Source organism: Hyperolius riggenbachi, chromosome 9 (assembly GCF_040937935.1).
Source record: "Hyperolius riggenbachi isolate aHypRig1 chromosome 9, aHypRig1.pri, whole genome shotgun sequence".
In the NCBI taxonomy this organism is placed as follows: Eukaryota; Metazoa; Chordata; class Amphibia; order Anura; family Hyperoliidae; genus Hyperolius; species Hyperolius riggenbachi.
This window is the reverse complement of record NC_090654.1, coordinates 217,500,055-217,644,233: the sequence shown is the minus strand read 5'-3', so window position 1 is coordinate 217,644,233 and position 144,179 is coordinate 217,500,055. Positions and strand designations below refer to the sequence as shown.

The 144,179-nt window shown below is 44.3% G+C and overlaps 2 protein-coding genes across 2 annotated transcripts; one reads left to right on the top strand and one right to left on the bottom strand.

Annotated features, from left to right (window-relative positions):
- Window positions 1–34,295: 34,295 nt before the first annotated feature.
- Window positions 34,296–108,766, top strand: LOC137532950 (mitogen-activated protein kinase 12-like). The gene is made up of 12 exons (XM_068254004.1): window positions 34,296–34,595; window positions 55,835–55,964; window positions 60,793–60,851; window positions 65,622–65,733; window positions 81,028–81,057; window positions 83,434–83,481; window positions 85,914–86,028; window positions 86,744–86,815; window positions 87,717–87,796; window positions 89,627–89,705; window positions 104,322–104,495; window positions 107,607–108,766. The coding sequence occupies exons 1-12, from the start codon at window positions 34,477–34,479 to the stop codon at window positions 107,666–107,668; spliced, it is 1,080 nt and encodes a 359-aa protein (XP_068110105.1). The 5' UTR covers window positions 34,296–34,476; the 3' UTR covers window positions 107,669–108,766.
- Window positions 108,767–116,224: 7,458 nt separating this feature from the next.
- On the bottom strand, window positions 116,225–140,674 carry CCDC51 (coiled-coil domain containing 51). Its single transcript, XM_068254003.1, has 4 exons — window positions 140,195–140,674; window positions 137,570–137,906; window positions 129,099–129,263; window positions 116,225–117,045 (listed from the first exon to the last, which is right to left on the bottom strand). Exons 2-4 carry the CDS (start codon window positions 137,879–137,881, stop codon window positions 116,266–116,268), a joined length of 1,257 nt encoding a protein of 418 aa, XP_068110104.1. The 5' UTR covers window positions 137,882–137,906; window positions 140,195–140,674; the 3' UTR covers window positions 116,225–116,265.
- Window positions 140,675–144,179: the final 3,505 nt, after the last annotated feature.

Genomic DNA, 144,179 nt, shown 5'->3' with positions numbered 1-144,179 from the left:
GATCAGCTCTCTCCTTGTTTGGCCTGTGAGTTTAGGTGGATGGCCTTGTCTTGGTAGGTTTACAGTTGTGCCATACTCCTTCCATTTCTGAATGATCGCTTGAACAGTGCTCCGTGGGATGTTCAAGGCTTTGGAAATCTTTTTGTAGCCTAAAGGTGCGTACACACGCCGGACTGGAGGCAACGACGGGTCCGTCGTTACCTCCCGCTGGGTGGGCGTGCCAACGACAGTCCGGCGTGTGTACGCACTGTCGGCGGACTGATACGGCTGCTTCTGAGCGATCTGCCGGGCGGATCGCTCAGAAGCAGCCGTATCAGTCCGCCGACAGTGCATACACACGCCGGACTGTCGTTGGCACGCCCACCCAGCGGGAGGTAACGACGGACCCGTCGTTGCCTCCAGTCCGGCGTGTGTACGCACCTTTAGCCTGCTTCAAATGTCTCAATAACTTTATCCCTGACCTGTCTGGTGTGTTCTTTGGACTTCATGGTGTTGTTGCTCCCAATATTCTCTTAAGGGGCCCATACACCTAACGATTTTCCTGCCGATATACAGCAGATTCAATCACTGTGATCGAATCTGCTGTGAAATCGTTGCGCAAACGATGATAGAACAATCGATTTCCGTCCAAAATCAATAGTTCCCGGCAGGAACAGCACAGACAGCCTCCAAAAAAGGGGACCATCCAAGTTAACACGCCTTATTAGAGTAGCATAGCGAACTTATGCCTGCTAATTGGCAATGACGAGAGCTCCACTCCTCCTGCCCTGAGCCCCTGTGGGTTCGTAGCGCTTGCTATGCTACGCTGATGAGGCATGTTAACTTTGATAAGGCATGCTATTTATCTTAGTGAATCAAGCACATAGTGAGTAAGAGCACTTCAATGTACGCAGTGTGTCTTTAATTTGCGGACAGGCTTCTGCAGGCCATTTGTAATAAACTGGTACATAAAAGAAAATGCTGTGCACCTTCCCTTTAAACTGCTTTTATTCTGACCTTCAAACAGCAGCCAGCGTATGCATCATACAAAATGAACAACAGTGGTCAAACTGTTTCAAGATCTTAAGAAGGAAGCCGTACAGCGCTGCCCCGTTTCAGGACATACGCACGTGAGCAAGCGCCAGACGGCGTGAAACGGCTGTAGTGCCGTCCTTATAACCCCTGGTCACCTCTTCTCCATTCACCTCCGCACCACCGTGACATTCAGGTTTGACCACTGTTGTTCATTTTGTATGATGCATACGCTGGCTGCTGTTTGAAGGTCAGAATAAAAGCAGTTTAAAGGGAAGGTGCACAGCATTTTCTTTTATGTACCAGTGTGTTCCAGTTGTGCCCTGCACTAACGTTTGATGCACTTCCCTTTGCTTGGACTGAAGCCTAACTACACGAGGTGTGCTAATAGACGGGGTGAAGCTATTGCAGACTTAAAGGAGCCAGCCCTACCCCTTGATCAAGCAGTTGAGTGCTGAGCTATCTTTTCCTCTCCAAGTGTACTCCATTTGTAATAAATCAACAGAAAAAGCAAAAAGAATCCGGGCACCATCAACTGCAGTTACCACACTTTATTGCATCCCCACAAGTAGACAGATACAGGTGTAGTGGGCTGGTCTGACAGCCGTTTCGCAAGCAGACACGCTTGCTTCCTCAGAGACTCTGTGGTAACTGCAGTTGATGGTGCCCGGATTCTTTTTGCTTTTTCTGTTGATGTGGTGATTCCTACCATCCGGAGGCACATTTAACTAGCCACCAACCCCCACTGAATTTGCCATCAGCAACTAGTGCCGATTCTTTCACTCTTCTAATCCCATTTATAATAAAGCAGGTACTGCTTGGAAGTGCTCTTACCTACTATGTGTTTTTTTGTTTGTTAATCGTACGGCATGTCTAAGGTAGTGGAAGCGAACTGATGATGTAAAGTAGGTTGTGTCTAAGTGAGAGTGAAAGTGTAGGGTAGACTTTGAATGTGCATTCTGGTTATTCGGCTTTAAGATGATCTTTTATTTGTATAATTCAAAATATTGAGAAAAGGTTTAATGAGCGCAGTGAAGCTTGCTCAGCAGTCACCAGTTTATGCTGCATCTTTACAGCACAGAATGATCATGTGGTGGGAACAGCCTCTGTTTATGGATACTTGCTTATAGCTGAATCTTGTCTACTGCCTGGATGTCTATTGCAGCTAATTGCTACACATCAGATACTATTCCCTAATATCTCAAGAGGAAATACTTGCCACCAGCATTGTCTCCATTGTAAACGCTGGTCAAAAGTCTCATTGAGAGCAGGTAGATGGCCATTCTTGTGTGTGTCACTGTTCACATGACCTCTGGAAGGGGTGACAAAGGTCAGAGCTAAGCCATTTATCTTCCCCCATTCAGACACAAAATTAATCTAACCTGTGGTGTCTGTGCTGATATATTAAATGCTGACACTGGCTAAGAAAGCAGGGAAGAAGACACAGCTGCTTAAAACACCTATACAATTAATAATAAGCTTATCCTATTATAGAATATGAATATCTGTTGCAGCCAATGGACATCCTTTTTTTAGAGGACAGTGAAGACCTAGGACTTCAGTCATTTAGGCATGAATTAACTGGGCACAGATAATACAGATAGAAACAACCATTGTTGCTGACTGCGAGAGACAGCTTTCTTTGTGTCTCATCCAAAACCAAAATGATTGAGCAAATAACTATGGACATTAAAGAGAACCTGAGACGAAGGATGTAAAAGAATTGATACTTACCTGGGGCTTCCTTCAGCCCCATGACCACCTTTGCCTCCCTTGCTGTCCTTCCAGGTGGCTCTGTTTGACCACCTTTGCCTCCCTTGCTGTCCATCCGGGTGGCTCTGTTCGCTTGCTTTTGTCCCCTGGTAAGCTCCTTTTAGTTGCATCAGTCAGGCTCTTCTGCGCATGCGTGCCCGTCAGGTTCAGGCCCCCGGAAGCGTTCTGTGCCTGACAATTCTGGGCCAAAAGCGGGCAAATGTAGCCATCCAGGAGGATGGCAAGGAAGGCAATGGTGGTCATGGGGCTGGAGGAAGCCCCAGGTAAGTATCAATCCTTACATCCTTGGTCTCCGGTTACATTTAGAGAGTTAAAAATTGTTCATTTTGACATTAATGAATGTGAAAAATCACTATCTCTAGGCTAATGACGCCTCTGTTACTATAGAGGGAGGAGGAGAAATAACATCACTACGATGAAGCAATTCTCTTGCTCCATCTAAAATTAAGTAGCAGCAGCAGGCCACTCCCCCCTCTCTTTATAGACATAAACACGAATGCTTTAATGAGCCAAGTTATGATGTTTACTGGTGCCTAAGGGCAATGACATCATGCTTGCACAGGTAGATGCCTTCTTAAAGTGTACCTGAAGCATAACGAGATAAACATGTATATACAAGAGTCATCCAGAAAGTAACAGGCGTTTGCTTTTACCTGACATGCTAGGTCTTTTTACTGTGTAACTTAACTTGCACCTGCCAGGTTACCCTCCTTTCTTCCTGCACTGCTTATCATGTGACTGCAGAAGGCTGGTAACTGTTTGTTCAGCAGCATTAACATGAAGCCCCCCCCCCCCCCCTAATTTGTCCAGCCTATGGTTGAAAACCTTGTAAAAAAGATATGATGAATACTTACATGAAGGAAGTGATTACGTGGAGAAAGCAGAAGATACAGTGGCCCTTATTCAGTTCACATTTTTGCCTTAGTTTTTGCCTAGGAGATCATTTTTGATCTTCTGTTCAAATTATTTTTTCAGCACTCTGCAATTGAAAAAGTATTAAAAAGTAGGTGAAAAAGTACTGTCAAAATTATTCTGAGTATTTCCTTGCTTGCTTGTGGCTTAAAGGGCATTTTATTGATAAGATATGAAAATATCACCAGGAAGAAAACTTAAAGGATACCACAACCGAATGGTTGTGGTAAAATTGATTGCTGGACTGTGTAGAGGGTGATGAGAGCATACCTGCATTTCCTCCCGCCCCCCTCCGTCTGCCGCCGTTCATACGTTATACACTCCGGTGTGCGGCGACTTGCTTGACCTCTGCCCCGGACATACTGCGCCCTGTGTGCGCAGTATGTCCTTCCCCCTTCGCTTCTGGCCGGCGCATAGTGCCAGGCTCAGAAGCACGCTGTCCCCTTTTTGCTGCATGTGCGCTCCATTACACCGAGCGTCACATGATTAGCATGTGACGCTCGGTGTAATGGAGCGCACACGCAGCAAAAAGGGGACAGCGTGCTTCTGAGCCTGGCACTATGCGCCGGCCAGAAGCGAAGGGGGAAGGACATACTGCGCACACAGGGCGCAGTATGTCCGGGGCAGAGGTCAAGCAAGTCGCCGCACACCGGAGTGTATAACGTATGAACGGCGGCAGACGGAGGGGGGCGGGAGGAAATGCAGGTATGCTCTCATCACCCTCTACACAGTCCAGCAATCAATTTTACCACAACCATTCGGTTGTGGTATCCTTTAAAGAAATCTTATAATAAAAAAATACCCCTTTGGGGGATACTTACCTCGGGAGGGGGAAGCCTCTGGATCCTAACAAGGCTTCCCCCATCCTCCGGTGTCCCTCCGTTAAGTGCCCGGGTCCCCCCAAAGTGCAGAGATGTAAATATTTACCTCTTTGCAATCCTACGCAGGCGTACTAGCGGCTTTTCATTCTGGTAGGGTGGAAATAGCCAAACCTGAACGATCCGCTCTACTGCGCAGGCGCGAGTCCTTTTGCGCCTGCACAGTAGAGCGGATACGATCGGGCTCAGCTATTTCCACCTGGCCCTAAGGAAGAGACGCTGCTGCGCCTGCGCTGGATCCTGGAGAGGTAAAAATATCAAGCCTTGTCAGGCTAGTTGGGGGAGGATTGCGGGAGGCTTCAGATTAGCCAGCGCTGGATTGCCTGCAGCTACAGGGATGGGGAAGCCTCATTGGGATCCTGAGGCTCCTCCCCCCCCCCCCGAGGTAAGTACCCCGCAGGGGAGTTTTTTTCATAGAGTCTCTTTAAGGGCTGGCTCACACAGACGCTTGACGGCGTTCACCGCCAAGCATTTGGGACTTGTTGGCTAAACGCTCCCACTCAAGTGAATGGGAGCATTTAGCATCGCGTGGTAACGGCGATTACTGTAGATTGCGCAAACGCAGCGTTCCGATCCTGATTTAATGCATCGTTTCGGCTGGCCCTAGAAGCCGCATGTGACAGGGTCGGCTAGCCGCGGCGTCTTCATGTCCCCGCAACGCCGATTGCAACGGGAAGCCGACAATTGCAGTACCGCCACCCCCCGCACGAGACGTCACAGGACGATGCGGCTTCTCGGCCGCCCCAACGTCGCCTGCCGGAAAAATAAGAGTATGCGATTCCAAGAAAGCCCTATTTGAGATTAGGTCTATGGGTACAACTATTTATCTCATTAGTATATTTTCACTTCAGGTTTACTTAAGATACCTCATCCAGAAAAAAAAAGTTTTTAGTAGACTGACATCTATCTCCTGCTTTCTTCAGCGAAGGGACAGCCCAGCCAAATCCTTCCTACATTCTGATTCGGAGAGATGTTGAGTGATAATTTAGCCACACCTCCCTTGCCAAAAGACAACACAACTCAAAACAAATCATGACAAAATGAGGAGACTGGGCGGGGGTCATCACTGTTTTCAAGAAAATAAACGTATTTAAGGGGTTTCTTTTTTAAAGAGACTCTGTAACAAAATTTTCAGCCTTATTTTTTCTATCCTATAAATTCCCATACCTGTTCTAATGTGCTCTGGATTACGGCAGTCTTTTCTAGTTGCACTGTCTCTGTAATATATCTAATCTTCTTTTCTTTGTCAAGCTTTGTCGACCCAGGGAGGAATGGGCTGCCTCTGTTGTAATGAATTCACCATGTTAACTGCCTACAATTGGCGATTAAAAGCCAGGATTGCGGTGGGGAGTGGCAGAAATGGCAAAGAGGGATCTAGGAGATCACAGTGACTCCATTGGTATGTTTTTTATTGTACAAATAGGACAGTACAGATTCTCTTTAAACAGGCACAGTACATGTGAATGTGTACTTGAGGGATGGGAAGGTAGGTTTTAGTTTAAAAAAAACTTGACTCGCCTGAGGCAAAACGTATAGGTAGTATAGCTGCACATACCCCCCCTGCAGCTGCTGCTTTCCCCCCTCCCCCCGCAGCCGCCTGCTCCTGTTACCTTATGAGCTGGTTTCCGCTTCCTTCATTAGTCCCCGCCAGCCCCCCTCTCCTCCGTGCATGTGACATCATCTCTCTCACAGAAGCGTGTCTCGCGGCTGCTGTGTAGAGTCAGGAAGCATGAGATTGGCTCCGTGTAGCGGCTATGTATATCGCCGTTACCATGGGAAATGTCACTCCAGGGCCCATGTCGCCTGACGCAATTGCGTCACTTGGCGCCATGGGCCAACCGCCCCTGCTTGTCAGAGTTGGGCACTCAGTGTTCTCCCCAGGCTCTTTTAGCCGGGTGCTCCACCCGGCTAGATTTGGTGACCACCCGGGTGTCATCGGCTGAGCTCCTCACCTCCTCCTATGCTGTAAGCAGAGTTGCCCTGCATTTTCATCTCGCCCCACCCGGCTACTTTTTCATGCCACCCGGCTACTATTTCATGCCACCCGACTGGAAACAAATTCTGGGGAGAACACTGGGCACTAGTCTAGTTTAGGGCACCCAACGTGATTGGGTGGACAGCAGTGCAGCACCCTCTCGAAATGCTAGGTTTCCAATAGGTTGTAGTACACTACGTCCACAATATTGAACCAATCACAGCACTTCGTGCTGTAGAGTCTGCTGTGATTGGAGAACTGTTCCCTAGGAGGTTTCCTGCTGGGTCACCTAAACTAGACTAGCACCCCAAGTTTCTATGTGAGACACTAATAAACTCTGGAAAACAGCTGAATATCTAGCTGAAATACAGTATTTGTGAAATACCTTACCTGCCAAAACATACCTACAGCAAAACAGATGGATGGCTAAATTGATTCCCCCACAGCGACATCAGCAGGTTGAAATTGGTAATAGGCCAATACAACTAATAAAACATTTAGGAATGTCTGCCTTTTTGAAGTCTATCAGCCATATAAACACAATTTAAAAAATAAATCAAGGGCTTATCTTTCAGGGTCGACAAACAGAATTCAGGCAAGTGTTCAAAATGTTCCTAATTAAACCGAACACGCCGCGTCCCCACATGACTGCGCTTTGTACTGTGAACTTCGGAGGCAATGTGTGGATTCTTTGAAGTGCTCAATCTTTCCTCTTGTGGTTTCTCAGCCTTCTTCCATCCCTCCCTAAGTCTTTTATATAATCCTTCCTTTTCCATATCAGAAAGCCACAGACACCAGGCCCCATGCTGAGTTTATAGGATATTATTTCACATGGCTTCTAATTTAACCTCCTGCCCTGTGTTTGCTGCGGCATCATACTGCAACGTGCTGCCCGGTCCCCCAGGGCCCTGTCTTAATGTGGACTGTCTGTTCCAGCATCACTTGGACAGGTACTGCCATTTACAGTTTAATAAGATACTGTCATTCTTTGCTCATCAGTAATGGTAGCATGGCTGCAGCAGGAGAACTTTGCAACCAGAGTCATTTAAGAAACCCATTACAGAAAAAACACCTTATGGAAATAGTATCAACTTAATTGGTTTCATGCAAAATCCTCCCCTCTGGGTCAATGAGTAGAAAGGAAATGTTATGCTGACATCTGGTGGACAAGTTGAGAATTTCAGTATTGAGTAGCAGATGGAGAAGAGCTTTTGCAGAAACAAGGGTCTCTGCTTGAGGCACATGTACTGTACCCCAAAGGGTACTTTTGCGGTTCTCAGGCGGTAGTTAACCCTTTCTCTGCCAGCTGATTTGTCCTAAAGCCGAACATCTACTGCCAATCAGTATTTATACATTTTGCACTTTATTAGGTTTACTTAGGATTTTTCACAAGAAAACCTACATGAAATGGGACATATTACAAATGGCCTCAATTCTGGTGGGGTTATCAAACAATTTACCTCATGAGGTAATGACATTTAGCAATTCTGGTAGGTTTTAGTCATGTTTTACCTCATGAGGTAAATGATGAGGTATTTTAATTAAAATAGCTATTCTCATGGAAATTAAGGGTCATGTTAGCACATAATTTACCAATCAATGTAAGACCTGCCTGTACCTGGAGGTAAAGTCACTTTGTATGCCTTTTGCAGTTTTTAGTGGAGTTCTTATTGCTGTTTTAGTGTTGTTCCTATTCAGGCGGTGTAATAGAAAAGAATAGTAGAAATAAAGATCCAAATATTTCCTGGGTTTTTTTTTTTTATAAGGGATGCCTATAAATATACTTTTCATAGGTTGCTACATAATCAAATACACCTTCCCCCCTAAAAAAACAAAACACCTTCCAAAGACTATCCTAACTTATGGAAGACAATTAAAGACTACTAATATTTATTTACTGCATGCTAATCGCTGAAATACCTCATGTTTTACCCCACATTTTACCTCATGTTCAGAAATGGAGAAAAATCTTTCAGAATTGCTAAAAAAAAAAAAAAAGAGAGGAAAATACCTCATGAGGTATTTTACCTACAAAAAAATATTTCCCCTCACACAGCTACCAGAATTGAGGCAATTACATTTTGTTTTTTTCCATATTGAATTGGGCTTCAACCCTGAAAAAAAATGTTGTACTTTATCTGGAGATATAACACAATTTTTGAGTGAAATATGTTAAAAAAGTGAAATATTTTTTTTTTTCTATTGTGTTTTTTTTCCCAAGAAGATTTACATTTACTCACTGACAAAATGTTACTGTTAGTAAAAGCCTTGCTTCTGCTGAGCGATACCAGATATGTATTGGTATCTTACTTTTCCTGTCCTGGACTAGGTGCCCCAGTACAGGTAGCCAGATATAGGTGCAGCCAGTATAGATAGCCTGGAGTAGGTGCCGCCACTACAGTAGCCAGATATAGGTGCAGCCTGTATAGGTAGCCAGGAATAAATGCCATCAGTACAGGTAGCCAGGTAGAGGTGCAGCCAGTATAGATAGCCTGGAGTAGGTGCCGCCACTACAGTAGCCAGATATAGGTGCAGCCTGTATAGGTAGCAAGGAATAGATGCCATCAGTACAGGTAGCCAGGTATAGGTGCAGCCAGTACAGGTAGCCAAGTATAGGTGCCGCCAATACAGGTAGCCAGCTGTAGGTGCAGCAAGTATAGGTTGCCAGGTATAGGTGCCCCAGTATAGGTAGCTAATTAAGATGCCCCAGTATAGGTAGCAGGTATAGGTGCCCCAATATAGGTAGTAGGTATAGGAGCGCACAGAATAGTAGCAGGAATAGTTGCCCCAGTACACACAGTAGGTATAAGTGCCCCCAGTATAGGTAGCAGGTATATGTGCCACTGCGGGGAGGGGGGCTAACATCATGCTCCCAGCTCCCTCCCCCCACATGGGCAGCCCTCCTGTGGCCCCCTGCAGAGCTGGAGCGCAGCGGTGCGGTGTGTAATTAACTCACCTGCTCACTTGCATCATGCGATGTGTCCCCGCCGGCAGAAGGCTCCTCTCTGGTCGCCTGATCTTTGCATGATGCGTAATTACGCGTCATGCAAGAAACAGGAAGAAGAGAGGAGATGGCTGCCAGCGGTGGACAGTGGACACGTGGCATGGAGTGAGCGATCGGGTGAGTAATTACACACCGACAACCACTGCTCCAGCTCTGCAAGGAGGCAGAGGAGGGGGCCTATGTGGAGGAAGAGAGGAATGATTTTGGCCCCCCTCCCCACTGCTTCCTGGGGGAAAAATTGCCCAAAAAAATACTAAGTACGTTGTTGGCAGTTGGAGCCCTTGCCTGCCAAAACGTACCTAGTATGTGCTTGGCAGGGAAAGGGTTAAACCTGCCCCAAGCATTTCATTAGAACAAGTTTAGATATTTTAAAAATTATAACTCGTATATTAACAAACTAAATAAGTTTTGTTTAGGCAATTAAAAGGATCAGAGCAGGATCATCCAACAGGTCGGAGATTTCTAACGGGGGAGCCAACACAGGAACAACAGGACCAGGAGAGGAACGAGAAGGCTCTATAGGACCCTGAGCCTTCCCTCTCCTTAGGTATACCGTATATACTCGTGTATAAGCCGAATTTTTTTGACCAAAAAAGTGGTCCAAAAGTGTGTGTGTGTGTGTGGGGGGGGGGGGGGGGGGGTCGGCTTATACATGAGGCACCATTCCAATGTCCCCTCCTTAGTATTGCCCTCTACACAATAATGAATTTATAGGGCACATATATAGCCATGAGGGTTTCCCCTGCCTCTCTCCAGAGCAGAGTAGTACTTTAATTACAGCTGTGTCCCCCGAGTGCCTCCCCTGCATATGCATGGTGGATTAGCCGCACGGACAGTGTCGGCTGTGTCTCCCCCGCCAGAGCGGAGCGGCATGTAAATATCAGCAGTGTGCTGATTTTATTGCCGCTCTCGCTGTGTGCAGAGATATAAGCAGCGGTGCGGGCTTCCTCCACTTACTTCTTAAAGAGACACTGAAGCGAAAAAAAAATGATGATATTATGATTTGTATGTGTAGCACAGCTAAGAAATAAAACATTAAGATCAGATACATCAGTGTAATTGTTTCCAGTACAGGAAGAGTTGAGAAACTCCAGTTGTTATCTCTATGCAAACAAGCCATTAAGCTCTCCGACTAAGTTAGTCGTGGAGAGGGCTGTTATCTGACTTTTATTATCTCAACTGTTCCTGGACTATTTACTTTTCCTCTGCTAGAGGAGAGGTCATTACTTCACAGACTGCTCTGAAAGACTCATTTTGAATGCTGAGTGTTGTGTAATCTGCACATATTATAGAATAATGCAATGTTAGAAAAAACACTATATACCTGAAAATAAAAGTATGAGAATATTTTCTTTGCTGCTAATCTTCTAGTAATTATTCATAGTACACAACCAATTCACTATATCTATTTTTTTTCCGCTTCAGTATCTCTTTAAAGGGAAGGTTCAGGGAGGGTGGGGAAAAAATAAAAATCAATTTCCACTTACCTGGGGCTTCCTCCAGCCCGTGGCAGGCAGGAGGTGCCCTCGCCGCCGCTCCGCAGGCTCCCGGTGGTCTCCGGTGGCCGACCCGACCTGGCCAGGCCGGCTGCCAGGTCGGGCTCTTCTGCTCTCCAAGTCCTTGTACTTCTGCGTCCCACGCCGGCGCGCTGGCGTCATCGGACGTCCGCCGGGCTGTACTGCGCATGCGCAGTAGTTCTGCGCATGCGCAGTACAGCCCGGCGGACGTCCGATGACGTCAGCGCGCCGGCGTGGGACGCAGAAGTTCCGGGCCTTGGAGCGCAGAAGAGCCCGACCTGGCAGCCGGCCTGGCCAGGTCGGGTCGGCCACCGGGAGCCTGCGGAGCGGCGGCGAGGGCACCTCCTGCCTGCCACGGGCTGGAGGAAGCCCCAGGTAAGTGGAAATTGATTTTTATTTTTTCCCCACCCTCCCTGAACCTTCCCTTTAAGTCCGTCCGTGCTGCGGGGATTCCTCTATAGCTGTTCTGATGCCGGCTCATCTCTATGACAGAAGCGTCACTAGATGGCGTCATAGAGATGAGCCGGCATCAGAACAGCTATAGAGGAGTCCCCGCAGCACGGACGGACTTAGGAAGTAAGTGGAGGAAGGCCGCACCGCTGCTTATATGTCTGCACACAGCGAGAGCGGCAATCAGATCAGCACACTGCTGATATTTACATGCCGCTCCGCTCTGGCGGGGGAAGGGGGAGACACAGCCAACACTGTCTGTGCGGCTAAACCACCATGCATATGCAGGGGAGGCACTCGGGGGACACAGCTGTAATTAAAGTACTACTCCACTCTGGAGGGGGGCAGGGGAAACCCTTATGGCTATATATGTGCCCTATAAATTAATTATTGTGTAGAGGGGGATACTCTGGTTAGCACGTACGTTTTATTTACATACTGCTCTGCTTTGGAGTGGGGACGGGACAGCCGTGGCTGCATAAGTGCCCTAAACATTCATTATTGTGTAGAGGGGGATACTCTGGCTAAAATGCACGTTTTTATTTACATACTGCTCTGCTCTGGAGAGGAGAAGAGGAGATGTGGACACAGTCATGGCTACATATGTGCCCTAATCACACAGCACTATGTAGTAGAGTGGGATACTTTGGCCGAGAGGTGCACAACTATAATTTCCATTTTACTTTGAAAGGGAAGCAGGGGCACAGTCATGGCCGCATATCCTCCTAAACCACGCCACATATGCTGGATTGGGTGCTTGTTGTGTAGTGTATGGCAAATGGAACAATGGTCTTAGACCTTTGCATTGCCTCCCCCGGCTTATACACGAGTGTAAGGAAACGCGGAAATGCCGCCGTCTCTCAAGGTGAGGCGGCTGTTTCCGCGTCCAGCATGGCGTCACAACGCGGAAAAAACGCTGCATGCCGCATAGGCAGTGCGGCGGAATCCGCATCAGAGGCGGCCCCCGCACTAGATACATTGCATGACAGTACTGGTGTGGCTGGGACTGATAGTCCACCAAGATTCAGACTTACACGCGCGCGAGCAGAAAGGCAGAGTTTAAATAACAGTTAGAAGGGTGTCGGCTGACCAGCTGGGTCAGCTGACAAATTCCACTGCTCTCATTGGACCAGCAATTAGGGAGGTCCTGGAAAGGTCCTAGAGTATATATACTGCTGGTTGTTCACTTGCTCTTTGTCTGGCGTGCGATCACATACGTGGGAGCACCCAGATCCGTAGTCAGATCCTGAAGTGTGCCGGGACCAGCTGGAGCTGTAATCCTACACTTAGCTAGATATTTGATAGCTAAAGTACTAGTTTGATTGTGATTATATGTTATGACTTTTGCCTGCCTCGACTATCCTCCTGAACTCTGACCTTGTACCTCGATATTTCTGATACTCTGTTGCCGAACCTCGGCTCGTTCCAAGACTCTGTTTCTGCCTCCTGATTTTGTACCCCGATATATCTGATACCCCGTTGCCGAACCCTGCCTGTACTTTGACTCCGCCTTTGCCTACTGTATTTGTACTTTATCTGTCCGTGTGTGTACGACCTGGCTTGTCTGACCTCGAGAACCGACCTCACGATTGGAGGCGGTTCCCAGTCCTGTTAGTGACACTTCTTCCTGAGTGTCACTCTCGGACTTTCCTTCCTACTGTCAGTCTGACTCCTCCCGTCTTGGAGAGCTCAGGTCTGCAGAAGGAATACGTGCAGTTCTCCTTGCTGCACTGAGGCCTAGGCCTCCTAGTGTTACTGTTACACCAAAACACTACACTCTACTCAGGCGAACAGAGGTTAGTTTGTATATCGGATTATCGGTGAGACTGCAGATCACTTATAATCTGGTATATATCTGTATTTCCGGCGATACTGCAGATCACCGGTAAATCAGATACTCTCTGCGCCCACCGATCGTTACAGAACGCCAGACCAAAATACAAAATGGACGCAAACACTGATTGTCTGGGTGTACTTGCCGCTTCGGTGGACAACATCAATCAAGTACTGGGCACCCACATAACTCTTATTGATGCCCTATCAGGGTCTGTACAAACTCTCCAGACATCAGTGAATCATGTGCGATCCTCTCCTAGCTCTGACATACGTATGCCTGTCCCTGAAAGCTTTTCCGGCCACAGATCTGACTTCCGGAATTTTAGGAGTAGAGTATTTTCCTATTTTGAGTTGAGACCCCAATCTTCGGGTACTGAGACCCAGAGGGTCACGTTTATTAAAACTTTGTTGTCCGGCGACTCCCAGTCATGGGCATATAGCCTGCCCACCGGAGACAAAGCGCTTACCTCTGTAGAGGAATTCTTTAAGGCTATGGCGGTAATTTACGACGATCCAGACCTTGCCTCGACTTCTGAGCGGAAGCTCAAGCTATTGCGTCAAGGCGAAGGTCCGGTCGAAGATTACGCGGCCGAGTTTAGGAGGTGGTCAGTTACGGCCAGGTGGGACACTCATGCCCTGTTAGATTGTTTCTTGTCAGGGCTGTCCGATGAGGTCTCTGACATGATGTTAAGTCAGCCCGAACCCAGAACAGTCGATGAGGCCATCTCAGCGGCCATCCGGATCGACCGCAGGCTGGGCTACCAAAGGCAGACCAGGGGTAGTTCCCGTGTCAGAGGGGTGTCTTATGCCACAGCCCCAGTGATTCCACCTCCTACTGTTTCGTCTTCTCCGGTCTTGCTTCCATCCGAGCCAATACAGATTGGTCGGTCAAAATTGACCCAGGTGGAGCGAAGACGGAGAATGACCGAACAGCTGTGTCTGTATTGCGCTGAAGGGGGGCATATAGTACGAAACTGCCCTAATAAGCCGGGAAAGCGCTACCGCCTGGGAGTGGTAGGGGGTAACACCCTGGGCGTCCGACTTTTACCCTTAGAAGAAAAACGGTTGCTTCTTCCCTGCACCATTACGTGGGAAGATAAAACCGAGGTCACGGAAGCCTTTATCGATTCAGGCTCCGCGGCAAATTTTATGGATTTTGAGTTTGCTAAGAAATTGGGTATCCCACTCACACCTGTACAACCACCCATCCAGGTTACGGCAGTGGATGACTCTCCTCTGCAAGGGAGTCACCCACTGTCTCAGACACCAGAGGTGGGAGTCACCATAGGGGTTCTGCACTGGGAAAAATTACAATTCTTGGTGTTGCATATGTCTACTTCCACCATTATACTCGGCATGCCATGGTTGCACCTTCATTCTCCGCACATCGATTGGTCCACCGGCCAACTGGTTTCTTGGTCAGCACGCTGCTTTCAGCAATGTTTAGGGAAGGTGACACTGGGCCAAACCAGGGTTCATGTACAAGGGGTACCTGAGCAATATTTAGAATATTCTGATGTGTTCTGTCCCAAGGCAGCAGACAAATTACCCCCACATCGCTCTTTTGATTGCCCCATAGATATCCGTTCTGGTTGTATGCCTCCTCGGGGTCATCTGTACAATTTATCTGGGCCAGAAAAGTTGGCCATGCAAGAATATATCCGTGAGAATTTAGCCAAGGGTTTCATTCGTCCGTCCCGATCGCCTGCTGGAGCAGGTTTCTTTTTCGTTAAAAAGAAAGACGGGGGCCTGCGGCCCTGTATCGATTACCGGGGACTGAATAAAATCACGGTAAAGAACAGATATCCGTTACCCCTGATAGACGATTTATTTACGCAGGTCACAGACGCCAAGATCTTCTCAAAACTGGATTTACGGGGCGCGTACAACCTGGTACGCATAAGAAAGGGTGATGAGTGGAAAACGGCCTTTAACACGCCAGACGGGCATTACGAGTACCTAGTGATGCCCTTTGGGTTATGTAATGCCCCGGCCGTTTTCCAGGAACTCATCAACGAGGTCTTCAGAGAGGTGTTGGGGAGATTCGTGCTGGTCTATCTAGACGATATACTTGTTTTCTCCAACAACCTCTCTGAGCACAGAACGCATGTGAAATTTGTACTCAGCAAACTAAGACAAAACTCGTTATACGCTAAACTTGAGAAATGTATTTTCGAAGTAACATCTGTCGCCTTTCTGGGTTACATTATTTCCACCACGGGCCTGTGTATGGATCCCGCCAAAGTCTCTGCTGTGTTAGAGTGGCCCCAACCCGTGGGGTTAAAATCTTTACAGCGGTTCTTAGGCTTTGCGAACTATTACAGAAGGTTCATAAAGGGGTATTCCACGGTCATTTCACCCCTCACCAGTCTTACAAAAAAAGGGGCAGATACTAACCACTGGACTCCAGAAGCTCTACGAGCATTCTCCACTCTGAAAGACTTGTTTTGCTCAGCACCCATTCTGAGGCACGTTGACACTTCTTACCCCTTTATTGTTGAGGTGGACGCCTCAGAGGTCGGGGTAGGGGCTGTGCTGTCTCAGCGATCAGGGTTGCAGGGAAGATTACATCCCTGTGCCTATTTCTCTCGTAGGTTCTCTCCGGCAGAGAGAAACTACGATATAGGCAACAGAGAGCTCCTTGCCATTAAACTTGCCTTTGAGGAGTGGCGTCATTGGCTGGAAGGAGCAGAGCATATGATTACGGTATACACCGATCACAAAAACCTGGAATACATCGAGGGGGCTAAGAGGTTAAGTCCCCGTCAGGCTCGATGGTCATTATTTTTTTCGAGGTTCAGGTTCCTGATTACATACACCCCGGGCAGCAAGAACGTTAAGGCAGATGCTCTGTCCAGATGCTTTGAGCCAGAGACAGCCGAGCCTCCTGCCCCAGAGTCCATTATCCCACAGAGGCTAGTGTTAGCGGCAGCTGAGACTTGGGAGGACTGGACAGAGACCCTGAGGCCTTTTCAGCAGGATGTCCCCGAAGGGAAACCTGAAGGGGTGATGTTTGTACCCCTACCCTTTCGTCTCCGTACTTTGCAGATGTTTCATTCTCACAAGAATGCGGGACACCCTGGGGCATCTAGAACTCAGGATCTAGTATCCAGGTGTGCCTGGTGGCCTTCTTTAGCAGCAGACTGCAAGGAGTTCGTTAGGGAGTGTGCAGTTTGCGCTAAGAGTAAACCCTCCCGGCTGGCACCTGTGGGTACCTTGCAGCCTTTACCCACCCCGAGTGAGCCATGGACTCATTTGTCCATGGATTTTGTGGGCGAACTTCCCAAGTCAGAAGGTATGTCGGTCATTTGGGTGGTAGTCGACCGCTTCAGTAAAATGGCCCATTTCGTGCCCTTGAAAGGACTCCCCTCAGCCCAGGAATTGGCCGACTTGTTTATTACACATGTCTTCCGGCTGCACGGCATTCCGGAGAACATAGTGTCGGATCGGGGAGTCCAGTTCGTTTCTAGATTCTGGAGGGCATTCTGCCAACAGATGGGCATGAAGCTGTCATTTTCATCGGGCTACCACCCACAGACCAATGGGCAAACGGAGAGAATCAACCAGTCATTGGAGCAATTTTTGAGGTGCTACGTTGCGGAGACGCAGAGCGACTGGGTTAAATTTCTGCCCTTCGCGGAGTTCGCACAAAATAATTTGAAAAGCTCTTCCACCGGATTCTCTCCGTTCCAGGTTGTGTCTGGAAAATTGCCCAAGTTCTCACCATTTCCAGTGGCCTCCACCCCGTTTCCAGCTCTGGAGGCCTGGCAGAGGTCTTTTAAAGACATTTGGCGCACGGTGAGAGATAGTTTACAAAAGGCGTTTTTGAGTCAGAAGGGTCAAGCTGACAAAAAACGCTCAGTGGAGTGGAGGTTCAGACCAGGGGACTTGGTCTGGGTATCTACACGTCACTTGACCCTGAGACAACCTTCTGACAAACTTGGTCCCAGGTTCGTGGGTCCATTCCCGGTTGCTAGGAAGATCAACGAGGTCACATATACCGTTGATCTTCCCACCAGCATGCGGGGAGTGAGGTCCTTCCACGTATCACTTCTTAAACCCGCAGTCCAGGTGGGTCCCACTCCTCCTCCTCCTGTGTTAGTAGATGCCCAACCTGAATATGAAGTGGAAAAGATTTTAGATTCCCGCACGGTTCAAAACTCGGTTCAGTACCTCGTACATTGGAAAGGGTACGGCATTGAGGAGAGACAGTGGGTACCGGGTTCACGCATGCATGCAGACGAGTTAAGAAGGGAGTTTCATGCCTTACATCCCGAGAAACCTGGTAGGAGTTGTCCGGAGTCCACTCCTCGGGGGGGGGGTACTGTAAGGAAACGCGGAAATGCCGCCGTCTCTCAAGGTGAGGCGGCTGTTTCCGCGTCCAGCATGGCGTCACAACGCGGAAAAAACGCTGCATGCCGCATAGGCAGTGCGGCGGAATCCGCATCAGAGGCGGCCCCCGCACTAGATACATTGCATGACAGTACTGGTGTGGCTGGGACTGATAGTCCACCAAGATTCAGACTTACACGCGCGCGAGCAGAAAGGCAGAGTTTAAATAACAGTTAGAAGGGTGTCGGCTGACCAGCTGGGTCAGCTGACAAATTCCACTGCTCTCATTGGACCAGCAATTAGGGAGGTCCTGGAAAGGTCCTAGAGTATATATACTGCTGGTTGTTCACTTGCTCTTTGTCTGGCGTGCGATCACATACGTGGGAGCACCCAGATCCGTAGTCAGATCCTGAAGTGTGCCGGGACCAGCTGGAGCTGTAATCCTACACTTAGCTAGATATTTGATAGCTAAAGTACTAGTTTGATTGTGATTATATGTTATGACTTTTGCCTGCCTCGACTATCCTCCTGAACTCTGACCTTGTACCTCGATATTTCTGATACTCTGTTGCCGAACCTCGGCTCGTTCCAAGACTCTGTTTCTGCCTCCTGATTTTGTACCCCGATATATCTGATACCCCGTTGCCGAACCCTGCCTGTACTTTGACTCCGCCTTTGCCTACTGTATTTGTACTTTATCTGTCCGTGTGTGTACGACCTGGCTTGTCTGACCTCGAGAACCGACCTCACGATTGGAGGCGGTTCCCAGTCCTGTTAGTGACACTTCTTCCTGAGTGTCACTCTCGGACTTTCCTTCCTACTGTCAGTCTGACTCCTCCCGTCTTGGAGAGCTCAGGTCTGCAGAAGGAATACGTGCAGTTCTCCTTGCTGCACTGAGGCCTAGGCCTCCTAGTGTTACTGTTACACCAAAACACTACACTCTACTCAGGCGAACAGAGGTTAGTTTGTATATCGGATTATCGGTGAGACTGCAGATCACTTATAATCTGGTATATATCTGTATTTCCGGCGATACTGCAGATCACCGGTAAATCAGATACTCTCTGCGCCCACCGATCGTTACAACGAGTCAGTCATTTTTCTCACGGTTTTTTAAGGTAAAAGTTGGGGGGACGGCTTATACACGGGTCGGCTTATACACGAGTATATACGGTATATCTGTTTTTGTTGGGTTTTTTTTTGGTGTTTTTTCACATCAGACTCCCTTCAAACACCAAGAAAGCAATTCACAGTTTCTGCCTTAGTCAGGACTGGGTCGGATTTTAGCATAACCCTCACTGATAAAAATGACAACCATAAAAACACTTCCGGGCACAAAATGGTTTCTGAGAGCGGGAAAGAGGTAAAAGTGGTCGATATTTCATAGATATTAGTTTTGGCATACGTCAATGAATGTGTCATTGAGCAGAGACAATGAAACAGTACAAACGTAAAGAATTGGAAATTACTGTTCCTATCACACACTAGGGAGAGCTTTAGGAAGAAGCCAATTAACTCATAAGTAGGAATACTTTTATGACAGATGGTGTTTACTTACCAAGACCCCTCTGGAACATGTCACTTGGGATCTGATTTGTTGGTGTTCCCCTGAGCTAGAGGACAAAGGAGAACAAAGTGACACACCACACTCTCTATCACATGGCAGAGGTTTGCCATACTCATCCAGATCTATTCATATTAAACATCATGAGGATTTCAGAAAGGTTAGCAAGGTAGCACAGAATCGGGTCATCCACAAGTCAAACCTAGGCAGTTGCCTAGGGCCTGCAGAAAGTCTAGGGGCCTAGTAGATACTAGCCCCCGCTAAATCTTACTAAAAAAGCCATCTCATTCTCATCTGTGGTGCACAAAAACTGCTGTCTTGTCTAGGGCCCCATTTCATTTTAATACTTTTCTGAGTTAGCAGCTGTAGGATTTAAGTGCAAGCTGCTGCAGTGACTTTTTTAAAGGAACTCCAAGCACTTCTCATGGGTATGCCTTATTGCCCTAAAGAGACTCCGACCAGTACTACAAAGTACTTAACGATGCATACCTTTCTCGAGCATGTGCTCTCCTCTTTCATTTGATGCCCGAATCGCCGTTCTACACCAAATAGTTTTCGTTCGATTTCAATTTAAAAATTGCGGCTGCCATCTTGGCTATGTTATAACTTCCGGGTCACCCCTGTCTTCTCTGTTAGAGAAGTGCATTACTGAATGAAGCAGGAAGAGGAAGTGACACGCATGGCCATTGCAAGAGGCTCCTCCAGAGGGGTCATAGCATGACTTTATTGGAAGTAGTCTGGCTTAAAGCACAATGGGGGAAGAGGTGCCCTGGTTGTATAAAAGCATCTAAAAACAGCTTAAAATCAGGAAAGGATATGAGGTAGCTTACCTCAATGACAAAATCTTTGTGTATAACAAAAGATTTTTATTTTGCACAGGCAACGCGTTTCACGTGTCTGAGCCCGCTTCATCAGGTCAATAACAGTGCCAAATAAAGGAATCTATATGGCATAGGGAGCCTCTCTGGCTTAAAGGCATGCCCATGAGAGGTGCTCGGGGTCCCTTTAAACGAATGCAGGATGCCATTAAAATGTGTTCTTGCAGTGACTACATAGTACATAGAAATGAAATAGCCCAGCCAGGGCACTATCTGCAAAGTGTTTGTATGTTCTCTCCGTGTCTGCGTGGGTTTCCTGCGGGCACTCCGGTTTCCTCCGACATCCCAAAAACATACGGAGAAGTTAATTGGCTCCCCCTAAAAAAAAAAAAAAAAAAAAAATTGGCCCTAGACTACAGTACTTACACTACATAATATAGACATATGGCAATGGTAGGGATTAGATTGTGAGCTCCTTTGAGGGACAGTTAGTGACAAGACAATATATAAATATATATATATATATATATATATATATATATATATATATATATATATATACTGTACAGCGCTGCGTAATATGTCGGTGCTATATAAATACTAAATAATAATAATAATAATATATATATATATATATATATTTTTTTTTTTTTTTTTTAATTAATCCAGGTTTGCTGGTGCACTCATGTTCCCCAGTGTTGTCCAGCACAGGAGGCGCATACACCACGTTCCACATTATTATGCAAATCATATTTTTCTCTGATTTCCCTAAATAGTTGATGCAAATGGCAGTCAGCATAATGTTTGAGTCATCAACCATTAGAGTATAATTTGAATGTTACTGAACAAACCTCCTAAGGATAACAGTATGTTGTTTACAAATGAAAAACTTAAAGCTAATGGGACTCATTTAAAAAAAAAAAAGAAACCAAATGCTTACCTAAGTAGAGGGAACGCTCTGGGTCCTAATGAGCCTTCCCTCTCCTCTCCCGTTGCCCGCGGTGCAGCACTGGCTCCCCCGTTTAAATCCCCCGCCGTGGGGGACTTCGGAATTCTTTGGGAGCTGAGTCCTCCCAAAGACAGGCGGCTCCATACTGCACACGCTCGAGTGCACGAGAGAGGGCGCTCACGCGTGTGCAGTATGGAGCACTTCGGGAGCACTCGGGCTCCCGAAGACTTTCGGAAGTCACCTTCGCCAGCGGAATGAGCAGTATTTGACCAAATTAGTCAAATACTGCTCCCAGAGACAGCGCTGCACTGAGGGCACCAGGAGAGGAGAGGGAAGGCTCATTAGGATGCAGATCCTTCCCTCTCCTTAGGTAAGTATTTAGCTTTTTTTTTTTAAATCAGCGGTTACCATTTACTTTAAAGCGGACCTAAAGATGAAATTAAAAAAATACGTTTCACCATCCTGTGCCCACACCATTTCCAAACGATCCTCTGTTCCCCCGCCGCGGCTCACTTTTGGCCATGCCAACTTGTAAGTCGATGTCCACTGCGCCTCTGCTAAGCCTCGCACGCATACCCGTAGCCAGGAGAGTCTCTACTGGGCCTGCGCAACAACTGAGGACGCAGGCAGCCAGGGCCGCGGCGGCGAAGTGGACGGCGACTTCCTGAAATGAAAGTAATCCACGGCGGGGGAACGTTTGGTAACTCCGCAGACATAGGTCGGCTGCAGGGGCTGGCAGAAGGCCAAGGTAAGTGAAAATCTTTTTTCTTCTTTCATCTTCAGGTGGAATGAATCATGCCAGAACAAGTTTTTACTCAGATGGTTAAATAAATCTATTAAATGAAACCCATGGTGGGCTATATTACCTTCTTAGAAGTGTTTTGACACTGCACATTGTTATCAGGTCCCCCTTCATGCCCAAAGTCCTCGTAGTTCCTGCACCACAAGGAAGCTCCTCTGAGCTGCGGGCAGCTGCAAATTTTTTAACTGCGCCTGCGAACTGCCCCTACCAAACCCCCCTTCTGGCTACCTTACATGTGAATTGCGGCACTGCTGCGACCGGCAAGAGGGCTGTGATCCACTTTTTGAAGTGGGTTGCAGCCAAGTGTAAAAGGGCCCTAAAAGATTTAAGGAATAGCACAATAGGGGAAGGGAAGCTGTGTATGATGGTAAAATGGTGGTCAGTAGCCAGAGTATCCTAAGTGAGATAGTATGTTTGCCTGGCAAGATGAGTTTTTAGGTTGCATCTAAAAAAGAGTAAATGTGGTTGAGTGGCAAATGTGTTGAGGGAGGGAGTTCCACAGAAGGGGAGAAGAAAGAGAGAAATCTTGTTAGCGGGAGTGAGAGGAGGTGACCAGAGCTGTAAGTGAATAGTAACCAAAGCACTTATGGACCCAACCTATTTATTGGACATCAGCTAATCAAGGCATTTCTGTTGAAAAGTAAAAACAAGCTCTGCTGAGCGTCTACGCGGGACCAGAAAACTACAAAAGGCCTGGAGGTCGGATTTAATACCAAGTTGAATTGAATAATGCTTTTTTTGATTGCTTGAGTTCGGCTTTAAACCCTTCTTAATTGTAAACAAATAGATCAGTCTACAAAGAGCTGCATAGGGATTGTTTGTGGTTACTTTGTACGCTTTTCGGTTGACAACAGAAAAACAATCTGATGAAATGCATACTGTATTTAATCTAAAACAAAGATATTTCCTTATGAGAAATCTTGTCTCCTTTGATTAGGAAATCCATGTGTCTTTTAAGGGCTTTACAGAAGAGCTGAATAATTTATTGTCGTTCTCCAGATACAGAGTGGGATAGAAGAGAAGAGAGATCTTGGCACAGTGCTGCAGACAATTTAGCGGCCATACAAGTATTATACACATGTTTTTCCTTGACATCAAAGGACAGTATGACAGCTTTCTGCACTATATTGGGCTCTGCACTCCATGGCAAGGGCTTGGTGCTGTGCATGAAAGTGCTCTAGAAAGTATGTCAAAGTGTTTTAAACCTGTTATTTGAATTGTCAAAATTTTTAGAGATCTATATTAAATCCTAACTCTAGAAACAAATAGGCATAGATTAAAGGGAACCAAACACCACTTTTTCCTGGTTTCTAATAGCTATAGGAGCTTCCATGTCCCCCTTCCCCTTCTAGCTGCCTATTATTTATCCAGATGAAGGTGTGAAGATAGCATCTGTAACTTTTTTAAACTATTGAAGCACAGTTTTCTATCTACCCCCCCCCCTGCAGATGAAAGCTTTTGTTTGCTCTCTGCGAATGTCTGCAATAAAATAATTACATCAGTCCTTATCTGCCTAAAACTTCTGTGGTCAGCTAGGCTGCAGAAGAGGAGTATTAACACCCTCTGCTAAACTTTTAAATGTAAAAAGAAGAGGTAAAAGTTTTTTTTAATTGATGAGCCACGTTGTTGGCATGCATATTAATGTGCTATTGATATGCCCTGCGTGCTAAATATGGTGCTTGGTTCACTTTAATGTGCATTAGTTAGCAAATACTGTGGCTGACGGCAGGAGAACAGAGGGGACTGGATGGACACTGAGGGAGCCAATGGACTACAGACGGCTGAAAGAAGCCTCAGGTAAGCATAAATCCATTTGCTGCATTTTTCTCAGGTTTAAGGAACTAAGGGGGTTGATTCACTAATTGTAGCACTGCATAACAACGAGAGCTATAAGCTGTTACTAGCGGTGTATAAGGCTGTAAAAACAAGCGTGCTTTAATTCCTATCACTGCACGCTTTGCGCCGTATTGGCATCATAGCATGCGTAATGGGGGACCGGGCAGTCAGAGTACACTATGCTGCTGAAGTGGCCCAATAGGCTGTCTTGCAAGTGATGTCACTTGACAGGCAGCCTATGGGGCCAGTCAGAGTGCAGGGATCAAGTCCTTTAATCTGACTGGACCCGCGCTAGTGATGATGTGGGGAGGATCGGAGCCACATTAGTTCATAGCGTTCGCTATGCTGCAATTCAGCAGCGTAGCGTAGGCTGACTGCCCGGTCTGCCCTTTACGCATGCTATGATGCCAATACGGCACATAGCACGCAGTGATAAGAATTAGAGCATGCTTGTTTTTACAGCCTTATACGCCGCTAGTAACAGCTGATAGCTCTCGCTGTTATGCAGCGCTACAATGAATCAACTCCTAAGTGTCTAAGCATGTTTTTATCTGTGTAACGATTTGAAAATGCTTGATCACAGGACCGGTTCTGGACTGCCTAGTTGCCCCAGTATAGGTAGTATAATTGCCCCAGTATAGGTAGCTAGAATAGTTGCCCCCAGTATAGGTAGTATAGTTGCCCCAGTATAGGTAGTAAGTATAGTTGGCCCCAGTATAGGTAGTAAGTATAGTTGGCCCCAGTATAAGTAGTATAGGTAGTAAGTAGTAGTTGCCCCAGTAAAGGTAGCTAGTTGCCCCTAGTATAGTTGCCCCAGTATAGGTAGTTAGTATAGTTGCCCCCAGTATAGGTAGTTAGTATAGTTGCCATCAGTATAGGTAATATAGTTGCCTCCGTATAGATAGTTAGTATAGTTACCCCCAGTATAGGTAGTATATTTTGCCGCAGTATAGGTAGCAAGTATAGTTGCCCCCAGTATAGGTAGTTAGTGTAGTTGCCACAAGTATAGGTAGTTAGTATAGTTGCTTCCTGTATAGTTGCCCCAGTACAGGTAGCTAGTAAAGCTGCCCCCAGTATAGGTAGTATAGTTGCCCTAGTATAGGTAGTTAGTATAGTTGCCACCAGTATAGGTAGTATAGTTGCCCCAGTATAGATAGTTAGTATAGTTGCCCCCAGTATAGGTAGTATAATTGCCCCAGTATAGGTAGCAAGTATAGTTGCCCCCAGTATACGTAATTAGCATTGTTGTTTCCAGTATAGATAGTATAGTTGCCCCAGTATAGGTAGCTAGTATAGCTGCCCCCAGTATAGGTAGTATAGTTGCCCCAGTATAGGTAGTAAGTATAGTTGCCCACAGTATAGGTAGCATGGTTACCCCAGTAAAGGTAGCTAGTATAGTCGCTCCCAGTATAGGAAGCAGGTTAAGGCACAGTACATGGGTTTCCAATTTTTTATACGTCCAATTTTGGATTCCGATTAAAAATCTTAGCAGCATGCAGTATGTTTTTTAATCGTAATCCAAAATCGGATCAGATAAAAAATCAGAATCGCATGTAGTGTGCAAGAGGCCTCAAAGAGGTTAGCCTGGAGTTTGCTTTAACCACTTCCCGACCGCCTAACGCACAGAGGCGGCCGGGAAGTGGACCCCGCAAGGACCGCCGTATAGACAAATGGCGGCGGTCCTTGTAGGGGCATGGGTGGAGCGATCGCGTCATCCGTGACGCGATCCTCCGCCTCCGCCTGGCGCCGCTCACCCGCCGCAACATCCCGCCGGCCATACGGAAGCGCCGGCGGGATGTTAACCCGACGATCGCCGCATACAAAGTGTATAATACACTTTGTAATGTTTACAAAGTGTATTATACAGGCTGCCTCCTGCCCTGGTGGTCCCAGTGTCCGAGGGACCACCAGGGCAGGCTGCAGCCACCCTAGTCTGCACCAAGCACACTGATTTCCCCCCCCCCCTGCCCCAGATCGCCCACAGCACCCATCAGGACCCCCCCTGCCCACCCCCCAGACCCCTGTTTGCACCCAATCACCCCCCTAATCACCCATCAATCACTCCCTGTCACTATCTGTCAACGCTATTTTTTTTTAATCCCCCCCCCTGCTCCCTCCTAATCACCCCCCCACCCCTCAGATTCTCCCCAGACCCCCCCCCCCCCCCATGTACTGTATGCATCTATCCCCCCTGATCACCTGTCAATCACCTGTCAATCACCCGTCAATCACCCCCTGTCACTGCCACCCATCAATCAGCCCCTAACCTGCCCCTTGCGGGCAATCTGATCACCCCCCCCCCACACCAATAGATCGCCCGCAGATCCGACATCAGATCACCTCCCAAATCCATTGTTTACATCTATTCTCTCCTCTAAACACCCACTAATTACCCATCAATCACCCATCAATCACCCCCTATCACCACCTGTCACTTTTACCTATCAGATCAGACCCTAATCTGCCCCTTGCGGGCACCCAATCACCCGCCCACTCGCTCAGATTGCCCTCTGACCCCCCCTTATCAATTCACCAGTGCATTAATTACATCTGTTCTTCCCTGTAATAACCCACTGATCACCTATCAATCACCTGCCAATCACCTATCACCCATCAATCACCCCCTGTCACTGCCACCCAACAATCACCCCCTGTCACTGCCACCCATCAATCAGCCCCTAACCTGCCCCTTGCGGGCAAACTGATCACCCACCCACACCAATAGATCGCCCGCAGATCCGACATCAGATCACCACCCAAGCGCAGTGTTTCCATCTATTCTCTCCTCTAAACACCCACTAATTACCCATCAATCACCCATCAATCACCCCCTATCACCACCTGTCACTGTTACCCATCAGATCAGACCCTAATCTGCCTCTTGCGGGCACCCAATCACCCGCCTACACGCTCAAATTGCCCTCAGACCCCCCCCCCCCCTTATCAATTCGCCAGTGCAATATTTACATTTGTTCTCCCCTGTAATAACCCACTGATTACCTGTCAATTACCTATCAATCACCCATCAATCACCCCCTGTTACTGCCACCCATCAATCACCCCCTGTCACTGCCACCCATCAATCACCCGCTGTCACTGCCACCCATCAATCAGCCCCTAACCTGCCCCTTGCGGGCAATCTGATCACCCACCCACACCAATAGATCGCCCCGCAGATCCGACGTCCGATCACCTCCCAAGTGCAGTGTTTACATCTGTTCTCTACCCTAAACACCCACTAATTACCCATCAATCACCCCCTGTCACTGCTACCTATCAGATTAGACCCCTATCTGCCCCTAGGGCACTCAATCACCCGCCCACACCCTCAGAATGCCCTCAGACCCCAGCCCTGATCACCTCGCCAGTGCATTGCTTGCATCTATTCCCCCCTCTAATCACACCTTGAGACACCCATCAATCACCTCCTGTCACCCCCTAGCACACCTACCCATCAGATCAGGCCCTAATTTGCCCCGTGTGGGCTCCTGATCACTCGGCCAAACCCTCAGATCCCCCTCAGACCCCCTTCCGATCACCTCCCCAGTGCATTGATTGCATCTATTTTCCCCTCTAACCACCCCCTGAGACACCCATCAATCACCTCCTGTCACCCCCCTAGCACTCCTATCCATCAGATCAGGCCCAATACAACCTGTCATCTAAAAGGCCACCCTGCTTATGACCGGTTCCACAAAATTCGCCCCCTCATGGACCACCTGTCATCAAAATTTGCAGATGCTTATACCCCTGAACAGTCATTTTGAGACATTTGGTTTCCAGACTACTCACGGTTTTGGGCCCGTAAAATGCCAGGGCAGTATAGGAACCCCACAAGTGACCCCATTTTAGAAAAAAAGACACCCCAAGGTATTCCGTTAGTAGTATAGCGAGTTCATAGAAGATTTTATTTTTTGTCACAAGTTAGCGGAAATTGATTTTAATTGTGTTTTTTCACAAAGTGTCATTTTCCGCTAACTTGTGACAAAAAATAAAATCTTCTATGAACTCACCATACTCCTAACGGAATACACCCCAAAACACATTATACTACTTCTCCTGAGTATGGCAATACCACATGTGTGGCACTTTTTTGCAGCCTAACTGCGCTAAGGGGTCCAAAGTTCAATGAGCACCTTTAGGCTTTACAGGGGTGCTTACAATTTAGCACCCCCCAAAATGTCAGGACAGTAAACACACCCCACAAATGACCCATTTTGGAAAGTAGACCCTTCAAGGTATTCAGAGAGGGGCATGGTGAGTCCGTGGCAGATTTCATTTTTTTTTGTCGCAAGTTAGAAGAAATGGAAACTTTTTTTTTTTTTGTCACAAAGTGTCATTTTTCGCTTACTTGTGACAAAAAATAATATCTTCTATGAACTCATTATGCCTCTCAGTGAATACTTTGGGATGTCTTCTTTCCAAAATGGGGTCATTTGGGGGGTATTTATACTATCCTGGAATTCTAGCCCCTCATGAAACATGACAGGGGGTCAGAAAAGTCATAGATGCTTGGAAATGGGAAAATTCACTTTTTGCACCATAGTTTGTAAACGCTATAACTTTTACCCAAACCAATAAATATACACTGAATGGGTTTTTTTTAATCCAAAACATGTTTGTCCACATTTTTCGCGCTGCATGTATACAGAAATTTTACTTTATTTGAAAAATGTCAGCACAGAAAGTTAAAAAAATCATTTTTTTTGCCAAAATTCATGTCTTTTTTGTTGAATATAATAAAAAGTAAAAATCGCAGGAGCAATCAAATAGCACCAAAAGAAAGCTTTATTAGTGACAAGAAAAGGAGCCAAAATTCATTTAGGTGGTAGGTTGTATGAGCGAGCAATAAACCGTGAAAGCTGCAGTGGTCTGAATGGAAAAAAAGTGGCCGGTCCTTAAGGGGTAGAAAGCCCTAGGTCCTCAAGTGGTTAAAGATGGGTATAGGATGGGATAGTGTACTGGATGAAGGATGTTCCAGATTATAATATGTGCTGCCTGCAGTTTTGGAAGACACAGATAGATGCTCTCATTTGAACAAGCAGCCTCTGCATAATGTGCATGAGAAATATTGTTTCTATTATGAAGCACCATATTTGAATTTGGAAAAGTTTATAGCTATTGATTCATAGAATGCACAATAAAAACTGTCAACAGAACCCATTAAGTAGATTTCTAGAATCTCTCTGGAAATCTTTAACCTGCGCCCACACTAAACAACTCAGCAAGAGGATGGTTCACCTCAGAAATGTGCCTGGAAGAAACACTGCCTGTAACATACTTACTTGTACTGGGAGGCTCTCAACAGCAGAGTTTGATTTTATCTGTATACAAGTTCCTTGGATCTCTTGGATGCAACCCCCCCCCCCCCCCCCCCCCATCACACACACACACACACACACTTTTACTAGCCATAGCCATTTCCTGTAGCAGAGACTTCTAGGGCTGGGGCTGTGGTCTTCTAAGACAGCTCTGTCTGTGGCCCACCCCTTTGCTGTCTGTTATGTGTCTGGTGATATAGCAGTCTGACTTACAGAGCTTGCTGTGAACTCATGTGGGTTACTTCAAACCTGGAAATCATTTTGTTTTGTTCAGTAGTCATGGAGCAAGGGTAAGTGAAACTAGTTTTATTTACAGGATTTACCAACTCTCTACACAAGCAGTATCTTCACACCGTGATCCTAGCTAGGACAATAAAGCATAGCTCACGACTGTCCCTCTTTTGGAGAGACAGTCCCTCTTTGGGAACCCAATCCCTCTGTCCCTCTTTCTTCCTCATTTGTGCCTCGTTCAGGACTGGTATACAAATCCAGAGCTGGGACAAGGTCCTTCAGCACACAAGGCTGAGACACCAAATTGCGCCCCTCCATCCCTCCCACCCCAGCCGTCATACACTGATTGCTATTAGACTTAAGGTAGCCATACACTGGTCGATTTGCCATCAGATTCGACCAACTGACAGATCCCTATCTGATCGAATCTGATCAGAGAGGGATCGTATGGCTACCTTTACTGCAAACAGATTGTGAACCGATTTCAGCCTGAAACCGTTCACAATCTGTTGTGGTGGTGGTGCTGCCCCCCGCCCGCATACATTACCTGCTCCGCCGGCGCGACTTCAGTCCCCAGGTCACCGCTGCTCCGTCTCCGCTCTGGTCTCCAGCCCCGGCATGCTTTACTTCTTCCTGCCCGGAAGGAAGTTTAAACAGTAGAGCGCCCTCTACTGTTTAAACTTCCTGCCGGGCCGGAGGAACTGAAGCATGCCGGAGACCAGCGCGGACACGGAGCAGCGGTGACCGGGCGTAGACGTGCCGGCGGAGCAGGTAATGTATGCGGCTCTATTGCGTCGGTCGTCGGGCACTCGAACGCCGCTAGCGACGCGCTCCCTACCCGCGGGCGATCGACGCTAATTTTCCGCACGGAGCGATCGACGGGATCGGACGAAAAGGATCGAAATTCGGCATGTAGCGCGAATGATTGGCAGCAGATTCGATCCCAGTGATCGAATCTGCTGTCGAAGCGGCGGCGAATCGGGCCAGTGTATGGCCACCTTAAGAGGAGCCTAAGGGCCCCCAACACCTTAATCTCTAGTTATCTCATCTGGCTTGCAGTCACTGCCATGTATCCCCTTTTCTTATTTCTTTCTGCTTCAAACACAATAATGGAATGATAGCTGAGTGAGTTGAGCCCCCCTCCTACACTACGCCCTGACGCTGGAGCCTCTGCCTCGGCCCGGCCCTGTACAATACTATGTAAATATATGTATTTTTCTACTGAAAAATATGTTTAATTGGCTCTAAACGCATATTTTCCTTATGAAATCTCTATAGTATGCATGGCTAGGGGTGTGTCAGGAGTGTAATTAGGGGTGTGGTAGGGCCATGGCTTAAGTGTCATTTCTTATTTCAAAAAGTTGGGAGGTATGATAATGGAACAAACAACCCATCACAGTTTAGATAATAATATACAGCTACACTAGTAGAACAGTGCCATCTTCAGGTCAGATGTATGAACATCCAGTGGCGTTGCTACATACCTAGGGGCCCCGATGCAGAATTTGGACCCCCCCCCCCCCCCACATTAAATAATGTGCTGCCTTCCACACCAGTTAAGTAGCCAGATGTACAACCCTCACTCCAGTATGGTAGCCAGATGGGCTCCCACCTCCCTCCCCAGTATGAAAGCTAGATGTGCCCCACTCCCTCTCCCTTACATGGTAGCCAGGTATTGGTGCCTCCAGTATAGCTAGCCAGGAATAGGTGTCCCCAGTATAGCTAGCCAGGTATAGGTGTCCCCAGTATAGCTAGCCAGGTATAGGTGCCTCCAGTATAGCTAGCCAGGTATAGGTGCCTCCAGTATAGGCAGCCAAGTAAATGTGTTCCCAGTATAGCTAGCCAGATATATGCGCCTACAGTATAGCTAGCCAGGTGCCCCATTATAGGTAGCCAGGTATAGGTGCCTCCAGTAAAACTAGCCAGGTATAGGTACCCCCAGAGAGAAATGTAATGACAGTAGCAGAAGTGACATTTGACACAAAGGCAATGTCTGGCGTACAAGAGAAATCGGTGCTGGTAGACTTGGGCGCAGGATATAGCCGGTATGTGGCTGATCCTGCTGCTGCACAAGTCCTGAACGTGTTAATTACTATTCCCCCTCCAGGCCGCCATGGATGGTGGGGAATGAAATAATTCGGCTTCCAGCTATTGCTGGAGGCCGAATTATAGTGTTTTAAAAGTAACATCAGCTCCATCTTCTGACGGCGCCGAAGTTACTCACTGTGCACCGCTATAGCCGTAATTCCTATTACGGCCTATGGTGGCGCCGGCTGCGCCCAAGTCTCTTGCACTGGAATAGCAGTGTTCGAATTTCTGGCATACTGTAGTAATCCATCAATGATATACCACAGAAACAATTTACAGGGACCTCTGCAAAAGGACCTACTATATCATTAGCAATCTTTTCCCACACAGAAAAGAAAGTAGCACTGGCTGAAGCGGTGTTGTGTGGGTTACCACACATTTGTAAAGTGCTGCCTAATATGCTAGTACTTTATACATAAAAGATACTGTAACAATAATCTGGGAGAAGGCAGAAAAGGAATGGTCTACAGACAATATGAATCAAGTTTGATGCACACTTGATGACAGATCACATATATGTGTATACTCTTGTTGAGCACAGATTTGGGTAGCAGTGGGGAGGTTGCTGGAAAAGGTATGGGGAGGTATTTAATCCATACATATTTACGACTTGGGTTGTCCAAAATTATACCTTTTCCAACCATGTACAATCGTCCCCCACTGCCCTCTAATAGCTTATCAGCAATCAGTAGTATTGATCGTAATAGATAATTGTGATTGCGTGAATTTTTATATCATCATGATTAAAATTTTGCATGTAATCTTGATTTCATGTAATTAATGAACATATTTCAAAACACATTTCTCCATAGATCAGTACATATATGCCAAAATCTATGAGCAAAAATTATTTTTCACCAAATGTGTTGAAGTCAATGGACATAAGAAAATATATTTTTGCACAGTTGAATATTTTAGGGAATTACAATTCACTGTGAAATCACGCATTCTAATTACAATGACATGCAATATTAATTTCGCAGTAGTAATCTCACATTAAAATTTTGCATCATAATTGCAAATTTTGCTGCAGAATTACTACTATGAGAAATTCAGGCTCATCACTGGGCAGTATGGTGGCGTAGTGGTTAGCGCTCTCACCTTGCAGCGGTGGGTCCCAGTCAGGTCAACATCTGCAAGGAGTTTGTATGTTCTCCCCGTGTCTGTGTGGGTTTCCTCTGGGCACTCCAGTTTCCTCCCACATCCCAAAAACATACAGATAAGTTAACTGGCTTCCCCCTAAAAAATTGGCCCTAGACTATGATACATGCACTACACAATACATATACTGTATAGACATATGACTATGGTAGGGATGAGATTGTGAGCCCCTCTGAGGGACAGTTAGTGACAAGACAATATACTCTGTACAGTGCTGCGTAATATGTTCGCCCTATAGAAATACTTAAATAAATAAATAAATCAATGGCAATTTGGCATGCTTGAATTCCACTGCTGCATGCACTGGCAGGTCACTCCCGTTCACCTCAACCCTCCCCTCCTACAACAGAGCACAGTGATCAGCAGAGAGCCAAACAGCATATCTGTAGAGAGAAAGACCATCTGATACTATAAAGAATGATAATTTCACATAATCATTATTGCAAATGGGTAATTGACATCAGGCAAGCTCACAGCACTGCTAATAAGGAAATATTTGTAAATTATGGACAGCAAGGGAATTCTCTTATGGCTTTAAGTGAGTAAAATGAATTGTAATTGAATTACTGTTCAGGGGGCAATATGGGCCTTGATGTAACATGTTTAGAAATACACATGAATCTCATTATGAGGGTCATGAGGGCAAATGGGTCATGAGGGCATTGGGTATAGACAATAGGCACAAGTACAAATGAAATGCACACCGAGCGGCGAGTTTGTCCACCTTTAGCGCTGATTACAGCCAATATTCTTCTTGGCATGGACTCAAGAAGATGCTGATACTGTTGCTGAGGAATGTTGGCCCACGCTGACACAGCTCTAAGTCACATCAGATTAGATTGTGGCATTTCCAAGCTTTGAAGTGATCTTTCGACTTTGTCCCACAAGTGCTCAATAGGATTGAGGTCAGGGGACTGAGCTGGCCATGGAAGCAGGTTAAACTCTGATTGTTGTTCCTCAAACCAATTTGAGACCATGTGAGCATGCTGGCAAGGACCCACAACAGGTGTCTTTTCCTATTTTTCTGTGATACCAAAGGCACTTTTTTATGGTCTCCTACTGCTAAAGTCCATCCTCTGGGATATGCATTGTGATGCACCTGCATTGATTTCAGCTGTAATTTGTCATGTTGTTGCCCTTCTGTTGCTGCAGACTATGCGTTCTACTCACCTTTTACCTCTCTCATTCACCAGACTTTTTCAACCAAAATAGTCCTTATTGCTTGAAGTTTTTTTTCTCATCTGCCACTCTCTAACCACCCGAGATACTGGTGGGTGAGAAAATCCTAAAAGAGTCATAGTTTCAGAGATGTTAGCACCAACTCTTTGTTGAACTGACGATCATCCCTCGTTCAGTCTTTCAACCTCGTGAGGAGGTTGAAAGACAGTTTGTTTTAAAACTGCAAATGTTATTTAAAAAAAAAAAAAAAAAAGCTGTATAACTGAAAATAAAAATATGAGACTCTTTTCTTATATAATATTCTATTTCTTATCTGTACTACACATACAATTCATTATATCATACAATTTTTTTTTCTCTTCAGGTTTGCTTTAGGGATGATTGTCATGCTACGTCAATGTTGGACTGGTTTCCTTTCAAATAAGGGGTGGCCACTCAGTGTATACTCCAGGAATGTTAATCATTATAGCTATTGTAGCTTGCAGGCAAATTATTCTATTCTTGTGGGTTTTTTTTTTAAATGTGTCCGCGGAAGCCTAACAAGGGCAAAAGTCAGTTTGCTGATTCTGGGGCGAGTTTTGCTTTCATTTTCAGACCTGATACGAACGCTCAGATGTGTTGCAACATGTATGTAACAGCCTTGCCTGCAATTTCCCTTGCAGTCAGAACTCTAGTAAATTCCTTGTGCAAGAGCTGTGCCATCTTTCATGTACAGAGTGGAGGAAGTCAGTCTGTTTGCTTGAAATACCTGAGGTGGGAGGATCCCACCTGGGGGGCCGAGATAAGATTCACAGTCCCAGAACCGCAGAGATAAACCCTCAGCTACGATATACACCACTATGGCGATAGCACCCAGGAAAGGCTTCTATCCTCTGGAGATTAATAAAACTAGATGGGAGGTTCCATTACGGTACAAAGAACTAAAGGCCGTCGGTTCTGGAGCCTATGGGACAGTCTGGTAAGTGGCTTATTGTTCATATTTAGTATTATATATACTGTATATAGTGATGGCATCTGCTGCAGAGTATGTAGTCTTGTCACAACATAAACATTTTAAAGTGACCCTGTAGTGAGAGGGATATGGAGGCTGCCATGTTTATTTCCTTCTAAACCATATGTATTGCCTGGCTGTTTAGCTGATCATCTGCTTCTCAGCACGTCACTTTATGAAAGATTGAGGCCTATTTATACATTAAAGAATAATAGAAGAAAACCAAAGAGGCGAGGGATTATGGGGCCCATAGGCAAACACAGGGGGGGTTACAGCTGGCCAGAATCCCCCTCAGACCAGGGCTGGTGCAGTGTCTGGGGACCAGTGGACACTTCCTTACCAATGTTTCGGCTGTCCTCATTATTATCTGTATCCAAACTGCTCCTGATCGATCCTGTTGTCGATCGGGAGCAGATCGGACATTTGGGAAATAATTGTCAGATCCTGTCAGTTGGATGGTAAATTGCATTGTGTGTACCCAGCATGATGCCCTACCATATTATTATACTGTATTGTGCATCACTGAGGGAGACCTTTCAGGAATCCCCCCTTGAAAATCTGGGGTTTTGCCCCTGGGCCGTAAGTAACAAATACAGTATTTGTAAAATGTAACTTTTAATAACAATAATGCTGGTATGCAGATATGACAAACATGATATCAAATCTGGATGTCACATTGATTTGCAGTAATTGGCCTAATGCACGTTTCACAGCTTTTTACACTGGTCCCTTCTTCAGAGGCAAATAGTAGCAGTTCAGAGGTTGTGATGACATGGGGTAATTAAAAACATCATCATACAGTTCAGAATAGATCATAAAACATCATCATACAGTGTAGAATAGATCATAAAACATCATCATACAGTGTAGATCATAAAACATCATCATACAGTGTGTAGATCATAAATATGAGTCAGAGGTTCTCCAGAATATTTTACATATCCACTTCAGTATAAATCAAATAAGTAGATAAATGTGATCACTGGATAGCAGGGGCATAACTACAGGGGAGGGGAGCAGCCCCTGCGCCTGCAGGGGGGTCCAGAGCTGTAAGGGGGTCCCAACTACTTCTTCACTCCCTTTTGATAAATCTTGTTATGGGTGTGAAGATTACGATGTCCACACTTGTTTTATGACCCATGCAAGTTGGGCCCCCAGGCTGTCAGGGTCATCAGGGGTTGGGAAGGGGTGCAAACATTGGAGGGGGCCATCAAAGGTTTGCTGGGGAGCCCCATGATCTATAGTTGCGCCCCTGCTGAATAGATGTTGATCATATAGATTATTATGTGCAGCAATAAGCACATTAGGAGTAAAAGCCGTCAGTCGGCGTGTAGTGTAGGGAGTGCCTCCAGTATTGGTGGCAAAGCCTGCATTATGCTGATGAGCTACGCCAACGATACCGGAGGGACTCCTCACACAACAGGCCAACTGATGGCATTTTACACCTAAAGTGCTTATGATTTATACTTAAAGAGGAACTCCAGTGAAAATGAACAAAAGTGCTTAATTTTTACAAACATATATAAAGGCTTTAGTCAGTGTTTGCTCATTGTAAAATCGTTCCTCTCCCTGATTTACATTTTGACATTTATCACATGGTGACATTTTTACTGCTGGCAGGTGATGTCAGTGGAAGTATCTGCTGCTTGCTTTTTTTTGGCAGTTGGAAACAGCTGATATTTCCCACAATGCAGCAAGGCTCCCACAGTGTGATGTCAGCACCATGGTCCTGACATCACACCGTGGGAGGGGCTTCAACACAATATCATCCATACAGAGCCCCCTGCTGATCCAGTTGAGAAAAATAAAAGATTTATTGGGGGAAAAGGGGGTATCAGCTACTGATTGGGATGAAGTTTAGTTCTTGGCCATGGTTTCTCTTTAAGTGAATATCTGAAATATTCTCTGACTCATATTTATGATCCACTCTGTATGATGATTTCTTAATTACCCCATGCCACAACCTCTGAACCGCGACTATATGCCAATGTAAAAAGCCATGAAACATGCGTTTGGCCAATTGCTGCAAATCAATGTGACATCCAGATTTTATATCCTTTGCCATACCTGCATACTAGCATTATTGTAATTAAAAGTTACATTTTACAAACACTAAATATATACTCTATATATCCTATTTATATATGAGTTATTTTTCAAATTTACTGTAATAGTACTAGGAGCAGTGCTTGACTGACACTATAAAGAAAGGGTGAAGGGAACACCAATATGATGTAACTAGCCCTAGGACTTTGACTCTCCCGGTACTGGATCTGTGGCGAATTCTGAGCTGTCATTACAGTGCTGGATATAGGAACTGATCCATCCTCATTATGAGTATTCTCAACTTTCTTGCCCTATCATTAAACCCCCTTTCCAAACTAGTCTTACCCTACCTCAACTACTGCCCTTTCTCTACACCCCTGCCCTACCCCAGTGCCAAAGTCACTTCAATCCCTTCCCAAACACTGTGCTGCCAACCCAGACTTTTAGCTAAGTGTTTGTGTACCTATACTTGGCTGTACTTAAAGAGACACTGAAGCGAAAAAAAAAAATATGATATAATGATTTATATGTACAGATAAGAAATAAAACATTAGGAGCAGAGACATACGTCTAATATTGTTTCCAGTACAGGAAGAGTTAAGAAACTCCAGCTGTTATGTATGTAAAAGAGCAATTGAGCTCCAAGACTTTCAAAATCGCAGAGAGTTCTGTCCTCTGAAGCTTGTTATCTCAACTGTCAATCACTGTATTTTCTTTTTCTCTCCAGAGGACAGGTCAATAGTTCACTGGCCTGCTCTGTAAAATCATTTAGAATTCTGAGTAGTGTGTAAACTGCAAATATTAGAGAATTATGCAATGTTATAAGAAACACTATATAACTGAAAATAAAAATATGAGAATATTTTCTTTGCTACCAATGTTCTAGTAATTATCCGTACTACACAACCAATTCATTATATCATAATTTTTTTTGCTTCATTGTCTCTTTAAAAAATTGTAAATGGGTCTCTGAGTGATAATCTTGTGTACTTCCTTTAGGCCGGTCTTACACCTGGTCTGTGTGATTGCGGTGCAATGTACCAACCCCGACACATTGCACCACAACATAAAATGTCAATTATATGACCCTGCAACAGAGTGTACCAATAGGGTCATATAAGCATTGCATGCCCCTCACTGTCGTATTCTCATTATTATGCGCATGCACAAAGAACCAGCAATGCCAACATGTTTACAATTCTATCATCGCCCATTGACTTACGTTACTTGCCATGGAAGTCCGACGGTAACATGCCGTTGACTTTGTGGTGGGATCTAGCACTTCTGGTGCAACGAGATGTGACTCCATTAGTGTGAAAGGCTTCATAAACTTGCATTGCCCTTGCGCTAAATCAGGGTAACGCAATGCAGATTATCAAGGCAAGTGTAAAAGGGGTCTTTAGGTTGACTTGTCACTCATGATACAATAGAATGATCCAATTTTAAAGCAATCGGATAAAAACGATTGTTTGTACAGAAAAATCTAAAGTTCTTTATTTTATTATTGAGCTAGAATTTTTTTTGCAATAGAAGGTAACTGATCAATTTTTGTAGAATTTGATTCACTGATCAATTCTTGTAGAATTTGATGCAACCAATAAAGATTGTATGGTAGCATTCAATGAGAGCTGAACTTTATGACTTACTGAATATAGTGAAAAAACTAAACAAAAGGGAAAAAAAGAACAAACGTGGAAATTTCATGATACATTTTGTCAATATATGTTTCAAGACTCTGCTGAGTGTATGGAATGCTCTTGCAATGTAGCCTGTATGGCCCTTAGGGCTGGGGCACACAAAAAATTGCAAATCGTTGTAGTGAGTTTTTTTGGCGTATTCCATAGTGATTTTCTGCCATTCTGAAGCGATTTTGAGTGCTTAGTTTGCCTTGTCCTCACACCTTGAGCCTAATGATTTCCAAATGTTATCTATGCCAGTTATCCCTCCAGCTCTAGGGGGCTGAAAAGGCAGTAGGTGCATCAGTAATGTCCATATGGACAAGTCATGTTTTAGTTGTCACACTACCGAATGGGGTTACTGGTAAAGGACAATAATTACACTTTGCCCAAAGGGCTAGAGACCACACAAATAAGTTTACCAAAAACCTGAACGTCGCAAAGATTGGCAGAATTCACTACCTTTTATGTGAGGGAATTACAATAAAAAAATCTCTGAGGAGCACATAACCGTGTCTATTGGTCAAAACTGGTATAGCATACAACTAGAGACGAGGGTCTTTGCTGATCCCCCCACTGAGCTCTGACCTGGGCTATTGCTGGGGGAAACTTTGTCACTTGGTGGGGGGATTGCTATACCTGTGTTTATTATTTTTGTGCACGATTATCTTCTGACGACGCCCCATATTGGGGTGAAACAATTGTTGAGAGCACTATATATATGTATATACACTGTATGCACCCACTGTTTACTTGCTACCCCAGTATCCCTTCCGTGAAGGGTCCTTACCTATGTTATTGACCCCTATGGGGCCCTTATTTTTGGCTGTCCACTGACGTTACTAGCGTGTGTTAGACATCCCCCTAAATCTAGGGGTGGCCACACGCATACAGCCATTTGTAATTTGCAATGTGTCAACAATAATATAGGCATTTTTACTGTCGGAGGTGCATATGACCGTGAAGTAGGTCCTATGGTAACACAGGGGACGAGATAGCTACACCCCACTGTAACAGGCACATCAGTGGGGGGGATCAGCAAAGACCCTCGTCTCTAGTTGTATGCTATACCGGTTTTTACCAATAGACACGGTCATGTGCTCCTCAGATATTTGTTATTGTAATTTCCTCGCATAAAAGGTAGTGAATTCTGCCAATCTTTGCGATGGTCAGGTTTATGGCAAGCTTATTTGTGTACATATGTTTTCAAGTCATGTTTTAGCAAGATTAAAAATCCCCCTACAGAGGCTGCTCTGCCTATCGAGCCCAGCCTCTGTTGCTAATCAGATCCCCCCTAAATCCCCCCTGCGCTCAGCCAGACCCCATAAATCTCAGCCGCGCTGCCGACACGCAGCGTGTCAGCAGCGGCTGTGTTTAGCTTCCGAACGTCAGTCTCTGCTCTCCCCCGCCTCCTGTATCGCTCCGGTCCCCGCCCACATCCCTTCCCTCCACGCTGATTGGAGGGAAGGGACGCGGGCGGGGACCGGAGCTCTGCATGAGGCGGGGAGAGCGCCGAGACTGATGTTCGGAAGGTAAACACAGCCGCACAGCGCGGCTGTGATTTATGGGGTCTGGCTGAGTGCAGGGGGGATTTAGGGGGGATCTGATTAGCAACAGAGGCTGGGCTCGATAGGCAGAGCCAGCCTCTGTAGGGGGATTTTGTTGTGAGAACCCCGCCTCGGGTTCTCTTTAATTTCTTCACATCAATGCATGCTTGTAGGGACTGGCCACCAAATCCCATAAGAACAGAAGTGCCCAGCATGTTATGTCAACACTTTTCACTCTATAACTTTACAAGGTGTAACCGGTTGCCTCAAGCCCTGAAACTACTGATCCTTATCAGGATAGAGAGTCGCCGATTGCAGTCATCGGAGTGCTGAGAAGAGATTGAGGCTGCCCCTCCCCCCGCAAATAGGTTTTCCTGAACCTGCCCTGTTCGCATCAGATTGTGCTTGTGTTTTGGACCTCTGACATGTGTGAACTTTTACACAATGACCTTCTGTCCCATAATGCCCTGCATGGCCTTTCAACTAAAGTAAGCTGGCCAATAGGGATGGAGTTCTCTGGGGCAAATGCATTCGCAAATTCACATTCAAATCAAGATTTGCGTGTTTGTTGTTCACCTGGCCAAACACCCTGGGCCGTGTTCACCCATCCCAGTGGAGTAGCAATAGGGGGTGCAGAGGTTGCTACCACAGAGGGGCCCTTGGGCCAGAGAGGCCCCAAAGAGCCCTCCCTCAACCGCAGTATTAGCTGTTTATTGGTCCTGTGCTGGTAATAATAAAAAATAAGCTGTTCCCCAGTCCCTTCTTGAACCTCTAACACTGTGGCTGACCTTGATTGGTTTTAGTGCGCCGTATCAATTGTTATGTATAGAGTGCTTGGGGGAGCCCAATGTAAAACTTGCACTGGAGCTCATAGCTCTTTAGCTACACCACTGCCCATCACCAGTACTGGGCATCTAAATAAATGTGTTCCCTCTTGACAATAGTAAAATACTTCGATTGTGTGTCATCTCATGTCCGTACAGCACAGTAAAGTTTGAATTCTGCCAATCAAAGGGATTCCTAAATTGTGTAACTGACCATAAGATCCTTATCGATTCAGTCATGTCTGTGTGCCTATAGTGAGACTGTGTTAAGCCTTTACCCTTATCTGACCTTACATGAGCCCAACACATATAGCTTTTATTGGCAAATGGGCTGAAGAGTAAATATTTCCCTTCAGCACAAGCCCCTATCAGTCTGCATCCATGTCACTGCTGACAGCCGTGTGATTGTCGGTCGCAGATAAATGATAGCGGATTTAGCCCAGGAAACCAGAACACATCTAGTCCGGGGAGGATTTATTGGTAGTTGTGCTGGAAGCCATCCATAATCAGGCTGCTTCAGCAACACGCACAGAGTAATTCCCTTTTAATGGCCCTGTTACGGCTCAGTCAAAATGATACAGAAATCCATCCGTGAATTTGCATCTCCGTCGCTTGCTCTGGTAAATTGCTTCTGGGGGGAAAATCAGACTATAAATCGTGCGGCGGAACGATAATTCCGGAGGGGCTGTTTTCAGAAATAGTATAGCAAAGGCTGTTTAATCTATTGGATGTTATTGTAGATGTTGACAAATGAAAAATACATAAACGCCTCGTCAACCCGTCTCTCAAATAAATAAATTAATAAATTGGATCTGAACTTCGGGAGTCCTACCAAACACTCATCCATGCTGGTGCTCATCCATTACACAAGGGATGAATGCTAATATCTGAAAATGGCAACTCCTGGTACCTTATATTTCAGCTGGAAGGTTAGGTCACATGACACTGTTATTGCAGCCATTTTTTTAATTAACTGCATCCCAATAAGTGAAACCTTTTCTTGACCTCTGATGACGGCATAGAGCCGAAACCGGTCAAGACTAGAGAGTAGGCATCTCAAAACATTTTCACCTATTGGTATACTGGTATTTGTAGTGCCTAAAGGCGATTTAATTCATGCAAGCAGGTAGAGAAAAGGGAAAAGCTGGCACTGCTGCAGTTGCTTATTTTATTGTTGCAAAAATATCCATAAGTGCAAATACAAAAGGTATATTGAATGACTATTACACATACCAAAGGTGTGTGGTGGTGGTGGTGGGTGCCAGGTACAGGATGCCTGACAGCCGTTTCACGCACTGCTGCACAGCCTGCGCTTCTATGGAGGCTATAAATGCATACGCAATGGCTTCTGGTTAAATATCGGCAGCCCGGAAGCAGCCTTCCTCGCTGAGTATCACGCATGCTCAGTGGGAAGTTAGACATTATTTACCTGAAATATCTCTGCTTCCGCACCACGTACACTCCCAAAATTTTCAGGGGAGGGAGGGGACCCCAGATCTAGCTCTGTGTCGAATTGCAGCCCCCGAGCCCCGCTAGTTCCCAAGATAGGTTTGCTGCAATCAGTCTCGGGAACCAGCGGGGCTCGGGGGCTGCAATTCGACACAGAGCTAGATCTGGGGGTCCCCTCCCTCCCCTGAAAATTTCGGGAGTGTACGTGGTGTGGAAGCGGAGATATTTAGGACGTTTTACGTGGCTGCACAATTTAATGGTACGCAGGCTCCTACTGCGCATGTGGGGCTGCACAACGTACGGGGCTGCACTAGCTGACATTACACCACCCTATAATCCGCAATATGCGTGCGCACGCCTGGAGCGCATTTGCGTCATGGCGTGACGTACGCGTCCGTCCATACGCATGTCCTCTAGAATGTATGCGAGCCAAATTGATGCTCACGTTAAGCATTATTATGCATGGTGTAAGCGTAAGAAAGGACGCAATGGAGGAAATACTCCATCTAGCGGCCAAACAAGGTATAACGGCTGAATTCAGTTAGGTACCAAAAAATATTGATGGGGAGCAGAAAGTGGGGAAAATAGGGCAAAGGTGAAGTAAAGGTATAGACCTGAAAAGAGTGAATAAGCAAAAAGTGCTCCATAGTGCATAAATAATCCAACCGTAAATTGGATTGTGCAATACAATCCATGTGAGGGATTATTGGAAGGGAAGGAAAATAAACATAAAAACTGACTCCCTTAAAGCAGTAGGATCAGCCATACTATGCCAGGGGAAAAAAATACATATATAAGTAGATAAATACTTGATCTACTTATATAACACATGTATTGTACAGTCCACGTTTTGATTTCAGTGAATGTTATATAGTAAATGACGAGAATTCTGTTAGTGGTGGGGGCCATGTCTTTTGCCCACAGTTAAGGCTTACTCGTGATGTCATTTCTGCCCTTTACTTTTTTTTCTTGTCTCCTCCAATCGCTGAGTCGCCTCAGCCTTGCTTGTAAACACAAGTGAGTAGGGGATCGTGTTTCAGATAAGCAGCTGGCAGGGAAATAAAGGAAAGAGGAGGAATACATTATAGATAAAAAGAACCCCCAGCATGCAATTCTTTGGCACCGACTTCTAAAGGGCCAGTGCTCCTTAAGTATATGATAACTCCAAAGCATAACAGCAGTAAAAGTTTTGAAAGTTTTGAATGCAGGATTAGCATCTTTATCACTTAATACACTCAGACCAGTTGCTGTTAAAATTTGATTTTTATGGTGATGATACCGCTTTAACAATTGTCTACTACATAGGGAGTAAGTGATTAGGAATTAGTGAGTGGGGTGGGGCAAGTCTGAAGACTTAAAAGAGAAGAAGCCATGTTAATTTTACAATCAGAAGCCATGGGACCTTTGGGCCTCAACAATTACACGGACCTCTCATGTTTTCTTGATCCTTGAATAATCTATTTTGTCCTTTTAATAATACACTTTTTGATATGACACATTTTGTATATATTAAATTTTGTACTTTAGCTAATACATGCTGTTTGTGACCATCCATCAGACTTGCCCCATCGCACTCACTAACTCCTAACCACTTACTCCCTATGCAGTAGACAACTGTTAAGGGAGTCGGTTTTTATGTTTCCTGGTAGCAGAGACCATTGTTCCCCTCTTTAACGTACCTTCAGAAGAAGCTCCTTTGTGCACCATGCATCATCTCTCCTCCTCCTCCAAGACCTCCATAACAACAGAAGCATCCCTCTGCTCTAGCAGTGCGGGTCATCTGTACAGAGCTCAGCTCCTGTACTGTTGCCCAAGGGATCAAGCTCTGATCTCTTTGGGTGGCAAGCACTGGGTGTGGATGCACCTTAACTGGCATTGTTTAACTGCTTACCTAATGTGTTGAAAGACAGCTGTCTGCCCAAGGGTGTTCTGTTCTCTACCAGCATTTGATACAATCTCCAAACCCAAGCATGCACTATAGTAAGTTAACAGCATGTGGAGTGCCTTGTTGGTGTAATTTCGGCCAGTCTGTATAAAAAAAAGTTTGAACTTTACTGGTATTGAGGCAATGGTAAAGTGGGACAAAGTTTACAGAGAAGTAGCACTGTATATTTGTGAGAGAAGGTAGAGCAGCATTAATGACTGGTATCCACCTTGTCTGTCTGGGTCCACTCTAGGGGTACATGTTCACCATTCATGATCTACTCCTTCTGAGAAAAGGTGGACAGTATTGATTGACCACCAAGGTCTACGCCATGTGAGAGATAGGGGCCACATTGATTTTGTGAGAAGAGATGCATGCTCATTGGCTGAGGACTGCCATTTGTGAGAGAAAGAATCAAAACTAAGAGCTGAAATGTTGCTATGACTCAGAGATATCAACAATAGAGAAAAAACGATTGAGAACAGAACATTGAGTCATAAAGTAGTATTTTACACAAAAACTATTTTGTAGGTTGTTTGATGATGATTGAGAGAACCTTGTGAAAGAGCTAACTTAGAGAAAAAAAGAACATGAATTCCATACAACAATCTCATAGCCACTGCCTATGTTAGCAGAGGGTGCAGAAACATATTCTCCACCATCCCTATTCAGTTTGGTTCATTTCACCCTATCCCTGAGGATAGGGAAGGATCCATAATGAACAGGGATGGGGGGAGAGGTGGGAACTCTATCAATCTGCTGACCTCTACAAGCTTACACCACTTGATTTTCCATTTAAATATAGCTCAGAAAGTTTAAAATGCAGAGCAGACATCGCCCAGACAAAAAGAGATATTCTAAAGATGAACTTGGTTACCTGCAGACCTCAGGTTATCATCTTCTGGAGGAATTTATTGGCAATGCACATTGTGTAACCTCAGGAGAATGGAAGGAGCCATTAGCATTTCCTTTGCGTTATATTCTAATTGCCAGAGGCAAGCAGCTGGTAAATCGCATCCTCACACAGATAAATACGCTGGGAATTATTATAAGTGAAGCTAATGAGCTGAGCAGTGATGACTATTCAGTGCAGCATGCAAATAGCATTATGTGAATGGAGATCTGCTGCTGGTGCAATGGCTGGTCTCGCTCATACATAACCTGCTCAGTAATGTGGAGGAGGACGATTTGTCTGGCTCCTTCCTACAGAGCGCCCCATTAAACAATGTCTGAAAGGTGCTTCAGCAGAGCCTGACTGTAATTAGACCTCAATTAAATAGTCATTATGCTGAATAATTGCCATTTTTTTAAAGTGGAATGTCTGCCAAAACTTTTATCATTTTAGTACTGTGGGAAAGGCTTAGAAGGTCTGTGAGGATTTTTATTGTTGTCTGTGCCCCAATTTAAAATATTTATTTTGCATGTTTGTGCTTCCTGCATTAGTGAGTGAGTCACTGATAACAAGAAATGATACTAAAGGTGGCCATACACTTATTGATTTCTCCCATCAATATCCAGCCAATTCGATCTCTCTGATTGAATCAGCCAGAAGTCAATGCAGCGGGCAGCCTGATTATTGGTCGACTGATTTTCAGCTGAAAACAGCTAAATCCATGCATCCGTCTAGACCAGTGATGGCTAACCTTGGCACACCAGCTGTGGTGGAGCTACAAGTCCCATGAGGCATCACAATACTCTGACAGCTCTAAGCATAATGCAGGGAGTCAGAGGCATGATGGGATTTGTAGTTTTGTCACAGCTGGAGTGCCAAGGTTAATCATCACTGGTCTAGACAACAAATCTTGGTCAATTGCCAACGGGTTGAGAGAGGAGGCAGATTGACAGCCCATAGCATTGCACTGGATCGAACACCTTTGATACATTTTAAATAGATTTAATTCTGAAATCTACTGAAAATCTATTCCTAGTGTGTGACACGCATCAGAATAAATCTGACAGGGATCTACAGTATCTGATAGTTGAATCGTGTGGCCATCTATAAGTGTATGGCCATCTTTAGTCTTCCTGATACAGACTCCAATTTTATCACAAGCTAATATAAAATATACAGTAGAAGCTGGTTATTATAGTAAACTCTGATATAGCAAGCCTCTTGATACAGTAAATACAGTACTCAGATCCCAGCAAATATGTCTGTATAATTATACTACTATGTATGACCAATTGTGATATAGTAAACTTCTGATATAGTAAACTACTTTTCCTGTTCCCTTGGAGTTTACTAGAAGGCTCGGTCCACACTTGTCTGGTTGCAAATCGGAATGCGTTTTAAACGGATCCATTTTTCTAAAAACGGATAAGTTTTGCAAAATAGCAAGCATCCATTTAAATTCCATTTTTTACTAACCCTGGTTCCCCCGCTCTGCATCCCAATACCCGGCAACAGTCAGATTAGCGTGGCCCACAGTGATGATGAGGGAGGCAAGCGATGACAGTGCGTACTTCCTGTATACGCTCCATCACCGCTCACCTCTATCATCATCACAGCGGGCCACGCTAATCTGACTGCTGAGTGTGCCAGGCATTGGGATGAAGAGCAGGGAAACCAGGCTGATGATCTGCAAGTTCCGGGCGCTGGGAAGCTGAACAAGGGGAACTGTGAGCAGGTCTATAGACAGCGAGCTAGAGGGCAGCACAGGAAAAAGTGCTAAATCCGTTTTTTGACCAGAGTGAAGACGGACCCTATTTTTAACTTTGGGATCCGTGGCTCCGTTTTTGTCCGCTTCAAAAACGTACAACACTGATACAGTTCCTGAACAAGTGTGAACCGGCTCAAAAGGTATTGTACTGTATTATGGATTTAGTTTTTGAAGCCTTATGCTGTGCAGTCAAGACAAGCATCACCCCGAGCTATATTATTGGGTCGTGACAATTTACTACAGTAGTAAAGCCAGAGTCTTTTCTACTAGGGATGGTCAGTAAGAAGCAAATAATTCAAAGTTAATGCAGGATTATGCTAATTCTGAATGCTAATTTATGTAGCTTGAAAATGGACCAATCAAATTTCACCTCAACAGGATTTCATTGGTCAAGTTTCAAGCTGCATAACTTTGCATTTAGAATTTGCATAATCTTACATCAGCTCTAAATTATTTGCATCTCATTGAGGATCCCTATTATCTACTTAAAATACTTATAAGAGCATCAAATAAATTATATTTTAATGTAGATTGTAAGTTCACAAGGGCAGAGTTGTTTCCAGTCATTGCCGTATATTTGCTATACTCTGTATTAGGCAGTGGCCCATTTATGTTGTTTGTTACCTCTGTATTATACACCATGTTTGTATAGCTCATATGTAAAAACGGCACCTACCAAAGGGCACCGAAGATAGCCACATGTAGAATATCGGTGAAAGAACTGATACTCTACTCCTTAATTCAGATCTTTATCGATATTTTACCATGACCTAATCTTACCCTACACTTACACAGGTCCCTCCCTCTACTGATGCCTAACCCTAAAACCCCCCCAGTGGTGCCTAACTTAACACCAGCCGTGGTACCTAACCTTAACACCCCTCGTGCCCAACAGTAACCCCACAGACACACACACTCCTAACACTAAAGACCCCTGCTTCCTAACCCTAACCCCCAATATTTTCACCAACATAGGTGCCAATGTTAATTGCCATGATGAGCAGCTATAAAAGGTAAATAGTGACTATAAGCAGATAATGTACTCTATTTATCAGGTGCCTCTAAGTGCCCAAAAAACCAAAATTAGCTTACCTGGTAATGCTGTTTTTAATAACCCTCCAGGACAGGTGCTACATATGAGATTCGGGCCCGCCCCCAACAGGAAACACAAAGAACTAGCTCTCTATAAGTTCCACCTCTAATCTCTACCTGCCAGTACGTCTCAATTAACTGTTCCGATAGAATACCTTACATATTACATAAATATATACTTACAACTTACATAAACACATGTTTACAACATACCGTTATTTACGTGCACGTATAAGTCTTAGGGTGGGTCACCTGTCCTGGAGGGTTATTAAAAACAGCATTACCAGGTAAGCTAATTTTGGTTTTTTCCAATAACCCTCCAGGACAGGTGCTACATATGAGATGATATGCAATGAACAACACTAACCTTAGGGAGGGATCACAGCTTGAAGAACTTTCCTTCCAAAAGCCTGTTCTTCCGCCGATAGTAGATCCAACCTGTAGTGCCTGATGAAGGTGTTAACCGTCTTCCAGGTTGCCGCCTTGCAGATATCGGTTGCCGTAGCTCCAGCTCTGTAAGCCCAGGAAGTTGCAACTGACCTAGCTGAATGTGCTGTTATATCCTTTGGACATGGTATACCTTTAAGTCTATATGCTTCATTAATGCAGATCTTGATCCATCTTGCTATAGATGCTTTGGACATACTTTTCCCTCTTGTTGCTCCAGAAAAGTTAATAAATAATGCTGTAGATTTCCTGAATTCCTTAGTTCTGTCAAGGTAATATAGTAAACATCTTCTGACGTCTAAGTTATGCCATCTCATCTCTCTGGGATCAGTGGCGTTTTTGCAAAAGGATGGCAATACAATCTCTTGCATCCTATTGGATATAGTAGCTACCTTTGGCAAGAATTCACTTGTCGTCTTCAGGACTACTCTATCATGAAAAACCATACAAAAAGGTTCGACTGAACTCAGGGCTTCCAGTTCACTTATCCTCCTTGCTGAGGTCATAGCCACGAGGAAAATTGTCTTAATAGTCAACAATCTTAATGAAATACTGCTCAATGGTTCAAACTCATCACTCATTAGAGTGTTTAACACTAAGGTTAAGTCCCATCTAGGATATGAACGTTTTATTACTGGTCTGGATCGTTCTACTGATTTCATAAATCTAATAACTAATGGTTCTAAGGCTAACCGCCTATTAAGAAAAACTGAAAGGGCTGCAACTTGCAACTTTAATGTACTTAATGCCAGCTTCTTGTCAATACCGTCTTGCAAGAATTCTAATACTGTCGCCAGTCTATTTGATCTCAGACCTACCTCTTTTTTCCAGCTACAAAAGGTTTTCCAATATTTTAAGTAAATAGCTCTTGTAACCTTCTTTCTACTATTTAATATTGTCTTTGTCACTTTGTCAGATAAACCTCTTTGTCTTAGGATTTGCCCTTCAGAAACCACGCTGTCAGCTGAAGATTGGGAATCTGAGTCAACTCGCCTTCTTTTCTTAGTACATTGTGTCTGTCTCTCAAATGGATCGGTCTGTCCACCAACATTGAATTTAGTATTGGGAACCAGAGTCGTTTTGGCCAATTGGGCGCAATCAATATCAGATACATTGCTGTCGTTCTTAGTTTCTGCAATACCATTGACAATAGAGGGATTGGAGGAAATGCATAGGCGATCTGAAAGTCCCATGTCTGGGCCAATGCATCTACTCCTAAAGCTCCTCTTGGGTCTAGCGAGAAAAACCGGGTGCAAAGCGTATTTTCCCAGTTGGCAAACAGATCTATCTGGGGATGTCCCCATCTCTGTGTCAATTCTCTGAATATTTTTGGATTTAGACTTAGCTCTGAATTTGACATCTTCTTTCTGCTTAATAGATCTGCCATAGTATTTAGAGACCCCTTGAGATGAACTGCTGAGATTGACTGAAGATTCTGCTCTGCCCAGTCTAATATCTGCAGCACCAGCCCTAGAAGCTGATCTGATCTCGTTCCTCCTTGTTTGTTCAAGTACATTACAACTGTAATGTTGTCCGAACGGACTTGTAGATGGTGGCCGTTCAATCTGTATGTCGTTTGTATCAAAGCTTCCTTTACTGCAAGCAGTTCTCGGAAATTTGATGATTGCGACATTACCTCCTTTGACCAAGTACCCTGTAAACAGATGCCTTCTATGTGGGCCCCCCAACCTGTGAGACTGGCATCTTTGTTACTGGACACCTCCACAGTCGACCTTGTGTAAGATTGTTTTCCTGAATCCACCAATCTAATGTCTGTTTTACCTCTATTGGTATGCAAAGAGTTTGGTCTAAAGCTGTATGAGCTCCCTTCCAGTTGTGTAGAAGCCATTGCTGAAGAGGTCTTATATGTTTCAGTGCCCAATATACTGAAGGTGCTGTGGAGGTTAAAAAACCGATCAGTCTCATTACCTGTCTTACTGTTGTAATAACTTCCTCCTGACATTGCTGTATCATTTTCTGAAGTTTTACTATCTTGTCCTGAGGGAGATACAATCTTTGTGAAATGGAATCTATCCTGAACCCCAAAAACAGAATTTCTTGTGTTGGGACTAGGTAAGACTTTTGATGATTCACTAACCACCCGGTTTGCTCCAATAGTCCTATCACCATCTCCTTGTGGTTCTCCAGACTCTGTATGCTGTCGGCTACCACCAACAAATCGTCCAAATAAGGAATTATTAAAATTCCCTTCAGGTGTAGCGCTCCCACAATCTCTGCCATGACTTTTGTAAAAATTCTGGGTGCCGACGAGATTCCGAATGGGAGACAGCAAAATTGAAAATGTTCCAGACCTACACTTGTCTTTACACTGAACCGAAGGAAAACTTGAGACTCTTTTCTTATTGGGATATGCCAATAGGCATCTGTTAGATCGATATTGATCATAAAACAATTTGGGGATAGAAGGTTTCGCATTGTGAAAACCGTCTCCATTCGGAATCTCTCGTACCTTATGAAAGGATTCAAGGGTTTGAGGTTTAGTATCAATCGATACTGCCCCGTGGGCTTTTTTACCAGAAACACTCTGGAATAAAATCCTTCTCCCTCCTGATCGGAAGGCACTGTGCAAACCACATCTCTTGCGAGCATATCTTTCACAATCTGTCGCATGGCCCTCCTTTCCTCTGGTATTTTTGGAGCCTGAGTGACAATAAATCGTTTGGGAGGAGGACTTGAAAACTGAATCTTGTATCCATTCTCTACTAGATCTAGAATAAATTTGTTTCTTGTTATTTCTTTCCAACCTAATAGGAATGCTTTTAACCTTCCTCCCACCTTGTTGGCGTCATGGCTTATCTTTATTTTCCGCTGCTCTAAAGAGCGGATTTTTCTTGGTAAACGCCTTATTACCCATCCAAGGCTTACGCCTCTGTTGATCTCTGCCCTGTGTCTGATTCCTCCGAAAAAACGGTCTCTTTTTCGGCTCAAACTTCCTCTTTTTAGGAAATGTAGTTTTCTTGCTGGCTGTCCGCTCCAATACTTCTTGGAGTTGAGGGCCAAACAACAACTTTCCCTGGAAGGGAAGACTACAGGCTCTAGCTTTGGAAGCTTGACTACCCTCCCAAGTTTTTAACCATAAATTCCGACGTGCATTGTTTATTAATGCTGTAGATTTAGCTGTGACCCTTAAAGACTCTGAGGCTGCATCTATGACATAGTCATTGCCTCCTTCCACAACCTCAATTGCTTCTAAAATATCTTTTTTAGGGGCATCCTGCTCTACCAACTTCTTTATTCTCTCTAACCATACTGACATGGTGCGAGACACACAAGTTGTCGCCGCCGCCGGTTTAAAGTTAGTCGCACAGGCTGACCATGCTTTTTTTAGAGAGAATTCAATTCTCTTATCTCCTGGGTCTTTTAATCGACCTAAATCCTCAAAGGCTAACTCATTATCCTTCTCAACCTGACTAAAAGCTGCATCCAGCTTGGGACATGATTCCCATAACTTAGCATCCTCTTCTGAGAAAGGAAAACGCCTTTTGAATCCCTTTGAAATAAACAATTTCTTATCGGGTTCTTTCCACTGTAATGTGATTAAATTTTTCATTGAATTGTGGACTGGGAAACAAAGTTGCTCAGAGGGCTCCATACCCATATACAACTTATCATGTAAGGATTTCTCAGGGCTCTTTCACACTAGAAGCTGCGGTAGAAAAGGCTGAAAGTCAGCCTTTTGCTTAACGCCAATACATAGCGTTTTCAAAGCGTTTTCAAAGCCTTTTGAAAGAGTTTTACAGCCCATATGAAAACGTCCTTTTTTTTTTCTTCTATAAAAATAAGTGAACAAGATAGCTGTAAAAACGCTTTGAAAAGGCTTTGAAAACGCTGAAGTTGGCGTTTTCCATTGACTATCATTGAAACGCCAACAGCCAACTTCGGCTGTTAACAGCCCTGAAAAAGCTCCTGGGAGCGTTGAAACGCAACGCTCCAAAACGCAGAGTTAGATGTGAAAGGTAAAATGAAAGTCTATGGACTTTCTTTTACCTAGCAAAACGCCAACTTCAGCCGTGGTGTTAAAACGCCGAAAAATCCCTCTGGTGTGAAAGGGCCCTTAGAGATCTTTTTTTGGGGTATATCAAGGGTTGAGTAAATTGCCTTCAGCAATTCCTCCGTTTCTTCAGAAGCAAATTTAAACCTAGAAGACTTAAATGCATCCTCAGGATCTTCATAATCTGACAATTCTTCAGAAGATTTAGATTCTGGTTCACCAGTGTCATGGTGACTATCCTGCTCTTCCTCTGAGGAATAAATTATCCTGGGAGATTTACTCGTAGCCTTCTTGGGTTTAACAGGGCGCACTGATTGTTGATCTTGTGCTGAGGTAGTTGGTAGACTCTCTCTAAATGCCTTAAAGGTCTCCACCATCTCTTGCCGCATGGTGAACATAAAGTCTTTACATGAAGCTGTATTATCCTCATTAATGATACTAGATATACATTTCTGACATGATGCTTTTGGCCAGTGTTGTTGTAAAGGTTTGTTACACAGAATGCAACTCCTGGGCCTATCAGAGTTATCAGACTCCATAGCATCCTAGGAAAAACATACAAATAACATAATCAATATATTTTATCCTAAGACCATCTTTTTCAGTAAAATCACCAGCTATTCTAACATCATGCCATAATATAATGTTAATACCATATATATCCTAAAGGCCAATCTATGTTCAGCCTATAATATCAAATCATATGAAGCCATGCTCTGCTTCAGTATGAGATTAATCATCACATATACTAGATAAGTATCAATGACCAAATAGTAATATTCACCATATCCTTATATCAGTAAATATTGTAAAAACAACCGAGTGCTCTGAGTAATATAACCAGACTGCTTTACCCTTAAAGAGGAACTCCAGTGAAAATAATGTAATAAAAAAAGTGCTTCATTTTTACAATAATTATGTATAAATGATTTAGTCAGTGTTTGCTCATTGTAAAATCTTTCCTCTCCCAGATTCACATTCTGACTTGTATTACATGGTGACATTGTTACTGTGGGCAGATTATGGAGCTGTTTCTAGCTGGTCTGGCTTTAACAGACAGCTATTTCCTGTCTGAACATTGTTACATTGTGACAGTTTGCCCAGAGTACCGTACGGTACCAGAGCCTCTTGTGGGAGGGGTTTCAGCACAAAATCAGTCATACAGCGCCCCCTGGTGGTCTGTTTGTGAAAATCATTATTTTTCTCATGTAAAAGTGGGTATCAGCTACTGATTGGGATAAAGTTCAATTCTTGGTCGGAGTTTCTCTTTAACAGCCGCCCACATGATCAATATATATCTTTTCAAGCTATAAAAAAGATCCACAGAGATAGGCAAATACAAGTACCCCCTGCAGACCTCCATTGACCAGACTGCGGCCTATAGCAACATCAGACCTCGCAGACCAGACGGGCGACCTGTCCTCCGACACTGCCTCTTACCTGATCTGCCGTCTTCTGTTTAGCGTCCATCTCCTCCGACACACCAGCCGCGTGTGAGGATGGACGCCGCGGCTTCTAGACAGACGCGTGATCCGGAAGCGGAAATGACGTCACCGGACGTGACGTTTCCGTAAGGGCGGAAGTACATGGCTGACAGCCGGCTTGCCCATGCTCCGCTCGGACACCCTGCTCAGCGTACTCCCGCCTAGCAGCTACCTCTCCGCCTCCGCCAGGTTTAGCCACCTTCCGACACGCGGATAGCCTCCGCCAAGACTGCCTCCAAAGCCGCCTTCAGCTTCCACAAAAGCGGACGCCAGATACCAGGTAGCCACCATATCCATCAGGACAGGGCTACATTATAGTAGTTCTTATGGCCTCAGCACTGCCTGGCTGCTGACCACAACTAGCTAAGAGAGCTAGGTGTTCCCCGGAACAGGAAACACAAAGAACTGGCAGGTAGAGATTAGAGGTGGAACTTATAGAGAGCTAGTTCTTTGTGTTTCCTGTTGGGGGCGGGCCCGAATCTCATATGTAGCACCTGTCCTGGAGGGTTATTGGAAAAATTACCGTTTATAGCCGTTTATCGTGACTTTTAACATTGCTGTCTACGGCAGCGCCATTTTTAACACGGCACCTCCGGGGTCCTTTTTACCTGCTTCAGTTTGTATCTTCCTTTGTACGGCTCCATAAAAGATGATAGCACTATATAAATAAAAAAAAAAAAAACAATCACCACTCTGTACTAATTTCCTTCTGGTCATATCATCAAAATTTCAAGAGAGGAAAGTTAGCTGCAGAAGCCTTGCTTTACACACAAATACTGCAGATGATATTTTAGTTCTGCACCTAGAGGTGGCTTTTATTGGATACCTGTCCCAAGGCAGGATAAGCACAGAGGTATATCCATGCTGGTATGTAAGTCCCGACTAGTTTCGTCTTTCCACCCATCATCAGGGGATACCCTGATGACGGTGGAAAGCCAAAACTAGTTGGGACGAGAGCGGGCAAAGCTGTACAGTGATCGCAAGTATTACATTAAGTACCACAAGGGTGAGAAGTGCTTTATCCAAAGAGGGTCCTAATTGGCATAGGACCCTCCAGATGTGAGTGTAACTTGCTGTTCAATGGCTGTTGCTTTTATATTATGAAGAAGACTTTTGAATCAATCCACTGAGAGCATCCCTCTTTAGCCTGCACATACAGGTTTTGAAGCTAACAAGAGGGATCTCTGGAGGTGGAATGCATCTACTATGTGCCTAGGAACCTCATCACCTAGTGCTGTAGCATCACTTACATACTATCTATCTCTAAATGAAAAGGATATATCCCAGGCATGGCAGCAGTGTTTTTCTGAGAGATCAGAAGTTACATTACTACACACTTGTGACAATATTCATGCTGCATCCACTTACCTCTGTGTTTTGTCAGTTCCACTCCTCATTCCTCCCCAGACTGAGTAATCATTTCTTGAAAAATTAGACTTTTGTCTGAAGTCAAATTTTCAGACAGGAAGAGGCAGGCTTGCCACAATGTTCCCTCCTATCACCCTCCCACTTCCTCCTCTTAAGGGCATAGGAGGTAACATCACAGCAAGCCTGCCTCTTCCTGTCTGAAAACTTGACTTTAGTCAAAAGTCAAATTATTCAAGGAATTATTACATGTGCCTGGAGCAATGCGGACAGAAACAGACAATGCACAGAGGAACAGTATGTGAATTCAGCATAAACATACCTCTGTGCTTACCTCTGGTAGTTTTGCTTAGGGACAGGTATCCTTTAAAACCCATCCCCGGGCACAAAAGTAAAAATAAAAATAACCCCCCCCCCCCCCCCCAAAAAAAATAAATAAATAAATAAAAATAAATAAAATGTTCTTTTGGCTTTAGAATAGACACTCTGCATGCTTGTTTTGACTGAGTGACTCAAAGCGTGTTAAAACGGATCAACATGACAGCTAGGGAGTTGGCAAAGGATCCATCCACATCCCACAGGTTCCATTTTACATGTCTTGTTCACGATTCTAACAGGATTATGTTACCCAGTATTGTCCTATTTTATAATTATAATAATTTTATGTTATCTGCCAACAGCTCAGCAAAGGACTCCCTGGATGGGGAACGTGTGGCTATTAAGAAGTTGCTGCGGCCATTCCAGTCCTTAGTTCACGCCAAGAGAGCGTATCGTGAACTCCGCCTCCTCAAACACATGAACCATGAGAATGTAAGTCTAGAAAATGAGGCTAGACAACGCTGTAATTATTACTTAAGGGATGACACATCATTCTCAACCGTGCAAGATGCTTTCCCTAGCTATTCCACTCTGCCTTTCTTTTTCATCTGTGTTACAGAAAGTTTAAACACACCTTTAACCTCTCCATAGAATACTATCCCAAATGGGTCCTGGAACATGCAGGATTTATTTTTCTTACCGTAAATGTCAGATGAGCACTGATGTTTGTCCCAAATAGCAGTGGCCCCCTCTAGCTCGTAGATTAAAAAATAGACCTCCTATTACACCCATTCATAGAATACACACACAATCTGGCATTGTTACGGCCAATCCCAAAACTATTACTGTAATATTTTCTTCCTTTCTCTCCAAATTATACACACAATCATTACCTTTCCCTAGAGAGATAGCCGACAACCTCTTTTCAGGCCTCTCGCTACCCTCCCTTCCACAGTCCAATATTGAGGCCCTCAACCTAGAAATCTCAACCCTAGATGTTCTTCAGGCGATCAAGTCCCTAAAACCAAATAAGACGCCAGGTCCGGGTGGATTTTCAGGCACATATTACCGCAAATTTGCAGATCTCCTAGCCCCAACCTTGGCATCATGCTTTAACGTGCTATGTGCTGGCGCGACACCTCCACCCTCCATGCTACAGGCCACAGTCTCAATTATACCAAAACCTGATCAGCCAATCCTACAAGCTCACCAATTTCGCCCCATCTCACTTATTAACACAGACCTTAAAATATTAGTGAAAATTCTGGCACAAAGATTAAACTCTTTTCTTTCTCAGATTATATACAGAGAGCAAGTAGGATTCGTACTAGGCAGACAAGCCAGTGAGCTACGTACCAGGAAGACAAGCTAGACGAGCAGTACACCTCGTCCATCTTTTTAGATCCCGTGGCATACCTGGTCTATTCTTATCATTAGACGTATACAAAGCCTTCGACACCCTTTCATGGGACTATTTAGAATACACTTTGACCAAATGGGGCTTTGGTTCCCATTTTCTCAACTGGATTAAGATTCTCTACTCTTCACCCACTGCCAACGTCAGATACATGGGTCATACCTCTAACCATTTTCAAATACAAAGGAGCACGAGGCAAGGGTGTCCCCTTTCGCCTCTGCCATAGCCATTTGACAACAGGAAAATATCTCAGGCATAGAATGCGCTGGAGTTCAACACAAAACCTTGTTGTTTGCCGATGATATGCTTATTACTGTCACCCAGCCATTGACTTCTATCCCCAACCTATTGGCTCTTTTGAAAGGATTCTCATACATCTCAGGCCTTACCATCAATAACCAGAAATCCTTAGCTATGAACGTAACCCTAAACCACACCCTTAAAGAAGACATTTCTTCAATCCTAGATTTTCAATGGTCCAACTCTGTACCCTACCTAGGCATTACACTAACTCCTGAGACAGAAACACTGTTTGAGCATAACTACCCTCCCCTCCTTAAGTAAATCATAGCATTAATGACAAATTGGTCCCACCTACCATTATCTATGTTTGGCAGAATAAACACAATCAAAATGTCTATACTACCAAAGATTTTATATTTATTTTGGACGCTCCTTATTTGTATCCCACTCCATTTTCTACGAATACTCCAGAGTCCAGAGTAGGATGCTAGCCTTTATTTCGGCCGGTAAGAGGTCCAGAATTAATAAAACGACCCTACTAGCCCATAACTACGATGGAGGCTTGGAGGTTCCCGACCTTCTCCTTTACTATAGAGCAACAATAGCGACCCGCCTCTTATCTTTCTATAAAGTACAGGATGCCCCGCTCTGGACCTTTCTTTCCTCAGATCTAGCTATCTGGGACTCGTTCAGATACTCAGGAGGTTTGCAATCCCCGCACCTACCTCTATGCCCTATTACACACAACCCTCTCTTTCCACCGGGCTATGATAATCCTGACTTCTTTAAATGGTGGTCAGACCACCAACTCCTTTTAGTCAAAGACTTCCTTCCTGGTAGAGGTCTCCTTTCCTGGGCAGACATTAAGGACAAGCACGACCCTCCCCCACAGGAATATTTCAGATTCCTACAAATAAAACATTGGATCTCTACCCTCATACGAGACAGAGAACTACTGTCCTCTTTCTTTGAGAATATGTGCCTTGGAAATCCGAGTGGCCCCGGCTCAATCTCCACAATTTACTCCAGACTTTCTCGCTTGGAGTCCGCTAGACTACACCCTTATATTTTAGGCTGGGAAAAAGAACTAGGTCAACACAAAGACAGTGAAGATTGGTCTGACTGTTGGTCCTGCATTGCTAGTTGCTCCACGAATGTATACGCTACAGAATCAGCTTATAAAGTACTAACTAGGTGGTACCTAGTTCCTTCTTGGCTACATAAACTATCCCCAGCTATCGATTCAAAATGTTTCAGGGGCTGTGGAAGGGAGGGTACAATGTATCATATCTGGTGGCAATGCCCACGACTTACCCGCTTTTGGAGCAGGACTTTCGGTCTTTTACAGTCCCTTTTTCATATCACTATACAAAAAGATCCGTGGATAGTCCTTTTTCACGGCAGGATCAATGGCCTCACAACAAACCAAGACAAACTTGCCTCCTTCCTCTTTTTATTTGCTAAAATGACAATAGCAAAGAACTGGAAAAAAACGCCCTCCAATTTTTAAGAGGTCAAAGCACGCATGTCAGAATTTATGGTTAACGAAAAGCTAACAAGTGTTTTGCGCAATACACATAACAAATTCCTTTGTATGTGGCAACCCTGGATTGATCTCGAGCATCCAGGTATAGACGCCGACTTGCTTACAACATATTGAACTCTTTTGGGCTACTTGGGACTCTATCTCCTTTTCTTCTCCTCTTCTCCTCCTTTTTCCTTTTCCATCTCTTTCTCTTTCCTCTCTCCAACCGTCTACCTATTATCCCTCCCACTTTTCCTTGGTCAAGGGGAGGGGACATAGAGGGAGAGTGGACAGCCTAGCCCCTCTCTCTCTCTCTCTCACTTAGCCCTGTTCGTGAAAACCGGTCCCCAGCACTGGTCGCTGTGGGACTTATGAAGACAATGTTTTATGTTTGCTGTTTATTGTTTAGGTTGTACATATTCAATGTTCTGGTTTGGTCTTTGTGGTACATGATGCCGTAGGCTGCCAGAGGGCTTCCAAATCAAGGTCTGTTTACCCTTGGTGCCCCCCTTATGTGGGTGGTATCTACTCTATTATATCATAAATGTGCAACTGTTTGATCTGTTCTTTTTATTGTTGTATTATCATAAAATCAATAAAAATATTGAAACCAAATAGCAGTGGCAACTCCCGGTTCACATTGGCGTCTGCCGGGGGCACGTTTAGTCGAGAGCTGCTGACTGTCGGCAATAGGGAATCACATGGGCTGTGCAATAAAAAGCAGCAGTGTCGCCTTTTTTTCACCACTGCGGAAAACCACACATTGCTCCCAATGCATTGCAATTGTGTATTGGGAAGCATTATGTGCATTTTTGCCTTGCGGAAAACACCCGGGACTTTTAGCAAGTGTGACCCTGACTGATCCCAGATAAACAAACAGCTGAAAGGAGCTGGATGGCCAACAAATGTTAGGGCCAAATAGCACAGTACCAGAGATGTGAACCATTGGACAAGAGATCAGAGAGCAGCAGATCATACCATTCACAAAAAGATTGTATGCAGATTAAATTGTACAGTTCAATACTCAGTACAGGTGCCACTCAAATTCAATAAAGTCCCACAAATTTCACAACTTATGTGTCCTCCACTGCAAATGTTTCAAGGCCCCTCTTCTAACATACCACAGTACACCTCCCCACATCCAATCAGAAGCCACTCACCAGATGTGATGACCACCAGAGTCTAGTAGCACGTTGGGGATATTCCCAGGTCAACCCCTGACCTCCACGATCAGATACAATCCACTTCCTATTACACTTTCAATATCCCGTTCATGGCCAATGTGGTAACCTCTAATAACAACTTCTCATATCGTAATACTGTAAAACCGTTTAATGGTATAAATGGGTATTGCACTCACATAAAATGACTTGTAAAACAGCGTACAGTTTTATGTATAGGCTCTCGGCTGTCTCCTCCCAACGTGCTGTATTTGAAGTATATGGATGGCTGCTGTGCGCACAGCCTCCATCTTACCGCCACCCAACACAGCTTTCTTCACTAGTACTCGTGCACTACTACCACATCTGGGGTCTGGATTGGGTGTGGTGGACTTGTGTACTGTGATATGCAAGAAGAGGTAACTTGAAACATTTGCAGAGGAGGAAAAGGACTTCATATTGTGGAATTCGTGGGACTTTATTGCTATTACATATGAACTTGAGTGGCGCCTGTACTGAGTATTGAACTGTTCCATTGTTAAAATGAGCACCAACAGCAAGCTGACTAGGTGCAAACGGAGGCAGCTAGTGCGCACAAATATTGTGTATTGTTGCAGTTTAAATTATGCAGCGGATCATACCATTCACAGTATTCCATAGCAAACAATTGGATTTTATCTTTTTCCTCATTTGACAGCAGTAATCTGAAACCTGATTGGTTGTTTGGGGTGCACTGTACTTTGTATGTGGTCATTTTGCATGTCTTAAGGTGCATACACACGTACTACTATAAGGAACGGGTGGATCGTTCAGAAACAATGTTATCAGTCTGCCGACAGACTGTACACATGCTCTACTATCGCTGGAACGCCGCCCAGTGGGAGGGTCTGACGGACCCGTTGTTCCTTATAGTAGTGCGTGTGTACGCACCTTTATACTGATAAAGCCTGAACAATATCTGCTTTATCTTTACAGGTCATCTCCCTCCTCAATGTCTTCACTCCTGATGATTCACTGGAAACATTTCAGACATTGTGAGTACCGTACATAACATGACTAAATGTCAACACAGTACAGTAAGCATCCTGTTACCAGTGCTAAACCAGGTGCTGAGTGCACTTTCCCCTCTGTTTCATGTGTTGGACAGGGTACTTTGCATGCAACCCTCTTCTTATTGATGTTGTGCATTTATTAATTTTGTTATTTACTGTATAGGAGACTTTGCAGTCGTTTATGTTGGTGTATACTGTATACATCATAACAAGATAAAGTCCTAGAATAACCTTGGGTGAAACCCTTGCAATGTATAGAAATCACCTGGAAATAAACTTGCAAATCAGTATAGTCAGGTGTAGTTAAACACCTGTTTAGAGTGAGACACACCCCTTGGCACAAGCCATGCTGGTTTATGGAGCTGACTGGCTAGCTGGAAGTTAGTTCCAGTTAGATGAGGGATGCAGATCATGGTTCTCTGAACCTACATTGTAGGTAAATATAGGACTACAATTGCCACTGTTGAGTCCCCAAGTAATGCTTGAAGAGGAACTCTGGGCCAAATCAGGCAAAAAACGGCGCTGGAAATGTGGGCGCAGGCGGCGCCGCCATAGGCTGTAATGTGAATTACAGCTATAGCGGCACTGAGTCAGTAATTTGGGTGCCGACAAAAGACAGAGCAATAGCTGGAAGTTGAATTACGCATTTTCCCATTGTCCATGGCGGCCTAGAGAGGGACTAATAATTAACACTGCCGGGACTCATGAAGGAGCAGGGTGAGCTGTTTTTCAGCTTTACCTTGCGCCCACATTTCCTGGCACCTAAATTACATGTATGCCTCTGGGCTTATATAAAATGTACCATACACATTTCTGAATCTTCTCTAACTAGGCTTATTGCATAACTTTTAAAATAGAAAGGTTGCAGATACATTAAATAGTTGTAAATGCCCTGATGGCGTCATCATTCTGACCCCACTGTAGTACGTGCATGAAAAAGGGGAGCATGGAAATTTGGGCACCCAATTTCGGCTCATAGAATATTGGTAAAATTTCTCACATACTATACGTTTCTAAAGTGTAAATTATCATAGTAAAATATCAGTAAATAATACCAATATTTTACTACACCCTACAACCCACCTTTAATGAAGCCTAACCTTAACCATCCGCCCCACGCCTAAACTTAACCATCCTCCCACGCCTAACCATAACCACTCAATCTGTGGAAGAGGAGGCTTTTCCAGAAGGAAAAGGAGAAGGCATTACCACCCGGGAGCTGCTGAGCTTTCAGAGGCAAGGGGGTGGAGAGCGGAGGAGAGAGGAGGAGTGGGGAGTGGAGTTTTAAAGAGAATCTGTATTGTTAAAATCGCACAAAAGTAAACATACCAGTGCGTTAGGGGACATCTCCTATTACCCTCTGACACAATTTCGCCGCTCCTCGCCACATTAAAAGTGGTTAAAAACAGTTTTAAAAAGTTTGTTTATAAACAAACAAAACGGCCACAAAAACAGGAAGTAGGTTGATGTACAGTATGTCCACACATAGAAAATACATCCATACACAAGCAGGCTGTATACAGCCTTCCTTTTGAATCTCAAGAGATCATTTGTGTGTTTCTTTCCCCCTGTTCTCATGCACTGAAGTTTCAGGCTGCTCGTTTCTTCCTGCAAACAGCTTTGCCCTTGCCTGTAATTCTTCAGTATGTGAAAGCCCAGCCAGCTCAGAGGAGGATTTATCCAGCTTGTAAAAGATAAGAGAGAAGCTGCTCTAATCTAAATAATACACAGGCAGTGTGCATAGAGGGGCCTGGAAGGGGGAGTTCATAGCAGAACCACAACACTGAAGTACTTGGCAGCCTTCCAGACACAGGCCGACAAGTCTGACAGGGGAAAGATACATTGATTTATTACAGAGACTGTGATAGTAGAAAGTGCTGCAGTAAGCTAAAACACATTAGAATAGCTTTTGGAACTTGTAGGATGATAAAAAACAGGATGCAATTTTTGTTACGGAGTCTCTTTAACATGCAGAGAGGTGGAGAAGCAGAGCAGCTTGCTTATGTAATGATGACAAGAAGAATATGGCTGCTCTCATTTGATCACAGGAAGAAATAATCATATACAGTTGAAGCTGTTTGCAGCTAGATTTACTGTGTAAACCATCTAAACTTTAGAAAAGATATATAGACAAGTTACTTGCTATAGTTAGTTTTTTTATCTTGGATACACTTTAAACGACCACTGTTGCCAATCCGCCGCCATTACTATAATGTTGGGTCGCTGCTTTAGGCACCATTCAAAATAGCAGCTTTAGTGTGAATTTTTTTATTTATTGGGCTCCCTTAGTGTGAAATTTGCTATTTATTGGGATTTCACATTATAGGATAAGAGAAAAGAGGCACCCAGGTGTGATAAAAAATGTTAAAATCAGATAAAATCGAAAAAAATAAGGTGACTTACCTCAAAGAAGACAAATTCACGTATAAGAGGAATTTTTATTATGCACTGGCAACGCGTTTCGTGGGTACAATCCCAATTCCTCAGGCCAAATAACAATGCTTAAAATCATTAATCAAGGCGCTTAGTGCCACAGTACCAACAACATACAAAGATCAATAAATTATTACACCCATACATAATAATGCATACAAAATTAACTGATTTGGTCTCATCTGTCAAGAACGATTTCTAAAATCAATATAATAATTGATAACATGAAGTAGGAGTACAATAAAATGAAATAAAGCATAGGTCCGTAGATCCATACAATAATTCACCACATTGCATAAATCTACATGCCCAGTTAACATGCTACGCTCAATATCACACAAACATCATGCATTAAAAGATCACAACAAAATTGCATAGTATATGGTGAACACTATAGGACATACTATAGGTGTTATTTATAATGGCACTTAAATGTCTGCGCTCAAGTTTCTCAAGTTAGCAGACGCCCAAATTCCCCGCTCCGATTGTATTGACCTAGCAGCAGAGTTGATGTTGCCTCCAGCATCAACTGCTTGATAGACACAAGGCTACACCTCCCACAATGCCTAGCTGTGACTATTCATGATGCATTCATACTATGCGTGTTGTGCAATAATGTAAGTTTTAATCGCACAGCAATGTGCTGCAATGCTCCTACAATGGGCCCATTCAATCGGTGCAATAGCACCATGGTACGTCCAGCTCCATTGCAATAACACAAGCCGAGCTGTGCGCTACTGAACAATGCACACGTTACACCCATGTTACTAATGACAAGCGACGAGGTACTGTGGGTTGCAAGGCGCACGTTACCAGAAAATGGTTTGATGTGAACTTACTCTAACTGCTAATGCAGAGCTGACAATGCTGAATACCAATGGCTGATGCTACTTTGTACTTCTGTTGGCCATACTATGACAATCCTATCACAATACAAGTAATAAAGTCAGTAGCTCCCATTGTAATACCAAAACAGGAAGTGTGGCCAAAGGAAATTTCAATATGATAACCAAGCAAAGGTACAAACAATGTCTTCATGTGACTTTACACGTGTATGGGTACAACATGTCTTTGTTTACATTGTGCCTGACGAGCCTCTGTAAATACTGTACATTTTCCTTTCTGTTTTTCAAGCATTAATCTAAGCAGGAAAATACATTGGCCTCAATTCACCAGAGGAGAGTTAGTAAGTGATAAAAGGTCGGTATTTTACCTCATGCGGTATTTTAACTTTTTATTTGCAATTCACCACTGTGCGAGGATAGTTAGAGGAGTGTTCGATAGCAGGCGATAATGGAGCGATATGGATGAGAAAACCGAGCGAAAAATGGTCGGTAGTTATGCGGTGTTAATGATTTGCATTCAATACTTAGCCGCTCTGGATGCTGGAAGTAAAGGATTGTGGGTAGGAGGAAGAGGTTATTACCAGCACATGACCGCAGAGGGTTTCCCTCCCTGTTTTTTGACCCCCTCCTTCCATTACAAATCACTCCCTCCGTTCTGCATATTAAGCAATATTAAGCATTTACAATATTAAGGGGATGGGTGGTATTTGGATATATTTTGGCACTCCCTCCTCATGAAAAGTGTATTCAAATTCCTCCTTCGTTTCACCCATCCACTTACTATTCTAAATGCTTAATATTGCTTAATATTGTAAATGGGCTGCTCTCTGGTGCCTGAAATATGTACAGTATAAGCTGTTACTGTGTGCTGCTAGTAAACTAGCTGCAGAGAGAGCTGCAGCAGCTGTGCAAAAAAACACATATCGCCAGGTATATTTAGGTGATAAATAGATCTAAAATAACGAATGGTCACACCCCCTTTTTTCCCTGGTGAATTGTGATTTTGAGAAAAAATAATGAATAACTACCGACTATTTACCACACAAATTTCGCACAAATTTCGACCTGTCTGTATTTCAGCCCATATTCCGGTTGAATTGCTATTTTGAGTTATCACATGAGGCAAATTACCGACCATGAATAGTTCGGTAACCTCTGGTTCGGTAAAGTGATGAATAGTTCGGTAACCTCTGGTGAATTGACGCCATTGTCATTTTGCACCTACAGTATATGCACCTTTTTGTGCCAATACCAGTTTGAGGTACAACAATCCACAAACCCCCCTCCCCCTTTGTACTTAGCGAATTGAATCTGATTTCCTGCCTCCAATAGTTGGAAGAGTCATTTTCATTTCCGGTTTAAACTTTGCTCATCTGTAGTTATGATATAAATAGATCAAGACCAAAATGCAGTCGTTGGTACATCTGCATAATGGGAACCAGCAGTGTAATCCACATATGCAATATCATTGCAGCTACCTCGTTATGCCTTTCATCCCCCTGGACTTGGCACGCCTCTTGAAGTTGCAGAAACTAAACCGAAGTCTGATTGCCTATCTCCTCTACCAGATTCTGCGGGGCCTCCAGGTGAGGAACTCTGGGAGTATTGTCATATCTATTCGTTATGTTTTCCTTTAAAGAACTAGCATCCAATAGGTGTAGGAAACACTTCCTGTAGTTACACAAGACTTAGGCTCCCTGCACACTGCACATCCGATTTACGATTCCGATTTTCCCTGAATGCTATAAACAGAAAAAGGCAGAAAAAAATGCAGCATGCAGTAACGATTAAAAATCAGAATTGTATGTATAAAACAAATAAAAATCGGAATCGGAATCGCATGCAGTGTGCAGGGAGCCTAAAACCCTTTTCGAGCTCATCTCCTGCTGTCGATCTAATATACAATCGAATAGCATTGTTATCAGTAGCATAGTAATCAGTGTGCTCCAACATTACCTTTTTTGTGCAATGAGGTTTATTTAGTTTAGAATATTGTCATGTTTATCACATGATCAGAAGCAGCTGTTTTCATGCTTTGTGGCTGCTTCTGATGAATTGCATCAGCCTGCTGTAAAGACTGCCAGAAAGAAGGCACAGACTGAATGTCTGTGAGAAGATTGCAGTTTATAACACTGTGACAGTCTGCAATGCAGGGATTTATACGCAGGTAAATCAAGCTCTGTAATATAATGAGGTGAGAGATGTATGGAGGCTGATATGTGTATTTCCTTTTAAACAATGCACATTGCCTGGCTGTCCTGCTGATTCACTGCCTCTAATACATTTAGCCATAGACCCTGAAACGAGTATGGAAATTAGATGTTTCCGACAAAAATCTAACAAGATTGTTTAAGGTGTGTGATTCAGACACTACTGACCAGAAAGATGAGCTCAGGTTTGAATATGGCAGAGAAGGAATAAAACCTTTGTTCGTTCGTTGCGTTCATGCTGGGAGAATTCCCCTCAAATCATATCCCCGTCTTCCCCTGGCTCCCTGTCACCTGTTATGAGTCTCTGTGGGGAAATACACACTAATAAGCCATCCAGAGCTCCATTTACTTGAAAAGGGTTCTTCTTACATGATGCAAATGGACCGGTGGCCATTACAAAAGTGGCGAAACATAAACCATTGATTTGCATTGTGTAGTGGATTGCCTCTTTAAAGTGGTTATCTGCACTAAAACTGGCGAATCAACACCCTTGTTCCTTACTCTGCTACACTGAATACAGCAACCAGTTTTTTTTTGGGCCCAACCTGGAACAGGGGAAGGGGGAATGGTGTTGTGGGGAAAAATTGGTGTGGTCGTGACATGACGCATGCGGAGATAACTGTAATGTAACAGCGTAACTCAAATTAGAAAACATTCACAAAACACGAAATGCCAAATGATGCAACAATAAGCCCAAAGTAGTAAGTGCAACCACTATGAGCATGAAATAAATGCAGCAAACGTTATCTCCAACACATGAAATGCAGCAAACTTGAAATGCACCAAACATTACCTCTCACATGTGTTAGAATGCAGCAAATGTCACCTCCCACACATGAACTGTGGCAAACATTATCTCCAACACGTTAAAATGCAGCAAATGTTACCTCTCACACATGAAATGCAGCAAACATGTGAAATGAGGCATGTGCTACCTCCAACACTTGTAAAATATATAAACAAATAGCCCCATAAAGGCTTGTTCACACCTAGGGCGTCTTGTGGTTTTTTTGAGCGCTGGAGATTTTTAAAAACGCTCTGAAATCGCTAGTGCAATGATTCCTTATGAGAGAGTTCATATCAGCTCGTTTTGTCCGCTATCCGCTTAGCAAAGTGCTGCATGTACCATTTTCGGGGCGATTTTGCTACAATGGAAGGTATAGGAAAAGAGCAAAATGCTCTCAAATCGCTGTGTCTGGCGACTGCGTTCGCGCTTTTATGAATAATTACATTGTATTTATTCATTTTCGGGTGAAAGCGTTAACTTCTTAACTGACTTTAGGAAGTGAAAAAACTGAATCGCTCTGCAAAAGTGCTTACAAAAGCGCTTTGTACAAAATTGTAGCGTGCAGTGGAGCGCCGGGAAGGGGAAGAAAAAAAACAAAATCGCTGGCGTCAGCAATTTCGATTTTAGATGTGAACAAAGCCTAAGTGTCCTTTATAAATAGCCCTCTAAGTGCCCTGAATTCACCCTGACTGCATGTTTGTTGAAGGAAGGTGATATGTGAAGCCAAAATATCAGCATGTCAGCCATAGAGCTGGTATTTATGAAAGCATATAAAAATGACATCAGGGGCGTAACAATAGCCCACGTGACACCCACCATCATGGGGGGCTGGATGCTATGTGGGGCCCACTCTTGTATGTAATGCAGAGTACCAGCGGCAGTGGAACGTTATACATTACATGCTTCTGGTAGTGGGACAGGTCCTCTTAGTCTTCACTACTGTTCCCTGTACAAGCACCATGCAGCCAATCACCATATGGTTTCCGTCCCTGTCACATGACATGCATGGACAGAAGCCGAATGGTGATTGGCTATACAGTGCTTGTACACCGAAGAGGAATGAAGCGGACCTGTCCTGCCACCAGAAGCAGGTAATACATAACACCTGCATAATGTACAGGGAAGGGTTACATACAGGATGGGGTGAAAGATGGAAGCCCGGACAACAGAACTCTCTTCTTAATTCTGGTTTTCTTTAGTGGTTGTCTTTTCCTGTAATTAATTTGGTTATAAAAGGAAATTGATCTCAGTAGAGTGTTTACAAGTACACATGAAATGGGTTCATTATCGAGGGAGTCTCACCAAATATGCATTTTTATTAATGACACAGCTGTTCCCCATAGCACGCTAGGGCCTGAGGTTCTTGTGGGAAAATAACAAGAGAGATATTGTCAGGGGAAAGTAGAGGACAAGCAGCATATTACAAAAACACACCAAATCTCAGGGTAGTGACTCGCAGCGTTCCCTTGCGACTTTCTGACAGCCTATTAGCTGTGCTTATAAATGGCGCTGCCTTGCTCGTCTGTCGTCCCTTCTTATCAGTAGCTCCAGACTAATACTATGTAAATAGCCAGCATACATGTGCATACACTGTACAGGCCTATTTCATTTATGAGTCTGTGACAAAGCAAATACTCAGCCGTCATAATAAAACCAAAAGCTAATTGTGATTCAGAGATAATAAAACCAGTCGAATCACAAAAGTCTTCCTAGTCCTTGATTAGCTGATGTGAAATAAATCAAGTGTCTGTGTAAAGAGAAATTCCACAAGCATGTTTCAAGGCGGTACAAATGCTTTTGCTTTTGTTATTAAAAATGACTTTTTTATTTCACTCTGCAGCCAGCTATGACTTTCCAAATCTGACTATAAACCCAAATTACGCGGTTTTTCTGGTTAGCCATCTGTACTCCGTTTCGCATGAAAATTAGCTACACAGATCAAAAAAAATTGTTGCTTGATTTCTACACCTGCACAAACTGAATCACTAGCAGGAAGCTCCAACACTCTTAAAGAGAATCTGTATTGTTAAAATCGCACAAAAGTAAACATACCAGTGCGTTAGGGGACATCTCCTATTACCCTCTGTCACAATTTCACCGCTCCCCGCCGCATTAAAAGTAGTCAAAAACTGTTTTAAAAAGTTTGTTTATAAACAAACAAAATGGCCACCAAAACAGGAAGTAGGTTGATGTACAGCATGTCCACACATAGAAAATACATCCATACACAAGCAGGCTGTATACAGCCTTACTTCTGAATCTCAAGAGATCATTTGTGTGTGTTTACCTTCTGTCCCCAGCTTCTCTCATGCACTGAACATTACAGGCTTCCTGCAGACAGTTCTGTCTATGTCGTTAATTCCTCAGTATGTGACAGACCAGCTCCTTTCACAGCCTCCAGAGGAGGATTTTTATCCAGCTCTCTTCTATCACTGATAAGATAGCAGAGAAGCTGCTGGCTTATGTAAATAAAACACACACTGGAGTGTGCATAGAGGAACAGTTCAACACTGAAGAACTTGGCAGCCTTCCAGACACAGGCCGACAAGTCTGACAGGGGAAAGATACATTGATTTATTACAGAGATGGTTATAGTAGAAAGAGCTGCAGCAAGCCAGATCACATTAGAATAGGTTTAGGAACTTGTAGGATGGTAGAAAAAAACGTTGTAATTTTTGTTACAGAGTCACTTTAAAGTGTAACTGTAGAGCATAAAATCAAAAATGAATTCTTTATTTTTATCTGGTAAACAAGTAATAGGGAAGCTAACCAGGCAATCCAAAAGTTAAAATCACTATTACTTTTCTTGTTGATAAAGGATCATTCCCCAGTTTACCTCACTCTTATTTGGTACACACAAAATTTGGTACACAAAACGGAAGTTGCAGGGATAGGGTATGCTGGGTTGTCCTTTTTTGCTGCTCTACTTCCCCTCAGACTTAACTAATGAAGGGCGGGCAAATCAGGCAGAGCAGAGTAAGGGAGGAAATTACATCAGGATTGGCTTCAAAATAGCCACAGTTAATATGAAAACTGTCTAGAATAGGATTCTCTGCTTTTCCTTTATAAAATTCATGTAAGTAGAGCAAGTATTTATCTACTTATATATGTGTTTTTTTTCTGAGATAGTATGACTGACAGCTCCTCTTTAACCTCCCTAGCGTTCTGGACGAGCTGTGCTCGTCCAGAGACGCTAGAGGGCACCGCTCAGGCCCCACTGGGCCGATTTGAATAATTTTTTTTAAAAAACACGCAGCAAGCACTTTGCTTGCTGCGTGTCCTACCCGATCGCCGCCGCTCGCCACCGATCCGCCGCTACCCGACGCGAAAGAGGGACCCCCCCGCAGACCCCATGCACAGCCTGGCCAGTCGCCGCCAGGCTGCACTTTGGGGTGGATCGGGATTCCCTGTGACGTCACGACGTCCATGACGTCGATGACGTCACTCCGTTCGTCGCCATGGCGACGGGGGAAGCCCTCAAGGAAATCCCGTTCAGAACGGGATTTCCTTATGGGCGTGATCGCCGGTGGCGATCAGAAGGGTGGGAGGGAAGGAGCTGAACGGGGAGAATGATGTAGCTAGCGCTAGGCTAGCTACATGATATTAAAAATAAAATCGAGCGGCCGCGGGAGGATTTTTTTCGCTCGATTTTTTTTTTATATCATGTAGCTAGCCTAGCGCTAGCTACATGATTCTCCCCGTTCAGCTCCTTCCCTCCCACCCTTCTGATTAGAACGCCCAGCAGGTTAAGGTGAGTACACGTGCACTAGAAGCCTTTTCTAAGCGCAAGTGATTTGATAAAGCTCTTGCTAATGCAATGCTATAGGGGATTTTTATATAATTACATCGCTCAAATGGGATCACACTATTAGAATTACATTAGCAAGAGCTTTTCAAATCACAAAGCGCTCAGAAAAGCACTCCTAGTGGGTTCCAGGCCTTACTGTTACTTTACGGATCTGGACTCCTCAGGTGACAGTTCGGGATTGTTTTCTGCACAGACACATTGCTACACTAGACTAGCGCTTAGATGAGATGATCCCGCTTCCAAAGGACATTATGGCTACTGTACACACAATATATTCTCAGCCCTGAACCATATATCATGTGTACAAGGCTTTAGCCTTGGCAGAGTCTGTAGGACCAACTGTGGAGCAGTTGTGTGTGAGCATCTGAATTCACTCAAGGCAAACCATTTCATATAATGAGTCATTAATCCTATCAATACATAAAGCTAAACGCATGGAAATGCTTATTTTTCAACAAAAGTAGAATTTCACTTTAGGTGTGGTAAAATGTTTCTAAAAGAGACTCTGACCAATAATACTGATCTCAGACCTCAGAAACTAGCATGTCCCTGTCATTGATTACAGCAAGAAAAGACTCGTTAATAATCTATATTCAGTGTGTGCTGAAATGCTGTTAAAATCTGCACATTACTGATAAGAAATCTACAGAGCAGTGGCGTAGCAATAGGGGGTGCAGAGGTTGCGACTGCATCGGAGCCCTTGGGCCAGAGGGGCCCCAAGGGGCCTTCCATCAACTGCAGTATTAGCTTTCTATTGGCCCTGTGCTCATAATAATCACTTCTATAGATACTTTGAATAGTGGTAATCATTAAGAAACTGCTCCCCATTCCCTTCTTGCACCTCTGACACTGTAGTTGCCATTGGCAGGTTTTGGTGCGTTATATCAATTGTTATGTATAGAGTGCATGGGGGGGCCCCATTGTAAAACTTGCATCAGGGCTCACAGCTCCTTAGCTGTGCCACTGCTAGAGAGACAAGCTACATGAGAGAAAGGAAGGAAAACTTCAGAAGCAGCAGGAATATTTTAGTTATCAACACACACTGTATCTAGTTTACTATCAGTAACAGCTTACATTTTACCTACTGGATGTGACGGTGGGAATAAAACAACAATGCAAGTACTGTATATTGAAGTGCAAAATGTCCGTTTAACACCCTAGTTTAGTGAAAAGGCCTCTGGGACTATGTGGTCGGTCTGACTGCTTGGCCTCCCAATGCCACAACTCTCTACTGACTGAAAACCTGTAATGGCTGTTGTTCTCTAATAGGAAGACATGGCTACAGCAGGCAGAGCATTTGCACCTGCATCACTGCAGCCCCCACATAACCGGAGAGGATGTGGTTCTAACATGCAGACAGAGGAGAGAGAGGAGGTGAACAACTGACTGACCCCCCACAGATATTCACAGCCCCTTAAGGGCTTTCACACTAGAGGCCATAGTTTGAGTTTTCCATGGTAAAATGAAAGTCCATAGACTTTCATTTTACCTTTCACACTTAATGTCGTGTTTTTGAGTGTTGCGTTTGGAAGCTCCCTGGCGCTTTTTCAGGGCCAACCGCACCGTTTCGCGTTTCAATGATAGTCAATGGAAAATGCAAACTACAGCTTTTTTTAAAACGTTTTTGAAACGTTTCACCGCTGAAAAAAATCCCCACAATTCAATTTAAAAAAAGACGTTTTCTGAGCTGTAAAACGCTTTGAAAACACCATGTACTGGCTTTGAAAAGCATAAAAACACCTTCAAAAAGCACCAAAACGCTGACAGCAAAAGGCAGCGTTTTAGCCTTTTCTACCGCAGCCTCTAGTGTGAAAGAGCCCTAAGGACCAGAGACCGCTGGTACAAAAAACAGGGCCTACAGACGTCAAGCCGCTACCGCTGATCCCGGTATGACAATGAGAGAATAATGTAGCATTATGGTGTAGGAAAGATGTTCCTGGGCTATGGTGTGTGGGTTTGTGCGAGGGGGTACACAGGCCTGTCACATTATTTCCCTCCCATTTTCCTGTGGGAGACATCTGAGGGATGGAGAAATATAAGCACAGCATAATGCTAGCGGAAGTTGTGACTCCCGATAGGTGAGTATGGAAAAGAGTTTTGGCAGGAGAGGGTGTATATGTGGGTTGGGGAAGCAAAGTAGGGGGTGTGGGGAAAATACTTATTAAATACATATTCCTGAAATCAGGCTTTCAATACTTTTAGTACCAAAGCCTGAACTGTGTCTTTAATTATTAGTTATTGAATATATAACTGGGCTAAATGATTCATTTTTAGTACAATTTAGATTTAAAGTGTAACTCTACATTATGAGCGAATAATAAGCATAGAATCATAACTGGTATATGAGTACATCAACAGATACACTGATTTAATGTTCCTCACGTTTTTATGCTGCCATTATGTGAATTTCCTGTCGGCTTGTAAATGGTGTTTATCACTACACTGGAATCTGTCTGGCGATAAAACCTTCTTTTCCTACAGAGATTTGGCTAGGCAGATAATACAAATATGATTTTCTAGCGCAATTCTCCCAGGGGACTTAAGTCGCTGTATGTAAAAATAGGCTCAGGAAAATAAATGAGTTTTCAGATGTTTTTTGAAGATGTTCAGGAATGAACTGAGGGAATGTGTTCCATAGAGGCGGGGCTGTATGTGAGAAGGTCTGTGTACGTCATATGTTTTTAAATGGATCCTGGGACTCATGAATTTGTTTTGTGTGCAGAGTGGGGGTTGCAAATAAGGGTGCCCTGTTCTAGTACTTCCTTCCTCCAGGTACCAGATTATTTAAAGCTTAGAAAGTGAGCAGATAATTTTAAAGAGGAGCTGTAAGTAAGGTTTGAACTTTATTCCAGTTACTAATGCCCCCTTGTCGATACCCTTCATTATAGAAACTATCAAACTTACAAGAAAAAGCTGCAGAAAAGCGAAGTACACAAGCTAAAGAGAACTTGGCTGAACCAGCCATTAAAGAGGAACTCCAGTGAAAATAATGTAATAAAAAAGTGCTTCATTTTTACAATAATTATGTATAAATGATTTAGTCAGTGTTTGCCCAATGTAAAATCTTTCCTCTCCCTGATTTACATTCTGACATTTATCACATGGTGACATTTTTACTGCTGGCAAGTGATGTAGCTGCTGTATGTTTTTTTGGCAGTTGGAAACTGTTGTAAACAGCTATTTCCCACAATGCAACAAGGTTCCCAGACTGCCAGGAGTATAATGGTCCTCAGAGTCTACTGTGGGAGGGGTTTCACCACAATATCAGCCATACAGAGCCCCCTGATGGTCTGTTTGTGAAAAGTAAAAGATTTCTCATGTTAAAGAGGGTATCAGCTACTGATTGGGATAAAGTTAAATTCTTGGTCGGAGTTTCTCTTTAAGGGCCTGCTCGACTAGAGCATGTATAGCTGTTCACTCAGCACGCCAGATCTTAAAGTGACAGACAAGCTACTCTCCTTACCCCTACCGTCAGAAGCCAGGCCTTCAAGCGTTCTGCTGTCATCCTTCCCCCTTTCATTTCTGATGGGCAACACTAATGACACATGTGTGCATACTTGAAGTGGATACTTACTTTGTTAGTTGGATAGTCCAGAGGCTTCCTGTATCTTCTTACACCCCACCGTTCCAGCCCTGGGCCTCTCCTAGCGTATTTGGCCCAGTGGGTGCAAAATGTTTCTTCAGTGTATGAGACTGGCTGTACAGCGCATGCATATGCTCCGTGCAGGCCCAGTATAACAAAGGCACTCATGCAAGGCTTTTTTCCTCTGTTCACAAACACCCTCATTCTACTGGGCCTGCATGAACCATACAAACACAAGCCCAGTATGGCCACACTCATTGCTGGTCCTCACATCCTCCTGATCTCTGCTACACTTATCAGCCTCCAGCAGGGCGAACATGAAACCCGATTATGGATTTGATGTGACCTATAGATTGTACATCTTCTGCTGCTTCACACTGGCAATCGCTTTGGCAGCCCTTGAGTTTGACAGCAAAGAACATGCTAAATGAAACTGCAAAACCAAATTAAAAGGAATAATAAACTTGCTTTATGACTCAGGGATGTCTGTTGTGCGAAGAAATATATTTATTTGTCTCGTTTATGAGAAGAGCAATTCCATGGAAGCAAGTCATAGTTTAGTACACGTCTTTTCGCTACAGCAGACTCCCACTTCTTATGAGCTCCGGTGCTATGCAGAGAGGAAGAATTATGTCCAACCTCCATCGATTTGTTCCCATACTGTAAATTTATTGACCTCTCTGTACTGCGAGACTGCTGAAAATCAATCAGCGTAAGCAGTATAATAACAATAAAGGAAGGGGAATCTCCCAGGAATATTTCCTGTGAGAAATTATATTAGTTTAGCAATCACCACGCAAGTTTAATGTTTGCCCCTTCTCTTACTCTCTTGATTAGATTAAGTATCACAACCATCATCCATAATATAAAATAGGTACATCATGTCCCGGGCTTGCATTCATTTTTTAATTTTTTTTGTAATTTAAAGGACAACATCCATTCAGACCTTAAAGGACACTTACCGGTATCTTAAGGCAATGCAAAAAAGTATTTCATGCTGGACTCACATACCTCTGTACATTGCTCATTCTTCTACTCGTTCTCCCTGGTCTCTGTAATCACTCCTTGAAGATCTGACTTGAGAAAAAGTCTGATTTTTCTAGGAGTGGTTACGAGGATCGAGGAGAGGAACGGACAATGCACAAAGGTATGCGAATCCAACATGGACTTATCTCAGTGCTTATCTTAGGTAGCTTTGCTCAGTTTTAGTGAGAGGACTCAGAGTACCCAGCAAGCTCATGGTAAACAAGAAATCCTAGGAGTGTGTAAGGGGCTACAATGGACCAAAAAACTATCTTACTAAAATGTTATGCAAAACAAAAGTTTGACTTCTTAAAACAGAAGGTATTAGTGATCATCCAGATTGGAGTGAGCATATGATGATGCATCACTGCTGAATATGCAAATCATCCTTTGTTGATCCTGTAACCTAACCACACCTCCAGTACCGCTGGAATGCAATGATGTGTCAGCTTGTTAATTGTACAAAGCCACAATAATCCAACATGGATACAGACTGAAGGCAAACGTTTGTTTTAGTGAGAGAACTGTAATTTACTGCAGACTTCAAAAGTTGCACAGCATTGTTCAACATGTCATACAATGTGCTTTAAAAGTTTGATATGCATTTACTTTCATGCATTCCGCCACTGTTGCATCTCTGCAGGAATTTGCATGTTAACGCGCTGTTGACTTTGCGGCAGGTGGTCGGCAAATCGGTTACTTACGCCACGAAGCAAAGCAGAAAGTGAACTGGGCCCATACACTTTCTTTGCTGTTGCGTTACCCTGTGTGCAGAAAGGGTAACACAACGCCAAAAAAGTGTATAAGTGTTAAAGGGGCCACAAAGTTAAAGGGTTATTTTACAGTGCATCAGTTACATTGCAGAATAATTCTGCAAGTCAACTCACTGCCCATTCAATTCTACGGGCCTGTTCACAGTACTGCGTTGTAACTGATCGCATTATTCTAACTCAGTCCATGCAGGCTATGAATTAATGTCCAGTGTGAATCCAGTTAAAGACACTGAAGCGAAAAAAAATATAGTATATAATGAATTGGTTGTGTACTATGAATAATTTCTAGAAGATTAGCAGCAAAGAAAATATTCTCATACTTTTATTTTCAGGTATATAGTGTTTTTTCTAACATTGCATTATTCTATAATATGTGCAGATTACACAACACTCAGCATTCAAAATGAGTCTTTCAGAGCAGTCTGTGAAGTAATGACCTCTCCTCTAGCAGAGAAAAAGTAAACAGTTCACTTACAGTTGAGATAATAAAAGTCAGATAACAGCCCTCTCCACGACTAACCAGTCGGAGAGCTTAATGGCTTGTTTGCATAGAGATAACAACTGGAGTTTCTCAACTCTTCCTGTACTGGAAACAATTAGACTGATGTATCTGATCTTAATGTTTTATTTCTTAGCTGTACTACACATACAAATCATAATATCCTTTTTTTTTTTCTCTTCAGTGTCTCTTTAAAGGGTACCTAAGATAAAAATGACGTAGCCTGTCATGAAAGGCTCTGTCTTAATGATTGAGGATGGGGGGGGGGGGGTAGGGTTAAATAATTACCTGTTCTGGCAACATCCCTCCAGGCAGGTGATCCCTTCACCCTCCTTTGGAGAATGGGCCCTGGCCATATTTTTTTCAAAATCGACCCTGAGGTTCTGGCTTCTGCCCACACCCCAAGCTGGCAGCTGCTGCCTAATTGGTGGCTGCCAAGCTGGGGGCGAGCCGTGGCAATGCAGGTGGAGGTTTTCGGTGACCTTTGGCAGTCTTCGGAAACATGGCAACTACTTCAATGCTGAGGAGGGGGGCGGAGCATCACCTGTGACCCGATTACATTAGATCAGGAAAATAGTTAAGCCTGAGTTTCCCTCCTATCCTGCTGCATTTTTACCTTAGGTACTCTATGGCCCTATGTCCACCAATTCTGCCCAGCCGAGGTGCCCCCCGGCCTCATGTCCACCACTGCTGCCCAGCCTGGGTGGCCCCAGTCCCCCACTGCTGCCCAGCAAAGGTGCCCCCTGGCACCACAGGGCCCCCACTGTGTCTGCACCCTCATTACCCAGCCGTGCGGACTTTGAAATTAGGAGCGCTTCTCCTCGAGCAACCTGGCTCAAGTGAACTCTGCTGTCCGCCTCCATCATGATCCCCCTCAGCTTCCTCTCTTCTTTTCGTGGACAATCGGTAGCACCTGTCTTGTTGGGAGCGTGTCGCTGTGTAGCGTCCAGTGCCAAAAATGGTAGCGCTCATATCAGCTCTCAGGCTGCTCCTCCAGTCCCACTCTTTTCTGTTCCTGCTATCAGTGTATGTTTTGCTATGTTTGTATTACGTTAATTGCTATGTTTGTATTACGTTAACTGTACGTGTATGCTGTAATGCTCTCTGTTTTTGCTTTTTATTTTGCTTTTATTGTTTATACGTATGTACCATGCTTAACTGTATACGCCGCACTGCTTAATTGTGCGCACAAACTGTAATGCTGTCCTATGTATGCTTGTCCCATGTCCACGTATGTACCATGCTTAACCGTGCTATTTTCTTGTTTTTCATCAACGACCCTGTATGCGCCAAAACCAATTCCGGGAACAATCCACCGTTGTACTTGGCGAAATAAATTCCGATTCTGATTCTTTAATTGTAACAATAATAAAATCTAGTCCTAAATGCACATAAGGCATTAGAAAGGTAAAGGAAATTGACAAATGTAAAGTATCAAAATTAACTGTGAAGTAAGAGACCAGCTAATTAGATGATAAATAAATAATGGTGCAGTGCATGCATCCAATTGCCAATAGTACAAATACATAAATATATTAAAATAATGACTGGCAAAATATAGTACAAAGGGTGCACAGACTAAAAAACAGAATGCAATATTATTCCCAGTCCAGACTGACTGATCCGTGGTATCAATCAATGTCAGAAGAGCTCAGAATGTTGAATTTGTCTGCTATCAATCATGGTGATCATTCATTCTATGGCATCCTTCAGGGTATTGTGGTGTGGGTATGAATTCTATTGTTCCTACGCTGCAATGGCAGGAAAACAGGAGGAGGGAAGACTTGTTCTATCCAGTAGCAAACATAATAAACGGCTTCATTTTATGGTATAACACCTATCTTGGCTGGTAGGAAGCACATTCCTCAGAGATATTTACTGCTCAGAGGGAGTCTGAGACAGAAATCATATCAATCTTGCTTATGTGTGTTTACAGTTGCCTCCTACTTGTATGAGACTGGAATGTTGCATTCACTGTGCATTCCTCATCAGCCTAGCTGTGCTTATCTGATCTTCCCCTGCAAGGAACATTTATCACAACTGTCCAAGTCTACTTGTATAGAAATAAAAATGATCTTGTTGCCCATGCAGCCAATCAGATCTTTTGTCTTCTGTACTGAAGAATCACCAGACTGGATATCAAAGATCATGGGTGATCCTGCAAAACTGGCCTGGTCTGGACTCAAAAGCGACCTTGTAGTGAGAGGGATATGGAGGCTGCCATTTTTATTTCCTTTTAACCCATTGCCTGGCAGTCCTGATGATCTCTTTGGCTTCAGTGATGTCTGCATCACACAACTAAAACAAGCATGCAGTCAGCGGGGTGAAATTTTACTCAGGACCTGATCTGCATACTTATTTTGGGTCTGTCACTAAGCGACTGTTTGTGAGACAAAAGTCACAAGCGATACACCAGTTGCATCGCTCAAACATTAAAGACCTAAACTCTTCCACAGGAGAGAAGAATACCACCATGTGTGTATTTTTAATAGATAACAGCCCAATTCTCCCTTATCTGCAAATAATGAGCCACTTTAATTTGAGCTGTCAGCATTGTCTGTGTGCTAATATGTAAACACAGGAGGTTAACTCTTTCTCTGCGCCAATGAAACCAGGAAGTAACCACTCTGCAGGATCTCAGTAGGAGTTTTGTGGGCGACAACAAATAAATGTTTTTCCTTTAAATGCTATTTCTTATCTTTTAGAGCAGAGAGGAAGTTCTGGGTTTAGGTCTTCTTTAAAGTGGATCATTAGGACAGGGTGTCAATTGTCATTGGTGAAAATAAATAAATATGGCTGCCTCTGGATTTCTGATGCTTCTGGGTCAATGAAAGCAGGATGAAACTCTGACATAACATTTAATAAAGATGTGGTTTCCTTCTTGTTATTGCCCATACTGTTATCATAGGTTTCCTACTTGTTATCGCCCATACTGTTATCATACTTGCTTTTGTGCACAGGTAATTAGCTCTGTTTACAAAGTACAAGATCTCAAAGTACTCTTTATCTGCTCTGAAAGCTGGAATTGCATGTTATTGCATAGCCTCTATATTTATATATTAAAAAGTATATAGTTACCATCTCTCTCCTTTTTCAGCTTCTACTAAAGGTGTGTACACATATTTGACGGATGTCGCCCATCAGGGATAAGGACCTGATCCCCTTGGGCGACATCACTGGGCGGGGCTGCACACACGTGTGTAAGCTGTGTAGCTGACGATGCGCTGTGTTGCTATGCAGGGGGGGGCGGAGAGATGACGGAGGGATGAAGAACGGTGCATGTGAGACGTTGCACAGGGGGTGGGGGAGCAGCACAAACAGTGGTATTGGTGGGGGAGCTGTGTCATTGGGGGTGAATAGATCCACTCAGTGGATTGCTCGCCGATTGGGGATCGCCACTGCCGTATACATGCCAGACTATTGGCTGAAGCGGCCGTTATCGGCCACCTCAACTGATTTAAGTCAGGCGTGTGTACGGGCCTTTAGCCTGAAGCTGAGATAAAGCACTGTCAGGAAAATGTATTAATTGTTGTGGCTGATAAGAAAATGTAAACAAAAGACAGTGTAATCACTTCCTTGGCATAGGTTGCTAAGCTTCCCACTAAAAAAAGAAATTGCTGTGTTTTAGGGCCAAATTCGACTAGTGCTGTATGTGGCAAGAATCTGTAGCATTTCCCTGCATGCAAGCTGCACAGGGAAATGCCGCCTATCTCTTGTATGGCTCGCCGTCCAAATTGCATGTTGCGATTGTGGACAGCATACCGTTGCGATTCTGGATGACCTGAATCCCTATAAATGTGACTAAAAGTGCCAGCGTGCATCCTGCAAGATGCACGCCGGTTACGTGGAAACCGGTCCTAACTGTGAATGCCATTCTGCTCCCAGTTTTTTTCTCCTAGTAGGTTTTATTTACTCTTTTAGAGCAGAGAAGAGAGGCTGACTTTCATACCACTTGAAGGAATTGTCTGCCATTAGGTGGCAAAGGGATTGCAACTCTCATGTGTGTAATATCAGACTTTAGAGAGGGTAGCTAAAAGATTGATGAATAAGTGGCACTATAATTTTCAGTGAGAAAAAATATTAAAAAACACAGTCTAGTTCAAAGTAGGATTGTACATGTTTGCTTTATCATGGTACATGTTACTACAGGTACTCTTTATAACTTAATCATACAAATGGTTTCACTTTATTTTTCAGTATATTCATTCTGCTGGCGTGGTGCACAGGGTAAGTCTGTTGTACATCCAATGATTTACTCTGATTTGCCAATCCTGCTCCAATTCACAGGAACTCAGTTTGCATGTTTTGTAAGTGCAGCAGGTTCTGTTGTCCAATGCAAACATTCTTGTATTACAAAAGAAAACTAATGATGCCCTGGTTATGGAAGGTTGAAGAGGGGCGTAGAACTAGTGGTATCTATCAATGTGAGGACTGATGAAAGGTCAGTAAGGTAAAGATCCTTTTAATCCTTTCAATCCAATACATTGTGATGTGATGTAAAGACACTCCTATTGTGCTTTCACATTGTGTGCGGTACAGCAGATACCGACTGAGTAACGCACAGCATGCTGTGCATTTGCCAGACAATGTGCGTGTTTACAGTGGCAGTGAAGCATACTTTAATTTGATTGAATGCGTTACTGTAAGGTCACACCACGCGGCTAACGTGCACTTTTCGGCACCACTGCCATCTCACAACAATGCAACGTGCCCAGTGTGAAAGGACCCTAAATGTAGGCGGGTGAAGAACTTGCAGTGCAATATTTTTAGACTATATCCAGGTAGTCCCGGATTTGGCACACAAAGTTCGCACTGCAGAGTGTTCATGTTACTGCAGTTGGACAACTGATATTTCACTCACCTATTTAGCAATCCTCACTGTAATCAGATATGACACAGGTGATAATGGGTAGGATGGAGATGCCAAATGTGTGTTCTATTTTAGTGTTTTAAATATAAATAAAAAATAATACTATTAGAGGCCCCTACACTCTATCCCCTATGCTATCAAGGCATTTTGTTTTGACCGGAGGAAGAAACATTGCCAGATTGCTTTTTGAATAAAAAACATTTTCCACTTGAACTGGTGTCTATAACTTCTGGAGAGGTACGCGATTTCCACACTTTTTTATTTTTTTTTTATATGTTAACCACTCCAGTCTATCTGTACAACTATGGTCGTCCAGATAGACACCTCTTAAGTCTAACTGGACACGTATACACGTCTAGTGTTGTAGCGGCGGGTGCGCGTGCATGTCTGTGTGGGTCATATCCATGCAGTTACCCGGCGGCTTTTCCATAGCAGCGATTGGAGAAGGGATCAGGGGCCATGTCCATTCATAAAGATGTAACAAATTTAAAGTAAAAAAAAAAATTAACCACATGATTGTGCTTTTAGAGCCATCTAGTGGTGGAAAGTTAAATTTCACACACCAAACATTTTTAATTAAAAAAAATAATACAATGAATCCCTTCCAACCCCCACACCAGTTACCAATCATGTAAAAAAAAACAGTTAAAGAAAATATATTAATAGTTGTATTAGGGACTCAACTTTTTTTTTTAATATGTATGTCATGAGGGTATATTACTGTTATGTCTGTACATAAGGGCTTGCAATTGACCGGACACACCCCCTCCCCCCCCCAAAAAGAACAAGACTCCTTTACTTCCAAATATTATATTGCTGCCATATATTGTTCTAGGAACGTAATTTAAATGTACATGTTGAATATTTCTAATACAATAGCTGCAGGTGAAACGTAAAAAATTAGATTATCGTGCAAAAGTTTCATTTACTTCAGTTATTTAACTTGAAGAAAACCTGTAACGAAAAAAATCTCCCCTGGGAGTACTCACCTCGGGTGGGCGAAGCCTCCGGATCCTATTGAGGCTTCCCCTGTCCTCCTTGGTCCCCCGGCGGTGGCGATAAAGCTTCCCGACCAGCGGGGATGTAAATATTTACCTTCCCAGCTCCAGCACAGGCGCAGTATCGGCCCTACGCCTCGGAGATAGGCGGAAATAGCCGATCGCTGTCGGGCCACTCTAGCAGAGCGGACCCGACGGAGATCGGCTATTTTCGCCTATCTCCGCGCAGAGAGCCGCAACAGCGCCCTCGCTGGAGCCAGGAAAGGTAAATAAATCAGCGCTTATCAGGCTTGTCAACGGAGGATTCCGAGGACACTTCGGGGGAGCCAGCGCTGACTGCCTGCAGCTACAGGGGTGGGGGAAGCCTCATTGGGACCCTGAGGCTTCCCCCTCCTGAGGTTACAGGTTCTCTTTAAATGGTGAACATTTCAAGCCTTTGTTATAATTTTGATGATTATGGTTTACAGCTTATGAAATCCCCAAAATCAAAATCTCAGACCATTAGAATATTGTAAAAATGTTCAATATTCTAGGCTCAAAGTGTCAGTCTCTAATCAGCTAATGAATCCAAAATACTTGCAAAGGGTTCCAATTTCATATATTAGTTTCACCTTTTAAGTTGAATTACTGAAATAAATGAACTTTTGCACAATATTCTATTTTTTGAGTTTCAACTGTATGTAAATCATGCCAGATTATTGTAATATTTTTATGCTCTTTTTTTTTTTACTTCAGGACTTAAAACCAAGCAATATTGGTGTGAATGAAAACTACGAGATCAAGGTAACAAAGTTATATATCAGATACATACAGTCAGGTCCATAAATATTGGGATATCAACACAATTCTAACATTTTTGGCTCTATACACAACCACAATGGATTTGAAATGAAACGAACATGATGTGCTTTAACTGCAGACTGTCAGCTTTAATTTGAGGGTATTTACATCCATATCAGATTAACGGTGTAGGAATTACAACAGTTTGCATATGTACCTCCCACTTGTTAAGTGTTAAAAGTAATAGGACAGAATAATCATAAATCAAACTTTCACTTTTGTTAATACTTGATTGCAAATCCTTTGCAGTCTGCCAGGCCTCTACTGCAAATGTCTTTAGTTCCTGCTTGTTCTTGGGGCATTTTTCACTTCAGCAAGTGAAATACATGCTCAATCGGATACAGGTCAGGTGATTGACTTGGCCATTGCATAACATTCCACTTCATTCCCTTCAAAAACTCTTTGGTTGCTTTTGCATTATGCTTTGGGTCATTGTCCATCTGCACTCTGAAGCACCATCCAATGAGTTCAGAAGCATATTGATGAATATGAGCAGATAATATTGCCCGAAACACTTCCGAATTCATCCTGCTGCTTTTGTCAAAGTCAGCAATCAAGATAAGACTTCACCAGAGTGAATACATAGGGTTCACCACAAGATATAAACCATTGGTGAACCTCAAAAACAGGAAGGCAAAATTAGAGTTAACCAAATGACATCTAAAAATCCTTCACAGTTCTATGGACAGATGAGACCAAGATCAACTTGTACCAGAGTGATGAGAAGAGAAGAGTATGGAGAAGGAAAGGAACTGCTCATGTTCCTAAGCATACCACCTTATCACCGAAGCATGGTGGTCGTAGTGTCATGGCGTACGCATGTATGGCTGCCAATGGAACTGGTTCTCTTGTATTTATTGATGATGTGACTGCTCATTGCAGGTCGTTGCAGAGGTCGCGCGATAACATTGGTTTGTCCACGCGGTACATCGGCGATTTTCGGCGCACCGCACGCTGTATGAAAGCACCCATGTGCTTTCATTAGCATAGCGGTGAGGTGCAGTAAAATGACCCACTGCACAGCACCATTGTGAAAGGGTCCTCAAGTTAGCAGCTGCAGGGGTGTAATCAATGTTAGATAGGAGTTCTACTGACAAATTATCAAGACAAAAAGATCTTGCTCGAAAGGAGGCAGGGCACGGCGGTAGATCAATGGCAGACCACGTGAGCCTCCCAGGTCTCCCCCATCTAAAATAGGGCTCACCCCGGGCCCCTGCAGAGTGCTGGTAGCAGAGTGCAATTCTGCACACTCCCTCCTGTGTTCTCACTCAATGCCCACCAGGGCACTTGTTCCCCATGACCCAAAGGCATGTATGTTACATGACTACATACATGCCACAGAGTCACGAGGAACAGGTGGCAAGCAGGGATAGAGGCAAGACACAGGAGGGAGCGTGCCAGCCAAAAGCTCAGTGCACACTGCTGCCAACACTCTACAAGGGCCCCAAGAGAATGCTAGTTGTGGGGAGACCTGACAGACAGCCTTGTACTGCGGCAGAGGCAGTTCCATAGATTTGTAATAAATTTCAAGCTCTGATCAGATTTCGATCAGAGAGGAATCTATTTGTTGGTCACATCAGATAGCCATCTGCCAGTGTATGGCCGCCTAAAAGCAGATCCGAACTCTAGCACATCACACAATGAAAAGTCTTTACCTCACATATAGTTGCTGAATAAATTCACTGGACTGTAATTTGTGCTTGTTTAGCTAAATCAGAGTGTTGTATCAGCAGCTGTGAATCAGAGCTGTGAGCTGTGCTGCACCAACTCTCTGCACGGTGTTAACTAACCCTTTCAATACTTCTAGTGAAGTGAATCTAAAAAGAACTTCAGATTTCTATAAACTGTAATGAAGATTTTTTTTTTCCCCTATAAGTTATCATGCTGTGGCTAAGCTTTTAGAACAGAGAGGAAGTTCTCAGTTTAATTCCACTTTATTTGCTGGTGACAATCATGTGCCAAAGCAGGCTGCCAGGAGCCCTACTATACACTTGCATTTCTCTAGATCACATGAATAGAGGTATAGAGGTATATTAAAATGCAAGTTACACCTTGTTAGTTACATCTTGATTCTGACAGCTGCATTTCCAGCTCCAGTTATCATTGCTTTCGGCTGTGATTGACTTACGAAGTTCAGCAGAGTTCACAAACAATCTGCATTTCAAGAGAACAAAATAATGGAAAGCTGGTTCATTAACTTCGTGAAGTTACACTCTTAATATATTTACCCAGAATATTATTTGCATTGAACATAGACACTGTGGAAGTTCTACCTAACTATAGCCTAAGGACATGCTTCTAGACTGAAATAATTATAATGTCATTATGTCTAATGAAGCATTCTGCATAGAAATGAAATGAATGTCTATCCTTAGATTTTAGATTTCGGTCTTGCTCGTCAATCGGAAAGTGAAATGACAGGATATGTGGTCACCCGCTGGTACAGAGCGCCAGAAATTATACTGAATTGGATGCACTACAACCAAACAGGTGATCAGAACTTTTCTAGGCTCTTTGCATATGTAACATATAAAGAACCAAATAAACAAGATGATGGTTTAACAGCACAATAGTATCAAATTAAATATAATTTTTATTTACAACAGTCATAATTGGTCGCTTATAACATAACATAAAATAATCCTTGTTACACGTTTATCACAAGCGATTGCCTATCGCATTTCGCGGCCCATAACATGGTCACTTCTTCAGAGGCTTAGTATTTCAGGTATACAGTTCGTGAAAAAGGACAGTTAAAACCATAAGGTGTACAGCCGAATAAGAAGATGTTAAGCACGTTCTTATCGTCCAGTCAGCTCAAATTTCAACACTTGGATCAGTATCTGGTAGTGGCCACTATAGTTTGTGTCTGAAGTTTTAGGCTCCTTTGTAATGGATGTTAGCTTTAATGTAAGCTGTTCAATATGGCTGGTGTCCTACCGAAGACGTGGCAGTCATTCAGTTGAAGTAGGCTGCCTGCCTACTTGGAAACCACAGTGTTCTACTGTATATCATACTTTGCATATGTGGAATAAAATCAAACTTTGTGGTGATAATATAGATTATATTAACACTGGTGGTTTAGTCTAACTTTTAGATACAATGGATGTCTTCCTGGGTGATGGTGCCACCCGCTATATATACAAACTGCAGCTACAAATAGCAAGCTCTCAGTGCAGCTAACCGATCCTTCACTCTCTTTCAGTGGACATTTGGTCTGTTGGATGCATCATGGCTGAAATGATCACCGGTCGGGTTCTGTTCCCTGGTGGAGACTGTATCCTTTGTGAACTGGTGCATTTCCGTGCACTCGCATGCGCAGTACGAAGTCCCATCTTCGGGAGCACTGAGGCTCCTGAAGATTGCCAAAGCCTCCTGCAGTGGCGGAAGTGAGCAGTCTCCAACCCATCGATTGGAGACAGCTAACAGGGGAGCCAGTGATGGAACACAGGGACCGTAGGAGAAACGGGAAAGCTCTATAGGACCCAGAGTTTTCGCTCTCCTTAGGTGAGTATCTGTTTTTTCTTTTTAAATCACTTCAGACTCTTTTTAAAAAGGAACTGTAACACAGTACTGAACTTTCATCCTAATCAATAACCCCTTTCAGACAGTTTTCTGTCTGTGGACCTCATTGCGTTGTGGGAAATAATGGCAGCTTCCAACTGCCAAGCAAGCAGTAACTTGCTCTGTGTATAGAACTCTGAGTAAATGAAAATTCCACAGTGATAACCTGGCAGGATTAAAGATATCTCTCTCCCCCCGTGATACAATTCAGAATGTAAATCGGGGTGAGGAAAGTTTTTACAATGGGTAGTAAACACTGATTAAATAAGCAATTTTATTCATTACACTATATTCACTACAGTTCCTCTTTATCTTAGGACATAATTTAACTGGAGGAATGGAAATATCCCATTGTAGCTCAAAATCATACACTGTATGCTATTCCCCAGAGGGAAATCAAAATGTAAACTTGATTTTTTGTTGTTCCTGTATAAGACATTTTGTCCTATATGCAAGTGTAGAGAACAATGTAGTTACTCCCTCCTTTGTCATACTTGAAAAACAAAATATGTTTTAAAAAATAAACTAATTTTGGAGCTTTTATAGTCATTTTTTTATATTTATTGAGTTAATTCATATATTTGGGGCACATTGGTACTTAACCTACTCAACAGATTTTGATGAGCTGAACAAAATCATTGAAGTTATAGGAAGTCCGCAACCATCGTTAATCAACAAGATGGAAAGCAAACATGTAAGTAATTTGTGTTCTGCGGTTTTGTGTTTGGTAACTGTGGCATGATTTCCTCTACAGCCCTTATGTGGAATCTAGTTTACTAATGTAATGAGCAATCTTCTCATAAGATAAATATTGAGCAGTGATTCTGAAAATTCTGGTTTCTTGGGGTTCCCATAGCTGTGTGATGGCAGAAACCCAGATCTGTACACTTGGTTCACATGCCTGCCAGGGAAATAAGATTTCATAGCAGAGCCCAGTAATGGCAGTCTCCAAATCTATTGGAAACAAGACGTTTGCCTTCTTAAAAGAGAACATAACATTTTAGTAAGGAGGCTTTTTGGTCTCACTTAGCCCCTTAAGGCTGATACACACGGGGCACAACCGTCGCCACAAACACGTGGCACGCGCATGTTGCGGCGACAGGTCCCCCGTGTGTATGAGGCGCGCACCACGAACCGTCGCCAGTCAGAGCTGTCGCCAGACGATTGACGTGGCCAATCGCCGGCAACAGCTGTCATGGCAACTTCACCGCAACTGTCGCTAGTCCGCCACGCGTACTGCGTGTGTATGCAGACTAGCGACAGCAACCCATACACCGTGCACGGAGCTTCCGGCGGGTGGGAGGAACCTTCGGCGACAGCTTCTGCCGCATCTCTGTGCCTCTGTGCGCCGTGCAATCCATATCTGTTGGTACAGGCATCCTTTAAAGCAGGGGTGCCCACACTTTTTCGGCTCGTGAGCTACTTTAAAATTTGCCGAGCCCAAGAGATCTACCAACATTTAGGTAGCTAGGTATAGGTGCTTTCAGTATAGGTAGCTAGGTATAGGTGCCTTCAGTATAGATAGCTAGGTATAGTGTAGTTAGGTGCCTTCAGTATATATAGCTAGGTGTATGGGCCTTCTGTATAGGTAGTCAGGTATAGCATGGTTAGGTGTAGGTGCCTTCAGTATATATAGCTAGGTGTATGGGCCTTCTGTATAGGTAGCCAGGTACAGCATGCTTAGGTGTAGGTGCCTTCAGTTTATATAGCTAGGTGTATGGGCCTTCTGTATAGATAGCCAGGTATAGCATGGTTAGGTGTAGGTGCCTTCAGTATATATAGCTAGGTGTAGGGGCCTTCTGTATAGGTAGCCAGGTACAGCATGCTTAGGTGTAGGTGCCTTCAGTTTATATAGCTAGGTGCAGGGGTCTGGGCCACTTACCTCCGTCCAGTTCCAGCGGCGGTGTCTGGGGCTCGTCCTGGCTGGTCTCCCCTCCTTCACCCACGGCTGGCTGGAGTGCAGATGGGAGGTTGAAGAAATGCTCCGGCGGGTACAGGGGGCGCCGGGCAACGTGTGTGGATGCAGTGTGCCCAGCGCAGCCCCCAGCAATGACGTTGCGGCTTCCTCCACTGCCTCTCCTCTCTGCCTCTTCCGATTGGCCAGCGGCCGGCAGCAGAATCTGACAGCTGCCAGCTGCAAAATTTAATGTGACGTGGCCAAATGACCGCGATCTACCAAATAGGCGGTCGCGATCGACCGGTAGATCGCGATCGACCTATTGGGCACCCCTGCTTAAAAGTATTCGGCAAGGTTCATTCTGACACATTGCTTTGCATTTGGCAATATAATTGCATAGTAAACATGATACAATTCTATTGTAATGGTACGTCCACATAGGCCTATTGGCGATGTGGCACATAGAATCTGATGGCGTTTTCAGTAGGCATTACTGACAGGTAGGAGCACCGTAAAATTTATTTTTAAATGCTACTATCATTTAGCCCTTTATTGGGCATACTTCATTTAAGCTGTCACTACTTTAAATTTTTTATGTCCTGTCATTAATGTAAATTTCTGTTCCAGGCTCAAGACTACTTAAAAATGCTGCCAGCAAAACAAAAGAAGAATTTTAAAGAGCTCTTTCCAACAATGAGTGCGCTAGGTATGAAAAGCAGAAAATAGTGATTTTATAGCTGTGTATGCATTAGGGGCAGAAGTCGGATCATAATGACCTGTCTACATTAAAAGGAACCTAAATTGAGAAGGATATGGATTTTTTCTTTTAAAATAATACCAGTTGCCTGACTCTCCTGCTGATCCTGTGTCTCCAATACTTTTAGCCAGAGCCCCTCAACAAGCATGCAGATCAGGTGCTCTAACTGAAGTCAGCCTGGATTAGCTGCATGCTTGTTTCAGGTGTGTGATTCAGCCACTACTGCAGCCACAGAGATCAGCAGAACTGTCGTGAAACTGGTATTGTTTAAAAGGAAATATCCATATCGCTCTCAGTTAAGGTTTTCTTTCAAGTCTGTGTGGTAGGGGATTGCTTTACTTCTTACAGTGGGTTGCCAAAGTATTCGGCCCACTTGAAGTTTTCCACATTTTGTCACATTACTGCCACAAACATGAATCCATTTGGGGGGCGTGGCCAACTAATGTCGGAGTAAGACGCACATTGCAGAGCTCCCGGCGGCTATAGAAGAAATCCCTGCTATAGAGCTGTAAATACCGGTCCCCAGTGACACACTATGCCTGGAGGGACCCGGGCCACCAGAAGCAGTAAGAAGAAGCAACAAAAAGAAGACAACCAAAGCCAGGGCATCCAAAAATACCTTCGGGATATGAACGCGGACCCTGACATGCTATCTAAGATGGCGCTGACACCCACGGAGAGCAACAAAGCGAGAGCGGATGAGAACACGCCGCCGAAGGCTACATCTCCTAAATCACCCAAAGGGTCGGGGGCATCCTCGCAATCTACATCTCCGGTAAGCGTTCATGAAGAGGGAACCCCTTCGCCATCCTACCATGTAGAGGGAGAGCGGGAAACAGCAGGGCCTAGCCAGCGCCAGACCATGAGGGCAGTGGCGGACTTAAGAGCACAAATAAATAACTTACCCACGAAATCGGACCTGGAGTCCTTTGCTAGCCGCATTGAACAGTCCTTTCGGAGAGAGATAGACGAAATTCACAGAGACATCACTGCCATTGGCCACCGAGTGGTTAACCTAGAAGAAAGAAATGATGGCGCAGACTCTAAGATGGCGGCCATGCAGGGTAAGATCACCAGACAAGACAAACAGATTGAGACACTAATCTCTCAACTAGATGACCAAGAGAACCGCTCCCGCAGACAGAATATTAGAATTAAGGGACTCCCGGAGGCCACCAGATCCGAGGATCTTAGAGTGATTGTAACGGATATCTTTAACCTGATCCTGGAAAGACCTGCCCAGTCCCCTATGGACATAGAAAGAGTTCATAGAGCACTAACCGCCAAGAAGCCGGACATTAACCGCCCGAGGGATGTTATCTGTCGCCTACTAAGGTTTACTGATGTGGAACAGTTACTGCGCACCATGAGAGACAGAGACTATCTTGAATTCGATGGGGCACGTATCACACTGTACCCAGATCTTTCATGGCGCACACTGCTCCAACGCAGGTCAGTGAAACCCCTACTAGAAGCCATAAAGAAAAAAGGAGGGTTATATAAATAGGGATACCCCTTTGCCTTAATAGCCACAGTAGACGGAGTAACTGCAACCCTATGCACTAAAGACGACCTGAAACAGTTTATAGATGACCTGGATCTCCCTTCTACAGATTTCACTGACTGGAGAATCCCACAGGAAACTAACCCGCTATTACAAAGAGAGAGATGGCAAACTAAAGAACCCAGAAGAAAGAGAAGGCCCACGGCTTCATCTCAGGAGGGATCACCAGCATAGATGCTGAGCAAAGGTTATGTAGTAACTGCTCCTCTTCTTTTTTTTTATTAGATGTTCTTACTTATTATATGCTTCTTCTTGACGAACTTCCGAGACACTCTGGTCCTGGGACCCCTCAGAGACTGATAGGCCTGAGCACTTTAAGGATCTTTTCGTATACTGAGCTAGCACCTAATATGGGCCTCAGGTCTGTAAGTATCTTAACATATCTTGTCTGAGGAACTTTTCCGAAAAATATAGGGATAGACTTACAGCTATATGGTGCCCTCACATGAGGGACCACACAACATGCTCAGCCAGCCCGGGGGAGACGCTGCAATGGTGTCCTGAATGACATTTCTACTCAGGAAATCTACCCCCATTAGGGATCCCCTTAATAGGGGAAAGTCTGCTGCAAGTACACATGTCAGCAAAAACTTTGCTAGAGGTTTACTAAGCCTACTTCAAGGCTTGTTATTTTTGATTATGTTCTGTTTGTTAATGTTTCTTTATCTCAGGTACCGCAGATCCTCTCAGGTAATTTTATTGAAATGTCGGTTTTGAACAAACTAAGAGTTTTGACATATAATGTCCGAGGCTTATGTTCCCCGTGTAAGAGGGGGAGACTGTGGACGGAAATTAAACGTCTTCAGCCTAAAATCCTCTTCCTACAGGAGACATATTTCAAAGATGGATGTATCCCACGACTCCCAAAACATAGATTCTCCCAATGGTTTTTCAGCAACTCCCCTATTAGGAGGGCAAAAGGAGTAGCGATTGCCATAGCCAAGGAGATACATACCACTACAGGTGCTGGCAACTGATAAAGATGAGATGGGAAGATATATAGCAGTAAAGGTTCAGCTAGGGAATGAAAGACTCACCTTTCTCAACATATACGCCCCTAACACCCACCAGGTCCCTTTCTTTAAGATGCTCCTCAAAAAAATTAAAGCATTTGCTGAAGGGATTTTGGTATGCGGGGGGGACATGAATATATTATGCAGTCCAGGGAGAGACTCCTCCACGGGCCTTTCTACCCTTCCTCACAAAACTGTAAAAGAATTTACCCAACTGATGAAAACTAACCACCTAATTGATTGCTGGAGATATCTCCACCCTCTAGATAGAGATTTTTCTTATTACTCCCAGATCCATAGAGTTTACACGAGAATTGATTCTATCTGGGTGGATCAGTACTATTTATACAAAGTAAAACAAGCAAGAATAGAGAATATCACTATATCCGACCATGCTGCGGTATGGATTGATCTTGAGATAGGAACTAAAGACACAAGGGGAACTCACTGGAGATTAAATGAAAACCTATTAGATGACTTGGAAGCTTCCCAGAAAGTGGAAAAAACCATGGTAAACTATTTTAGAGAAAATTCATCAGCAGAAGTTTCTAAATGTATTATCTGGGAAGCACACAAGGCGGTAGTCAGGGGCGAATTGATTTCACAAGGGGCAAGAATGAAAAAAGAGGAACGGGGGAGGATGCTTCTAACCCTAAATAGAATCAATTCTCTGGAACAAGCCCACAAATCAAGTACTAGTGTGGAGGTTGGGAAGGCCCTAATGGAGGAAAGGAAGGCTCTGATGCAAATACTAGACAATAAAACTAAACAAAGGCAAAAAATTTGGTTTAACAATATGTATGAACATAGCAATAAATGTGGCAGGCTACTGGCAAATAGCATAAGGAGGAAGAGAGAACTGAATTATATACATAAACTTAAAGATCAAGGGGGGAATATAGAATTTCAGGCGGGGAAGATAGCAGGTCTATTCAGAAAGTATTACGAGGCTCTCTATAACATCCAAAAAGATCACCCCATAGATAGAGTGGACACATGCAAACAAAAAATAAAAGATTATCTACAGAGAGTCCAGATGCCCAAGTGGTCTGAAGAATGGTGTACAGAATTAGAACAAGCAATTACGATCCAAGAATTGAAGGGGGTCTTAAAAGACACCCCTAATGGTAAGTCACCAGGCCCGGATGGCTTTACTAAAAAGTACTATACATTATATGCTAAACATCTATTAGAACCACTGACAGAGGCCCTGAACAGTCTAAGGGAGGGAGGAAGGTTCCCAACCCAAAGTATGGAAGCACATATAGTGGTGATCCCCAAAGAAGGGAGGGATCCTGCCTTGTGTCAGAGCTACAGACCCATATCGCTCATTAATTTAGATATAAAACTCTTCTCTAAGATACTAGCCAATCGAATCAAAGAAGGGTTGCCGGCCCTAGTTCACCCTGATCAAACAGGCTTTGTTGTGGGGAGAGAAGCCAGGGATAACGCGGCCAAGGCCCTAAACGTTGTCCACTGGGCCCAACTTAAGCACGTACCACTAATCCTATTATCAACTGACGCAGAGAAGGCTTTTGACAGGGTGAACTGGGGCCTGATCCGAGAAGTGATTGAACATATTGGCCTAGGACCTTGTATGAAGTCCTGGATCAATACCCTATACAGCAATCCCTCAGCTAAAATAAGAGCAAACGGAGTTTTATCAGAAGGCTTTCAACTGGCCAATGGCACAAGGCAGGGCTGCCCCCTATCCCCGCTCCTATTCGTTCTGACTCTGGAGCCCCTGCTAAGAAGTATACGCTTCAACCAAGCTATTCAAGGAGTAAATATTGGGTCCCAAAACTGTAAACTATCAGAATTTGCTGATGACATCCTTCTATATGTTACAGACCCACTCATTTCACTACCTAAAATCATTCAGGAATTTAGGGAATATGGGGAAATCTCTAATTTTAAAATAAACATGACCAAATCGGAATATATAAATGTGGGACTAAATATATCAGACCTAAATAATCTTAGGACCACTTTTCCTTTTACCTACAGAGAGCAAGCCATAAGATACTTGGGCATAGACCTGCCGTCTAACCTTCATGAGATATACATAAGAAACTTCCTACCTTTACTGGACATAATTGGTAAAGATTTGGAGAGGTGGAATGGAAGAGGATTTACTTGGCTAGGCCGTATCAGCATAATAAAAATGAACATCCTACCCAGACTGCTCTTCCCGATGTCAATGCTCCCTATCTCTCTCCCAAAACTTTTCTTTACAAAAATTAAATCCCTATTAATTACATTTGTCTGGAAAGGGAAGAGACCTAGACTATCATACAATATCATGATTCGATCCAAGGAAAAAGGGGGTCTGGGCTTACCAGATTTGAAATTATATTACAAGGCCCTTGCCATGAATAGAATCCTAGACTGGCAGCACAATGAGACGCAGAAAGGATGGGTTAAAGTGGAAAAATCACTAGCAGGCAGAGACCTGGCTGGAGCGATTTGGGTTAACTCTAAGTTAAGGGGCCTATCAGCCTCCACGCCACCTTGGACTAAACACACCCTAAGGGTATGGGATAGATTTGAATCTAAAGATAAATGGGCACCAGGAGTTTCACCCCTAACCCCAGTTGAGGGCTTCCCGCACTTCCAACCAGGCCTGGAAAGGAACTCCTTCGGTACCTGGAAAGGCAATAGACTATTAACAATAGGACACCTAATGTCAGGAAATAAAATTAAACCTATCGCAGCTCTCCGACAGGAGTATGGGTCATTCCCCATGGACCACTGGAAATTGAACCAACTTACACACTGGTTAGGCTCTCTCAGAGGGGTAAGAGCAATAGTAGACATGACCCCCTGGGAAAAGCTTTTCATACAAGAGGCGAAACCCCCGCATCTAACTTCCTACTTATACCAAGCTCTTTTGGATCTCGAAGGAGATACTAAGGCAGATTTTCTGGGAAAATGGGAGAGAGATACGGGGCACACATTATCAGACCCACAAACAAGTAGAGCTCTGGCTATGGCTCATTCTGCCTCAATAAGCTCACATATTCAAGAAGGGTGCTATAAGCTATTAGTGCGATGGTACAGGACACCCTCTCTTCTTGCTAAGATATATGAGGGCCAGAGTCCCAACTGCTGGAGGGGCTGTGGAGAGCATGGCTCAATTCTGCATATTTTCTGGAATTGCCCCTTGTTGCATCCGTATTGGGATGCAGTAAGGGAAATAGTCAAGGAGGTGGTGGGATGGGACTTGGAGGATAATCCATGGCACCTATTGTTTCACCTTTACCCAACATCTATAAAAAAATATAAAGCCACGGTCACCCCATTCTTACTAAATGCAGCTAAGAGCCTTATTCCAACATACTGGAGGACCACGAGGATCCCCACTATTAAAGACTGGCTCTCTAGAATCCATAGAATTCAAGAAGCAGAAGAATCTATTTTGATGGCCAGAGATAAATTTGATAAATACAAAAAGGTCTGAATGCCATGGATCCTCTTCCAAACAACTGAAAGATATCTTTCTATTGTGAATGAGGGGACGGACTAATAAGGGTTCTAAGCGATATTCTCAACTGAGAGGACTATGTCCTTAACACATATCTACAATGCTGTTTAAAGTAGCAACACTATATGCGGTACCTGAGCAGGGCCGTTTCTACCACCGTGCGGGCCGTGCGACTGCACTGAGCGCAGGCCAGCAGGTGAAGGAAGGTGGGCGCAGGATGGAGGACAATGCTAGGGAGCCGCTCAGTGTTTACACTATTTTCTGTGCACACGTGTGCACAACAGATATAAGCAGCCAGGTCCCCGGCGGCTGCACTGTGTGAGAAGCATAAGGTTTTTTTTTTCTCCCTTCCCTCCCGCCCTCCAATCAGTAACTCTCATTTTTCAGCTGGTGCCTTTCTCCAGCCAATGAGAGTAAGGCAGCCAGCCCACCGAGCCCGCCCCTCTGTCTCCGTTAAGAAGACCAGACAGAAGCAGCAACAGGACAAAAAGCTGCGTTCTGCTCTGTCCAGGATGCCCACATTATTTTTGTTTTCAAGCCAGCCAGCCAGCCAGCCAGGTATAGATCTCCAGTGTAATTCCTGTGAGACTGTGTCGTCTGCTCCGGAGGTATATGACCTCTGCAGCCAGGAGCAGATGGCACAGAATTTCTCTGCTTACTGTGTGTGACATTATGCAGAGCCCTGACAGCCAAGGCAGGGATGCATGTCTCACACAAACAATGCTGTACACAATAATGGATGGAAATCTTACCTAAAGTAATGCTGTGTGTAGTGTATTGTCTAGTATTGCACACAAAACTTTTGTTTCATTGTGAGCTGCATGTATTTTCTATTTCATTTCATAAATTATGTCTGTCATGCTGGTTTTTCAGTGAATTAGATCATATAAATCTGGAGGACCTGTATGGGCCATTTGGGGGGTTTTTGAGTGGCTGTGACACAATTACTTGGGAGGGGTTCTCTCTGGCTGAGGGGGTTTGGGAGGACTTGCATGTGCCACTAGGGGTGGGGTGCTTACTAACTAAGGGAGGTTTGTTGGCCTGTCAGTGCAAACCGGCACTGAGTGGGGGGTCTGGGGTGGTATTGTAACTAGCACCCAAGACCTCCATTATGTGGGGGTGGGGGACACCTACCTATCTATCTAACCTATATTGGGAGTACCTACCTATATAATCTATACTGGGGCAGCTACCTATCTAGCTTATACTGTGGGCACCTACCTATGTAACCTATACTGGGGGCACCTATCTATCTAACCTGTACTGGGGGCTTCTACCTATCTAAGCTTTACTGGGGGCACCTACCTATCTAACCTGTACTGGGGGCACCTACCTACCTAGCTTATACTGGGGCACCTACCTATGTAACCTACACTGGGGGCAGATACCTATCTAACCTATTCCTGGGGCTTCTACCTATCTAGCGTATACTGGGGGCACCTACTCATCTAACCTATACTGGGGGCACCTACTCATCTAACCTATACTGGGGCACCTACCCATCTAACCTATACTGGGGGCACCTACCCATCTAACCTATACTGGGGGCACCTACCCATCTAACCTATACTGGGGGCACCTACCTATCTAACCTATGCTGGGGTCAACTATACTGGCTACCTATACTGGAGGCACCTACCTGGCTAACCAATACTGGGGCACCTATGCGTGGCTACCTATACCAGGGGGACCTATAGCTGGCTACCTATACTGAGTGCAACTGGACCTGGCTAACCTATACTGCGGGCACCTATACCTGGCTCCGCGGGGAGGGGGGGGCGCAATTTTTACACCCTCGCCCTGGGTGCATTTTAGCCTAGAAACTGCCCTGTACCTGAGAACTGTTTTGTTTGGTTCTAAAATGTTCTAGTTTCTATTATGCTCTTTACTTTTTGTCTTTCTCTATTCTCACTCGTACAGATAGCGAGAATTATCTATGCTATGTACACTCTAAAGAATACTTAAGTGTTATGAATATGATGTGTATCCACACTATGGCCTGGTGCACACCAAAAACCGCTAGCAGATCCGCAAAATGCTAGCAGATTTTGAAACGCTTTTTCTTCTTTTTCTGCAGCGTTTCAGCTAGCGTTTTGCGGTTTTGTGTAGCGTTTTTGGTGTAGTAGATTTCATGTATTGTTACAGTAAAGCTGTTACTGAACAGCTACTGTAACAAAAACCGCCTGGCAAACCGCTCTGAAGTGCCGTTTTTCAGAGCGGTTTGCATTTTTCCTATACTTAACATTGAGGCAGAAACGCCTCCGCAATCCAAAATCTGCAGCAGCCCGGGAGTATGCGTTTCTGCAAAACGCCTCCCGCTCTGGTGTGCACCACCCCATTGAAATACATTACCCAAGCGGATCCGCACCCGCAAGCAGATCGCAAACCGCAGCCGAACCGCTCTGGTGTGCACTAGGCCTTAGTGAGAAATGACAAAGTTGTATTGATATGATTTACTTTATTAAAAATAAAAATTACATAAAAAAAACATGAATCCATTTTATTGGAATTCCACGTGAAAGACCAATACAAAGTGGTGTATATGTGAGAAGTGGATCGAAAACCATAAATCAGTCCAAACATTTTTTACAAATAAATGACTGCAAAGTGGGGTGTGCGTAATTATTCGACCCCCTGAGTCAATACTTTGTAGAACCACCTTTTGCTGCAATTACAGCTGCCAGTCTTTTAGGGTATGTCTCTACCAGCTTTGCACATCTAGAGACTGAAATCCTTGCCCATTCTTCTTTGCAAAACAGCTCCAGCTCAGTCAGATTAGATGGACAGCGTTTGTGAACAGCAGTTTTCAGATTTTGCCACAGATTCTCGATTGGATTTAGATCTGGACTTTGACTGGGCCATTCTAACAGATAGATGTGTTTTGTTTTAAGCCATTCCATTGTTGCCCTGGCTTTATGTTTAGGGTCATTGTCCTGCTGGAAGGTGAACCTCCGCCCCAGTCTCAAGTCTTTTGCAGTCTCCAAGAGGTTTTCTTCCAAGTTTGCCCTGTATTTGGCTCCATCCATCTTCCCATCAACTCTGACCAGCTTCCCTGTCCCTGCTGAAGAGATGCACCCCCCGAGCATAATGCTGCCACCACCATATTTGACAGTGGGGATGGTGTGTTCAGAGTGATGTGTAGTGTTCGTTTTCTGCCACACATAGCGTTTTGCATTTTGGCCAAAAAGTTCCATTCTGGTCTCATCTGGCCAGAGCACCTTCTTCCACATGGTTGCTGTGTCCCCCACATGGCTTGTGGCAAACTGCAAACGGGACTTTGTATGCTTTCTGTTAACAATGCCTTTCTTCTTGCCACTCTTCCATAAAGGCCAACTTTGTACAGTGCATGACTAATAGTTGTCCTATGGACAGTCTCCCACCTGAGCTGTAGATCTCTGCAGCTCGTCCAGAGTCACCATGGGCCTCTTGACTGCATTTCTGATCAGCGCTCTCCTTGTTCGGCTTGTGAGTTTAGGTGGATGGCCTTGTCTTGGTAGGTTTACAGTTGTGCCATACTCCTTACATTTCTGAATGATCGCTTGAACAGTGCTCCTTGGGATGTTCAAGGCTTTGGAAATCTTTTTGTAGCCTAAGCCTGCTTTAAATTTCTCAATAACTTGATCCCTGACCTGTCTTAGACCTGTCTTGTGTGTTCTTTGGACTTCACGGTGTTGTTGTTCCCAATATTCTCTTAGACAACCTCTGAGGCCCTCACAGAGCAGCTGTATTTGTACTGACATTAGATTACACACAGGTGCACTATATTTAGTCATTAGCACTCATCAGACAATGTCTATAAGCAACTGACTGCACTCAGATCAAAGGGGGGCCGAATAATTATGCACAGCTCACTTTGCAGTTATTGATTTGTAAAAAATGTTTGGAATCATGGATGATTTTCGTTCCACTTCTCACGTGTACACCATTTTGTGTTGGTCTTTCATGTGGAATTCCAATAAAATTGATTCATGTTTGTGGCAGTAATATGACAAAATGTGGAAAACTTCAAGGGGGCCGAATACTTTTGCAACCCACTGTATGTCTTTTTTGTATGTTGACATATTATGCAGTATTTATAGGACAACTGAAGCAACAAGTATATGGAGGCTGCCATATTTATTTCCTTTTAATACCATACCTGGCTGAAGTACCAGTTTCCTGGCTGTCCTGCTGATGCTCTGCCTCTAATACGTTTAGTCATAGACCCCGAACAAGCATGCAACAGATCAGGTGTTTCTGATATTATTGTCAGATCTGACTGAATTAGCTGCACTTCGGAAAAAATTGGTCCGCAGGAGCAGCCACCGGCCTAGGGGGAGGAGGGCGGGCGCACAAGTAAGACTCAAAAGAAATGGTCTGAGGTCAGCCTTAACAGCCATCCTGCTAGCGAACGTTCGCTACCTCCCAAACAAGCTGGATGAGCTGCTTCTGCTACTTGGCAGAAAACCTTCGCTATGGGGCAACTCCCCGGTCCTCTGCTTAACCGAGACCTGGCTAAAAGACAACATCCCGGACAACTCCCTAAACCTACCAGGTTTCAATCTTTTCCGCGCAGGCCGCGACCACTTTCTCTCAGGGAAAAGAAAGGGCGGTGGAATCTTTTTACATTAACGCCGCGTGGTGCTCCAACACGACCATCCTGCACAAATGCTGCTCTCCAGATGTTGAGCTTCTACTTAACAACTGCAGGCCTCAGTACTCATCCAGGGAGTTCTCCTCCTATGTCCTCGCAGGTGTTTACATCCCAACGGATGCGGACGTCAGAAATGCTCTATGCACACTCAGCGACACCATCTCGCTGTGGGAGACAACCCTCCCGGACTCCGTCTGCATCATCCTAGGTGATTCCAATAGAGCAAACCTTTGCCAGGACCTGCCTCGGTACAAACAACACATCACCTGCCCCACCAGGAACAAAAATACCCTGGACCACTGTTACACAGTCCTCAAAGATGCGTACAAGGCTACTCGCCGAGCTGCACTTGGTAACTCTGACCATTGCCTAATCCACCTGATCCCCACTTACAGGAGGGACCTTGAAACCTCAAAGCCGATTGTCAGGACTGTTAAGAAGTGGACAGAGGAGGCTAAGGGGCAACTTCAATGCCTGCTTCGACAGCACGGACTGGTCAGCCCTGGAGGCTCCCTGCCTAGAGGAATGGACAGAGAACACCACCGCCTATATCAGCTTATGTGAGGAGACATGCATCCCAACGAAGACTGTCAAAATCTTCTCAAACGATAAACCCTGGTTCAATGGCAGGCTGCGCAGACTCTGGAAAATCAAGGAGGAAGCACACAAATCCGGAACCCCAGAGGAATTCAGGGTGGCCAGGAACACCTTGAACCGAGAGCTGAAGGCGGCAAAGAGAGACTACTCTAACAAGCTGAGTCTGAACCTTCAGTCCAATAACCCACGGGATGTCTGGAAAGGCCTCAGAGCAGCCACTAACTTCAAGCCCCCTCCTCAACACACACTTCCTAGCTTTGCACTAGCTGAAGTGCTCAACAAATTCTATTGCAGGTTTGAACACCAACCCACCCAACCTGTGGACCTAGCACTCACTTTTTCACCAAGGGAGTCTCCTCCCACCTCATCTTCCCACGCTGCTAATGTCCCCCTGGCACTGAAGATAGTCCAGGAGGCCGATGTCCTACGACACCTCCGGAAGCTCAACACCAGGAAAGCTTCAGGCCCGGACGGCATATCTCCAACCTGCCTGAAAACATGTGCAAGCCAGCTATCCCCGTTCCTTACCTCCATCTTCAGCAAATCCCTGACACTAGGCAAGGTTCCCTGCTGTTTCAAAAAATCAGACGTCATCCCAGTCCCCAAGAAACCAAGAGCCACTGATCTAAATAACTACAGACCTGTTGCTCTAACTCCAATCATCATGAATACCTTCGAAAGACTGGTTCTCACCTACCTGAAGGAACACACAGCCACCTTAATGGATCCTCTGCAATTCACGTACAGGGCCAACTGGTCCGTGGAGGATGCCATAAACATCAGTCTAGCACACATCATGGCTCATCTGGACAAATCCAACACCTACGCCAGGATCCTGCTCCTGGACTTCAGTTCCACTTTTAAACACCATCTGCCCGAACATTCTGCATGACAACCTGGCACGACTCGGTGTTGACCTCACTCTCTGCACCTGGATCAAGGACTTCCTCACCAACAGGACACAACTAGTGAGAATCGGCGGCTGCTTCTCTGGAGTCAGAACTACCAACACGTGGGCCCCACAAGGGTGTGTGCTGTCCCCAATTCTTTTCTCTTTGTGCACAAACAGCTGTACCTCATCCGCTGACTCTGTCAGGGTCATCAAGTTTGCGGATGATACCACCATCCTAGGTCTCATTGGAGAAAACGGGGAGTTTGTATATTGTAGCGAGATTGAGTGGATCCACAGGTGGTGCACGGACAACAAACTGGTGCTAAACGCAGCAAAAACTGTGGAACTGATGTGAGCCCCTCTGAAGGAGCTAGTGACAAGCCTATATATACTGTGTAAAGCTGGACATAGATGCATCGATTTTTATGATGAATTAATCTGCCGGTTATCTGTGATGCAAAGAGAATTACGATCGGACAGTACATTTTGGTCAATTGCAGGGCCGGATTTATCATAAGGCACTGTAGGCACGTGCCTATAGGCGCCTGGTGATGGAAAGACGGCTCACTCCACTCCTAGAGCGCCTCCCTCCTGCCTGTTCTATACAGAGTCCTGATGAGAGTGAGATTACTCAGTCTGCTCCTGGCATTCCACTGATAAGATCTCTCTTCATCTGGTGGCATCTCTAGCTACCTAATACTTGGAAGCACCTCAAGTTACGTAATGCTGAGGATAGCTCTGGTTACCTAATACTAAAGTGCACCTGTAGCTACCTATGATGAGCAAGGGAAGTAAGGTAGAAGTGACTGCTGGGACAGCCAGCACACTTGTGGTGCAGTTCGGTGAGGGTTTGTAGGTTCATGGAAGTCTAGGGTGCCAGAACATCTGTGCCTATAGGCTCCTGCGAGGTAAATCCAGGCCTGGTCAATTGTATGCGGCAGTAGACCGATGACCCACAGCATTGCACTGTATTGAACAGTGCAATGCTGCAGTTTAATAGATTTTCAATAGATCTGAGTTGAAATCTATTGAAAACTTGTAAGCCATGAATGAGGGGGGGGGGGGGGGGGGAGGATTCGATCCCTCTCTAATCAGTTCAGAGAGCTATTTATCTGTTTGCAATATTCTATGGCAATCTAACCATGTATGGCCACATCGAAGTTTTGCCGAAGACAAGATACAGAACATTTATATCATACTTTTCTCCCGGCGGACTCAAAGCGCCAGAGCTGCAGCTCATAGGGTACGAACACGACAAATACAGCGCAGGATATTTGGGCGAAGCTGGCGCCACCATAGGCCATAATAGGAATTGCGGCTATAGCGGCGCACAGTGAGTATACTTTGGCGCCGTCAGATGACGGAGCTGAAGTTACTTTTAAAACACTGTCATTATTCCCCACAATCCACGTCGACCTGGAGGGGGGATAGTAATTAGCACCGCCGGGACTTGTGCAGGAGCAGGGTAAGCTGTATTTCAGCTGTAACCTGCGCCCAAGTCTCCTGGCGGCAATTACATACGTACGCCATAGGGTGCGCTTTACAGGCAGGAGTGTTAGGGAGTCTTGCCCAAGGCCTCCTTACTGAATAGGTGCTGGCTTACTGAAAAGGAAGTGCCAAGATTCGAGCCCTGGTCTCCGGTGTCAGAGGCAGAGCCCTTAACCAGTACATTATCCAGCCACATCAGCACTTTATAAACACTACATAAAATCATTAGCTATTGTGACAGTAGCAATGCTGTCTGCACATGTGACATGCATCGGGTCGGGAGATGTATGGAGTTATGATGCAGCACAGTGAATGGTTGACATGAAAATTAGTGTGGACCGACCTGGTGTAGGAGTTGGTAAGTTTCATTGTGGTACATCTATTGTTTATAGTTGGCAACAAACCTGATTGCTAGTTTGAGGATTGAATTTACATGGAGATGTGTATAACTGCATTTGTTCATCCATGGTTTGGCAGCATTCCTTTTATTTTTTGTTTAGATATTGTCAGTTCTTAATTAATGCCCGATACTTTCTTCACTTCCTGTTCAGCCTGAATGTTGTCATAGTTTACAAGGAGTGACTGCAAAACAAAAGCTGCAGTTGTGACAGGTGTTCTGGCCACACAGGGGATGTGATGGCATCAGACACTGGAGATCAGCTAATCTGCAAGTCAGCCACTTCCGTCATCGTAGGGAAGTCAGGACACTGGTGAAAAATAAACACTAAACGGGATGTGTATAATCTTAACTGGCGTGACAATGAAACATATAAAATTACGCTTCCGTGAGTCATGTGTAGGCAAATATGAGAGTCTGTTTTATGATCTAGACTAGACTTATTATGCAATCCAATCAGGTGACTGATGTACTGTATGTCTTCAATGTCTCACCAGAGATTGATCTGCTGGAGAAAATGCTGGAACTGGATCCAGAAAAGAGATTATCTGCGTTGCAGTGTCTAGCACATCCGTACCTAGAGGAAGTTCAGGACTCTGACCCAGATCCACCTGCAGAGAAATACGATGATTCCTTTGAAAGCCTGGACCTCGCAATCCCAGAATGGAAAAGTAACGTATCAGGGGTCTGTTGGCTTGACAAGCTACAGGCGGGGATATGCCTTCTTCACAAAGCAGAGAGTGGTGGAGTGTGCAGGCAAAATGTAAACATCCCCACAGTCGGATTTGTAATAGAGAGAGCTTCCTGTTACTTTAGTGTAAGGGTATGTGCAAACAGTGCTTGGAGAACCTATCAATAGGAAAACAGAGAACTCCATCTAATCCCATACAAAAGGTCTGGTCATAGAGAATTAAGTCCATCTGTGCTACCATTAAGCATATTCAGAGCTTCATTAATTATGAAAATGGCTACCAAGCACCAAGAGTCCTTCCTCTCGGGTTTGGCAGGTCTTCATCTAAGGCTGTTTTTACACTTCAGGTGTGCAATGCCACACCCTGCCACATAGCACAAAATCACAAACATATGACCCTGTGGCAGAGTACGGCGACAGGGTCTTATGCATAACAAAGACCCCCTGCCTAGTGACATATTCCCTGCTAGACAGGAATAACGTCACTGGGATTCCCGAGGATCCCCATCTTATTCCTGTGGTTCCTCACATCTGTGCCGCAATACCGCCACCAACCTTTTTAAAAGGAATGCATCGCCCATTGACTTACATTACTTCTGCTGCTGCAAAAGTTTGGCGGTAACGTGCCGATGACTTTGCGGTGGCGATCCTGAAACTTAAGGTGCAACACAACGTGGTAAGTGTGCTAGGCCACATTGACTTGCCTTGTTGTTGCGTTACCCTGCAGCCTGCGGTAAAACAGGGTAACGCAACACACGCTTGCAATACAAGTGTAGAAGGGGCCTTCAAGGAGCACAGTCACGAAAATAGTCTTGAGTATCTCCTCAGAAAGAGATGGACAAGTCCAAAATCTGTCCACTTTTTATTACCTACTGTAGGTGAAAGCAGCTTAGTAAAATAGTAATGTATAGAGCATTTAAATCTATAAGAAAAGCCCTCCTTACAAGTACTGTATATACTAGCATATAAGCCGACCCATATATAAGCCGAGGTACCCACTTTTCCCTCAGAAACCAGGAAAAAATGATGGAGTCGCGTATAAGCTCCCTCCCCAATATAGCCCCCTCCACAGTAGCCAGATGTTCCCCCAATACAAGTCAGCCCCCTACCCATAGCCAGATGTGCCCCAGGATCATACAGCTGTGTCTCAAGAAGCCATTAGATGGCGTCATAGATATGAGACACTGTGATTGTCAGACAGGAAGAATCCCTGAGCATTGCACCACTGACACATTGTTTGCACGCTCCGCACCACAAGCCTGGGGACACAGGTAGTCTGCACACCATGTTGCGGGGGATGGAGGGTACGGACACAGCAGGGTGCAAGCTGGTAAGAGCAGGATCACTAGTGCACATTCCTTACCCTCCTCTGCCATTAAAAAACTCTTCTCCACCATCTGTTTTGCTCCACTGACTCGCATATAAGCCGAGGGGGTAACTTTTTAGCACATATTTTATGCTGAAAAATTAGGCTTATAAGTGAGTATATACAGTTTGTATACACATGTATTTTAAAACAATTTTTTAAAACAGTTGGCCTTTAAACTGACATAGCTCTGCTACATAGAAAATGTATGCTGTAACCAGACCTAATCTGTTGCGCATACAGTATTTTTGCCTGTTGCCCATAGTAATCAGCTATATCCCTGACCTCAGTAACAAACCAGCACTGTAAAAGTGACAGTTGGAAAACCATTTCAGGAAAACCAGTAAACCATTCTCACATAATAATAGGCAAGTGTCCCAGTGTCTGTCCGTGTGTCAGTACTTTTTATCACTGCGCATGTGCAGGGACAAGACGCAGAGACACTGCCGAGAGCCGGAGGAGGACGGGGCCAGAAGGGGCGGTCGTGTGCGTGCACGCGGCGGGTGTGCAGGGCAGGCATGTGCGGCATGCGCACGGACGGCGGATTACTGACAGACCTAGCCCGTTATTAAAATGGCATAGGTCACTAGTTCTCACATAAACTAATGTAGGCAGATGCCAATATATCCTTCTGAAGACTGTACACCCGGTAGAGATTTAAAATGTTGATCTTAAAAAACCTAACAGACACAGCCAATCTTGCATTGGTCCATGGAGGAGAAAGCATTTCTTCACAGTCAAGACAAAATCTTAGGTAAAGGTGGTGGGGCATTTCCCTAACATGCTCCATTCAGAATCTATGCAAGCAGTAGTCATTGAGGCTACTTACACACCAAGACGCTGCATTTTAGGGGACGTTATGGTCGCATAACGTGCTAACGTGCCCCTAACGCAACGTATGGTGGTGTTGAAGTTGGACGTCAGATTGAGCTGTGTTATGCAGCTCTCAAAGCAGCCGCTCCGGGTTAGTGATAGGAAGTCCGGATCTTTTTAAGGATTCGGATCATTTGAATCGGATCATTAAAAAGATCCGGATCTTTGAACCGAATCATTTGAATCATTTTACTAGGGAAGCAGACTGGGTGAAATGACTAGCAGGACAGGACTTTCCCTGCACTGTACATTCTGTATGTTCCTGTTTCTTCCAGACAGACATCCACTGTGAACCGAATCTTTCATTGTGATGATCCGGATGATTCGACTCACAAAAAAGATCCGGATCAAATGAATGATTCGTTCATGATCCAGACAACACTACAGTCCTACCAGGAGTCTCTGCAGTGCAGTGAATATTAATTAGCCATGTGGCTGGCTACAGAGGAGGAGGGGAGACCTCCTCCTCCAACATTACTGAGCATGTGCAAGCAGTCTAACGCTGCTTAGCCCAGTATATCGTACAGCATGCAGCACTTTGTTTAAACGTGCTGCGTTACTATATAACGCAAAGTGGGCACTGTGAACAGCACATTGATTTTACAGTGCTGTGAGTTAGGCTGCGTTACTGGCTGCTGTAATGTGGGACTTTAACGTCCTACTGTGAAACCAGCCTCAGTCAGTAAAATAGAGAGCTTAGAAATGTTTTACAACAGTTGTAGCTCTAATGAAAACATCATCAGTATCAGGCTATTGGACTTCAGTTTAGCCATACTATAAAAAAGTGCACTGTTCTATTTATGTGATGACTGCAGTTATGTTAAATTACATTGTCCATCACTGTTTACACAGGTTTAAGTCACATGGAAATAATGACATTTGACCCCAAGAACCCCAGCCAGCGGGCTACCTGACCGTGCTGTGATGCTGTTCCTGCATGTCTCCTCGGAAACTACTTCACAGAACTTCAAAGGACCTCCAGGATATTTGAGTGTCAGTTATCAGCAACCGATTCATCATGGAAAGATGTCAAGTTAGAAGTTGATGGACTCCTTCCAACCATGGAATGTGCTATCATTATAGACTTCATATGGGCAGAGAGGAACTACTTACATACATCGTGCTGCCATTTAACACAGAGACAACGAGGACTCCTGCTACAAATCCCTTAAATGATTAGCAACAAGATCTGCTAGCAATGATACAAAAGCATAAAGCCTTGTTTCTGGAATTCTTTTCCAGAGTGTGGCGTTGTAGCAGTTGCATAGCTTTAAGGTGCCCATACACTCGTCAGATTGGCAGAAGATAGATAAGAAATGCATCTGATGATCTATCTGATGCGTTTTTAGAACATTTTTTACCAGGATAGAATTCCAATAGATTTCAGTTTGAAATCTGTTGAAATTCGATCTGATGGCATTTTTTTGCCATCAGATTTCCATTAAGGCCAATGCAAACTGATAAGCAATCTCATCAGATCGACCTAAATTTTCCACCCTGCTAGTTCGATGGAAATCCATCGAAATCGATCGAAATCGGCCGTCGATCGGTCGATTGGCCAACCGATTTGCGATCGATCGATCGATCGATCGACCGCGATCGATCGGTCGGCCAGAAAATCGGCTGAGTGTATGGGCTGCTATAGGCTCCATCAGGCCAATTCTTGCATAACCTTCTCTGCAGCCCAAGACCTGCAGGTTGCAGAAGATGGATACGGTATTTAGGGCTGTGTCACCCTCTCTTGCTATCAACTAACTGCTGAGCTACTAATGGAATACATTATTTAGCATTCTATGGCATAAGAATATGTGTATTAGTTTTTGTTGTGAGCTACAATTGCTAGCTGCTGTTGATTCACGACTCCACAGACATGTATTACAACTATGAGTCTTTGCCACATTTCTCCTGTGCTGTATAAGCCTTTAAAAGAAACCTTTTTTGTTGTTGTTAAAAATGTGACAAAACCTTTATACATTTATTAAACAAAACACTTTTTTATTGAATGTAATAAATGAGTTTTCTATTTCAGTTTATAGACCGCTGGCATATGGTAAAACTAATAAAAAATGCAAGTTTTGCTTGTTTGAAACCACAGAAATTGTTCACAGTGTCATATACATACCCCAACAGAACTCTACAGCTGAAATAGTATTTGATATATTAACATATTAATGGAAGATCACCAAGAGAAATAATGTTTTAGGGTGATGTTGAGGTGCTGGTCAAAAACAAACAAAAAAACACTACTTTTTCGCCCGATCAAATGTTTTTGTCTAATCTAATGTCTAATTGGGCAAAATGTTTTTTACTGTACAGCCACCTTAAACCAGCAGGGACATCCCTACTATCCCAGGAAGAAAAACACATATATAAGTAAATACAATACTTGTTCTACTTACATATGTATTGTACTGTCCATGTTTTGATTTCAGTGAATTTTATATAGTAAATAAAGAGAAAACTGCTCAAAGCATTTTCCATCTTTACTGCCTCTGACTGAAGCCAATCCTGATATAATTTCCTCCCTTACTCTTTTTTTTTTCTTTTAGAAAGTGCACTGTCATATCTAGCTTGCGTTGTAAACACAGGTGAGCACATCATAGACCGTATTTCTGCAGCTTCTGCAAAGGGGTGAGGTGTATTTCCCTTCTCAGCCTTGTGTCCAACTGTGTTTTTTTTTTTGGCTAATGTAATTAAAGTGGTGACCCCCAGTTTCCTTCACTTGAATGAAGTAATGGATCACCACATGCAACAGTTTATTTCTGGCTAGAGAAAGCCCACTTTAGACAGGAGAAAAACAGTTGCTGAAGACGAGGCTCTGTGTGTTACGTGGTGGGGCTGCCACTTTATCAAGCATCCACGTCTGACTTAATGCACATTTGTTTGATTACTGTCAGAGACAAGACTGGAACATTATCATGCTGTTTTTTTTTTTGTTTTAAATGACTTTAACCACTTCCCGACCGCCGTATATACAATTGGCGGCCGGGAAGTGGACCCCGCAAGGACCGCCGTATTGATAAATGGCGGCGGTCCTTTTACGGGCATGGGTGGCGCGATCGCGTCATTCGTGACGCGATCGGCCGCCGGCGCCTGGTTCCGCCCCCCTCGCGCCGTAGCCCGCCGGCCGTTCCGAAGCGCCGGCGGGTTACTAGTACCCGGATCGCCGCATACAAAGTGTATAATACACTTTGTAATGTATACAAAGTGTATTATACAGGCTGCCTCCTGCCCTGGTGGTCCCAGTGTCCGAGGGACCACCAGGGCAGGCTGCAGCCACCCTAGTCTGCACCCAAGCACACTGATTCCCCCCCCCCCCCCCTGATCGCCCACAGCACCCCTCAGACCCCCCCCCCCCCTGCCCACCCCCCAGACCACTGTTTGCACCCAATCACCCATCAATCACTCCCTGTCACTATCTGTCAACGCTATTTTTTTTTTATGCCCTAAACTGCCCCCTGCTCCCTCCTGATCACCCCCACCCCTCAGAATCTCCCCAGACCCCCCCCCCCCCTGTGTACTGTATGCATCTATCCCCCTGATCACCTGTCAATCACCCATCAATCACCCCCTGTCACTGCCACCCATTAATCAGCCCCTAACCTGCCCCTTGCGGGCAATCTGATCACCCACCCACACCAATAGATCGCCCGCAGATCCAACGTCAGATCACCTCCCAAGTGCAGTGTTTACATCTGTTCTCTACCCTAAACACCCACTAATTACCCATCAATCACCCCCTATCACCACCTGTCACTGTTACCCATCAGATCAGACCCTAATCTGCCCCTTGCGGGCACCCAATCACCCGCCTACACGCTCAGATTGCCCTCAGACCCCCCCTTATCAATTCGCCAGCGCAATATTTACATCTGTTCTTCCCTGTAATAACCCACTTATCACCTGTCAATCACCCATCAATCACCCCCTGTCACTGCCACCCATCAATCAGCCCCTAACCTGCCCCTTGCGGGCAATCTGATCACCCACCCACACCAATAGATCGCCCGCAGATCCGACGTCAGATCACCTCCCAAGTGCATTGTTTACATCTGTTCTCTACCCTAAACACCCACTAATTACCCATCAATCACCCCGTCACTGCTACCTATCAGATTAGAACCCTATCTGCCCCTAGGGCACTCAATCACCCGCCCACACCCTCAGACCCCAGCCCTGATCACCTCGCCAGTGCATTGCTTGCATCTATTCCCCCCTCTAATCACACCTTGAGACACCCATCAATCACCTCCTGTCACCCCCTAGCACACCTACCCATCAGATCAGGCCCTAATTTGCCCCGTGTGGGCTCCTGATCACTCGGCCAAACCCTCAGATCCCCCTCAGACCCCCTTCCGATCATCTACCCAGTGCATTGATTGCATCTATTTTCCCCTCTAACCACCCCCTGAGACACCCATCAATCACCTCCTGTCACCCCTCTAGCACTCCTATCCATCAGATCAGGCCCAATACAATCTGTCATCTAAAAGGCCACCCTGCTTATGACCGGTTCCACAAAATTCGCCCCCTCATAGACCACCTGTCATCAAAATTTGCAGATGCTTATACCCCTGAACAGTAATTTTGAGACATTTGGTTTCCAGACTACTCACGGTTTTGGGCCCATAAAATGTCAGGGCGGTATAGGAACCCCACAAGTGACCCCATTTTAGAAAAAAGACACCCCAAGGTATTCTGTTGGGTGGATGACGAGTGCATAGATTTTATTTTTTGTCAAAAGTTAGCGGAAATTGATTTTTATTGGTTTTTTTTCACAAAGTGTCATTTTTCACTAACTTGTGACAAAAAATAAAATCTTCTATGAACTCGCCATACACCTAACGAAATACCTTGGGGTGTCTTCTTTCTAAAATGGGGTCACTTGTGGCGTTCCTATACTGCCCTGGCATTTTAGGGGCCCTAAACCGTGAGGAGTAGTCTAGAAAACAAATGCCTCAAAATGACCTGTGAATAGGACGTTGGGCCCCTTAGCGCACCTAGGCTGCAAAAAAGTGTCACACATGTGGTACCGCCGTACTCAGGAAAAGTAATATAATGTGTTTTGGGGTGTATTTTTACACATACCCATGCTGGGTGGGAGAAATATCTCTGTAAATGTGAGGACTGTGGTAAAGAGAACGAGAAAAAAACTACAGAGACAACGGGAGCCCCTATAGTGTATTATCTTTGTAAACTGGTCTAGATGTAAGTAAAGTACTACTCACAAGTATGGGTTGCTGGCAGGCAACCACTGTAGCAAGTGTATGGGGAAGTCCCGTCCCCACTCGGTCTTTTCGATGGATGGTCGCAACTCCTTTGAAAAAATGTTTTTACCACAAAAGTAGCAAAAATAACCGTCCCACAGTGTGGGATGTTATACAGTAACTGTGAAAGAAGTAGGAGGCGCCCTTGTTGTATGAACTGTAGTGTTGCATAAATAGACGTATATGGTATATAATATAGATCGCCTACCTTATGAACAGAACTTCACTCAGTAGGGATGATGAAAAACATTTATTGGTAATAGGGCGGTATAGGAACCCCACAAGTGACCCCATTTTAGAAAAAAAAGACATCTCAAGGTATTCTGTTAGGTGTATGACGAGTGCATAGAAGATTTTATTTTTTGTCAAAAGTTAGCGGAAATTGATTTTTATTGTTTTTTTTTCACAAAGTGTCATTTTTCACTAACTTGTGACAATAAAACAAAATCTTCTATGAACTCACCATACTCCTAACGGAATACCTTGGGGTGTCTTCTTTCTAGAATGGGGTAATTTGTGGGGTTCCTATACTGCCCTGGCATTTTAGGGGCCCTAAACCGTGAGGAGTAGTCTTGAAACAAAAATGACCTGTGAAATCCTTAAGGTATTCATTGGACTTTGGGCCCCTTAGCGCAGTTAGGGTGCAAAAAAGTGCCACACATGTGGTATCGCCGTACTCAGGAGAAGTAGTATAATGTGTTTTGGGGTGTATTTTTACACATACCCATGCTCAGTGGGAGAAATATCTCTGTAAATGGACAATTGTGTGTAAAAAAAAAATCAAACAATTGTCATTTACAGAGATATTTCTCCCACCCAGCATGGGTATGTGTAAAAATACACCCCAAAACACATTATACTACTTCTCCTGAGTACGGCAATACCACATGTGTGGCACTTTTTTGCAGCCTAACTGCGCTAAGGGGCCCAAAGTCCAATGAGCACCTTTAGGCTTTACAGGGGTGCTTACAATTTAGCACCCCCCAAAATGTCAGGACAGTGAACACACCCCACAAATTACCCCATTTTGGAAAGTAGACACTTCAAGGTATTCAGAGAGGGGCATGGTGAGTCCGTGGAAGATTTAATTTTTTTTTGTTGCAAGTTAGAAGAAATGGAAATTTTTTTTTTTTTTGTCACAAAGTGTCATTTTCTGCTTACTTGTGACAAAAAATAATATCTTCTATGAACTCACTATGCCTCTCGGCGAATACTTTGGGATGTCTTCTTTCCAAAATGGGGTCATTTGGGGGGTATTTATACTATCCTGGAATTCTAAACATGTCAGGCGCTCAGAAAAGTCAGAGATGCTGGAAAATTCACTTTTTGCACCATAGTTTGTAAACGCTATAACTTTTACCGAAACCAATAAATATAGGCTGAATGGGGTTTTTTTTAATCAAAAACATGTTTGTCCACATTTTTTGCACTGCATGTATACAAAAATTTTACTTTATTTGAAAAATGTCAGCACAGAAAGTTAAAAAAATCATTTTTTTTGACAAAAATTCATGTCTTTTTTGATGAATATAATAAAAAGTAAAAATCGCAGCAGCAATCAAATAGCACCAAAAGAAAGCTTTATTAGTGACAAGAAAAGGAGCCAAAACTCATTTAGGTAGTAGGTTGTATGAGCGAGCAATAAACCGTGAAAGCTGCAGTGGTCTGAATGGAAAAAAAGTGCCTGGTCCTTAAGGGGGGTAAAGCCCACTTTTACTCACCCGGGGCTCTCCTCAGCCCCCTGCAGCTGAACGGTGCCCTCGCCGTGTCCCTCTGATGCGCCTGGACTCGCCGGTGGCCACCTCCGGTTTGGCCATCACCGGCCGACAATAGCATTTAGGCCGCAATACCGCCCTCTATAATGCTATTGCGGCCTGGAACGCGGCTAATAAGCCGCGTTCCCAGCCTGTCGGCCGGTGACGGCCAGACCGGAAGTGGCCGCCGGCGAGTCCAGGCGCATCGGAGGGACACGGCGAGGGCACCGTTCAGCTGCAGGGGGCTGAGGAGAGCCCCAGGTGAGTAAAAGTCATATTTTTTTTAGCTGACTTAAGTATTCCTTTAAGTGGTCTGATTTTTTGCTTTTTAATGTATCCCTGTTTTTCTGTTGGCTGCACGTGTGTGGTGCACTCTAGTGGTCATGTCGCCCATACAGTGATCTGGCAGGTGACAGGAACTAGCCGTTTAAAGAATACTTCAAGTATAAAAGACAGAGCCTGTCATATCAGGCTCTGTCTGAATGCTGCAGGATCAACTGTTCCTTACACAGGCAAACAGGAGACGCTCCACCCACCTCCTTTGCAATGCATTTTTCCAAACTCTTCTGAAGCTCTTCAGTCAACCCCAGCTCAGCAGCCAAACTGGGGGTTGGGGGAGGAGGGGTGGAGCGATCACCTGTAATCATGGCTGTGGAGGTAAGTAACCTTGAGGACCCCCCCCATCCCCCATAATTAAGACAGAGCTTGACATGACATGCCCTGTCTTTTAGACTGGAAGTACTCTTTAAAGTGAACCAAGCAGCATTTTTAGCCCCAAAGCATCTCAATAGCACATTAAAAATGCATGCTAACAATGTGACTTATTACTGAAAAAGAAATTCCATACTACCTCTTCTTTTTACATTTAAATGTTTGCTAGAGGCTTTTATTTCCCTACTTTCACGGACTACTGTCCACAGAAAGTGCAGGCAGATAAGGACCACCTTAATTAGCTTAGCAGTAACAATAAGCAAACAAAAGCTTTCAAAAGGGGGGGTGGTGTAATCACTGCACTTCACACAATTTAGAGAAGTCGTACTTGATTGGATTCACACCTTCCCCTGGATAAATAAGGGCAAGGGGAGGGGCAGTTCTTACAGCTATAAAGGTAGCCATACACTGGTCGATGTGCCATTAGATCGACCAGCTGACAGATCCCTATCTGATCGAATCTGATCAGAGAGGGATCGTATGGCTGCCTTTACTGCAAACAGATTGTGAATCGATTTCAGCCTGAAACCGATTCACCATCTGCTGAGCTGCTCCTGCCGCCTGTCCCCCCCCCCCCGTATACATTACCTGACGCTGGCTCCCGGGCATCTTCTCCGCATTGCACGGCTCTGTTCCGGATCCATTACGGCGCTTCCTGTGTTACTCCGTGACCAGGAAGTTCAAATAGAGCGCCCTCTATTAGAACTTCCTGGTCACTGCAGTGACACAGGAAGCGCCGGGATGGATGGAGCCGGAACAGAGCTGTGCAGCACGGAGAAGACGCCCGGGAGCCAGCCTCAGGTAATGTATACCTGATCGGATCGGCCGCCGCTAGCGACGCGCACTTTACCCGCGGGCGATCGACGGACCGATCCGATTTCGGGACTCGATTCCCGGCCGTTTCGACAGCAGATTCGATCCTGGGATCGAATCTGCTGCCAATCGTTCGCGGTAAACGCAGCCGCCGATCTGATTCCCTCCCGAAATCGGATCGGTCCGTCGATCGCGCCGTGCGGGAAATTACCCTCGATCGCCCGCGGGTAAAGTGCGCGTCGCTAGCGGCGGCCGATCCGATCAGGTATACATTACCTGAGGCTGGCTCCCGGGCGTCTTCTCCGTGCTGCACGGCTCTGTTCCGGCTCCATCCATCCCGGCGCTTCCTGTGTCACTGCAGTGACCAGGAAGTTCTAATAGAGGGCGCTCTATTTGAACTTCCTGGTCACGGAGTAACACAGGAAGCGCCGTAATGGATCCGGAACAGAGCCGTGCAATGCGGAGAAGATGCCCGGGAGCCAGCGTCAGGTAATGTATACGGGGGGACAGGCGGCAGGAGCAGCTCAGCAGATGGTGAATTGGTTTCAGGCTGAAATCAATTCACAATCTGTTTGCAGTAAAGGCAGCCATACGATCCCTCTCTGATCAGATAGGGATCTGTCAGCTGGTCGATCTAATGGCACATCGACCAGTGTATGGCTACCTTTAGAGACCAGGACAAGCTGCAGAGAAAAAAGCAGCTTGGATCCATTAAAGACTACACTCTGCTTTTTGTTCTCCTGTGCAAAATATGACCGTCAGTATTCATTACCGAAAGGATCAATGTGTTTTCTCTGGCTATTTTGATATTGAACTTCAGATTGAGGACAGCTGTTATATATTGAATATACAGTATATTCAACAGCAATCAATAAAGATATAACACCGTAAGCAGTAAAGAAAAGACCAAGCGTGGTTTGTAAAATAAAGATCTAGTGAAGGAATTTATTTTAAGTTTAGTAGCATCTAGTTACCCTTCAGTAAAATATACATTATAGGTAGAGTTAATGCAACCATGGTACAGGTCAGTGCAGTGCTGTATATGGAATTCCTGTTGATTTGAGTTCCCAGTCTCTGTTCTGTATCAGCCAATCCAAAAATGACGATGTCCTGCAGGGGGACTCCTCCTTCCATATCCTCAGGAATGTAAGTGCCAATTGGCCGATCTGAAGTCTGAATGGGAACCTTTACCTTAACATTCTGCACATCTGTTGCCACTTTGCTAATACTCTTCTCTAGGTTGCAACATTGCTGGTGTAAACTTTCTAAATGCTTCCCTGTCTCCTTAGTGTAAGTCATGTGTTCCTGTATCAGTGTTAGAATTTGATCCCCTGTACCAGCTGCACTGACCAGAGCAACAGGCTCTCCTCCTTGCAGCTCCTGGCTGGATGGTACTGTAGTTGGTACCACATTTCTTAATGATAAAATGAGCTCGCCCAAGTCCTTCTGCTGGCTATGATGCACGGAGGCGTGTTGATGAATGGCTTCCTGTAAACTGATTGGTCCTTTCTGTGCTTCTAGAAGCAAGTTCTTCAATTCCTGCAGCCGGACACGATTTATATAGGTTGATCCCATCACTCCAATGACTGCTCCCAGAACTGATCCCATGACTGACCAGTTTTTGGTCCGCTCTGCTCTGGTCCTCTCTTTCTCGTGACTTTCTCGGACAGAGGCGGAGAAAAGGGCAAACTTCTCTCTTTCGGTGTCCTCTGCTTGGATGTACGAAGTTCTCAGCCTCTTCTCCTCCTTAACAGGAAATTCAAGACACTGCGTAAGTCTACAGAACTGGGTGTAAAAAACTGGCCCCATAATGTGGCAGCACATGCATTTACTATTCTCTACTTTTAATATTATTAAACTTTATTTATAAAGCACTAACATATTACACAATATGAACAATAGATAAAGGGAAACATTACAACATTAAATAATGTTACACAGGGACATTATAGCATTCAACAGTGGTATAAAAAATAGCAACATAACAATGTAGGTATACATATAGCAGACCAGGCATTGAGCCTGATCCAATTTATTTTCTAGTAAGTTTCTGCTAGTGAGAGGGACATGGAGTCTGCCATATTTATTTTCTTTTAGGCAATACCAGTTGCCTGGCTGTCCTGCTGATCCTTTGCCCCTAATATCTATAGCCATAGACCCTGAACAAGCATGCAGCAGGGCAGGGGTTTCAAACATTATTGTCAGATCTGACAAGATTAGCTTCATGCTTGTATCTTGTGTTATTGAGACACTACTGCAGCCAAATAGACCAGCAGGGCTGCCAGGCAACTGGTATTGTATTAAAAGGAAATACATATGGCAGCCTCCATATTATTCTCACTACAGTTGTCCTTTACAAGGTATTTTATTGAAAAGATGTGAAAATATCTCCTAGGAGAAAAAGTGAATTGGATCAGGCCTATTGAGTCTATATGGTGGGGAGGAGAGCCCTGCCAAATTGGCTTACAATCTCTACTGCTGCTGGCTGGCTGGCCTTAAGAGCCTCCACTATCTACAATTCAAGTTATGCTGTTTGGTTGTGTGTAGATCGGCCATCCCATAGGGTGTTACACTTCATGCCTCAGTGATCAATCAAAAGGCCAGATTATGCCATATGGATATCTTGTAAGAAACAAAAAAATCTATGGAAATACACACCGAAGGTCCCTGTATTTGCACAGGAAGCTACAAGGGCACCTGCACCATCTAGTGGCGCCATAGGAGAGGAACGGTCATTGCTTGCAGTGAGCATCATCGTCACTGCTGCTTCTCTTACCTATAGGCTTTGCCATCTTCTCCATGGACCGACTGCTCTGTGCTGAATCTTCAACTTCCCCGCTAAGTGTTGTGCGCACGCATCCACGGACTACATCTCACAGCATGCATTATGGCTCGATTGCCACTTAGCCGGAAAGTTGAACATTTTGCACAATGCAATTGGTCCGTGGAGAAGATGGCAGATCCAAAGGGGACGAGACGCCAGAGGAGCAGCCCACCATTGGTAAGTAATGACACTCACCAAACCCCTGTCCATCCCAATGGCACACTACTATGAAACTCCCTTATGGGGAGGTTTATTTTAAATGAAAAGTCCTTCCAGGTGCTCAGTTCACTTTAAGTAGTAAATAGATTCTTGAGTATTTAGAAGTCTGGAAACATTTGTGACCTTTACAATGTATTGTTCTCTCCAGAAATACAGGTGTATTTCTACTAATGACTTCAGAAACAAGCACAAAAAGATCAGCAAACCCTCTATGCTCTATGAAACACACATCAGAAAGCAACAAGAACCAGAGGAGCCCTAATCTATATGAAACTGGATCTACGGGGTTAAATTGTTCCTGCAATTTGTCCCGTTAGGTTTTCATTAATAACTTTTCAGCTTGAAATACAGAACACATGTTGGACATGGGACCTCTGATTGGATTAGACATGGCCTGGCTGAAGTAAATTTGATTATTAAACGACATATTTGAGGCTGACTCACTGGCTCTCTGTCAAATGGTGCGGAGAGCGGAGGAGAGCGTCGCAGGAAGCGGGGAAGATAGGCATCTCCCCAGATAGTCCAAAAGCAGTTATACAAATTGTTCTATCTAATTATAAACAGACCCCCAAGCAGTCCGTGCCTTCCCTTCTCCCTAAAGAACGGAAAATAAAATTCTTTATGAATTCTGATTGGCAATCATTAATGTACCAGGGGAGCTGATGGAACACACACACACACACACACACTCACTCCTGGGGGTATTACCGTAGTTATATTATAATTTTTTATTGGATTACTCTTCTCTTGTCACATGGCAACAGCTCCTCTTTATGTACATATGAATATATGACAGGACAAATTCATGCCCATCTCCTAGAACAAATGTTGTCTTAAGCTTTGTAATCACACTAGTTGGTTCTCGGCTGTGGAGGCGGATTGGTGGTTCATCTCGGCTGAGCACAAGCTCCCCCCATTGTTGTCCTGCATCTGATTGACCAGCAGCATGGATGTGCACAGCCTAATTATAGGCAGTTTACACAACCTGCATTCAAAACAGATGCAAGAAAATGGAGGATGTTGGCTTCCAAAACAGTTTGCGTGCCGAGTGTTCCGTACTAGACTCTTCCACCGTGTTGAGGTATCCTTCATGGAAGATACCCTCTAATTAACAAACAAACAGTGTGAACCTGGGAGCAGCTGGCCATAAAATGGTTTATACTCCTTTTTTTCCCCCCACCATTGTCCCTCCGACTCCCACCATAGCAATAGAACGCATTGCTAGCTTCTGTACAGAACATGGCCCTTAACTGTCACCCCAAGGGATTGAGTCCCAAACCCTGCGGGAGACAGAGATTGCGCATGTGTACACACCTTCATTTCTGTGTAGACAATCAGCTGCAGATATTGTCCTCAGTTAGTCAGGAGCTTCTGCATTACCCGATATCAAATAAAGTACATTTAGAATACCTGATTAGACGCCCATTAACCAACCATATCCTGCAGCACAGACTTGCAGAGCTGCAGGCTGTGAATATTGTATTAGACAACTTTTCCGCCAGGGCTTATTTGAATTTTCTGGCCCAAATTCCCATCAGGAAACGTTGGTGGGAAACTTAAAACTGCCAAAGTTCCTATCTGGACAACTATAGTCGCCCTGATGGAATGCACTCTCGCCGCTCATTCCCGGCGGCACTTACAGTGGATCGATTGTTGAAGCCTCTGCAAACGTATCAACATGCCTCAAATCAGGAGGCATGTTGATTCATAAAAAGTAAAAGTACAGAAGTAGTAAATAAATAAATCCAGCACTTCCTGGTAACTTGCAGGAAAGTATATAGTGCCATCTAGTGGCCAAAAAGTAAAATTAAAGTTAAAAAAATAAAATACAAAAAAAAAAAAAAACACCCCTCCCCCATAGCTACGAAACAAACACATAATAAATAAGAGAAAATTTTATAAAAAAAAATTGACAGGTAATTTCAGACTATAAGACGCACCTAGGTTTAGAGGGCAAGAACCAGGGAAAAAAAATATACTAAACCTGGTGTGTCCATGGTCCAGGAGCATCTTGCAGATGTTCTCCCCCAATTATTGTGTCCCCCACATGTCCTCCTGTATCCCAATGTGTCCTCTGCTCCCCCATGTGTGTCATCTGCTTCCCCATGTGTGTCTTCTGCTTCCCCAGGGCATTGGTATAAGCAGCAGCGGCTCCCCATATGTCCCCTCTGCCCACAGGGCATAGTTACCAGAAGCAGTGGCTCCCCATGTGTCCCATCTGCCCGCAGATCCCAGTTACCAGCAGCAGTGGCCCTCTGTGTGTCCCCTCTGCCTGCAGGGCATAGTTACCAGCAGTGGCTTTCCCCTTGTGTTTCCTCTGCCCCGAGGGCATAGTTACCAGCAGCGGCGACTCCCTGTGTGTCCTCTCTGCCTGCAGGGCATAGTTACCAGCTGTGGCTTTCCCCGTGTTTCGTCTACCCAGAGGGCATAGTTACCAGCAGCGGCGACTCCCTGTGTGTCCTCTCTGCCTGCAGGGCATAGTTACCAGCTGTGGCTTTCCCCGTGTTTCGTCTACCCCGAGGGCATAGTTACCAGCAGCGGCGACTCCCTGTGTGTCCCCTCTGCCTGCAGGGCATAGTTACCAGCTGTGGCTTTCCCCGTGTGTTTCCTCTGCCCCGAGGGCATAGTTACCAGCAGCGGCAACTCCCTGTGTGTCCCCTCTGCCTGCAGGGCATAGTTACCAGCAGTGGCTTTCCCCGTGTGTTTCCTCTGCCCCGAGGGCATAGTTACCAGCAGCGGCGGCTCCCTGTGTGTCTTCTTTGCCTGCAGGGCATAGTTCCCAGCAGTGGCCGCTCCCTGTGTGTTTCCTCTGCCCGGAGGACATAGTTACCAGCAGCGGCGGCTTGGCTCACCTGATCCAGCAACTCTAGTGGCAATCACAGACCTCTTGTCTCCCACACTGTTGCCCTAGTGCTGGCTTCCGCTGATGACACGATTAGCAGAAGTCAGCACTAGAGGAACAGTGTAGGAGAGGAGAGGTCTGCAATCGCCACTGGAGTTGCTGGATAAGGTGAGCCAAACCGCCGCTGCTGGTAAATATGCCCTGGAAGCTGAAGGGACACACGGGTGAGCTGAAGTGGACAAAGGGGGACAATACAGGGAGTCCCCAACATCTCGGCGGCCGCTTGCAAGTTGGGGACTCCCTGTATTCTGCATATAAGACGCAGGGACTTTTTCTCCCCATTTTGGGTCTGAGCTTTTTTCATACAGTGGCTTGCAAAAGTGTTCGGCCCCCTTGAAGTTTTCCACATTTTGTCACATTACTGCCACACACATGCATCAATTTTATTGGAATTCCATGTGAAAGACCAATACAAAGTGGTGTACATGTGAGAAGTGGATCGAAAATCATACATCATTCCAAACATTTTTTTTACAAATAAATAACTGCAAAGTGGGGGTGTGCGTAATTATTCGGCCCCCTAAGTCAATACTTTGTAGAACCACCTTTTGCTGCAATTACAGCTGCCAGTCTTTTAGGGTATGTCTCTACCAGCTTTGCACATCTAGGAGACTGAAATCCTTGCCCATTCATCTATGCAAAACAGCTCCAGCTCAGTCAGATTAGATGGACAGCGTTTGTGAAAAGCAGTTTTCAGATCTTGCCACAGATTCTCGATTGAATTTAGATCTGGACTTTGACTGGGCCATTCTAACACATAGATATGTTTTGTTTTAAACTATTCCATTGTTGCCCTGGCTTTATGTTAAGGGTCATTGTCCTGCTGGAAGGTGAACCTCCACCCCAGTCTCAAGTCTTTTGCAGTCTCCAAGAGGTTTTCTCTTAAGTTTGCCCTGTATTTGGCTCCATCCATCTTCCCATCAACTCTGACCAGCTTCCCTGTCCCTGCTGAAGAGATGCACCCCCAGAGCATGATGCTGCCACCACCATATTTGACAGTGGGGATGGTGTGTTCAGAGTGATGTGCAGTGTTAGTTTTCTGCCTCACATAGCGTTTTGCATTTTGGCCAAAAAGTTCCATTTTGGTCTCATCTGACCAGAGCACCTTCTTCCACATGTTTACTGTGTCCCCCACATGGCTTGTGGCAAACTGCAAACGGGACTTTTTATGCTTTCTGTTAACAATGCCTTTCTTCTTGCCACTCTTCCATAAAGGCTAACTTTGTACAGTGCATGACTAATAGTTGTCCTATGGACAGAGTCTCCCACCTGAGCTATAGATCTCTGCAGCTCGTCCAGATTCACCATGGGCCTCTTGACTGCATTTCTGATCAGCGCTCTCCTTGTTCGGCCTGTGAGTTGAGGTGGATGGCCTTGTCTTGGTAGGTTAACAGTTGTGCCATACTCCTTCCATTTCTGAATGATCGCTTGAACAGTGCTCCTTGGGATGTTCAAGGCTTTGGAAATCTTTTTGTAGCCTAAGCCTGCTTTAAATTTCTCAATAACTTGATCCCTGACCTGTCTTGGGCATGTCTTGTTTGTTCTTTGGACTTCATGGTGTTGTTGCTCCCAATATTCTCTTAGACAACCTCTGAGGCCCTCACAGAGCAGCTGTATTTGTACTGACATTAGATTACACACAGGTGCACTCTATTTAGTCATTAGCACTCATCAAGCAATGTCTATAGGCAACTGACTGCACTCAGATCAAAGGGGGCCGAATAATTATGCATACACCACTTTGCAGTTATTGATTTGTAAAAAATGTTTGGAATCATGTATGATTTTCGTTCCACTTCTCATGTGTACACCACTTTGTGTTGGTCTTTCATGTGTTATTTCAATAAAATTATTTCATGTTTGTGGCAGTAATGTGACAAAATGTGGAAAACTTCAAGAGGGCCGAATACTTTTGCAACCCACTGTGTGTACCTAATGAGGGTATATAACTGTTATTTTAGAAAATAAGCGGCTTATAATTATAGATAGGGTGCAAACAGAAAATAATTCACCTTTATTTCCAAATAATATATTGTTGCCATACATTGTATTAGGAACATCATTTAAATGTTGTGATAGTTGAGACAACTGGGCAAATACAATGTGTGGGTTTTATCTACAGTAGCATTGTTTATTGTAAGGCTATAGGGGATGGAATTTGAGATATAGGCTATCATTCATAAAGGAGCTGTCGGTAAGGAGAATCAATGCGGGAAAACACCGCTGCCGGTATTTTAGACTTCTGGGTGGGCATTCATAAAAATTTATCCATGTGCGGTAGCAGTGCGGAGATTCTCCGAACTAGGCTGGCGGTAGGCTTGCGGAGACACGGAAGCTGCCGAGTTGATACATTTCTCCGTGTTCCGCTCTGCTGCAGCTGCCTGGGAGGTCTGTGTGTCTCCATTCACTTACATTGGTATCGCCACATCAGAGGGAGCGGTACTTCCCGACCTCACACCGCTTGCGGTGATCTTCATGAATTAACATTTTGCTACATTTGTTCCGATAATCGCCGCGCAAGGCGGTGATTTATCACTCTGCTCGGTAGTGTCATTTTTTCATGCGGAAAGAGCCTTTATGAATGCTGACTTTGCCGAGTGTTCGGTAAAGTCAGCTGTTTTAAGCATTTCCACATGCGGAAATGCTTTATGAATGATAGCCAATGTGTATGTTTTCATTTTTTCCCTTGTATTTTCCTATAAAATTCATAGAAAATAAAGTAATTACTGAAAACATGTATAACCCCCAAAACACCTAATTTGTAACGCAAAAAGACAAGATATAGATCCTTTAGGTGTGAGTAGTGATAAAGTTATTGGCGAATAAATGGGAGGAGCGCTACAGGGGAAAATTGCTTCCGTGTAAACAACCTGCAGGCTGAAGTGGTTAAGAAAGCAGAAGTATGGATGAAGAGCAGGATAAAACAAGAATGGATAAAGAAATTAAGTTAACGAACATCTGTGAAATAGACATGCATTGTGGTACTGGATTTTATTTAAAAATTTTTTTACTTTAACTCCTTTTTAAATGGGTGTGATTTGATGACAGTGCTGACATTTATCATTTCATTTAACATTTAATATTAATTAAATTACCGGTGCTGACCACTTATAGTGATTACCATGCCTGGAGATGGCCATTTGGTAACCCTGATATAAAATGTTCATATACCAGTAAATCCTTATTTAACTTTTCTTTACCACCTTCACTGGGTGGCACACTGTATACCAATTCTTCTTTTAGGGAGGCCTGAAATATTGCTCCAAGTCCCGCCACCCCTTATTGGCTCACCTGATCCAGCAACTCCAGTGGCAATCACAGACCTTTCGTCTCCCACACTGTTGCCTTAGTGCTGGCTTCCGCTGATGACACGGGCTGGGAACCCATTTTTGTTTCACTTCATTTTATATTCATTATTGTACAGTTTGATATTCTTTTAGCCCACCTATTAATGGGAGACTAGACAGAACCATAAGTGCCTCTCTTCATAAGCAGTCACAATAAGGACGTTGTTCCTCAACATTGAGACAGGAGTGGTCTCCAGTTGATATTATATAGAGCTTGCAGGGATATATTACATTTATATTTCCCTGTTCATGTTTACAAAAAAAATATCCTCAGCAATTTGCCTGGAGTATAAAGCTCTGTAGTTTTGGCCAAAATCATACAGTGAATTTCTTTCCTGACATGACAAAGCAGAAGGCGTGTGAGGGACTTTGTAAATAAATTTGTGATGAGGATTTTTTCCCTTGATAAAATTGGCGTAAAACTGGCATCTACCAAGTCAAGCAGCAGTCCTACTCACAAAGCCTACTAATAAAGTAAACTTGTAATGAGGAAAAAATAAAGGCTAGATACTTACTTCAGTAGAAGGAAGCCTCTGGATAGTGTAGTGTAGAAAAACCGAGAGCCCAATATAGTGTAGTATGTTAAGCATAAATGAAGTAAAGGTTATCGTGAGAAAATTATACTCACAAACATGGGTTACCACACAGGCAACCACTGTATAGACAGGTGAGGAGATTAGACCTGTCCTCACTCAGGGATAAGAAGTCGCTCTCTGTAGATGCGAAAGGGGGTAGATCACCCCTCCACCAGGGGTGGACACGGTATAGCAGTAGGAGAACAGAGGCGCCAGCAGGATAAAAGTGGATAAAAACTTTAAAAATTGCTGGGAGGAAGTGGTGGACTTACCTCCATAAAGCAGACACGAAAGACTGTCTGAATGGTAGTCACATTTATTAATTAGTACCCCAAAACAGTGCAACGCGTTTCGCAGGCCCAGCCCGCTTCATCAGGCAATAAAAATGGGGACAAGACAGAATTTCAGCAATAGCAGGTGTAGCGCCTCAAACTGAGGCGCTACACCTGCTATTGCTGAAATTCTGTCTTGTCCCCATTTTTATTGCCTGATGAAGCGGGCTGGGCCTGCGAAACGCGTTGCACTGTTTTGGGGTACTAATTAATAAATCTTCATCATCAAAGAAGCCCTCAAAACTCACCTCTACAAGAAGGCCAACCACATGTCACAGATGCCCTAACTCTTTCACCTGAGATTTGAGAACCTCTTGATGCAGACCTCTTTCTATCGTGCCACCACCCCTCCCTTTTGATCATCCTTTCTTAACCTTTTCACGTTTGAGGAACCTTGCAAAGAACTTATGGATCTCAAAGAACCCCTGCAAACAATTGTTTGATCTCGAGGAACCCCTGCATTTATTTTGCAGGAGGCGTGGACTTTAAAAGCAGGTAAATAAAGTAAAGTAAAGTCAATATTTGAATTACTAAGCTATCAGATGGTATATTTACAAACGGCTCTTGTAGTTGGATATAAATGGTATCTAAAGGTTTATAGAGAAAAAGTTTAATAATTATTGTGCTCTGTTTGAAGGTGCGTCTACAATATCAGATTAGAAAATGATGAATATCCCCTGATAACTTTAAATCAAACCCCCTTCCTGCCTGTGGCACCCTTGTACACACACAGACATTTTTTTAAGTCAATATTTTTATCAACGTTTAGTCTATTTAAGATATTGGACAGTGTAGGGGGAACAAGAGCGAGAGAGATTGAAAGGATATTGATCATCTGAAATGAAGTTGCAACTGGTTGTGTAGACAGATTATCAGATCTGAGTTGGGAAATCCCAATTTGGGGTACGTAGTTCGAAAGGAACTGGCCCTGTTCTGAGCAGTGATGGACCACACTGGACTTTTCAACCTACTGAGGTTTTATTCCCCCTGCAGTAAAAGATCCCTCCCTTTTCCTAAATACATACAAAACTTGCAGAGTACATGTTGCTGCACTGCAGCAGCAGTAGGGCACCAGGTGGGACTGTGAGCTAACATATACTGGTAATTTACATTACCAATATTTTACTATACACATACCCGGCACCCATTCTCACTTGAACTGTGCCTAAACCAAACTGCAACACCTAAAGCCTAAACCAACCCACCTAATACCTAACACTAACCCCCTTTAACTGCCTAAATCTACCCTCCCCCAGCTAATTCCTAACATTACACCAATGTCTAAACCACCGCTAGTTGTAGCAGATTGTCTACAATCATTATTTCCTATGTAGTAACTGATCAACTACTATCCATATTGGGTGCTCAACTTATTACTTGCGTGCTGGATTACCAATAAATTACAAACACTGGTTCGCGCGATAGCCTGGGGCCCCGGGCTCTCTCACTGGCCGGGGCCCCCAAACCACCATGCAATACCTAGAGGGAAATGCAGGTGGGCCCTGGACCTCTCACCCCCACTGCCTCTAAAATGAATGCTAACTGCAACACACACAAGTGCTCAATGCCAGCTAAAGCAATTTCCTACCTTTATTTGGTCAGCAGGCGCCAGTCAGCCAATCAGGTGTACTGTTATACACCGTTTGCCTGCCGTTCCAAATCTAGCAGGAATTGCATAAATTAGGTAGCATTCAGATGGGAGGCTTCGGTTGGACGTAATCGTAGAGTACATCGTTTGCAGGGAATCACAAACACTGTTTGCACGACAGCCAGGGACCCCAGGCTCTCTCACTGGCTGTCGTGCGAACCAGTGTTTGTGATTTTAAATTTCTTTTTTGCAGCTTCCAGGATGAGGTTGACAGGTGAGTGGTTAGGGAGGGGACCGTGTTGGAGATCTACCTGCACGGGGCGTCCCTGCAAACGATGGAATCTACGATTATGTCCAACCGAAGCCTCCCACCTGAATGCTACCTAATTTATGCAATTCTTGCTAGATTTGGTACGGCAGGCAAAGGGTGTAAAACAGTACACCTGATTGGCTGACTGGCGCCTACTGACCAGATAAAGGTAGGAAATTGGTTTAGGTGGGAGTGAGCAATTGTGTGTGTTGCGTTTACCAATAAATTACACCGGCATCTATTAGACGCCTGCCGATCCCCACACCCAAATTACCTGATCTGGAAATTCCAGGTCTGTACAGAGATCAATAATTATGCAGGCTAACCATTATGAGATTAGTTGACTCATTCTTTCCTTATCTTTCACCTAATGCCAGTACATACTTGGCTATAAACTTTGGCACTTAAAGGAGAACTTTAGCACAGGATTGGACTTCATCCTAATCAGTAGCCAATACCCCCTTTCCCATGAGAAATCATTACTTTTCCTCAAATACATAATCAGGGAGGTCTGTATGGCTGATATTGTGGTGAAACCTCTCCCACAGTATGATGTCAGGTGACAATTTGCTCTCTATGAACCGCTCTGCATTGTAGGAAATAATACAAATGAGGAGAAGGAGGTATTATCGGCACTGCAGGTGCTTTATTCCATCTAAGTACTTGGTAAAAACATGCACATACAAATGACGTGTCACAGAAATCACATACCATGGACAAGTAGTGCGGTGGTGCGGTGGGTGCTGGGCAATGTCTGCCTGACGGCCGTTTCGCGCTATATATGCGCTTCGACGGAGGCTGCTACGCGGGGCTCCCTCTTGCCGGGCATAAATACACTGTTTACCCGGTGTCCGGCGTGATTGCGCCGATTGGCGCCGCCCCTAGCTTCCCTAATAGGCCAATTGCGTGGTGGAGCGCATATGCACTCCATCACAGCATTCTGGGAGTGATGACATCATCTTCTACGGAAGCCTAAGCTAGCCACACTTATTAGGTGGCTGCTGTTACTATTGTAAACTAAGTTTACGTATACAATAGTAACAATAGTTTACAATAGTCAGGCAGACATTGCCCAGCACCCACCGCACCACCGCACTACTTGTCCATGGTATGTGATTTCTGTGACACGTCATTTGTATGTGCATGTTTTTACCAAGTACTTAGATGGAATAAAGCACCTGCAGTGCCGATAATACCTCCTTCTCCTCATTTGTATTACAAGTGATCTCAACTATATCAGAGCACGCAGGGCGCACCATAAGAAAAGAAGTGCAAAAATCCTGTCCGCACCGCTCCAGCGTCAGCTGTTTCGTGCTGTAGAGCCAACTATGCTTTTCTCCTTTTGCTGATACATGATTGTAGGAAATAACAAGCACCATTTCTCTCTGTGCATAAAACTCACAGTAAACAAACATTCCACAGAGATCACCTGGAAGAACTAAAGATGTCACCACCAGCGATAAATTTCAAAATGTAAATCAGGAAAAGGAAAGATTTTACATTGGGCAAACACTGACTAAATAATCTATAAATAAATATTTATTATGTCATTTTCACTACATTTTCTTTAATTCTTGAAAACTGAAAATCTGGCACAACTTTTGCCTGGATGGGCCACCTCTGGTGCGTTCCAGCCTGTTGTCACCAGTGACTGTGGATAGACGGAGTTTAGTAATATAGGTAGATTAGAACTGTACTATACCTGCAGTAATTTATGCTCCAGAGTGGCTAGTTCCAGGTACTGCACATCATCACGTGACACTCTGTCCAGCCGATCCCGGATCTCCTTCAGTTTAATCTGCTGGGCCTCTAAGCTCTCACGTGCCTCTCGCACTATCCCACGAGCCACCATGAAATCTTTCTCTGCCTGAAGTGCAAGATTTGATGGAATAAATTTGTTGTTAATCTGATGTGCAACAATTTAAAGGTCTTTTAGATTTGTTTAGATACATCAGATTCTGTCTCTGCCTCCCCACATGACCAATGCAAAAGCACCCTTCACAGCAAAACTCGCTAAATATTAACCTGCAGCACAATATTACTCATTTAAAGAGTACAGCAAAGTCCAGAGTATCCGGCACCGGTGGGGATCGTGTGATGGTGCATACATGTGCTTGCCGGTTGCTTAAGCAATTGGCTGAAACTCCCCCACGTAATTGTAAAATACTCACTGAGCCTCCAGCGAAGTCTTCCTGAAGCTCCTTGCGGTTTACGGCTTTCCATGTTGGGTCAGGTGACACGCTGAGAGCCATGCATGGCTGCTGGAAAACCGCTAGGAGCTTCAGGAAGGCTACAAGACGTCGCTGGAGGCTCGGTGAGTATTTGATGGCCTATACCCCCCCCTCAATAAACCCTCAAATTACAGTCCACGTTATCTCCTCAAGCATGCCGATTGGTTGAGATTTCCAGTTGCCTGAATTCAACATAATGGAGACTTCCTACTTTATTATTTATAAAATGTTAATGTAAAGCTCTATCTCAGAGTTGCATGGATTGGTGGCTGCAGTAACTCACCCACACGTCCGTATGTCATTAGAGGTCTGAAACTCCACCCCTTTCATTAACAAAACTGCCATAGGTTTCTGAAGCTATGCAGCTGAAGAGCTTCGGAGCACTTTAGATAAAAATTGCTGCCGCCATCTCGCAATGGAAATGGAGTGGGGGAGGAGTTTTAGACCTCTTATGATTTATGGGTGCTGGGTGAGTTACTGCCCCTGACACTTGCCTATATATTATAAAACAGGTACTCTTTAAAGTGAACCAGAGATGGTTTGCTAGCGCCTAGTGCTTATTTATACTTACCCAGGGCCTCCTCCAGCCCCATGAGCAGCGGGCTCCTCGGCTTCTCCATTAAGCCGTTATGACTCCCGGTAATCTGGGGAGTCGTGGCCTTCTGCGAATGCGCAGGTCCGCCGTGCGTGCACTCCTTGACGTGCTCCTGTCCCCCAGAGTGTTCTGCACGTGCACAGTAGGCGCAGAATGCTCCAGGGGATGGGAGTGAGGCCAAGCCGCGCATTCGCAGAAGTCCTCGACTGGTGGTGACTGACCGGATTACCAGCAGTCGTAGCGCCAAAAAACAGAGGGGCCGACGAGGAGTGCGAGGGCTGTTCATGAGGCTGGAGGAAGCCCTGGTGAAGTATAAATTAAGCCTAGTGTACCATCTCTGGTTCACTTAAAGTAGTAGTCAAGAGCACTGGAAACCAGAGCCACTAAGAGATAACATGTACATTTACCTTTACTAAGCTAAAGTAAAGAAGTAGAGATGAAAAAAACAGATCAGTCATCCTTTAAAGGGGCACTATGACGAAAAATTGTAAAATTTAAAATACATGCCAACAAACAAGACCCAATTTTTCTCTCCCAAAAGTGGGGAGAAAAAGTCCCTGCGTCTTATGGTCTGAATGCAGTGTTTACATACATGCTGAACGCTATCATGTGTCTACATACTGGGCTGCTGTGGTCCTCCGAAGTCTATGTGTGCCTCCTTAATGAATGTGGCATCATTGTTGGGCTCTGTATACAGCATGTATACAGCATGCTTGCCGTCCGTCCCCCAGTGCCAGGTTCTGTGTCCACGACGCTCTGCTCCTGCTGCAATGCCCGTGCACCGTGACCGCTTGGCTCTGCCCCCAATGCCGGACTCCGTGTGCAACCTCTCCGCAATGCTCTCTCTGTAAGACAATGCTCTGCTGGGGCTCCCGTCCGCAATCCCCGGGCTCCGTGACCGCGGCTGCTTGGCTCCGCCCCAATGTCGGTCTCCATGTGCAACACACACCTTCTGCTCTGCCCGGGCTTCTGTCTGCAATGCTCGCATGACTGCAACTGCTCTGGGCTCCATGTGCAATTCTGACCAAGAATCTGAAGCCGCAGCTTACAGCGCTGGGCTCAGTGTATGTGTCTCCGTACATCGACACTGCCACCAGATGGTGATCGGATCTCCCCAGTGACTGGCAGAAGAAGCTCTGCTGAAGAAGATCCGCCTCCAGTCCACTCCAAACTTCTTACAGGCTCCCACGACTCCACATAGTCCGCCCCTCCTACGAGTAATATCGCTTCTACCACACGGACAGCAGCAGCATCTGTGTGACAGGTGAGAGAAGTGTGCTGCTGTAGCATACTATAGTGGTGTACGGGGTTACAAAGCTGCCATACTAGCAGATACTTGTATCCCCCTAAAAAAAGATGCTTTTTAAACAACATACTCTTTGCAACATTAATTGATGCACATATGATACTTGGACTGTAAGTATTACTATCAATCTGCAAAATGGGCCCATTTGTTGTCTATGGTATATAGAGTAAGAATTTCCCCCCTGACTGACATCCCCAGGTTACAGTCAACTCACAAAAGCTGTCTGGGTGTCTCTAGTACAGCTATCAGACTGTGAATACCGTTGTTCTCTTTACTGGTATATCTTTGTTTTTCTAATTACTGGTAAATCTTTATTTTCTTAATTTTCCTCCTCTAAAACTAGGTGCTTCTTATGGTCAGGTGTGTCTTATGGTCCAAAAAATGGTATTTTTTTTCCAGAGAAAAATTAGCCATAAATTACTTTTCTCCTATGATGCTGTCACTTAGGGCTGGTGCACACCGAGTGGCTTTTTGGGCGTTTTCAGATCCGCTTGCGGCTGCGGATCTGCTTGGTCAATGTATCTCAATGGGGTGATGCACACCAGAGCGGCAGGCGTTTTGCAGAAACGAAAAATGCCTGGGTGAGGCATTTTTTGGATTTCGGATGCGTTTCTGCCCCAATGTTAAGTATAGGAAAACCGCAAACCGCTCTGAAAAACGGCACTTCAGAGCGGTTTTGCAGGCGTTTTTGTTACAGAAGCTGTTCAGTAACAGCTTTACTGTAACAATATATGAAATCTACTATACTGAAAACCGCAGCAGCAATCCGCAAAACGCTAGCAAAACGCCTCATAAAAATAAAAAAAAGCGTTTAAAAATCTGCTAGCATTTTGCGGATCTGCTAGCGGGTTTTGGTGTGCACCAGCCCTTACAGTAGGTTGTAGAAATCTGACAGAAGCGACCGGTTTTGGACTAGTCCATCTCTTCATGGGGGGGATTCTCCGGGATTTATTTATGTTCACAAGTACTTCGTGAATGGTAGTTGCTCTGTCCAACTGCCAAAAAAAACGTGTAGCGAGCAGGGAAGCTGGCCAGCATCATTGTTTAAAACCTTTTTAAGGAATATCTTTATAAAGAATAAAACCCTTGCTAAGAATCCCCTATGAAGAGATGGACTAGTCCAAAACCTGTCGCTTCTGTCAGATTTCTAATACCTCCTGTAAGTGACAGCAACATAGGAAAAAAGTAATTTATGGCTCATTTTACCCTGGGAAAAAAAAAAACATACTTTTTATTTGTCTATGTTTGCACATATTTTAAATTTTAACATTTTTCGCCATAGTGCCCATTTAATGTATCTAGAAAGGTAGACTGTAAGGGTACATAGAAGCATGCAAATATGCATTTTTAAATGCGCATTCACATAATTTTTTTTATTTACATTTTTCCACAAGAAGATACAGAATGGAAGTATCATTGACATTGATTGTGAACGTAAAAATGCATGCGAAAACACACAGAACATAAAAAAACAAATGCAAATATACATACAAACACAACACGTGGCATCCAAAAAAAGAACCCTGCTGTCTGTTTCTTTTCTGAATGCAAATTTTGCATCTCGTGGAAACAGGCATAAAAGAATCTGATGTGTGAATTTTTGTGCTAAACAAATGCACAAATTCACACCTGGTAAAAACAGGCCCTTAAAGTGAACCAGAGACAAAGCACCCTCATGTATTTTACCATATATATCAGTGGGAACATTAGAAAAAACACCTACCCTGCTCTCTGTTTCATTCTTCACTGTTCAGCTTGCTTCTTATCAGCCCTGATAAAATCCCTGACTGAGCATTCAGTCTGGCTTTGCTATAATGACTATGCTTTGCTCAGGCATCATTATAGCAGAGTCTGTCTTCTGTGATGTCTTTTCAAGCCCAAGCCTGTCCCCTTCTGGCTCTGCTCAGGAATCATTATAGCTGAGTCATTATAGCAAAGCCAGACTGAATGCTCAGTCAGGGATTTTATCAGGGCTGATAAGAAGCAAGCTGAACAGTGACGAATGAAACAGAGAGCAGGGTAGGTGTTTTTTCTAATGTTCCCACTGATATATATGGTAAAATACATGAGGGTGCTTTGTCTCTGGTTCACTTTAAAGGTTCAGAAGTAAGACAGAAGATGAAATACACAAATGTCTACACTTGCAACAAACAGCACAGACACTGTACAAAAATAAATATCCACTTTCTGTTTGCACAAAACCTGTCTTTGATGTGTACCTCCATATTCCCTAGGAAATCAATAATCCTTGTTCAGTTGTCTCAATGGGCCTGATGCAGAAGAGCACAATAATATTGCCATGCACAGACATTGCGCAACACAATATTACCCTTACTACAGGCACGATGTACCGCAAGTTACTCTATAAACTCATGGGTGGGGGTAGGGAGGAGCTCTTAGGTTATATAAGCAGCAACCACATCCGGGTCTGCAGTCCCTGAAGAGTTATCTTATAACAAAACTAGTAGTGCTGACCCCAGATGCGGTAGTGCACAAGTACTAGGTAGGCAGGCTGTGGTGGGAAGCGATGTGATAGAGGTTGTTTGTGCTGCAGCCGACCATACACTGCGAAGACAGCACATCGGAAAGAGACAGCTAAGGCCACCTGAATGGGGAGAGCCTGTACATAAAACTCTATGCTGTTTTACAAGTCATTTTATGTGAGTGCCTTACCCATTTATACTATTAAATAAAAGTTTGCTTTCTTAAAGACAAAAATAATTTGCGATAATTCAGGTTGGAGTGCGCTTGAGATGCTGAATATATGCAAATTAACCATTGTTACCCTTAGAAGCTAAACACACCTCCAGAACCGCTGGAATGCAATGATGTGTCAGCTTGTTAATTTGTACAGAGCCATAATAATCCAACATGCATACAGACTGTTTTCGGATCACCATGCACTGATGATCAACCAATACGAAACAGTCTGTATGCATGTTATACAATACAATACAATACAATAACATTTGTAAAGCGCTTTTCTCCCATAGGACTCAAAGCGCATAGCTGTGTCTCAGATTAATACAGGGTTTCAGGCTGGGTTGTGTTACAGAGGAGATAGTCAGATGTTCATGAATGCCAGACTGAAAAGGGGGTGACCAAGGATTATTATGGCTCTGTACACATCATTGCATTCCATTGGTTGTGGAGGTATGTTTAGCTTCTAAGGGTAACAATGGTTAATTTGCATATATTCAGCAGTGGTGCCTGGGAGACATCTCGGAGCTCACTCCAACCTGAGTTATCGCAAATTCTTTCTGTTTTAAGAAAGCAAACTTTTGTTTTCCACAGGGCTGTGGAGTCGGAGTCTGTGAATTCATAAACTGAGGAGTCGGATTCTGATGATTTTGAACACAATCCACAGCCCTGGTAAGTATTAAACTAAGGAGTCGGAGCCATTTTGGGTACCCGGAGTCGGAGTTGGTGGTTTCATAAACTGAGGAGTCGGAAGATTTTTGTACCGACCCCACAGCCTTGGTTTTCCATAGCATTTTAGTAAGGGGGCTTTTAGGACCATTGTAGCCCCTTACACACTCCAATGAGTTCTGGGTAACCATGAGCTTGCTGGTTAGTCTGTACTAATAAATAGTTTTACAATATTATGCTATGAAAGGTTAAGACCCGGTTCACATTAGCGGTCGCCGTCCGGAATCGCCGTGCCGGAGCCGGACCGCATGCAGAACGGACGGAACGGACGCACGGCATAGCAATGAAAGCCTATGCGTCCGTTCACATGCGTCCGTTTCGTCCGGACCGGATCCGGACTCCGGCATAAGACCCAACATGCGCTATTTTTTGGTCCGGCTCCTCCAGCAGCCGTATCCGGAGCGGAGCCGGACTGCACCATCCGGCCAATACAAACCAATGAGAACCGGAGAGCGCACAACACACTGGCTAAAAATCCGGATGTTCTACCCCACTTCCTATGCGTATTGTAGCGGCGATTTTGGATGGGGACACATGGGCAAGCATTTTGGAGTGGAGCAGCAGTGACTTTAAACGTGCTGGAGATGTTGGCAGTATGTCGGAGGTGGAGGTGAGTGCTAAACAGCGGAGGGCCTGATTCCACAGGTCCACCTTCTGCTGACCTCCCAGACCCCACCATTTTTATTGTATTTCTACTATCTTTTGCCAAACGGATCCGGATCGCAACCGTACGGTTGCGATCCGGATTCGGTCCGGATCCGGTCAGGTCATCCGGTCCGTTTGGCAGAGAACCGCAAGTGTGAACGGGGCCTAATAGAGGTTATCACATTGGCCATGAATGGCATATTGAAGGTGTAATAGGAAGTGGATTGCATCTGATCCAGGAGGTCATGGGTGACCTGGGAATATCCCCAACGTGCTGCTAGACCATGGTGGTCATCGCATCAGGTGAGTGGCTTCTGATTGGGTGTGAGAAGGTGTACTGTGGTATGTAAGAGGTACCTTGAGACACCTGCAGGAAAAGGACTTCATGTTGTGGAATCTGTGAAGCTTTATTGCTATTACATATAAATTGGAGTGGTGCCTGTACTGGGTGTTGAACTGTACAGGCTACAATGATGTGCTGTTTTGTTGGAAGACCCGTGCCACTCTGAGAAGAACGCTTTTCGATTTGCAGTGTTTGCTATAAAATCTTTAAAAAAAAAAAAAACACGCAATTTGCGGGTGTTTTTTTTAATGCAGTATTAATGCAAGTCTATTTTATTTTTTAAAACCGCCAACATACCTTACCAGCAGCCAGTGAGTGTTTGACCCTCCCTCACACCCCACCCACCCCCAGTGTTTGACCCTCTTTGTTGGTGGCTGGATGGTGTAATGGTTAAGTGCTCTGCCTCTGACGCAGGAGACCAGGGTTCGAATCTCGGCTCTGCCTGTTCAGTAAGCCAGCACCTATTAAATAGGAGACCTTAGGCAAGTCTCCCTAACACTGCTACTGCCTATAGAGCGCGTCCTATTGGCTGCAGCTCTGGCGCTTTGAGTCTGCCAGGAGAAAAGCGCGATATAAATGTTACATGTCTCTTTACCAAGTTGATGTTGACCTTCCCTCCCACCCATTAGGTGTTTGACCCTCCCTCCCACCCCACCATTACACAAGGGGTGTTTGACCCTCCCACTCCACCAGCACCCAGTGGGTGTTTGACCCTTTCACCCCACCAGCTCTCAATGGGTGTTTGACCCTTCCCTTCCCACCAGCACCCAGTAGGTGTTTCACACTCCCTCCAATCAGCACCCAGTAGGTGTTTCACACTCCCTTCCACAGGCAGCCAGTGGGTGTTTAACCCTCCCTCCCACTCCACCCCTCCAGCACCCAGTGGGTGTTTGACCCTCCCACCCGCATCCAGTGGGTGTTTGACCCTCCCCTCCCTCCCACCAGCACCCAGTGGGGAGGAATGTTTAATGTGTTTATGTCTGAGGCTACATTTGCTGCATTTCATATATGTTGGAAAATGTATGTGCATTTTTCATGCATTGGAGGAAATATTTGCTGCATGTCATGTGTCAGATGTGACGTTTGCTGCATTGTTGGGGGTAACGTTTGCTGCACTTCACGTGTTAGAGTTAATATTTGCCACATCCCATGTGTGGGAGGAAATATTAGCTGCATTTTACATGTGTTGGAGTTAGCATTTTTGCTTCCCTTTACCCAGGTAAGTATGTAACTTTTTTCATTCGGGCAGCCTCGGGTATACTTTAAACACAGCTTCCTCAACATGAAGTAAAAAACAAAAAAAACAAAACAATTATCTGTAAGTGGAACACAGCAGAAAACAAAATACTATCTGTGGTTCTAAACCGACCCACTGAAGCTGAATGGCGGTTTATGGCCATTTGTGTCCCAGTTATAGAATATTACTTCCAACTCAGTCTGCATGAAATGTAATCACTCAGCAGAAAAATAACAGAAAAACTGTAAGAGATAAAGACAGCAATAAAAACAGAACTGGTAAGCTTTTCTAACGTTATCTAAAACCTTTATGTAATATACTGCATAATGGAGTTGAACTAATTAAAAGCATTTAGAAATGTATGACAATACCAATAAATTAATTCACCTCTGTTACTTTTCCCTGAGCTTCTCGCACTTCTACAAGTCCCACAAACTCCTCGTATCGGTCCCACCAGTTCTTGGCAGTGGTGGACACTTTCTGCATGGAACTTCTGCCCACTGTCTTCCCCACTTCTTTCCATCGCTGCAAGGGGGTAATATCTGCCTCACCTGTAGGGGGTCTGGGATCTGGAGGTTTAGATGCCGGAGTGCAAAGAGTCCTAATACTGAGCTGGGTGAATCTATGGCTTAGCAGGGTGAACCGGGGAAAAAGTCTCATAGATCCAATGAACCCCTGGCCAACACAGATGTGTCTCATTGCTGGACGCTATACAGTCATAAACCTGAAAGAGGAAACGTGGAGGAGTAAGTAAGCATTAACATATATACAAAATTAATAGAAAAATCTTGTCACTGAAACCATTACAAAGTGGCAAACAATCTAGTGAGATATGTTAGCTTAAACTATAACAAAACATGATTTTTAACACAAGGCCTATTTCAAATGGGAGCACTTGCCGTTTGACATCCACAAGCGCTATTCGAGCGTAATTAAAATGCAGCTAAATGGCAAGGTTAGTAACACCATGCATGTCAGCACTTGGCAAGCAATGGCGCGGAGCTGAGCTTCCATTGTGCTCAGATCTGACTCCATGGTGGCGGTGGTGGTGGGGAAGGGGGGAGCGCCTGTCTACCATCAGAACCAAGAGCTATCAAGCACTCAATTGATGCAGGAGAGCAGCTGACAGGTGGTGAATTTACAGCTGCCCTTAACAAAGGCTGAGTCAGAATTGTGGACGCACGTCTACTTGAGGTGACTCATCAGGAAATAACAGGTCTCCAATAAAGGTGGCACTAAGGATACAATTTGCTGAACGATCGTTTTTTAATGATTCCCCCTATGAACAATCGTAAATGATAGTTTGTGACCACAAATGGCAAAAATTCCCTAACCAATCCGACCAGATTAATGAAATTGATCCAATTTTTGGATCGATCCTGTCAATCGGATTGTTCAGGAATTTTTTATCTATTAGTGGTCCAAACGATTATTTCCAATCGATCATACAAAGAATCGTTCAAAAACAAACAATCATTCAGCAAATTGTACCAATAGTGGCCACCTTAACAGCACCCTCTTCAATTTGAAATGTTGTAGTAGTGTGTACATAGTGATAACTACTACCATCCAAAACTTTCAAGAGGGTGTTGTCCACCCAATCACGTTAGTGGAATTTACCAATAAGGTTTCCTACTGGGTCACCTCAAGTACTCTAGTGCCTAATTTTGCACAGCTGTAATCAGATTCAGGGAGCTAATAATAATTATAATTTATAAGGTGGCCACACACGATACAATAAAATGATCCGATTTTACAGCAATTCGATGAAAACGATCGTATCTCTCGAAAAAATCGAAAGCTTCTTTTTCATTCGACTGAAAAATCCAATCGGAATTCCCGTTTTTTTCGATTTAAATCGATCCGGAATGCCAGATATTTCTATTCAATTTCTCTAAAGATTGTATGGTGTGTGTTGGATTGTAAGTTTATTAATATACACACCCTAGCAATTTTCTCAGAGTTTCCAATCATTTTTATCATAATTGGGGAAAAATTTAACATAGGTGTGTGGTACATTGGTCATATTTTTTAATTTGTTACAATCAGTCAGAAAAATTGATTGCAATTCTTAAATTGAACAGATATTTAAAAAATTGTATGGTGTGTGGCCACCTATAAAGGGGTATGTGATATAATAATACTGAGAAACACTGCAATAAAGCAAGAAAGACAGAGGCGCTTTTTGCGATACTGACCACTGACTGTTTATTGCCTGAAGAAATGGGTTATACCTGCAAAATGCGTTGCAGCTTTTTGGGAGTATACAATACATTTATGTTTGTTCAAAATTGACAGTTACTGTGTCTGCTTCCTGAAGGTAAGTGCACCACTTCCTCCCAAGCAATTTTAAAGTTTTTAGTGATTTTTTTATCGTTGGTGCCTCTGATTCCTACTACAAGTACTGTGTCCTCCCCTGGTGGAGTGGTGCATTACCCCCCTCTTTTCCGATGTACAGACAGCGACTTCTTAATCCTGAATGAAGACAGGTCTAATCTCCTCACCTACAATTACAGTGGTTGCCTGGTTTGTGAGTACCCTATTTATTTATTTAAGTATTTATATAGCGCTGACATATTACGCAGCGATGTACAGAGTATATTGTCTTGTCACTAACTCTCCCTCAGAGGGGCTCACAATCTAGTCTCTACCATAGTCATATGTATGTATCGTGTAGTGCATGTATGGTCTAGTGCCAATTTTTTGGGGGAAAGCTAATTAACTTAACTTGGGATGTGGGAGGAAACCGGAGTGCCCGGGGGAAGCCCACTCAGACACAGGGAGAACATACAAACTCCTTGCAGATGTTGACCTAGATTTGAACCGGGGTACATACTACACTATATTAGGCTCTCTGTGTTTCTTTCTAAAGCAAAAAAGAGAGACAAGTTAAATTTTATATCTCTATCTATATCTGTAACCTATAAACCATAGGTACACAATAATCATAATGAATTAAAAACAAAAACTGTAATGTCACTGTGTCTCCTTCGCCTATTGTTGTGATTCTACCTGGCGTCATCAGAAACAGCTCCGGGATCATTCTTCTGTCCTACAAGCCCCTTCACAACTCCTGAACGCTTCTGCCAAATGATAGAGGGGTTACAATGATCTCTGATCAGCTCCTCCTGCTAACCTTTGGAGCACCAAGATGGCTGCCTCCCCATTTCCGGCTACCCAGAACCCACAAACGTTTTCAATTCCACTGTATTTTTATCTATTCTTCACAAGGGATGCAAAGACCGCGAGCAGGCTTTCAATAGTGTTCATAAATGCCCTATATAATAGGTGTACCAATACGTCTTCCAGGCGTATTATTCTAGGTTGTTTGGCAAATACTTTCTAAAAACCACCTCTGTATGTATTATTGAGGGGGCTATTCATGCACTACTGCATGCAGTCAGTAGTCAGTCACAGTAACGCAGAAGTATTCCTTGTTTTGTTTTCAGAAGTCTGAAAGCGGAAGTGCGTCCGCGGCTCAGGCAGTACGCAAGACATCTATTTCCGGTGCAGTACGGGGTCCTCGGAAGACAGTTCGCAGAGATGTCTGGAAGAGAAGGTATAGTATTTTGAATGGGGGGTGGCGGGATCCGAGGCCATCCTGCACGGCGCAGGAGGGTGGAGGTGCCTCGAAGCTTGCTGGTCTATAGGCAGAGATGTTGCGGCCATTTACAATGTATATCGGGGGTGCTGGGGTGGGAGAGATGAGGCAGGAGAAGGATGCAGCTAACCTCTTATCACGAATCAGCAAATAATTAACGTTCCTTAGATTTATGATCTCTTGGCACCAGAATTAGTGGTGTTTGAACCAGAACTTTGGTAAAGAAAAATCAGATTCGGAAGTGAATAAAATTGACTTTGATTGACTTATGGTGGCCTTTAATCCATTTTTTTTCATTCCAGTTTACAATTGCTATGCAATATAAGGGTACTGCCGAAATTATCCATTCAATATGTTCACTCAGTTTACCCTTATACTACATAGATTCGGTAACGTTGGATGAAAAAGATTGGATCATTAGTGGTTACTAATGAGCCAGTGTTTTTCATCCAGTCTTACCAAATCTATGTAGTAGAAGAGTAAACTGAGTGAATATGTTGAATAAATACTTTAAGCAGTCCCTTATATTACATAGAAACGGTAAGATTGGATGAAAAAGATTGGATCGTTAGTGGTCACCCTAAAGGCACATTCACGCTTAGGATCGCAAAACGCTAGCAGTTAGCATTCTGAGCAGTGATTTATTTATTTATTTATTTTACGTGATAAACACATTTTTCACATTCTTTTTCTTAACATTGTAATTGCGATTGTTCAAAAATCATGAGAAAGCGCTGTATCTACCCCGTTTGCTGATACTCATGATTCGCCTGTGATTGCGGCAGTTAGATCACTGCTGCATACTTTTCTAATCGCCTAAGTGAGAATGTGCTCTTTAGAACCCACTAGGAGCGATTTTGCAGTGCTTGCTGATCAGTAAAGTGCTACACCAGTGGGTCCCTATGGGAGTGGTCCCACTAGCAGCGCTGCGATTGAAGAGCAAACACTGAACACTGCTTGCGGCATTTTGTGAGCTACCCCGGAGCAATTGTGTCAGTGGCTGCAGTAGCCAAATAGCTCCAGGAGTCTCCATGAAATTGCAGCACTGTGCTGAAGTTTGATTAGATTAGCTGCATGCTTGTTTTGGGTGTGATATACAGAGACTTCTGTCCGGAAAGATCAGCAGGTCTAATATTGTTTAATAGGAACTACAACTAGTATTGTGTGAAAGGAAATATGGCAGCCTCCATATACTTCTCGCGTTAGGTTCCCCTCAAAAGCGGAGCAGTGCTTTTCAGCACTGCTAGATTTGGGAATCACTCCTATTGCAGCGCTCAGTGAGTAACGTCGCCTCCGTTAGGAGACGGAGCCGAGGTTGCTTAAAAAACACAATAATTCGGCCTCCAGCAATCGCTGGAAGCCGAATTATTTCCTTCCCCCACTATCCATGTCGGCCTGGAGGGGAATAGTAATTAAAACGGCCCGGACTTGTGCAGAAGCAGGATCAGCCATATACCGCTGTATCCTGCGCCCAAGTCTACCGGCGCCGATTTCAAATGTACTCCTCAAAAGGAATCTGAAATGAGAGGAATACAGAGGTTGCATTCATTCCCTTATAAACAATGTCACTTACCTGGTTGTCATGTTGAGCTTTTGGCTCTAGTCACTTTTGAGTCAAACACCAGCAACAATGCGAACTGCGATTAGAGCTGGACCAGAGTCAAAGCATCTGATCTGCTTGTTCATTTTGCGCCAATTAGAGGCAGAACATCAGCACAGAAGTCGACCAACTGGCAGTGTTTTGTTAGAGAATGAAGACATCAACCTCTGTATTTCTTGCACTCCAGGGCTACTATAAGTAACTGAGCTGCCTTTTTCTTCCTTCTAACCACTTGTACTTGTTTTGTTGGTAGACGGTTGAAGGACCATTATCATGAACAATTGTAAAATTTAAAATACACATATGCACCTGTGTTTGTCCCAGAGTAAAATGTAATGGTAAAAATCTGACAGGCTTCAGATTAGTTCATCTCCTCACATGGGATTCTCAGGGTTTTCTTTATTTACAGAAGTGCTTTTTGAATAGAAGTTGCTCAGTCCAACTGCAAAAAAAAAATCACATTCTGTTAAAAAGGACTAAAAATTGTACAATTTGAGATGCATATGTCTAAATATGCATTTATTACTGAATTAACCTCCTTAGCGGTATGGACGAGCTCAGCTCGTCCATTACCGCCGGAGGGTGCCGCTCAGGCCCTGCTTCAGTAGCCGGCTAAGATGCTTTAGGTTGGATTGTATGCCAAAACAATTTTTTTTTATTTATTGCATTTGAAGATTTCAAAGGTTCGTGAGTGTTCAAGAGATTTAAGGAGGGAGTTCCAGAAAAGGGGAGATACACCTGAGAAATCCTGTATATGGGATGGGATGGGGTTACTAATGTTACTAACTTGGAGAAGATGAGAAAATCATTATCAAAGTGTAAGTAACATGTAGAATGGTATCTGGAAACTAGTTTAGCCATATATGGAGGATGGAAACTAGTGTAGCCATATATTGAAGATATAAATGCCGATTTTAATGAAATAAAAAGCAGCACACGCAGCCGGCACTTTGCCAGCCGCATGTGCTACCTGATCTCCGCCGCGTGCAGCGGCGAAAGATGGTCCCCCCAGCCGCCCGAGCCCAGCTTAGCCGGAACAAATACTTCCGGCCAGCGCTAAGGGCTGGATCGGAGGCGGCTGTCGGCTGACGTCCATGACGTCACTCCGCTTGTCGATATGGCGACGAGGTAAGCGAAACAAGGAAGGCCGCTCATTGCGGCCTTCCTTGTTAATTCTGATCGCCGGAGGCGATCAGAGTTACGCTTCTGGAGCGCCCTCTAGTGGGCTTTCATGCAGCCAACTTTCAGTTGGCTGCATGGAATTGTTTTTTTTTTTTATTTAAAAAAAACCCTCCCGCAGCCGCCCTGGCGATCTTAATAGAACGCCAGGGTGGTTAAATGTACTACAATTTCATTTTCCTATCACATGGGGCTTGATTCACTAAGCTGCGCTGCTTGCAGCGCTCGCTGCCATGTAAGGAGCGTGCCTTCCTTAGTTACGCGAGCTGCTTCCGTAGCATTGTGCGTAACTTTAATGGGGGGCGGTCTTGTAAAGTATCGCTACCAAAATATTTCACTAGTGGCCGCTACTATGACAATTAACATGTTAATTGATATAGTAGTGGCCGCTAGTGAAGTGTAGCTATACAAGACCGCCCGTCTTTAAAGTTACGCACGTTGCTATGGAAGCAACGCCTTTAGCTTTAAAGACGGGCTTTAGCAGCGCAACTTAATGAATCAAGCCCATGGTCATTTACAGTAGGCAGTAAAAATATGACAGATCTGCCGGGTTTTGGACTAGTCCATCACCTCATGGGGGATTCTCAGTTTTCTTTATTTTCAAAACACTTACTAGA

Coding starts and splice junctions, on each gene's coding strand:
- CCDC51 (XM_068254003.1), bottom strand. CDS start 137,881: ATGAGACACATCTGTGTTGGCCAGGGGTTCATTGGATCTATGAGACTT. Junction 129,264..137,569: donor CTCAGGGAAAAGTAACAGAG/GTGAATTAATTT, acceptor CTTGCACTTCAG/GCAGAGAAAGATTTCATGGT. Junction 117,046..129,098: donor TGGAGCATAAATTACTGCAG/GTATAGTACAGT, acceptor TTTCCTGTTAAG/GAGGAGAAGAGGCTGAGAAC.
- LOC137532950 (XM_068254004.1), top strand. CDS start 34,477: ATGGCGATAGCACCCAGGAAAGGCTTCTATCCTCTGGAGATTAATAAA. Junction 60,852..65,621: donor CTGGAAACATTTCAGACATT/GTGAGTACCGTA, acceptor ATATCATTGCAG/CTACCTCGTTATGCCTTTCA. Junction 89,706..104,321: donor TCCAACAATGAGTGCGCTAG/GTATGAAAAGCA, acceptor ATGTCTCACCAG/AGATTGATCTGCTGGAGAAA.